The sequence below is a fragment of the Acomys russatus genome, chromosome 1, assembly GCF_903995435.1.
Source record: "Acomys russatus chromosome 1, mAcoRus1.1, whole genome shotgun sequence".
NCBI classification, from domain to species: Eukaryota; Metazoa; Chordata; class Mammalia; order Rodentia; family Muridae; genus Acomys; species Acomys russatus.
This window is the reverse complement of record NC_067137.1, coordinates 24,332,071-24,475,705: the sequence shown is the minus strand read 5'-3', so window position 1 is coordinate 24,475,705 and position 143,635 is coordinate 24,332,071. Positions and strand designations below refer to the sequence as shown.

General features: G+C 48.6%; 2 protein-coding genes across 2 annotated transcripts; one reads left to right on the top strand and one right to left on the bottom strand.

Moving 5' to 3' along the window:
* Window positions 1-40,013: 40,013 nt before the first annotated feature.
* Window positions 40,014-42,738, top strand: Pomc (proopiomelanocortin). Its single transcript, XM_051142992.1, is given in 5 exon segments — window positions 40,014-40,097; window positions 40,099-40,146; window positions 42,037-42,313; window positions 42,316-42,528; window positions 42,531-42,738. Coding segments are annotated over 5 exon segments (708 nt in total). The 3' UTR covers window positions 42,617-42,738.
* A 5,323-nt stretch (window positions 42,739-48,061) lies between these two features.
* Window positions 48,062-123,811, bottom strand: Efr3b (EFR3 homolog B). The gene is given in 28 exon segments (XM_051142849.1): window positions 48,062-48,303; window positions 48,917-48,966; window positions 51,320-51,426; window positions 52,123-52,171; window positions 54,900-54,991; window positions 55,752-55,879; window positions 57,000-57,067; window positions 59,207-59,338; window positions 60,645-60,806; window positions 61,082-61,157; window positions 62,021-62,193; window positions 65,138-65,189; window positions 65,453-65,564; window positions 66,729-66,816; window positions 66,818-66,853; window positions 66,855-66,892; window positions 67,019-67,061; window positions 67,063-67,155; window positions 67,842-67,920; window positions 68,293-68,427; window positions 69,656-69,805; window positions 70,718-70,839; window positions 78,396-78,428; window positions 78,430-78,495; window positions 78,497-78,548; window positions 85,486-85,613; window positions 86,780-86,856; window positions 123,579-123,811. Coding segments are annotated over 28 exon segments (2,454 nt in total). The 5' UTR covers window positions 123,586-123,811; the 3' UTR covers window positions 48,062-48,197.
* Window positions 123,812-143,635: the final 19,824 nt, after the last annotated feature.

Below are 143,635 nucleotides of genomic sequence, written 5' to 3'. Positions count from 1 at the left end.
GATCTGCTTGCCTCAGCTTCCTAAATGCTAGGATAAAGGCGTGCGCCCCCAACACCCAGTGAAATCAAATCTTTTTATCTCCCCCACCTTGAAAGATTTTCATGCAAATGTTTTACCCCTAGCCCCAGCACAACCTTTGTTTTCACAAAGGGCCAAGGCTGCCTTCCAGGAATGTGATGGTTTGGAGCCAGCCTCCTTCCTGGTTTCCTGCGCCTCAATTCTTTTAGGATTAGCCAGTCAATAAAACTATGAGGTCAGACTCCAGCCAGTGGGGAAAAGATGCGCACACCCCCGGCTGAGTTAGAGTAAAAGGTGGTGCGTTTCCTGTCTCTCTGTGTGTTGGCTCTTCTGAGCACACCTTTGCTTGTTTTGTCTTTTGATACTGGGCCTCTCACTATGGATGGGGTCCTGGCTTTCCTGGAATTTACTATGTAGATCAAGCTGGCATCAAGCTTGTAGAGAGTCACCTGCCTCTGCCTCCCACTGCTGGAATTAAAGGCTTATAGTGCAACTCTTAGCTTGAGCACACCCTCTTTTTTTTTTTTTTTTTTTTTTTTTAAAGACTTTTTATTTATTATGTATACAGTGCTCTGCCTGCATGTACACCTGCCCACCAGTAGAGGCATTAGATCACATTATAGGTGGTTGTGAGCCACCATGTTGTTGCAGGGAATTAAACACATCACCTCTGGGACAGCAGATAGTGCTCTTAAGCGCTGAGCCATTTCTGCAGCCCCCAGTGCCTTTTTTTCCCCCCTAGACAGGGTTTCTCTTGTAGGCCTGGCTGTCCTGGACTCTCTTTGTAGACCAGGCTGGCCTCGAACTTACAGAGATCCGCCTGCCTCTGCCTCCCGAGTGCTGGGATTAAAGGCCTGCGCCACCACTCCCGGCTCCCTGTGCCTTCTTCTAGTCTTCATGAACACACACACACACACACACACACACACACACACACACACACACACACACACAAATCATATACCCAAATTAAAGTAAAACATTTTTTCCAAGACAGGGTTTCTCTGTGTAGCCCTGGCTGTCTTTGAACTTGCTCTTTAGAACTAGCCTGGCCTCAGAGTCAGAGATCTGTCTGTCTCTGTTGCTTGAGCACTGGGATTAAAGGTGTGTGCCACCGTGTTCAGCTAAGTAAAAAAGAAAAAAAATTTTTTTATTTATTATGTATACAGTGTTCTGCTTGCATGTACACCTGCACAACAGAAGAGGGCACCAGATCTTAATATAGATGGTTGTGAGCCACCATGTGGATGCTGGGAATTGAACTCAGGACCTTTGGAAGAGCAACCAGTGCTCTCAACTTCTGAGCCATCTCTCCAGCCCCAAGTAAATAAATCTTTTTTTTTTTTTTTTAAATAAACCTTAAAAAGAAGAAAGAAAGAAAGAAAGAAAGAAAGAAAGAAAGAAAGAAAGAAAGAAAGAAATCCTGCCAGGTGTGGTGGCGCACACCTTTAATCCCAGCACTCCGGAGGCAGAGGCAGGTGTATCTCTGTGAGTTCGAGGCCAGCCTGCTCTACAAAGCATGTCCAGCGGCACAGAGAACCCCTGTCTTCTTTTCCCCTCCCGATACAGGGTTTCTCTGTGTATCCCTGGCTGTCCTGAGACTTGCTCTGTAGACCAGGCTGGCCTTGAACTAGAGATCTGCCTGCCTCTGTCTCCCGAGTTCTGGGATTAAAGGCCTGCATCACCATTGCCTGTTGAAAAACAGAAGAAGAAGAAGAAGAAGAAGAAGAAGAAGAAGAAGAAGAAGAAGAAGAAGAAGAAGAAGAAGAAGAAGAAGAAGAAGAAGAAGAAGAAGAAGAAGAAGACATCCCTACAGTGTATTAGGTAAAAGTACAGAAGAGGCCCCTTCTCCCTCACTCCCAGGTTCTACTAGAGCCAACTGACTTCATTACACCCATCCAACATTTTCCAAGCACATGGATGCTTCTCTCTGTGTAACGCTTGCATGTATATGTGTAGTGACACGGATGTATCTGTATGTAACCTTTTTTTGTTTTAGGGTTTGTTTTTTGCTTTTCAAGACAGGGTTTCTCTGTGTAGTTTTGGCTGTCCTCAATTCCCTTTGTAGACCTTCCTCCAGCGCCATTTACTGACTGGACCATTTCCCCCATCAATTCAGTGCCTCTCTGAGAGTATTTGAAATGTCCACACAGAGTGGATCTGTTCCTGGTCTGTGTGTCTTATTGATTTTTCTATTTTTGAGCTCAGGCCAAATTGCCCCATTTGCCCCAGCTTCATGCTATACTTTTATCACCTGATAAGAGGCTCATTGCCGCTTTCCGCTTATTTATTCATTTTCCAGATGGTTTTCAGTGTTGTTTTCTTAGCCTCATGGGAGAGTAACATAAAATATTTAAAAAAAAAAAAACAATCACACTGGCATGTGCTCTGCAGCTGGAGAGTCCTGGGGTGGGAAAGGGGAAGACAGGACAGAAAGTTTTGTCTATATGATAATACATATCTAACAAAGTTGTAGGTTAACTTAGGGAAACATTTTCTCACACGTACTATCCCCACTTCCTTTTAATTGGGAGCTTGCTATGCTAGCCTCCAACAAATCCAAAGAGATCTGCCTGCCTCTGTCTCCCAAATTCTGAGGAGTAAGTACATATACCACCATGTCCCCCGGAGCCATCTCTCCAACCCTTGTTAGATATTTTTTTTACATATACATTTGTATTATTACACATATATACAGTAAACTACCTACAGTAAGAAGAACTATGAAACAATCAGGAATTATATAAATGTTACGTTCATAGTGTTTTGGTTATTTGTATTTGGCAGCCTTGAAGAAAACATCTTCCCTATCTTGGTGAGTTTAAAACTGAATGTAAATCAATATCTATCATATCTACTCATTATTAACTTAAAACTTCTAGCTAGACCTAAAAATATCTTGACCCCTAAACAACTAAGCTTAACTGTAAAACTAAACTATCTGGTCTTCAACCCCATAAGAGACCTGAGAAGGAATAAAATTAATTACCTGAGTATACTGGAAATGCAGGTTAGCAGCTTCCCAAATGAGAAGGTGACAGAGACGGTTTGCTGCCTGAACAGTCACCCAAAATTCTCTATAAGGTTGGAGCATCATCTTCAGCCTTCTGGCCCAGTATATATGACAGACATATTTGTGAGGCAGGAACCGTTGAGGACTTGCTTATCCTGTCTTGGCAGAGTTTGGCTGTCAACTCTGTCTGCACCCAAACTTGCCCATTTTTAGGCAGAATTTTGTCTGTGGCAGAAACGAGGACATTTTGCCCAGTGGCTGTTTTGCCACACTTGAAGCTAACTCCATAAGGAGGTTCTTTGATGCTCATCATCTTCTTTGAGGTAGGCTGGGTGTTGTCAGGAGTTAAACTGTCTCATTGTAAATGTATCTTTGAAATAATAAAAACCATCTTTAAATGCCATATTCTATATGTCTCTGAGGTTTTTGAAGACCTTATCTAACTATTTTACCTTATCTTTCTATAGAATTATATCTCTCTGTTACACCTAGTATGTATAGTCTTGTGATAAAAATGACTAGTAATTGATATGACCATGATTTGATGAACTAACAATTAACTTGTATAACTTACTTAGCCTAAACAGCTTGCAATAGCACTTTCAAAGTATTAGAAGTAAACATTGTATTATAATTGAGTTGTGTGTGTACAATATCACACATTAGAGTAGAAATATATATAATGTGTGTGAAGAATAATCTTAAATTTGAATTCTATGCCAATGTATCTAAAATTAAACTTAATCCTTATTAAATTAAACTTAATTCTATACCAGTGAATTAAAAATAACCATGTGAGTAACAAATGAGGCATGAAGTTGAGGAATAAATTCACTAATCTACTTTTTACCCTATCATCCCTATATATTTCTTTTTTTCTTAAGATTTATTTATTATTTATACTGTATTCTGCCTGCATATACACCTTCAGGCCAGAGGAGGGCATCAGATCATATTATAAATGGTTATGAGCCACCACGTGGTTGCTGGAAATTGAACTCAGAACCTCTGGAAGAGCAGTTAGTGCTCTTAACCTCTGAGCCATCTCTCCAGCCCCATCCCTATATATTTCTATAGTTCCCCTTCACTCTTTTCAACCCCTATCTCCAAACCTAAGAACGAAAGAGAAAGGAAAGGAGAGACATCCCTGAGTCCAACCTTGCTTTCTCTCTAAATAAGACCAATAATAACTTAAAACCAACTCCCAATGAAAATAAACATCTATCACCCAAGAAAGCAACCAAAAACCTACCCAACCTGCCTTAAGGGAAATGGGTTGTTGTTCTTTTAAGGTTTCTTCTGGCTGATTTGGGATGAATAATACCTTTGTAGGGGCCCAGATAAAACTGGGGGAAATGGTTAAACAAGCTAGGAATGGCATTTGTGGTCCAGTTTCTAAATGTTGAGAAATTCCAGGCTTAATTAGAGTCCTGTGTAGGACAGTCTGAAATGCTGGACCAATTGGGATTGGAAGCTTTCTTCAAAGCTGTCCTGGGTGCTGTGCTTTACTTGTCCCTATCCACTCCCCATCCCCCAGACTGGGTTTCTCTGTGTAGCCTTGGATGTCCTGGATTCACTTTGTAGACCAGGCTGGCCTCAAACTCACAGCAGTCTGCCACCTGAGTGCTGGGATTAAAGGTGTGTGCCACCACACCTGGCTTACTTGGTTTTTTGAGATAGGATTTCTCTGTGTAGCCCTGGCTGTCCTAGAACTTGCTCTGTAGGCCAGGCTGGCTTCACAGCGATCTGCCTTGCCTCTGCCTCCCCAGGGTTGGGATTAAAATCATATCCTACCACAACCACTGCCCAGCTACCAAGCCCTTTATTAATCATGTGTAGCTCAGGCTGGCCTCCAATTCTCTATGTATCCAAGGATGAACGTGAACCCCTAATGTTTACCTACTTCCAAAATACTGGGGTTACACACTGCCCTACTGCATGGGGCACAGCACTGTTCTTTTGTTCAAGACAAAATGTATCTTTCTGTTTATTCAAACCTTTTATGTCTCTCAAGCTCACATGTTTTGTTTAGAGAGGATTTATAGGATTCTCCTTACTGAATTTCTAAACAGCTCTTGTGTTGACATTATGAATGCGCTTTTTTCATCCAGCCTGCTTTCTAACTGGTTATTTCAAGGAATCTTTTTGTTTGTTTGTTTGTTTGTTTTTGGTTTTTCGAGACAGGGTTTCTCTATGTAGCCTTGGCTGTCTTGGACTCGCTTTGTAGACCAGGCTGGCCTCGAACTCACAGTGATCCGTCTGCCTCTGCCTCCCGAGTGTTTGTTTGTTTTTTGAGACAGAATTTCTCTGTGGAGCCCTGGCTGATGACCTGGACTCACTTTGTAGACCAAGCTGGTCTCGAACTCACAGAGAGCCACCTGCCTCTGACTCCTGAGTGCTGGGATTAAAGGTTTGGGCCACCATGCCTGCCTTCAAGGGATCTTTCTAAAGACTCTTTTAGACAGGGTATTATGTAGCCCATGCTTGCTGTGACCTTATTATGTATTGAGGCTAGCCTCGAACTCCTGATCTTCCTTCCTGTTAGTGTGTAGGCAATTCTGCTGGCCTAACCACAGGGACCTACCAACATTTTACATCACCACCTGCCTCCAGGTGTGTGACGGATAAACGTGCCCACCCCTGCTGTTCCAGCTCGCTCTCAGTTTCTGGGGGCACTCTCTTCTCCCTTTCTCTGCCCTCATGGCTCTATTCCTGTCCATCTGCCTGCCTACATGGCTGGCTAGCTGCCTCTACCTGTTCTCCAGGCCTTCCTCTCCCTTCCTCCAATAAACCTCCTTATACCGGATCTGTTGTGTGGCATAATTTATCAGGGGACACACACTGGCATGGGCCCGCCATGATACCCCCACTGCCACATCATTATATTTCATAACACTGCCTCTGCCTCCTGAATTTCTAGGTCTGCCATGACAGCTACTAGCAGGTCAGGGGACCCTGGGTTAGTCAGCCTTCTGGCACCTTCATGCCTGTCACTGCTCTGTCCCTAGCTAGGGCCCTGCAGGTGGCTGCTGTTGAGAGGACGTTGGTATTGGGTGCCTTGACTTTGTTGCTGGAACTCTCGGGCAAGGGCGGAGGACCCCGGGGGCGGTAATGACCATCTTGAGCTCGCTCCTGCAGAGACTAAACACTCATCTTTCTGCCTCGTCCTGATCTGAAGAAGCAGCCACTTATCAAGGTTGTTTACTAGACAAATGGCTGAGGGCCTTCGCTCCGTGGCAGCCTGTGGCCATTAGCAATGATTGCCTGCCAAGTATGTGACAATATAGGTTATGACACAGAGTGAAGATTTCAGAGCAGAAAAAGCACAAGGCGATTACAACCAGAACAGAAAGGAGCTGCATGCTCCTAGCCAGTGCCTGCCATGTGGGCGATGTTATAAATACACCATGGAACAGACAGCCTGGTCACAAAACACGGTGGAGTCCCCAGGAGCACCAGGATGATAAAAGTGGTCTAAACAGGGCCGGGTGTGGTGAACGTCTTAAACCCTAGCATTTAGGAGGCAGAGGTAGGCGTTCTCTGTGAGTTCAAGGCCAGCCTGGTCTATAGAGTGAGTTTAAAAAAAAAACCCACAAAGCCTAAGTAAATTAAAAAACAAAAACAAAAAACCAACCAAACAAACAAAAAACAGACCCACCACCACCAAAGTACCAGTGAGGTGGGTCAGAGGGTCAGCATGAGCCTGACAATCTAGGTTCAGTCCCTGACCCCCCCTTTTTCTTTTGGTTTTTCAAGACAGGGTTTCTATGTGTAGCCCTGGCTGTCCTAGAGTTCACTTTGTAGACCAGGCTGGCTTCGAACTCACACAGAGATCTGCCTGCCTCTGCCTCCTGAGTGCTGGGAGTGTGCCCCGCCACCTCAGCCCAGCCCTACAAAGTTTAATCCCAGCTCTTACAGTGGGATGGGAGGTGGAGCTCTGAGACTGGAAGTCCATGTTTTCTGGCCACACAAGCACAGTGGCACATTTATACCCATGCTTGCCCTCAAACAAACACACAAAAATTGTCAACAGATGATTTTATTTATTATTATTATTATTATTATTATTATTATTATTATTATTATTTTGGTTTTTTCGAGACAGGGTTTCTCTGTGTAGCCTTGGCCATCCTGGACTCACTTTGTAGACCAGGCTGGCCTCGAACTCACAGCGATCCACCTGCCTCTGCCTCCTGAGTGCTGGGATTAAAGGTGTGCGCCACCATGTCCGGCTTTTTTTTGTTGTTGTTTTTTAATTTGTGTTGTATTGTGTGTTTCTATCTATCTATCTATCTATCTATCTATCTATCTATCTATCTATCTATCTACCTATCTACCTATCTATCCTCTATCTATTTTTTGCTTGTTCAGTTTGTATATTGTATTTTTGAGATAGGATCTCTCTATTATGTAGCTCTGGCTATTCTGGAACTCACTGTGTAGACCAGGCTGTCCTCAAATTCATGGAAATCCACCTGCCTCTGCCTCTCAAGTGCTGGGATTAAGGGTGTGTTCCACAATGCCTGGCTCTCATTTTGAGACAAGGTCTCACTATGTAGCCTTGTATGACCTGGAATTCGTCTATAGATCAGGCTGGCTTCTGCCTCCTGAGTTCTGCAGTTTGTGCACATTACACCCACATAAATGAGATCACTATAACGATTGCTAACGCTCTCATTTCTTTTGAGACAGGGTCTCATGTAGCCCAGGCTGTCCTTGAACTTACCCCAAATCTTGGGCAAGATAGCCTTGAACTCCTGATCATCCTGCCTCAGCCTCTGTAGTGTTGGGATTACAGGAGTGTGTTCCAACACCTACTTGATTCCCCCCCACCCCCCAAAGTCCCATATGTTATGACTTCTAGCATGTCTAGGCTAAGTAGAACTTTCTCCCTTCCTTTTGGCTAAATGGTCCTGAGGTGGCTCTGCCCAGTGTGGCCACCAGAGGGCAGGGTTGTTTTACCTGACCAACTTCCAAACAGAGCTTTGACGTCCTGAGGAACCATCTGCCTGGGGACCTTCATGGAAGTAAGAATCAGCCTGCTTCCCTTCACTGGAATCACAGCTCCCAGACTGGGGACCCGAGCCCCAAGCTTGTCTTTTTGCTTCTTGTGTGATAAGCACAGGCCAAATACCTGCTCTGAACTCACCATTTCCTGAGCACTAAGGTCGGTTTAAGGGTTTTACCGGAGGCCTTCCCTGCTTCCTCTCCAGAATAAGCACTAGGCTCACTGACCTCCACACTGAGGGCAGTTCATCTTCTCTAGGAGGCCTGAATGTCCGATTTGAACCCATCTTGAGCAACAGTCTTTCCTGCCACGAAGCTCATGGGGCATGTGTGTGTGTGTGTGTGTGTGTGTGTGTGTGTATTGGGGAGGCCACAGTTGAGATATCAGGGGTCTTTCTCCGTCACTCTTACCTTGATTGACAGACACTGGAACCCACCAATTTGGCTAGGTTGATAGACCAGTGATCCTCAGGAATCAGCTTGGCTCTGTCTCACCAGAGCGAGGGGGGTATCTGCCACCTACAGCCTTTCTGTGGGTGCTAGGGACCTAAACTCACACTTGCATGACCAGCAGCACTTCCCGAACTGTCTCCCCAGCCCCCTGGGAGTGCAATGTTATACAAAGGTCAGGGAAATCTCTGATGAGGTTAACTCTGAACAGGGACTAGAAGCAAACAGGAAGTTAACCTAGCAAGACTAAAGGGAAGGCCACAACAACAGACTGTTTGGCTAGTGCGTACAAAGCCTGGGCTAGATCCTCAGAACCCTGAAATAAAATACGGAGGCCCTTAAAACAAAACAACATTGGTGGAAGAAGTTAGGCTCCACTGTGCAAAGGCCACGTGCCAGCAGAGTGCTCGTGGGGGGTTGTGTATAGGTGAGGCTGGGAGTAAAGAACCTGCAGGGGTGCAAGACTCCAGGGGTCCCTGTGGGGGTGTCCCCGGACCTCTTGGCTCTTTTGCTCAGTGAGTTTCCGTGTGGAGGATAGATCACAGCGGCTGCAAGGCGCATCAGGAAGCTGCTGTAACCATCCATGTGAAAGAGGGCAGTGGCTCCAGGACACTCAGGAAGAGCTTGCGGGATTGAACTGAGCTGTTTTGGTTCAAGCCAGTAGAAATCAGGACCTCCCAGCCCCTTCCAGAGCATGAGGGAGACCCCTCCACCAGAAACAAAAAACTTCCACAGGAAAAGCCATCTGGATTGAGGAGGTTGGGATTCACAGAGAGTCCTGCCGTCTCCCAGGAACCATGGAGTTCGAAGACAGAAAAGCCCGCAGGATGTTGAATCCCAGATCTGAAGGTAGGCAGTGATGCGACTCATCTGAGGTCACGTGGCAGCAATTTCTTGGGCTCTAAAATGAGAATTTGTTCTCCTAATGGACCCCCACTCAGGCAGCGGCGCCCCGCTCTAGCCTCTGACAGTCCCAGTGGCATCCCCTGGGTGGCGGCAGAGATCTGCTAGTGCCTCTGGCCACAGGCGGTGCCAGTCAGCGGGCCAGCTCTGCCATGCCACACTCACAACCCGCGCTTTGCCTTGCTTCCCGGGGCCTCTCAGCAGGCTCTGGCTTCTCAGCACTTGGCAGGCTCCTTGGTCCTCTCACTCACCACCCAGAGCAGGAATAGGTGCTGGCATGTGATGTTGCTGTGAGAAAAAGTGTCCACGTCCTGTGGCCTAGTGTTTCCTGCTGCAGGATGAGCCCACAGCAGTGCACGATTCGTGCAGCTTCATATGCAGGGATTACAGTGCAGAAAAGTAGGCCTTTTGTGTGTATATATGTGTACCTGCATGTTTATGTACACCATGTACATGCGGTGGCGTGAGGAGGCCAGAGGGTATTGGATCCCCTGAAACTGTAGCTACAGACGGTGGTGAGCCACCTGATACGGTGCTGGGAACTGAACCCAGGTCCTGTACAAGAGCAGCAAGTGCTCTTAACCACTGAGTCATCTCTCCGACTCTGAGCAATAGGCTTGCTTTGTTTTGTTTTGCTTTTGTTTTTCGAGTCAGGATTTCTCTGTGTAGCCTTGGCTGTCCTGGACTTGCTTTGTAGAACAGGCTGGCCTGAGGCCGGGTGTGGTAGCCCATGCCTTTAATCCCAGCACTAGGGAGGCAGAGGCAGGTGTATTGCTTGTGAGTTCTAGGACATCCTGGTCTACAAAGCGAGTCCAGGACAGCCAAGGCTACACAGAGAGACCCTGTCTCAAAAAACCCAAAAGAAAAACAAAAAACAGAACAGGTTGGCCTCGAATTCACAGAGATCTACCTACCTCTGTCTCCCAAGTGCTGGAATTAAAGGCGTGCCACCACACCTGGCCGAGCAATAGGCTTTAAGGTAATTCATTTTGCTTTCTTTTTCTTTTTCTTTTCTTTCTTTTTTTTTTTTTAAGATTTATTTATTTATTTATTGTGTATACAGTGCTCTGCCTGCACGTACACCTGGATGCCAGAAGAGGGCATCAGATCTCATGAGCCACTATGTGGCTGGGAATTGAACTCAGGACCTCTGGAAGAGCAGCCAGTGCTCTTAACCTCTGAGCCATCTCTCCAGCCCTTGTTTTGTTTTTCTAGACAGGGTCTCTCTGTGTAGTCCTGGCTGCCCTGGAACTGGCTCTGTAAACCAGGCTGGCCTCAAACTCAGAGATCCACCTGCCTCTGCCTCCTGAGTGCTGGGGTTAAAGGTGTGCACTACCACTGTCTGGTTACCTACGATAAACTCTTGAGGGCTGAGTGTGGTGGCACACACCTGTAATCCCAGCACTGGTGGAGGCAGAGGCAGGTGGATCTCTGTGAGTTTGAAACCAGCCTGGTTTACAGATCGAGTTCCAGGACAGCCAGGACTACACAGAGAAAACCCTGTCTCAAACAAGCAAACAAACAAACAAACATCTTGAAGGAAGATGGGAGGAAGGAGGAAAAGGAGGAGGGGGGAGGAGGGGGGAGGAGGGGGAGGAGGACTATAATAAGAACTGATGTGTGGCCCGGCTGCACATATGCCTTTAGCCCTAACTTTAATTTTTTTTGGGGGGGCGCAGGCTGTTTCAAACAGGATTTCCTTGTGTAGCTCTGCCTGTCTTAGACTCACTTTGTAGACCAGGCTGGCCTTGAATTCACAGAGATCTTCCTGCTTCTGCTTCCTGGTGTGCTGGCATTACAGGCCTGTGCCACTGAGCTCAGCTAGGCCTAACTTTTGGGAGGCAGAGGCAGGTGGATCTCTGTGAATCTGAGGTGAGCCTGGTGTACATAGTGAGTTCTAGGCCAGTGGGTGGGGGGGGCTACATAGTAAGACTGTGGAGGAGGGTTCGGGGGAGGGAGAGGAGAAGGAAGTGAAGGAGCTGAAGAGAGCGCTCAGCAGTTAAGAACTTGCAGCGGACTTGAGTTCTCCTGCTCCGGGTGAAGTGGTTCACAACTGCCTGTAATTCCTGCTCCTGGGCATCTGATGGCCCCTGGTCTGAGGGCCCTGACTCTCAGGCACATTCATACACACAATAATTAAGAATAAAATGTTAAGCCGGGCGTGGTGGCGCACACTTTTAATTCCAGCATTCAGAAGGCAGAGGCAGACAGATCATCCTGAGTTCAAGGCCTAGCTTGGTCTACAAAGTGAGTCCAGGACAGTCAAGCCTATACAGAGAAACCCTGTCTCGAAAAGCAAGAAAACAAAACAAAAGAATACAATTTTAAATGTTTAAGAATCTTCAGAAGGGATAAAGTAAAGCTTAGAGTCATCACATGAGCTGTTGCACTTCTGGGCTTAAACCCAAGAGAACCAATTAACATTTCCACAAAACCTCAACCCGAATGCTCAGAGCAGCTAAGTGAGGAACAGTTCACATAGGTGAATAAAACATGTTATGTGATGAAGTCTTATTCAGATACAAAAAAAAGAACGAAGGGGCTGCGGATGCAGCTCTGTGGCTGGGTGCCCACTTAGCGTGCACCAATCCCTGGGTTCATACCCAGCACGGTGTTAACCCGTCATGTGGGGGGCAGCCATGTAATCCTGGCATTTGGGAAGTGAAGACAGGAAGATCAGAGGTTCAAGTCTAACTTTAGTTAAGGAGTTCAAGGTCAGCCTGGACTGCATACAACTCTGCTCAAAAGCTGCAGTGCTAGAGCCGGCTCGGTGGTTAAGCACTTGCTGCTGACACAGAGACAGAGAGACATAGAGGCAGAGAGTTCAGTCCCCAGCACTCACATGGTAGTTGACTACTATCTGTAACTCCAGTTCCAGGCCTTCCAACACCCTCCTCTGACCTCTGAGGGCACCAGGAACGCAGGTGTATGTGGCACACCGACATACAAGCAGGGAAAACATCCATCCAATACAAAATAAATAAATCTTTTGTTTTTGTTTTGTTTTGTTTTTTGGTTTTTTGGAGACAAGGTTTCTATGTGTAGCCTTGTTTGGTCTGGACTCTTTTTGTAGACCAGGCTGGTCTCTGCCTACCTCTCTCTTTGTTTTTCTGAGACAGGGCTTTCCTGTGTAGCCTTGGCTGTGTATGCCACCATGCCCAGCTTCCACTCTTCCCTTCTTTTTCTTTCTTCTTTTTCTTCTTCTTCTTCTTCTTCTTCTTCTTCTTCTTCTTCTTCTCCTTCTTCTTCTTCTTCTTCTTCTTCTTCTCTCTCTCTCTCTCTCTCTCTCTCTCTCTCTCTCTCTCTCTCTCTCTCTCTGTGTGTGTGTGTGTGTGTTTCAAGACAGGGTTTCTCTTGGCTGTCCTGGAATTCACTCCATAGATCAGGCTGGCCTTGGACTCAGATCCACCTGCCTCCACCTCCTGAGTTCTGGGATTAAAGGCCTGCACCACCACCATTTTCTTTCTTTCTTTCCTTCCTTCTTTATTTAACATTCCAATCACAGCCCCATCCCTCCCTCCCTCTTCTGCCATTCCCTCTCCCCTATTCATCAAGTCGTATCAGGACTAGCACTTCCTCTTCCTCTGTGGTCTGGCAAGGCAGTTCCCATACCCCCAACCCCCCACCCCTACCCAAGGGAAGTGATCAAAAAGCAGGCAACTGAGTCCATGTTAGAGACAGCCCCTGTTCCCCTTACTAGGGGACCCACATGAAGCCTGAGCTGCCCATGGGATACATCTGTGTACGGAGCCTAGGTCCAGTGCATGAATGGTCTTTGGTTGGTGCTTCAGTCTCTGCAAGTCCCACTGGGCCCTGTTTAACTGGCTCTGTTCATCTTCTGGTGGTGCTCCTGTCACCTCCAGATCCTTCTAAGGATGCCCCATTTTCCCACAAGACTCCCTACACTTCTCACAATGTTTGGCTGTGAGTCCCTGCATCTGTTTTGATCTGCTGCTGGGAGTAGTATCCTCTCAGAGGACAGCTATGCTAGGCTCCCTTCTGCGAGCACAGCAGAGTATTGAGTATCGTTAATAGTGTCAGGGGTTGGTTCTCTCCCATGGGGTGGGTCTCAGGTTGCGCCAGGCATCGGTTGGACATTCCCTCGATCTCTGCTCTACCTTTATCCCTGCACATCTTACAGGTACTCCTCTCTTTTTCAGAATCTTACATTTTGGTGTGTATGTGTATGTCTGGGTGCATGCTTGCCTGCTGAGGGGAAGCTTGTGCCATGGCATGTGTATTGAGGCGAGGACAACTTGCAGGTGTTGGCTCTCTCCTTCCACCATGTGGGTTCCAGGGGTTGAACTCAAGTTGCTGGCAAACAGCTTAATCCACTGGGCAGTCTTCGTCTCTGGACTGCCCAGCTCTTCTGCTTTGTACATGTTATTTACTACTCTACCCTGTGGATTTTGGTGTTGGGAGTTTGGGGCTGTTGTATGTGCCTCTGAGTTCCCTGTGCCTGGAACAGGGCCTGGCAACAAAGTGGCAGTCAGCAGGGCAAAAGCAATGAGATGAAAAGCAACAGTTCCATTATTACCCCCTCCCCCCTCCCCACCTCTTCCCCCCATTTCCCCCAACCCCAACTCCCCCAGCCCCGCCCCTCCCCCCACTCCTGCCCTTGCCTCCCTGCCTCAATGCTCTCTCTTGGAAGGACTCATTTCTCATGGTTTCTCCTGGTGTCTAGATCAGTTCCTCTAAATAACTTAACTACTGTTACAACTTTTGCTGTTGTGTTTGCTTTTGAGATAGGATCTCACTAATGCAGACTAGACTAGTGTACCATCTTCCCTGCCTCTGCCTCCCCAGTGCAGGCATGTATCACAATACCTGGTTTGGAGTTTTATAAAATTTATTTTATGCATTTTTAACCTTTCTACTGACTTTCTTGGACTCTCCCATTAGGTAACAGGCAATCTGTTACCTTCAAACTGACATCTTACATTTAGTTAAGTCATTATGACTATGTAAATATTGTTCACAGCAAAGACTAATTCCCACACTGATTATATTTCTTTCCACACAGCTTTTGCTCTTCCCAGAGCATCTAATTGCCTGTTTCATTCCCCAAAATGCTTATTATTATTATCACAATCCTGATAATTTTCCAGTATTACACCATGTTAGAGGTTCTTGGGAGTTTTATTTTTTTTCCCCATGGTACTTATTATGCTTTGCAACTGCGCATTTATTTGGTTATTTATTTTCTTGTCTGTCTTGTTCACTCATTGGAACATAAGTGTCCAGGGCAAAGCCTGTTGTTTCCAGAACATTCCCACTATCTGACACCTGCCTTGTGACTGACACATTGGGCCTGGAGCTTGACAGTTAGGTGACACTGACTGGCCAGTGGCCACAGATGTTGTGGTAGATGGTTTTTGCTGTCTACTTGACTGTATCTGGAATCAACTAAAGCCTCCAAGTGGGGGACATCTATGAGGGATTTTTGCCTAATTTAAAGTGGGAAGATCCACTTCTAATCTGGATCTCTGGGGTGGGAGGACACCCCCTTTATCCACATCTCCTGAGGCGGGAAGACCTACCTCTAGTCTGGGCCAGGCCTTCTCCTGGGAGCCTATATAAGGACAAGGAAAAAGAAGTTTTTGTTGTTTGTCTACTTGCTCTCACCTTGCAAGCAAGTCCATTACTTCACTGGCATTAGAGCTGCCGCCGCCTTCTTCTTCTTCTTCTTCTTCTTCTTCTTCTTCTTCTTCTTCTTCTTCTTCTTCTTTTTGTTTTTTTGAGACATGGTTTCTCTGTGTAGCCTTGGCTGTCCTAGAACTCTCTTTGTAGACCAGGCTGGCCTCGAACTCACAGTGCTCTGCCTGCCTCTGCCTCCCGAGTGCTGGGATTAAAGGCGTGCGCCACCATGCCTGAGCAACTATTGGATTCTTGGACTTTCTATTCATAGGCAGCCATGGTGGATTCGCTGGACCACAGCCTGTAAGTCATTCTAATACCCACCACCACCCCACCACCCCCCCCCCCCCCCCCGTGTGTGGATACATACATCCATCATACATACATATTCATTCTGTGACTTCTGCTACTCTAGAGAACCTTGACTAATACAGACATCTTCCTGTTTCTGCTCCCCAGTGCTGGGATTAAAAGCCTGTGCTCTGTGCTCAGCTTTTTACCTGGGTGCTAGGGACTGAATTTAGATACTTGTGCTTGAGTGACAGGCACTTTACTGACCGAGCTATTGACTTAGCACCTCCTTTTGTGTTTTGAGACCTCATGATGTATCTAAGGTTGGCCTTGAACCCCTGATCTTCTTGACTCCATTCTCTGAGATGATTGATATCCTTTATGTGGGTGCTGGGAAGTGAACCGGGGCCTTCTACAAGAGCAGTAAGTGCTCTTAACTGCTGAGCTATCTCTCTAGCCCTACCACGTTTACCTTTCTGTGTGGGTTCCAGGAATCAAACTTAGATCACCAAGTTTGCCTGGGAAGCACTTTACCCACTGAGCAATCTGGCAGGCTCTTTCTGTTTATGAGACCTGCCTGGATACATGCTTGCCTGATACAGGCTGCCTTGAACTCTCTGTACACAGCTGCATTCTGAGGTCTGGGATTATAGGTAGGCACTCCCATACTCTGTTTAAATGGTGCTGGCAATGAAAACCAAGGATTTATGCTTGCTAGGTATGCTGGCTGGTATCAGTCCACTAAAGAAGTCTAGAACCACCTGGGAGTTTGGCCTCTAGGCATGTTCCTTAGTTCCTCTGCGTGTGTGCATATGTGTGTGTGTGTGTGTGTGTGTGTGTGTGTGTGTGTGAGAGAGAGAGAGAGAGAGAGAGAGAGAGAGAGAGAGAGAGAGAGAGAGAGTTTTCTGTGTAATCCTGGACTTGATTTGTAGACCAGGCTGGCTTTGAACTCACAGATATCCCCCTGCCTCTGCCTCCCAAGTGCTGGGATTAAAAGCTTGAGCCACCATGCCTGACTATCTTAGTTCCTTTTCTATTGCCATAGCAAAACACTACAATCAAGGGAATTTATAAAGGAGAGCATTTAACAAGGGCTCATGGTTCCAGATGACAATAGTGTTTATGGCTGTCGTGGTAGGGAGCATGGTAGTAGGGCAGGCACAGTGCTGTAACAGAAGATGAGAGTTTACAACTAATCCACAAACATGAGGCACAGAGAGAAAGAGCCAACTAGAATAGTGACACACCTCCTCCAACAAGGCCACACCTCCTAATCCTTCCCAAACAGCTCCACTAACTGGGGACCAAGTGTTCAAATATATGAGCCTATGAGGACCATTCTCTTGAAAATTACTACGGCATGTCTGTGGGGGATTGTGATAGTGAGTTTCTTATTTTAAAAAATACAATACAAATGTTGTGTGAATATATTTTTGTTTTGAACCCAGGTGTGGGATATGAGGCCACTTCAGATTGTCCACAGCAGTTGACTATAATTTGTCTTGTGCTCTGGCAGGGGCATAATTTTACCAGTTGAAGGTAGTTTACATTTGGAATTCTGGGGACTCTTCGGAGGGTATCCAAATGCCTGAGCCCCAAGAAAAGCAGTGGCTGCTGCTCCTGCTACTCCTGGTGCTGTTGCTGGTTGGAAATGCCCTGACAATGAAGATCAAACTCGCCCCAAGGAACTTGACACCCCCAGTCAGCAGGAAGTAGTCTAACAATATCGCTCCCCCTTTCCCCTCTAACCTTCTTTCTCTCCTACCTAGTGTTGGGGGCGTTGGAAGGGATAGGAGAAAGAACCCAACGAAGTAGCCAAAAGTCCGGCCATAGATTATCTTGGTTTCATTAACTGAGGTGGAAAGAAAGACTTAGGCACTGTAAGTTGCACCATTCCCAAGATGGGACCCTGGGCTGTGTAAGTGGAGAAAGGGAGCTGAGCAGCTGTGTGCACTTGTTGCTTCTTGCTTCCTGACTGTAGACGCAGAGTGGCCGGCTAGGTCAGGTTCCTACTGCCCTTACCTCCTTCTCATACTAGCCTTCGACACTGAGCCATATTTTTTCACATTTATTTACTTAGTTAGTTGTGTGTGTGTGTGTGTGTGTGTGTGTGTGTGTGTGTGTGTGTGTGAAGAAATGCATACAGAAACTGGCTTTCTCCTTCCACGATAAACTGGTCTTACGGATTGAACTCAGGTCATCAGGCTTGGTAGCAGTCGCCTTTACCTGCTGAGCCATCTTGCCAGCCCATTAAGTTGATTTTGTGAGGCTATTTTATCACAGCAAAAAGAAAAGTAACTAAGATACCAGGCAGGTACTATGGTGACAGCTTTTCCAGACAGGGTCTACTGCACAGCATGGGATTGCTCTGTTCTTGGGATCCTCCTGCTTCCTGCCTCAGCCTCCCAATCGCAGAGGATGTGGCCTTGAAACACCGTGTCTGGCTGCCTTTCTTTTTTGTTTTTTCTAGGCAGGGTTTCTCTGTGTAGCCTTGGCTGTCCTGGAACTCTTTTTGTAGACCAGGCTGGCCTCAAATTCACAGACATCCACCTGCCTCTGCCTCTAAGTGCGGGGATTAAAGGCCTGAGCCACCACACCAGACTTCTTTCTTTTTCTTTGTTTTAATGTACTTGCACCTACACCTATGTGCCAGAAGAGGGGATCAGATCCCTTTACAGATGGTTGTGAGCCACCGTGTGGTTGCTGGGAACTAAAGTCAGGACCTCTGGAAGAGCAGCCAGTGCTCTTAAAGTCTGTGCCATCTCACCAGCCCCAAGATTTCACTACAAACAGTGATGAACCACAATGCTGTGGCTGGGATTCAAACCCGGGTCCCTTGGAAGAGCAGATGACACTCTTAATCGCTGAGCCATCTCGCCAGGCTTGTATTTTTAATTTAATTTCATCTTATGCTTTGGGAATCAAACTTTGGGCCCAACATGTAGGGCAAGCATTCTTCCACTAAGCTTTGGCCTCAGTCCTTACATTTTTATTATTAATAAAAGCACTTAACCCCCCCCCCCCCGCCAGGCCGGGCGTGGTGGCACATGCCTTTAGTCCCAGCACTCGGGAGGCAGAGGCAGATGGATCGCTGTGAGTTCGAGGCCACCCTGGTCTATAAAGCAAGACCAGGACAGCCAAGGCGAACACAGAGAGACCCTGTCCCAAAAAAACAAAACAAATCAAACGAACAAAAAAAAGAAAGAAAGAAAGAAAGAAAGAAAAACCCCAAGGGCTGGAGAGATGGCTCAGCAGTTAGGAGCACTGGCTGCTCTCCCAGAGGTCCTGAGTTCAATTCCCAGCAACCCCATGGTGGCTCACAGCCATCTATAAAGTGATCTGATGCCCTCTTCTGGTGAGCATCAAGACAGTGCACTCATGTACATGAAATAAATACATCTTTTAAAAAGCAAACCCAAAGCACTATATGTTTATTTTAGAAAATTTGGACAATAGAGACAGAGGAAAACACAAGAATGTCAAACAGGCACATGACACATGTCTTTCAAATTTTCTGATATTCTTACATATGTGCTTTGCTTTGCTTTGTTTGTTTGTTTTTTCATAGGTTCAGCTTTTTTTTTTTTTTTTTTTTTTTTTTTTTTTTTTTTTGGTTTTTCGAGACAAGGTTTCTCTGTGTAGCCTTGGCCATCCTGGACTCACTTTGTAGACCAGGCTGGCTTTGAACTCACAGCGATCCGCCTGCCTCTGCCTCCCGAGTGCTGGGATTAAAGGCGTGCGCCACCACGCCCGGCTAGGTTCAGCTTTTTATTGGCCATGCTAACAAAAGAAGTTTAGTCAAAAAGACCAAAGCCCGTGTCATCATCAGACTTCTCAGATTCCTCTGTCTTTGCTTCCACTTTCTTCTCCCCAGCTGGGGCAGCAGCAGCGGCTGGCACAGGACCTCCTGCTGTGTAGCTCCGGCTGCTGGAGCTGGCCCACCAGCCCCTACACTGCAGATGAGGCTCCCAGTGTTGGCCAGGGCCTTTGCAAACAAGCCAGGCCAGAAAGGGTCAGCGTTGACACTGGCTGCTTTAATGAGGGCGTCGGTCTTATCCTCTGTGGCTGTGACCGTCACCTCATGAGTGAAGGTGGAGTAGGCGAGCTCGGAGACAGAGATCATGCTGTGGACAGCGGGCAAGATGCTAGTCCCCTGAAGTGAGGACCTCACCCCAGCTCTTCCTAAGGACCGAGCACCTTGGTGGGCAGCTGAGGAAAAGACGTATGTTCTTTTAAAAGGTAAATATGGGATGATGGTTTATGTGGCTGCTTTCCCTCTGATTTAAATAAAGTCATACACAGTGTGGACATCTTCATCTGACATCACAGGATTTCCTGTGACCTGAAGGTACCTAATTCCAGCAGGTGGAAGAGCCTTTGGGGGTGTGTTTGGACAGCCCCTTCTCCTTCATGTGTCCTGTCTTATTCTCTCTAGGTAGATGCTCCATATGGATGCTTCTGGCTAACTAACCCCTGTGGGGCAGACGCAGGAGTAGGGGACCCTGTGTGCCCTTGTCCCTTTTCTGACTATGAAGGATACATGTGTGCTTTGGTGCCCAAAGTTCATCCTTTCAGATGGCCCAGCTGGGCACTGAGGGAGCAGCAAGGGAGGCTGGTTATAGACAAGGGTCTCAGACCTTGGCCTTCCTCACTTCCCTCAAGCCCCCAATCCCCCTCAAGCCCTCCATCCATTATCCTGCTCTGCCTGTCATTAGTGTCTAAAACATCCACAAGGCCTTTGAGTCACCAGGCTCCAGGGCTTTTGTTTACATCCACTTCCCCAGGAGTGCAGTGGGCTGAAGGTCATGGACACAATGGTGAATGGCTCTCCTGCCTGCTGATGCCCAGGGCAGCTGCTTTCCTGAGAGCGGAGGCCCTCTCCAGTCCTGCTCCCCTCCAGCTTTGTCAGAGAAACCTGCCTTTTAGCAAACCACTTGCCCTCTCCCAGACTCAAGCTTTCTGAAAGTAGAAAGAAGCTGGGTATGTCATTGCCCCTCCCAGAGCAGCCAGTTTCCTGCTGCCTCTTCCCCCCAGGAGCCCAGCTAAAGACAGAGCCACTTGATAACATTGCTTCCTCTCTTATGACTATTAAGGGGCCAGAGTGTCCCCCAGGGTGAAAGGGTCAGGCCACTAAGCTGTCACAGTTACCATAGACAGCCGCTGGGGAGGCCTGATACAGAACACACATCATATATTCAGTGCTGCTTTCGCACAGATACAGAATGCAAGGGTGGTCGGAAGATGTGTGCTGAGGTTGTAGGGAAGAGCCTGTGAGGCCAGGCAACATATACCAGGCAGAAGCTTCTGGGATGAGGCCAGTCTGTGAAGGTGAAACCGAAGGCTCATTGGGAAGAAATCACAAGATATGTACATATGTCATCTAGTGGAGGAAAACTACAGGTACCCATCAGGGAGGCTGTATGTTCTACAGGCTGCAGGGGATGGTCTGGTCAGCCCATGGTGACCACCTAGATGATGCCACCAGGCCTGGGAATGGAGTTATAAGGCCTGGGCTTCTCCTTGCAATGTATATCCTAAATCTTCTTGCAGTAGGAAGGTTTAAGCCACTGTATACTGGAATATGAACTTTTCTTTCTTTCTTTCTTTTTTTACAGGACCCTGCAGCGAAGAGACTGCCTTAGTTTCAGAGAAGACTTTAGACCTGTCAGGAATTTTGAAGTTGGACTCAATGCATTTCGCTTTCTGAGACAGCCATAAGTGAATTGAGGCTGGGAGTACAGAGCATCACGGTTGGAATGTAAAATGTTCCCCCACAGGCTACTGTTTGAATACTTGGTTCCCAGCTGGTGACTGAAGGTTGTAGAACCTTTGAAAAATGGGGTGTCGTTATCAGAAATGGGTCACTGGGTTGGCTCTTGAAGGTCATATCTGCTGCTGGTTCTAGCTCAAGCTTTCTGTTTCTTGATTGGCTGCCACAAAGTGGCCAGCATCTCTATGCTCCTGCCAACAAAAGCTACACTACTTCTATTGCCATGGTGACCCTGCCAGGATGACCTGAAATGCCCTGAAACTGTGAGCCAAAGTTAATCTTTCTTTAAGTTGCTTCTATCAGACATTTTGTCCCCATGGCGAAAAAAGTAACAAGTACAGAAATTTGATGGCTGTTTTATCCACTAAGTATGACAGAAGAGATGCTGGGTGGCCCCAGAGGCTAGACCAATTTTCCATGCAAGCATCTACAAACAACCTTTCTGAAACTCATTTCTTGGAGAACAGGTTGAGTGGTCCTCAAGCTGAGGGTCAAAACAACCCTTTCACAAGGGTCACCAAAGACCATCAGAAAACACAGATATTTATATTATGACTCACAGCAAAATTACAGTTTTGGTGTAGCAACAAAAATAATTTTGTGGTTGGGGGAGGTCACCACAACATGAGGAACTGTGCTAATGGGCCACAGCACTGGGGAAGTTGAGACCCACTGCTCTATATAGTAAGCCCGGTTGCCTGAGGCCACCATACCATGAAGACGCCACAGATGCCCAGAGCGTGTAAGTGAGTGAACACGGACCCAGCTAAATCTGGTCTTGGACTCACCCAGCCCAGACACTGGCAGAAGTGCACGAGCTTCAGGGTTATTCTAGCTCTCACACATTCAAACTATTCCTTGTCGTTCAAACACAGCATCCACAACCATGCTTCCCGGTTCTGGAAGCCAAGACACACATCTCTACTGTGTTCTGTCCACACCCCCAATCTCCAGACACTAGGTTTGAGTGGTTTATGAATGACAACCAGAACATACGCCATTGATGCATCTGTGTGTCCGTGTGTACATAGCTCTGTATTTGGTTTTTTGTTTGTTTGTTTGTTTTGTTCTGAGAAAGGATCTCATATATCCCAGGCTGGACTCAAACTTGCTATGTAGCGAAGATGACCTTGACCTCCTTGATCCTCCTGCCTCTGCCTCCACAGACTCCATGCTTTTCCTTGAGATGTGGGTTCTCACTACGTTAGCCAAGGTTAAATCCATGGTCCTCCTGTATCAGGCTTTCAAGTAACTGGGATTACAGGTGACTGACACTACGCCCAGCGTTTCATCACTCACAAAGGACAGGCTATAACCCCGATTAGTAGTCAGTCCCCACTTCCCAGCAATGCTCTTAAGCCCTCCGGCCACCCCCATCTGCTTACTTTCTGCATGGTTTAGCCTGCTCTGGGCACTTCAAATGGAACTGTAAGGCTGGGTATGGAGATGCACACCTGCCATTTCCGTACCTGGGAGGGGAGAGCAGCACCTGGGAGGGAGAGCAGCACCTGGGAAGGAGAGCAGCACCTGGGAGGGGAGAGCAGCACCTGGGAGGGGAGAGCAGCAGGGTTTGGAATTAATTCGAAGCCGCTCTTGCCTACATATCAAACTCAAGGCCAGACTGCACTACATGAGACCTTGTGTCAAGAAGTTGCTAAAATGTGTTTAAGCCTTTCTGTATGTCTGCTTCCAGTTAGCCTCATGTCTTATATATCCATCTATGCTGTATCTAGACAGTTCATCTCCTTTTATTGCCAAATAATAGTCTATGGTATGAGCGTATTTTATGTTATTTATCTACTCGTCAGTAGCTGACACTTTGGGTTGCTTCTACCTCTCGGTTATTATGAACAATGTTGTTATAAATAATAATTTATAGTAAGCAAACATGTTCTATAAAATTCCCTGTACAAATATTTGAGTATATGCTCAAGAATGTAATTATTGGGTCATATGATGACTTTGTTTAATTTGTGTGTGCCTGTGTGAGTGTGTTGTGTGTGTGTGTGTGTGTGTGTGTGTGTGTGTGTGTGTGTGCATATCTATGTCCAGAAGTCAACACTCAATTGCTTTTCTCAATTGCTTTCCACCTTTATTTTTTTGAGACAATCCCTCACTATACCTGAAGTTCATTGGTTTGGCAGGCAGCTGTCCCTTGAAATTTAGGGCTCTTCCTGTCTCACCCCAGGGCTATGTGCCCTGCCATGCCAGTTTATCTATACTTTTTGTAGGGATTTAATGTTTTGCATCATTGTATATTATCACAAAACCATTTCTACTTGAAAGTTATTTTGTTTTTGTGTTTTTGTTTTTCTTCCCCCTGCCCCCCACTCCCAAGACAGGGTTTTTTTTGTGTGTGTGTGTGTGTGTAGCCTTGGCTGTCCTGGACTCACTTTGTAGACCAGGCTAGCCTCAAACTCACAGAGCTCTGTCTGCCTCTGCCTCCCAAATTCTGGGATTAAAAGTGTTGCTCTACCACCACCTGGCTACTTTAAAGTTCTTTCTTGTTGTTGTTGTCTGTGCACATGAACATGAGTGTGTGTCTCAGTGCTTATGTGGAGGTCAAAAAAACAATTTGTAGTGTTGGTCCTCTCCTATCGTCCCTTAGGTTTTAGGGATTGACTTCAAGTCATCAGGTTTGTGGGACATGTAGTTTTAATAGCTGAATTATCTTGTTGGTCCTTTAAAAAATATTTGTTATTATTATTTTGTATGATTAAAATATTTTTTATTGCCAGGCGTGGTGGCGCATGGCTTTAATCCCAGCACTTGGGAGGCAGAGGCAGGTAGATCTTTGTGAGTTCAAGGCCAGTCTGGTCTTCAAGTGAGTCCAGGACAGCTAAGGCTACACAGAGAGACCCTGTCTCGAAAAACAAAAAAACAAAACAAAACAAAAATCCTTTATTGAGCTGGGCATAGTGGCACACACCTTTAATCCCAGCAGTTGAAAGGCAGAGGCAGGCAGATCTCTGTTAGTTTGAAGCCAGCCTGGTCTACAAAGTGAGTTCCAGGATAGCCAGAGCTGTTATAAGGGAAACCCTGGCTCAAAAATAAAATAAAAATAAATAAGTAAAATGTTCTATTTTTATTTATTTGAGTGTGTGTCAGTGTGAATGTATGCTATGTGTGTACAGGTGCCCATGGGGGCCAGAAGAGAGCGTCAGGCCCTGTGCAACTGGAGTTCCAGGTAGATATGAGCCACCTGACGTGAGTGCTAGGAACCAAACTCAGGTCCTCTGGAAGAGCAGCAAATGCTCTTACCTTCTAAACCATCTCTCCAGCCCTGAAGATTTCTTTTAAGAGTAAATAAATTATAAGAATAAAAAAAATTATTTACCTTTATTTTATGTGCATTGGCATTTTCCTGCATGTATATCTATGTGAGAGTGTCTCTTTTGGAGTTATAGATAGTTGTGAGCTGCCATGTGGGGCTGGGATTTGAACCCAAGTCTTCTGGAAGAGTAGTCAGTGCCCTTAACTGTTGAGCCATCTCTCCAGCCCCACAAGTTACAAGATCGGATTTATTATTTCTTGTTTTTTTGTTTTGAGTCAAGCGTCCCATTATACAGGCCTGACTGGCATAGAACTTGCTGTACAGGCCAGGCTGGCCTCTAACTCAGTGATCTACCCCTGCCTCTGCTGCCTGAGTGCTGAGATTAAAGACATGAGCCACCATGCCTGTTTGATTTTGGTTTTGAAATAGGGTCACATTACACAGTCCAGGCTGGTCTGGAATTCACTATGAAGCAAAGGCTGGCTCCCAAGTAGTGACAGTCTTCCTACCTCAGTTGTCCACGTTGTGGGACTACAGGCATTTGCCCCTGTGCCCATCCTTAGTGACCGTCTCGGTATGACATGCATTGTACCTGTAATGAAAGGTGCAGTTCAGAGGGGTTGATTTATATCTTGAAGGAATATAACTGATACTCTGAAAAACAAACAAACAGCCAGCTGTGGTGGCAGGGCAGGCCTTCCTTTAATCCCAGACTTTGGGAGGCAGAGGCGGGCGGATCTCTGAGAGTTTGAGGCCAGTCTAGTTTACAAAGTGAGTCCAGAATAGCCTGGGCTCCACAGAGAAACCCTGTCTCAAAAAACAAAACAAACAAAAACATGGCTTTGGAATCAAATGGCCTTTTCTTTCTTCCTTTCCTTTTTTTTGTTTTTGTTTTTTGTTGTTGTTGTTGTTGTTTCGAGACAAGGTTTCCCTGTGTAGCCCTGGATGTCCTGAAATCACTCTGTAGACCAAGCTGGCCTCAAAGAGACTTGCCCGCCTCTGCCTCCTGAGTGCTGGAATTAAAGGGCCCAAATGACTTTTTCAAGTAAGGGGTTTGCTAAAGGACCAAAAAGAGCTGCCTAGGGGTCTGTTGACTTAGAGACTTGCTTTCAAGTTACGACAGGGTTTTGATACACACAGCTCTTGGTTCTGTTGTGGAGCAGGTCACCCTGAGCTTCCTCTGCCAGCGCCTGGTGTCATTCACCCAGGACAGCAGGACTGAGGCTCTGAGACTCAGTCTTGCTGCTTCATTTGAAGTCCGTTCCACTGAGCACCAGGCATGAAAATAGCAGAGGGCATCAGCAGGCAGGGACCAGGACTGAGCTGAGTGCCTGCAAAAAGGCCACTTCAAGACCCATTGTGTGGAGACAGCAGCAGGTGGGCTTGTCTGGGCTCTGAATGCCATTTGAATGCTGCCTCCAGAGATGCGTTCGCTAATGGATGTGCATTAACAGTGTCCTTCCTGGCTGCCAAGCTGCTCTCTTTCCTCAGGCTCTGCTGGAGAACTCTGCATTCCTGAGGAAGGGCAGCAGTCAGTGTCTGAGCGCCCACAAAGGGGCCATTATGGTCATCACTGAGTCAGACTGGTGACTGCTGGTATCCGAGCTCAGTCTGGAGTAAGTGGCTGTAGGGACGTTATCTCGTACCGTCCAGGACATCTTCAGCAAAGACCGTACCTCCAGGAAGTCCATTCTGACTGCCCAGAAACAAACCTTCGTTTTACAAAGAGGGTTTGGGCTAAGGCAAGCTCGGGAAAGGACAGGAGAGGCTCTACCGAAGAGCACGCCTACGCCTAGAGCCAGGGAACAAGAGCGGTCGCTATAATGCAGGACCCTTGCGTCACTGTGGCCTTGCACCGCGTCAAGCCAGCGTCATGGAAGGAACCAGTGCTGTGTGTAAGAGTGATACAGAGGCTAAGTGACCTGGGCTGGCTGGTCATGCACGAGATGTTTTTGCCAGCAGTTGTGGTACTTATCAAGAGATCTGCCTTGCCTCCTGGCCCTCCCTAGCTTTCTCTGGGCTTAGGAGTGGGCAGAAAGAGCATTGGCCAACCCCTATGAGGAGATCTGAACAGATACAAAGGAGACCAGCCGGACATAGTGGTGTATGCCTTTAATCCCAACACTTGGGAGGCAGAGGCAGGCAGAGTGCTGTGAGTTCGAGGCCAGCCTGGTCTACACAGACAAGGCTACACAGAGAAACCCTGTCTCAAAACACCCAAAAACAAACAAACGAACATCAACAACAAAAACAAACAAACAAACAAACAAAGGAGACCAGAGAGACAGATGGACCAGTGTCTATCTCCTTGGCTCAGAGCTCAGAGGGCTCTGTTGTGTCCACTGGCCACATTTTGTCTCCCTTCCTTCCTTCCTCCCTTCCTTCCTTCCTTGAGTCTCATGTAGGCCAAGCTGACCTTGAATTCATCACATAGTTTGAAGACGACCTTGGACTCTTAGATCCTCCTGACCCCATTTCAAAGAGCATCAGAATCTCAGGTGTGGCTCGCCTCATTTTATGCAGGGTGCTGAGGACTGAACCCAGGATTCTGTGTGTGCTGGGCAAGAAATGCCAACGGGGCCACATTCGCAGTCTCCTCTTTTTTCTCTTGTTTCCCCCTCCTCCTTCCCCTTCCTCCTCCCTTTTCTCCCCCCCCCCCCCCCTTTTTTTTCTTTCTGTAAAGTATTGCTTTGTAGCCCAGGTTGGCCTTGAACTCAAAGCAATCCTCCTGCCCCAGCCTCTCAAGTGCTGGGATTACAGGCATGCACCACCACGTTCAGCTCCTATCATTTCTTCAGAGCTACATTTTAGAGCTGATTTTAATCCATGCCTGGAAGGGGCCAGGGGCCACAGGACCCTGCTTGTTTAGATGAGGAGTGTACAACAAAGCAGAGCAAGAACCTGGCTTACCTTGTCCCCGCTGCTTCTCCTTCAGGGGACTGAGAGCCAATTCCTGGGAGAGGCCGCACCCCGGCTGTGGGCCTCTGGCCTGGGCCCTTCTGCTCCGTGGGGCGCACAGTCCTCGCAGGCTGTGGTGGGCTCCAGTGTTAGTACATGCATTAGTGGATGAATGCCGTCTCACGGGGCTCTTCACCAACGCCGGTCGGCTGTAATAGAGCAAATTAAAACCCCATTCAAAGGTCAATTGAAATCCCTTTCATTCCACCTCTCCACACAAATTGATTCCCCTTTGCCCTTGGGGGTCGCACTGAATGCCACAAAGGGGCCCAGTTGTAGCTGGACCAGGACAGCCTGAAAAGCTGCCTCCCCTGGGGCTTTGGCAGAGATGAGGAGCAGCGGGCCCTCCTGTTGCAGTTAATTTACCAATATGGCTTAATAATGTTTATTAGTAGGCCTATAATTATTGTTACGGCAGTATTTTCTAACCCGCTAGCAATCAGTCAAGACACAGACACCTGTTATGTTTTAAAATAGCCTTAGTTAACCTGGGGCAGGGCAGACATTAATCCCCTAAACTACTTCCCATGGTGGGGCAGGTATGGGATACCTGTCCCAATCCCATGCCATCTGCTTCTAATAATTTCTATCAAGCTACCTCCCATCCATAATCCCAAACATTTTGCTAATGTTCTTCATCTGGAACAAATCGCCATCCACGCCAGCCATGTGCTTTCCCTACACTTAACCTATGATGGCGAGCCTCTTTCTTCTCCCTCTCCTCCAGTCTCTCTCCCTCCCAAGATTCTCTCTGTCTTCCCAAAGCTGGAAATCTTAGGCACACCTATCCCATTTGCCCTGCCCAGGTGTAATGGCCTTTTATTGGCCAAACAGGTTAGACTCTTAGGCAAGATGGGTCACAGAGACAGCAAGCAGTAATTAGCATCAGAACAAATCAGACCAACCTCCAACACCTTCCCTTGTCCCTGGACCATCTGGGGTATCCTTTAGCATGATCTTGGTTTAGGAGCCCATCTGTGGAGCTTGAATCACATCTTCCCCAGTCCACCAGGCTGCCCTCAGAGAAGTCATGATTCCCTTTACTAAGTTGCCCAGCACGACCTCAACCTTGAGAGGCCCTTGTCTCAGCATCCTGGATGCTGGGATGACAGACATGAACTGTGTGTCTAGCAGATGGACCCAGTGTTTGTATTGATAATCTCTCTCTCTCTCTCTCTCTCTCTCTCTCTCTCTCTCTCTCTCTCTCTCTCTCTCTCTCTCTCTCTCCTCTCTCTTGCCCCTCACCTAGAATTTCACCCACCTCCGCTTCCCAAGTGCTGGGTTTAAAGGCGTAAAGGCGTACACTGACAATCTTAACAGCAATTAGAATTTTTCCAATCTGCTTTAACCCTTGCCAGACCCGTGATGTGGGCCTTTGAGAGGGTCAGAGACGGTAAGCAACTGCTCTTGGTCACAGAGCTTACGGTTTTCTTCCTCAAACCTTCAGCCTGCAGTTGTCTTCCTCAGCCCGCAGTCTTCCCCACATCCCACAGTGGTACAGCCAGCCACCCAGCACTCTAAGAGCAAATTCAGAACCGTACTCAAGCCCTGCCTTTGCTTCTGCTTCTGACCCTCGCCCTAGGTTCTACGCTTGTGACTCTTGGACAGCCTTTGACTTATCTGTCCTCCTGGCGTCTCTGCAGAAATGGCCAGAGGCACCATGCAAGGAGCCCTGCTGGATCTTGTCTCTGGCTTGGGCCCAGCATGGCTCCTTTCTGCACCCATCATTGTAAGGGATAAGGACTTTTTGTGATCAACTCTGATTGGCTCATTTGAGCCAGATCCTTATAAATGGCTAAGATGAGAGAAAAGCAGGGCCTGGGTGTGGTTCAGGGGCAGAGGACCTGGTAGTGTGTGTGAGGCCCTGGGATGAGACCATATATATATGGTCTCATGTAACTCAGGGTGGCCTGATTGATAGTTGATACATAGCCCAGGCTTGGCTCCAACTGACAGATCTGTCTGTCTCTGCCTCTTGAGTGTTGGGATTAAGATGTGCGCCAACACATCGGGTGTCCTAGCCCCCCACTTCATGCTGATCAACTTCTTTCCGCTACACCCAGAATCCAGCCTATTGCAAGGTCTGGTCTAAGCTCTTTTCTGACCTTTCCTAACCAGGGCCCCAAGAAGGCATCTTTGGTCCTGGGCCTGCTGGGTAGCACATGTCCTGCTTTCCCCGACTCACATCCTGTGCCCACACATGGGCTTCTCCCTCCTTCCTACCCCAACATCACCACACACAACACACAAAGGAGCCAGTGATGTGGTAGACTAGGTAGAAAAGGCCACCGTCTGCTCCAGGATCCTCGGTCCCCAAAGGCAGCACAGGAAGGATGTTATGAGGTAAAGGCGGGCTTCCATGTCACTTGTTCTTGTCTTTCTCCTCTCACAGATAAGAATTTGCCCGTTTCTGTGTCCTTGCCAACAGGAGCATCAGTCCAACATTTGGAGGCCTTTCCTCAAAGAGCAATGGAAGGTCTTTTTTTTTTTTTTGGTCAGGGGGTGTGCTTCTACCTCAGGGCAGCTACTCTGGCTTTTCCATGGAAATTGGGGTCAGAGCTGAACTGGGCTTCCTTGCTCCCACCCTCAAGACTCAAGCAGGTGCAGTCTCCCAAACACAGCTGGTGGTAGCCTTATCCTCATGACTTGTCTCCCCATGAGATGACCCCTAGCGCCCAGTGGGGAGGCTGAGAATCAGGGCCTCTTCACCAGATGAGTGTTGGGCTCTCTGCCACCTGGTCCTCCGTCTAGTCCCCCCAGCCCCAGCCCTTTCCTCCGGTAAGGAGGTCATCTCCGCACCTGCCTTTCTAACGGACTCACACCCTGGTGACATCTCTTTTCCAATTAAACCCTCAAAGGTGAAAAGCTGGGATGACGAGAGCAGCCTCAGCCTTGTGCCCACTGCCACCTGGCATGACTGCAGTCAGGTGAAGAACTCCCAGGAGTCCTGTGCCAGGCAGGAGTCACAAGACTCAGCCAGCAGCCCCTCTGGGACTTCCCTCCCCCTTCCTCCTGCCATCTCTCCTCTCTTCCTGCCTCCCTCTGCCCTCCTGCCAGCATTCACATGGCACTGAAGGCAGAGCTTCCCACTGGGTTCCAGGCCCTTCTCTAACAGGCAGCAGCTGAGCCAGACAAAGTGGCAAAGACCCTTGTGATCCCTGAAACACCACAGGCAGCAGGCAAGGAAAGCACGCTGACCTTCAAGCTAACTAGGGAAGTGAAAGTTAATACAGAGAAGGCCCAGGAGCCCTGGGAATGGGAGTGGGGGATCATGCCAGGCTGCAGAGCTGCATCCCGAAGGTTGTGGAAGGTTCTGGAACACAGGCCCAGGCCAGGCTTTACCTCAACATTTCCTCTGACTGCGACTCCCGTGTAGTTCCCGGTTCCCCTTTCTGAGTAGGTTGGCCTGTTTACTCCTCACCTGTGCAGTTGGGTGTGTACTGGGTGTTGGGCAAAGGGAAACTGTCTCTTAGGTCTTATAGCTCTTTAATTTCAGAAGCACAAGGCCCTGAAGCATCACCCCCTCCCTCCCTTCATCCTCCCCTGCTGTGCTAGGGACTTTAAGCTGAGCCCCCTAAGGAGTGTGAAGCCTAAGGGGAGCTCTCTACACATTTAAAGGGGCAGGATTGCATTTTCCAAAGAGTTGCTGTCCATCCTGCGTGCTTCCTTCCTTCCCTCTTCTGCCTCTTTGTCTCTGCCCCACCTCAACCCCTGTTTCTTCCACAAGGTCTCACTCTTGACTTCCCACTGTAGATCCTGCTGGCTTCCAACTGGGAGATCCTCCTGCCTCTGTCTCTCTAATGCTGGCATTAAAGGTGTGCCCCACAACACCAGTCAAACTGGGGTCTATTGTCTTTTCCCTTAGAGCTGTGTGGGTTTTGTGATGGCCTCAACCCATAAAGGGCAAGAAATGTTACCGTGGAACTCCCAAGGCTAAGTTATAAAAGGAACGTGGCCTCTGCTTGTGCAATTCCCAAGGCTAGATTATAAAAAGAAACACGACTTCCACCTGTGTAGCTCCCAAGGCTGACTCATAAAAGGCAACATGACTTCCACCTAGCTGCCTGTCAGACCCATGCTCAGGAGGCCTGGGCCTAGACTTGAGAAGCCTAGCCATCCTCCAGCTACTGAGAATCTCCTGCCAAAGTTCCACCGAGGTGGAAAGAGGGGATCCCAGGAGCCCTAACACTCCCTTTCCCCCATAATTCGAGCTTTCTTAGCCCAGGAGCCATACCTGTGAATAAACAGCTTCAGGAGCTAGCAACCTCGGGCTCCAGGCTGCCCATGGTGAAACAGGGATACCTGAGCAAACATGGTTGCTGCAAACTGTTAACAACAGGGTGTGCTGTGGCTCACCTAGAAGCCAGGGTAACCATCATTGAACACTTGGTACACTTTCAGCTGTGTTTGCTTCATCTATCTATCTGTACAGCATTTCTTTCTCCCACTTTAACAATGAGCAATGATTATGTGAAGACTGAACAGCCACATTATTTATTTATTTATTTGTTTGTTTTTTTGAGACAGAGTATCTCTGTGTAGCCCTGGCTATCCTGGACTCACTTTGTAGACCAGGTCTTGAACTCAAAGAGATCCATTTGCCTCTGCCTCCCCGAGTACTGCGATTACAAATGTGTGCCACTGTGCCTGACACCATATTATTTTTTAAGAAGGTTTACTCATACAATTTTTAAGTGTGTGTGTGTGTGTGTGTGTGTGTGTGTGTGTGTGTGTGTGTGTGTCTGTGTGAGTATCCACACATGAATGCAGGTGTCTGTAGAGGCCAGAAGCAATGGACACTTTGGAGCTGGAGTTATAGGCAGTTAGGAACAGCATGGCGTGGGTGCTGCGTAACTTGGGTCCCTGAAAGAGCAGTGCATGCTTGCTCTTATCTGCAAAGCCACCTTTCCAGATCCCATTGTTGTTTTAAATAGTCACAGAATATTCCACTGTATGACTTCACTATATTTTGTTTATTTGCTTGTTCGGTTTTGTTTTTTGTTCTTCCAAGATAGTTTCTTTGTGTAGCCTTGGGTGTTTTAGACTCGCTTTGTAGGCCAGGCTGGCCTCGAACTCATATAGCTCTGCCTGCTTCTGCCTCCCTGAGTGCTGGGATTACAGGTGTGGGCCACCTTGTCCAGCTTTGCTATAATTCCTATAACTATATATTGGCATTGATTTTTATTTTATTGTTGCTATAACTAACACATGAAGTCTTGAAGAAATTTTAGTATAACTGCTAGACAGTTTTTTTGGGCTAGGTCTTCGGAAATGCTGGGTCAGAAGTTTAAAACCTTGATACAGAGAAAACCCACTCATCCTGCAGTTTCTCCTACCAGCCTCTCAGATTCCCGTATCTCTTCCTCTTCTTGTCTCTTCTCCTCCACCCTCCCACCTGACTCCAGCTGTGTTCAAGGATCAGCTTCATTTCCTGGATTCCATCTCTGGTCTGCTTAAGGCTTTGAGTATGGGGCTCGAGAGATGGCTCAGAGGTTAAGAGCACTAACTGTTCTTCTGGAGGTCCTGAGTTTAGTTCCCAGCAACCACATGATGGCTCACAACCATCTATAATGTGATCTGATGCCCTTCTCTGGCCTGCAGGTGTACATGTAGGCAGAGCACTGTATACATAATAATAAATAAATCTTAAAAAAAAAAAAGACTTTGAGAACTTGGCCAGGCATGGGGGTGCATGCCTTTAATCCCAGCCAGCGCTCAGGAGGCAGAAGCAGGTGCATTTCTGTGGGGTCAAGGCCAGCCTGATCTACAAGCAAGTTCCAAGACAACCGAAGCTACACAGAGAAACCCTGTCTGAAAAACCAAAAGCAGCAAAAACACAACAAACCAAACAAAAGACTTAGAGTACGTGTTTTTGTTTTTCATTAGCAACAGTAGCTTTCCCCTCTCTCCTGGGTTTTCCCTCTCAGTAGACATGTTCTAACCTCTGTTAGAGGTTAGACCGGGCCTTATATATATTGCCCAGGCTAGCCTGGAACTCTTGATTCCCCTGCCTTGCTTCCTAGGCACCACTGTGTCTGTCAGCAAATGTCTTTATCCTTGATCCTGCATTATTCTGAATCCCTTACCTCACTTTCATTCACATTAGATTTCTAGAAAGAATTGTTTTGTTTTAATGCTAAGACCAAAGGGAGGAACTGGTAAATCCATAAGAAGGAGCCATTTAAGGAACACACTTCCCTTACTCATAGGGTGCCAAATAACCAGAACAGATCCAGACAATAGAGTGTAGGATATCTGAGAAACCACAGGATGCAGTATTTTGGAACACACATGAAACATAGTCCAAAATGGAGCTTATGTAAACCTATTAAGCCATAAACATTTCCTCAGGACTGAAACCACATAGAGTGTGCTCTCTGACCACAGGAAAATTAAGCTAAAAATTAGTTTTAAAACATAACTAGAAAATCCCCAAGGCTTGGAAGCTAACCAGAACATCTCCCAACAATCCCTAGGTAAAGAGGAAAATAAGATATATATTTTGAGACAGGGTTTTTCAAGACATATTTCTCCGTGTAGCCCTGCCTGTCCTGGAACTCACTCTGTAGGTCAGGCTGACCTTGAACTCATAGGGATCCACCTGCCTCTGCTTCCCCGAGTGCTAGGATTAATGGTATGCAACAGCGCTGCCCAGCTGAAAATAAGATATTTTTAACTAAATGGCAATAAAAAAAAATGACATGCTAAGAATTGCAAGATGCAATAAAAAACGTTCTTAGGAAGATATTTATGGTCATGTCTACACATACAGAACACAGTAAAGGTTGAATGTCAGCAATGTAAGTAAAAGCCACCACTTAGCATCCATCCGACTGAAGCAGGAGAAGGGTAAGCAGCTGAGCATGTAGAAAGGAGAAATTTCAAAAGTACTTCCGAAGAACACACATACAATAGAGTTGACAGCACCAAAGACGGCGGTTGTGAAAAGCTTATAAAACCGAATATAAGTTACTAATGCCAGACAAGGAAGAGATGCACACCCAGAGTCTACAGCTAAGACAGGACAAGAAGTTGGCACTAGACGAGGAATGTACCTCAGTGACCGCTGTGCACGTGTGACGCACATATACTTACATACATACGCCCTTGGCTGGGTTAAAACAGGAAGGGAGAGTTTCAATTTGCCTTGTGAGGGCGGTGCAATTTTGATACCAAAATCTGACAAGAATTTTAAAAAAGGAAAATTAGAGTTCACACTCATGAAAGGAGATGTGAAAGCCATGATTAAAATGCTACCCATATGAGACACTAATCACCATTAAGCCGGGCTTCTTTGAAAGCACAGTATGTTCAACATTGGAAGAACAATCAACAATGTGGTAACAATTCACTACAGTATTAGAGTAAAAGAGTAAAACTACATTGTTTGGGGCCTTCGGAGACACCTGTTCCAGACTTTTGATGAGGAACTATTGATATTAAGATGCAAAGACAGTGGTGACTTTTTCCTGGTGACACCCGTGTCCAATGCCTTATAACAGTATCCCCTGTGGCCTCTTGGTGTTTTGCCTACATGTATGAGAGTGTCTAATCCCCTGGGGCTGGAGTTTACAAACAGGCGTGAGCTGCCATGCAGGTGTTGAGAATTGAACCCTGGACCTTTAGAAGAACAGCCAGTGCACTTAACCGCTGAGCCATCTCTCTGGGGCCTGGTTTTCTTTCTTTACTGATTTTGGCCATGGCTCCAGCCATTCTTTTCTCCTGCCTCCCCCCTTTAACGTCCTGTAGCCCAATCAGTGTTTCCTAATGTGGTTCAACATGTTTTCAGTTCACTTTGGCCAAAGCAAGTTCTCTATACAATTAGGAAACCAGACGATGGACCAACCCAACCTTATCTTGGCTTGGCTTTGATGCCACCAGCAGCAACCTCCTAAATTTACAACAATAAAGCAAAGGAAAACAAGACAGAATCACCACTTGATTACAAAGAGCAGAGAAGCCTGGTGGTGGTGAGGGCAGAGGTGGTGGGACAACAGAAGACAGAAGGGAATTGGTTCAAGCATAATATACTACGTATACAGATGAGACAGGCCTGGGTTCCCTGCAGAACAGGGATCATATCTCAGGCTTCTGGTGGAAACAATAGCCAAAAGGTGTTTAATAAGAACTGCGTGCTAGCTGAGCGTGGTGGCGCACGCCTTTAATCCCAGCACCTGGAGAGGCAGAGGCAGGCAGATCTCTGTGAGTTCAAGGCCAGCCTGGTCTACAAAGCAAGTCTAGGACAGCCAAGGCTGTCCTAGAGAAACCCTGTCTGGAAAAACCATGAAAGGAAGGAAGGAAAGAAGGAAGGAAGGAAGGAAGGAAGGAAGGACTGGGTGATAATGGAATGCTAGACCTTAACAGGACTCTGAGTTACTTCATTGGACAGAGGGAGGGTGCTTAGCTTGTGGGGAACACTTGGGGAAGTAGAGGCAAAAAGTAGCACTCATGGAGTATGAATGCTGGGGGTAGGTGAGATCCAGGATACAAGATGGACAGCAGGCAATAACCCTGGAAGGAGGCCAAAGGCAAGGGACACAGCTACTCACTGTTAGGGAGCTCCGTGCTCTCCTGTGGCACAAAAGCAAAAGAGTTTCAGATGCAAAATTGATGTTGCCAATCAGAAAAGCTGAACTCTCAAGGGAGTCCTGGAGTGCCTAAACCACTGAGGATCAAGGTAGGCTGCACACTCACTTGCACGCACACACACACACACACCACTGGGGATTGAGGTAGGCTGTACAAATCACTTGCACACACATACTACTGGGGATCAGGATAGGCAGCACAACACACATACACACACACACACACACACACACACACACACACACACACACACACACCATTCCAAGTGGCAACCTGCCTCTGCTGTCTCCTTTCCCAAAACGGAAGACAGATTTTGATTTCACAAGACATCACACTTTCCTAACACTGGGGAAATCTGAGGCATAACAGACCCACTCCTTATTAGTGATATTTACCTCCAAATGCCAGGAAGGCAGATGGACGCACACAAGTAATTCCATCCCGACTGCACAATCTCAGATCGAGGCCTGTCTCTCACACTAGGACGCTAAGCCTCTGTCCAGGCCTAAGTGAAGATCCAACACCATCCTTAATTAAGTTCTTCCTGAGCACCGGGGCCAGGTGTGTGCTTCAGCGGGTCTGTGTTAATGCCAGCCTCTGCGCTTTCCAGGCACATCTGCCCTGCGCTCAGCCCCGGCCGGGAAGCCCCCCTCCCGCGGGCCCGCCGCCCCCCTTTCGCGTGGCCCGGGATTCGCTTGTTGCGCTGCAGAAGCGCTGCCAGGAAGGTCACGTCCAACGCTCACCCACCCAGCCATGCAAGTATAAAAGGAGGGAGGAGAGCGACAGGGACCAAACAGGCGGCGAAGGAGGAGAAGAGAGGTGAACAGCAGTGACTAGGAGAGGCTACTGAAGCCCAGAGAGCTGCATTTCTGCTGTCAGGTAAGGGTGCCACAGCTCGGGACAGCTCTCATACTGAGCTCTGTCCCCGGGCCTTGGGATGCTCCGCGAGCAGGAATGTAGGCTGGCGCTCTGCTCTAGCTTGTCGCGGACCTGAGCTCTTCGCAAACTTTCTGAGACGGGAGAGAGCTGAGCCTGGACGCTGGGTTTACAGGTTGCAGGTGGTTTGGCAGTTCCGAAGACCACCGCCGTTGGGGGTCTCAGAATCTGCGTGGAGGAACGAAGCATTGGGAGGCTTCGGGACGTCTTAGTCTCCGACTGGCCCCTGGAGAGATCTTGGGAGAGTTCCCTTTTAGGTTTCTTGTCCGGATTATTTGGACTTGTGTGTCTTCTTCAAGGCCAGAGACCATATACACTGAATATAAATACACGCTGAAAAGACAGGAGGGCCGAGTCACAATAAATTCGTAATTATGGAGTTCTTTGGTTGTTGCTTGAAGACTCCAAGTCCTCGTTTCCCTGCGCACCTTAGCGGACCCGAGGTGGTTGTTTTGCGACAATTATGTAGGTTACAGGACAGGATATAGTCTCCTCTCTCCAAGGTCCAGCACAGGTTAAAAACCGGAGTGAGGAGGGAACTGTCCAGGGTTCTGAACCACCCTGTCTGGCTTCAGAAGCAGTTAAGAGAACTGTAGGGACTGGGCTGCAATTTGTAAGGTCTCATACTAGGCAAAGGACATTTCAAACGAAGGAGAGACAGATTCCCCCAAATTCTCCATGTATAAATCAAGGGATTTTTTTCACAGAATGGCTAGAAAGAGTCAAGTAAAATGGAAGTAAGTTTGATTCATCAATTTATGACGTATGTGCAGATGAATGGCTTGTTTCCTTATAGAAGTCGAGGCATGTGCACTGTGGGGGTGAAGTTTCATCTTCGTGACTCTCTGCTTTACAAACAGACATGTAAATGTCACTTCAAGGGCAGTAAATATAAGGCTCTATTGAATTCAGAGAATTTTCTGGTATATGGGGCCCTATTAGGTGTAGTTCTGTCAAAAATGAATAAATCACCCTTCTGTGTTCCAGAGGTTTTAATGACCGGAATCCTACATTTTCCTAACTATGAAAGCATGGCATTTGACATTTCCCCACTACTTTGTTTGGTTTTTCAAAAAACGATACAAATAAGACATTTGTGAGAAAAGGGGTAAATACATAAGAGAAAAAACTGGGAGGTCTAGGTGTGGGGGATCAGAATCCCAGCACACAGCAGGTGGCTAGGAAGAGACAGCACACGTTCAAAGGCCTGAAAATCTCCACTGTGGCTCCTTCAAACTTCAGCCTCATTCCTTGCTCATCCAGCTTTGGGGACAATGGAAACTTAGTTGAGCGTACTAGCAGACCTGTGTGGTTTCATTTTTCTTTGCTAATATGTTTTCATGATATTTACCATTTTTCCCACCTTTTTATAACATCTGGGGGTAGTTTTGAGCTAATTGGCTGACTGACTGGACCTGAGCCCCAGGTGCGTGAACATGGTGACTTCTGGGCTGAGGTGTGACCCATACAGTTCAATGACTGCCAACGCGTGCTAATGGTTCTGAAAATCACACCACTTACAGGACAACTGGCTCTTAAAGAATGACACAGGGTGGAGCAGAGACTGGGAAGAGATTCTTGAAGACCTTCACTTCCAAATCCTCCCCATCAAAAATAAAGGATTGGCTCATGTCTCTTCAAATGAGAGATTTGCTTCCTGCCACATTCATCTTAAAATGCAAATGTTCATTAGGAGTAACAGACACTTGTCAGTCACATTTTTTATTTAAAATGTTTAGCTTTTGTATTTTTTTTTCAGGACAGGGTTTTTCTGTGTAACCCTAACTGTCCAGGAATTTGCTCTTGTAGAAAGTTCCTCTTGCTGCTGCCTCCTGAGTGCTGGGACTGAAGGTATGCACCACCACTGCCTGGCTATTGACATCTTGCTATGAACTAACTTCTCTGATCTAATTAGATGTCCTCCTATCAGCTGGTAATCTGAAATCGAGAATAAGTGCAGAGTTGGTGGGGACACTGATTACAGACTAGGATGACTTTAGGGATCCTCGGATGAGGGAGAACAGGTGCAATGCCTGAGAGCTAGCCGTGCCAGGGAGGGGCAGGGCACAGGGCACCAGGGCACTATCAGCACTCTCTTGTGCCTGGTGGTCTCTTGCCCTCCACAGCTTCCCAAAGGCACTTTGTTTTCTCCAACAGCAGCTTCAGTGGCTCTTCATAGTAGTGGTGGCTTCCTTTTCAGCCTTCCGCCTTCCCTCCCTCCCTCAATACTGACATCCTCTTCAAATTCACATATTTCAGACTAAAAGACTTACGATGTGAAGTGTGCATGTTAGAAAACAGGATAGTTTTAAGGAAAGTGGAATCTGCTTCAAAAAGAAATCTTCCTGAAGTTACTAGGGTCTGGGAATAGCAATCCCCAGGTGATCTGTGTACAGGACTTCAAACTATTTGCCTAAAATCTTGGCTAAACGGACTGGTTTTATTTGCCTATATTTAAACCTAACATTCATGGGAAATGGTCAAACTTTAGGTGAGAGGAACCAAAACAGGAAGTTCCTAATCCTTTGTCTTTTTCAGTTGCTCCCACCTGTTGGTGTTCGATACGAAGTGCTGAAGTGTAGCTTCATTGGGCAGTGAACTTAGAACACTCTTTGGGAATGCAGGAGAACTTACCTTTAGCTTATCATGAACACAAAAGAAATGATCTTTTTGGACTTCAGCTTTCCCAACTCCCAAGTGAGGGGTTCCACCAACTGATAGCACAAACAGCCTCATCTCTAATTTCTCCTCCTCCTCCTTCCTTTTACATTTATTATGTATACAATGTCATGTCAGCATGTACATCTGCACGACTGAGAAGGGTACCAGATCTCATTATAGATGATAATGAGCCACCATGTGGTTGCCGGGAATTGAACTCAGGACCTCTGGAAGAGCAGTCAGTGCTCTTAACCTCGGAGCCATCTCTCCAGCACCCCCCCCCCCAAGCTATGTGAATTCTCCTCCCCTTATCCCTCTCATGACACCCATACACATCTTCCATTTTAGCACAGCTCCTGTCCTCAGAAAGCCTTGGACTGTCCAAATGAGAGCTGTTAGTGTTGGCTCGCAGTCCTTCCTGGTGACTGGCCAACATTGTTCTGCTCCTTGCAGGGGTCCCACCAATCTTGTTTGCCTCTGCAGAGCCTCAGCCAGTCACCTGGAAGATGCCGAGATCCTGCCACAGTCGCTCAGGGGGCCTGCTGCTCGCCTTGCTGCTTCAGACCTCCATAGAAGTGTGGGGCTGGTGGCCTGGAGAGCAGCCAGTGTCAAGACCTCACCACAGAAAGCAACCTGCTGGTATGTGGGCCATGGGCACCACCTTGGTTTGGGCAGAAGATGGCACTGGGGTTAGGAAAGACCAGAAGGAAGAGGGGCGCGGGGACAGGCAAATTCGCCTCCATTGACTGCCATGATCCAGAGCAGCGACAGAGCTTTTCCCATACTGTTGGAACTTGGCAAAGGTGAGGAGAAGGTGGCTTCAGAGGAAAGGGTCTGTTCTGTAATTTCTCCTTGGTTATTCTCACACTCTACTCTGTTTTCTGTGAAAGACCCCTCACCATCTACTCAGTTTAGACAGTGCCTTATTAACTATGACTGCTCCCTTAGTTGATCCTATATTTTAACCCTTTAGCTCCCAAAGCAGCCCCCCTTTAAATACTGAAAACCTACAATTTCACTTCATATTCTTCCTTCTTGATTTTCTCTCAGTTGTAAAGCCAGTTATCAGTTAGGTATTCCACACAACATCTCCAGAGGGTGAAGGAAAGACAAAAATACCTTTTTAAAACTGTTGCCAAATAGCTCATGCTGCCAAGTTCCTTCCTGTGGGGCAGGCTGAGCCCTTCCAGGTCACCATGGGGTGCCTGTTAGTGTATGCACACAAGTGCTGCGTGCCTGTTACTGACTGTCACTACATCCTGTTTTATCAGTGGGCAAATGAGGCTGGGTGATGAGAGAGACTTTCTCAAGACATAAGAGCACTGGGTGGTGGTGGTGCACATCTTTAATCCCAGCCTTCGGGAGGCAGAGGCCGGCGGGTCTCTGTGAGTTCGAGGCCAGACTAGTCTACAGAGTTAGTTCCAGGACAGTCTGGGCTAAAACAGAAAAACCCTGTCCTGACCCCTCCCCAACCCCCCCCCAAATGACATAAGACCAAGGTTCATACTTAGTGTGTTTTAGACTTATAGAGTCCAAGGAACCTTGGAGACGCAGTTCAGAAAAATCCAAGACTGTGTTGAGACACACACTGCATAGCTTGAGATCTTACCAGAAAAAAAGGGCGGGGGGTAGGCGCTAAACAAGGTAGAACCCATGGGTTCTATTCCTGCCTCTGACATCAAGGAGATGGGGAATCTTGACTAGATTGTCTCCTCTTTCCGAGGCCCCTGTTTCATTATCCGTCCTGGGAGGTGGGGGAGGGAGCTTAATTTACATTCTGCCGCATTATAATTCCAAATCCCTGATGTAGAAAACCCTCAAATGAAAAGAGTGAGTGGGATCCTTCTGTTTTCTCCTCAGCAATATCCAAGGATCTAAAAAAAACCTTAAGGATGCAATCTATGTGTAAACAAGCACCCCAGTTGTAAATCCTCTAGGGACGGAGTGCAGAGGCACCAGCATAGCAATCACGGTAGAAATACCCCTGGGTCTAGTTAGAATGAGGTAGCAGGGAAATGAACCATCTTTCCTCAAAATTCTGATGGAGACTAAACAAGATCGACGCACAGAGTAAAGGACCTGGTGGGTGCGGGGAAGTTTTGAGATAAGAGAGACCCAGGGGTACAGGACTGGAGTAGGCATGAACCTTTGTAGATCACCGGGTAAGACTGAAGCGGTGTTGACAATTCAGGCCCTCAGAATCCAGACGCCTATCACCAGGAAAGATTCCCAATTTCTAGACCCATGCCCTTCCTGGACTTAAACGAAGCCACACTTTGCCGTCGTTGACAAAATCCATTTGTAAGAAAGTCAAGCAAGCAAGGTGTAGGGTGGGATGCTTACTGCCATCTAGGCAGAATTATGCAAGAGAAGAGCAGCTTGGCTCAGGACGTCGGTGAGACCTGGGGGCGGGGGAGGAGGGCACCACATTGCTGGGCGCGGTGGCCTCAAGGCTGAACCAGCAACCAGACTAGGGCGCAGAGGTGGTGGCCGCAGGTGGCTTGGCTCACGCGTCGGGTTCTCTCACAGGCTTGCATCCGGGCCTGCAAACTTGACCTCTCGGCGGAGACGCCCGTGTTTCCAGGCAACGGGGATGAACAGCCGCTGACCGAGAACCCCAGGAAGTACGTCATGGGTCACTTCCGCTGGGACCGCTTCGGCCCGAGGAACGGCAGCGGTGCAGGTGGCGCGGCGCAGAGGCGTGCGGAGGAGGAGGAGGCGGCGGCGGGGGAAGATGGCCATCCGGAGCCGGCCGCGCGTGAGAGCAAGCGCTCCTACTCTATGGAGCACTTCCGCTGGGGCAAGCCCGTGGCAAGAAGCGGCGCCCGGTGAAGGTGTACCCCAACGTCGCCGAGAACGAGTCCGCAGAGGCCTTCCCCCTGGAATTCAAGAGGGAGCTGGTAGGCGTGCAGCCCGACGGCTTGGAGCACGTCCTGGAGCCCGACACCGAGAGGGACGACGGACCCTATCGGGTGGAGCACTTCCGCTGGGGCAACCCGCCCAAGGACAAGCGCTATGGCGGCTCATGACCTCGGAGAAGAGCCAGACGCCCCTGGTGACGCTCTTCAAGAACGCCATCATCAAGAACGCTCACAAGAAGGGCCAGTGAGGGTTGCAGGGGTCTTCTCACCCCGGCCCCCTCCCTGCATGGCATGGGCGAGCTACTCGCTGCAGACCTCGAGTCTCTTAGAGCTGCCTGTAGTTAGGAAATAAAACCTTTCAGATTTCACAGCCGGCTCTGATCTTCAATATAGACTGCGTGAATAAAGTCAAAACACGAAACCATCCAATTACACCATCATGCGACCAGGCGGTAGAGTGTAAAGAAAACATTTCTCCACCCCCTTGCTCCAACAAAGGTCTGGGGGGAGGGCAGGCACGGAGGGGGGCGGCACCCAGATAGTTTGGATGGCCTAGGGTGGTTCTCTGTCCGACACCTCTAGAATGGCTGGCTGCTTAGCTGCGAACCTGGCCCCAAAGAGTGAGTGGCCTTAGGGACCAAGACCTTACTCCCCACTGGGAAGGTCTCTGGGCTTTCACTCAGGAAGCTCCTGGGACATTCCTTGTTCTGGTGAATCCTTTATTTGCAACCTTAGGCAAGTCCCGAACCTTCCCAGGATTTAGTTATGTCATCTGTCCTTTCATTCTTGGCATAAGGACTCCGGCGAGAATAAAAGGGAAAAAGAGATGTCAATTTTTTATCAGGAAAATGTGAGTTGATAGTTGATAGCAGATCTAATTTGGTTATTCATATATACTCTCAAGACACATGGTCTTACCCTCTTCCACACACATCGTGGAGATAGAGGCACTGTCCTGCAGGGTTAAGCCTTGAGGCCTTTGGTTTCCTACCTTGCTTTTTTTCTTTTTCCTTTTTCCTTTTTTTTCCCCCTGAGACAGGGTTTCTCGGTGTAATGTTGCTGGCTGTCCTGGGCTTGCTTTGTAGACCAGGTTGGCTTCGAATTCACAGCGATCTGCCTGCCTCTGCCTCCCAAGGCGTGCGCCAACATGCCCGGCTATCTTGCTTTTGTTTTCAATGCAAGCCTGGGTTCAAGACTACCTCTCTGAGACCAGTCACACTCTTGTCCAGTGGCCCTGTTCGTTTTCAGGGCTTTGACGGTCAGCTCCCACTGCGGGAAGGCATGCTGTCTGGCCAGGATGGCGAGTTATTTGCTGCGTGTCTGTTTTGTCCCCTTGTCTAAGAGAAATTCCAAGCTCCACAGGCTTGTGCTATGTTGCTTCTGTCTCCCTGTGGTGTCTTCATGGTGCTGGGCCCAGAGTTTGCAGCTGCATGTTTGCAGGGGTGCATACATACCCGTCACTTTGATGAGACATCACTGGGCCTGGTATTTGCATATTTGTTCCTAAGCCCTGACATTTGATAGGCATTCATTGGGGACATGATGAGCTCTGGACGTCCTGGTGGGAAGGGGAGTCAGACTAAGCTCTGACTGACTAAGCTCCCCCGACTTTGTGTTGTGGGAAGTGAGATAGAATGAATAACGGCCTGAGCCCTCCTGAGGATGCTCCCTTGCTGGGAATCCTCACCTCAGGTTCCCATCTCTGCAACCTCCTCCCCCTGCCTCCCTCATTAGAGCCAGGTGTAAAGTAAGGGTCAGTGGGGGTGGCTAAATGCCAGTGGTACACAGTTGATATTTCCAGATTCTGTTTTTATCTTAAAAAAAAAAAAAAAAAAAAAAAAGAAGCTATTTCCTTTTGAGAATTCAAACAAACAGCCATATGGTGACAACATTAACATTTATTTGAAAAGGGCATCACAAAGGCTCATTGGGAAAACACGACTAATAGTCCCAAGGGATGACTTTGGAATAGGCCTTCCAACACCCCCCCACCCCTGGAAGGAAAACTAATTTGATCCAACAAGTTTAAAATACAGAAAACTGCCACAGATGCCAATTCTGTACTCACATATAAATATGTCAGCTATTATATACACAACGTTGGCAACTACAAACTACATTACACACATGCACGGACATAGGCGCACACACTCAGCCAGGTCATGAAGGTCTAAGACTCATGGAGATGGGTGGGCTACGGCATCTATGGGTGTACAACTTTATACTCCACGTGCCAGGACCCACAGTCATGAAGAGTTCAAGGGCGAGTGTTGGGCTCAGGACATCCTGCGCTCCCTGGAGGAGCCAGGCTGGAGCTAAAGAGCAGCCAACAGAGTCATGAAGTCTCTTTCCTGCCACCCATGGCTTCTCCTTAACCACTCCCCTGGTAGACAGGATCAAGAACAGAGCCTCCCGTGATCCTCTTCTGCAGTCCTTAGATCTAGACCCAGCTTGGGTTGTAGGGTCATAGAAACCAGCTGCTTTCCCTGAATCTCACCCCAGATCCCAGAGAACGGGATCCTTGCCAGAGAAGGTCCAGGGAAGCAGACAGGGCCTGCCTGGTTCACCCCTCCTCTACCTCCAACGTTTCAGACCCACAGCTCAGGCCTTCCCTTCCCCCAGAAACCCCAAACACAGCCAGGCAGCCGGTTCTTAGCAGCATTCTCTGCAGCAGGTTGGGAGGCCTATGACAGTAAAGGGTTACTGGAAGCTTCTATGACCCAGGGACCCCCAGGAAGTCTGGAGGAGCCTTAGGGCTTTTCTTAATCCTACTTCAGCTGAACTTTGTCCTGTGGACCAGGAATAGCCTGGCTGCTTGGTCCTAAGCCCTGTTCCCCTGTTTTGTGTGTCGGGTGGGAGAAAGACAAAGAGTGTTTCTAGGCTTTCTAATGAGGCCATTAGGAGCCATGAAACCACCTATTCTAGTCTCCGAAGTAAAGAGGAAAACAGGAAACAGGCTCAGGATGGGGGAATCAGCAGCTGTTTCTGGATCAGATGTTTTCTGTTAGCCCACTTTCTACAACTCTTGATCATCAACCGAGTTAACTTCCAAACCTCAAACACATTTGTGCCTATTACATTCTGTCAGCAAGATGCCACCCTCTGGCCCTGGCCATGAAGCCAGAGCCCTGGCTGCTTTGATGGTCCGAGGGTGGCGACCAGTTGCCCTTAATGAGTTCTCTGGCTCCTTTGGACTCTGGTTTACTACAGAGAAGGTGAACACCAGAGGCTGGGAAGGCAAGCATGGACACTGGGCTCCTCCCCAGCTCCCACCCACTGTGCTTCTGCCTCTCTCCCAGACCTTGTGATGGAGTGACAGACTCTCCTGTGATCACTGTCTAGACTTTCTGACTCTGAGGCATACTTGGCCAAGATCAGATTCCATCCCCCATCAACAGGAAACCCAATATCCTGCTGAATATAACCTAAATCAGTTCTACCAAGAAGAGGGCACACAAGTGGCCAGCGGTCTAAAGGCAGTGAGTCCCTGCTAATCAGCATGGTGTGAAGGACAGGAGGCACAGAAAGGAAGACTGAGCAGCAGTTAAGTCTGCAGACTTGGAATTCTGTCCTTTTCTCTTCTCTGTTCCCAGGGAAATGTGAGGGGCAGAGGTATCTGAGAGGGTCTGTAGAGCTCTGGTCCTGATGCTGGCTTTCAAAAGGCTCCGAGGAAGTGGCCCTCCCAATCCACAACTAGGGTCAAGGTTACCTCAGGGGTGAACAATGGTGGCCGATGGGAACAATAAAGCAACTGATGGCCTCTCACAAGCAGGAGGTAAAAGATGTGGCGGGCAGGTAAAGAAAGATGATTTTAGCCCAAGGCTTAGATTTTCTTAGTTTCTAAAAGGTTACTTGCCTTTGTGCTCATTTTAAACTTGCCTTAGTAAGGAGACACTAAGGAGAGACCCACAGCCATGCTTATAGAGCTGGGTTGAACCACAGCCACACAGCTCCAATGCCACGGGTGGTGGTGGTGGTGGGTGGTGGTGGTGTCCTCAGGGACCTGAGATCATGCAGGCTGTGCTGGGGCCATGAGCCCATAGCTCAGTGCAGGGACCACGAGAAAGAGCTGCATCACAGGTGAAGAGACTATGGGCCAGGTTCAGGGTCAGAAGGCCCCATCTGTGACATTCACTTTGTGTGCAGTGGGGAAGGAAGTGCATGCGCCCCGGTTCTCCTAATTCTGGAAAATGACCTAGTGAGCAGGCTGTCACCATGCAGGGTCATATACAGGGCGGTGATCTAAAGTGTCCCGAGAAGGATACCTCATCCTTAGCAGAGATGGCTCCTTTATGACCCCAGGCCACACTGCCTAAAACCATACCCTGGAAAGGATTCTTGCAGGTCAACAGAACTATTCCCCCTTTCTAAAGAGGCAAAATATCTGAGCAACGTTGGGCCTGAGAAGAAAAGCGCTCAGAAAACTTATGGGAAGTCTGAAAGGGAAAGTCTGAAAGGGCTGTTGGGGTGCCCCCACTGGAGGAAGTCTAGGATGTTGGTAGGTGGTCTTGGAGGCGTGAAGATACCAAGAGAGGGGATCAGGAAAGGGTCAAACAAGGGCAAAGGTCAAAGAGGACAGCAAGTGGCACTTTTTGCACCCACCCAGTCCTGGGTCAGCTGCTCCCAGCATACACAAGTCACATAGGCACAGGTAGGTGGCACATAGGGAAAATGGAAGCCAAAGGAGTTTCTACCACCTCTTCCCAAACCACAAGCAAAGCCAATTGTCTCCAGTGTCTCAGGCTTTGTCCAAAGAGGGAAAATATCATTACAGTTCTAGCTGTTAAATCGTTCTCTTCCTGAATCCCAAAGTGCCACTTGCTTAACTGCTCTCCCGAAGCCCTAACTTCTGCTGGGAGCATCTTCTACAGGAAGTGATGTGGACAGGCCTCACCGCCCCAGGACTTTCTCACCCTTTTTTTGGTCCCTAGAACCAGCTAGCTTGCTCAGCTATCTCTCAACACAGAGGTTGTGGAGACAAAGGCATCAGAGACCAAACTTAACAACCCAGGAAACATCCAGAAGAGAGAGAACCATAGAGGATCTGCCCCAAGCTTCCTCTGGACAGAGACAATGAGAGGATGCTACATGCAGCAAGGACAGAGACTTGCCACATGTGTGCTTTGCGATGCTGTCGCCCAGCCTGGGAGAACCAGCCGCTCTCCATGCCCAGCCTGTTGCTCTTCTGCTAGCCTCGCTGCCTCCAGCATCTCTATCCCCAGCTCCTCCTGTGAGCACTCAGCATCCATTAACAGTAAAAAAACAAACACGGACAACTGGGAGAGTAAATAAGAGAGTGAGTAGGACACCCAAGGCTGAAGAGGTGAGAGCAGTCATCACCTTTGAGTTCTCACACTGTCACTTCTTTATGACAGTGGGGTGGGGGTTGGGAGGTGTTCCTCAGTTTCCCCGAGTGCCATCTATGCTTTCCTTAGACCATGTCTTCTTCAGCCTCTTTTCCTTGGGAGTGTCTGACACCCCCCTCATAGACACAACCCCCCAGCAGAAGCTTCCCAGGCTCCTCTGCTTCTCAGTGGAGACACCCTCATGATTCTCTGTCCCTGGCTGATACAAAAGAGAAGACAGGTGAGATGCTTATTAGCCCCAGAGGGCAGGTGGCTGGAACTTCCTCACAGAAGACAAGGAGGAGGCAGAGGAAGCAGGAGGGCCACAGAGGACCAGAGGCTCCACCTCTGCTCAACTTGGGAAAAGCCACTGTCCAGGGTGACTATTTCTCAGCTATCCCAGCTAGATGTCCATCCGGTGAGAGTGGGCAGGAGGGTGGTCCTCCTGTATACCGTGTCCCCTAAGGATTCTGTCTCTAAGGATTCAGTACACACACAGGTCGGGAAACTTCATCTCGTAGACAGGGATGGAGTGGTTCTGTGGCTGGCCGTAGGCTGCGGTGATGGTTCCTGAAGGGCTTGGAGGGGGCCTAGAGACACATGGAGGAGAAAGGTAAGAGGTAGGAATTGGGGCTCCTACCCTTTGTGCAACTGAACACAACAGATGGTTTCGGTTTCTCCTTGAAAGCTCATGCTATTCCACTAGTTCCCAGATTTTCAAGATGTTCTAGAATCTTCAGCTCAGTCAAGACTCCCTCTAGGCTCCATGGCAACAGTCCTCAACCTTCCTAACGCTGCAGCCCTTTAATACAGCTCCTCAAGGTGTGGTGACCCCCAACCAGAAAATTGTTTTCATTGCTTCCTTATGACTGTAATCTTGCTACTGTTATGAACCATAGTGTAAATATCTGATATGCAGGAGATCTGATATGCAACCCCCCAAAGGGGTTGTGACGCCCAGGTTGAGAACCGCTGTTCTATGGTGGCGCAGGTACTTCAGAGATCAAGACCCCTGGCTTTTCCTAGGCTTTACTAATCCAGTCTCTTGCCCTCTCCACAATGGCTGAGTCTAGGGCTGGCACTAGAGGTTGAGGAAGGTGGGAGGGCTGCCAGCAGGGGTGTGAGAAAGAGGACTTAGGACAATGGCCCTGACCCCTGAGGCTGGACAGAGAGGTAGGGTCCCCTGCCCATGCTACCACTTACCGGATAGTGATTTCAAAGATCTGGTTGAGCTTGCTCTGCAGCAGTGATGCCTAAACACAAATGAAAAGAAAGTGAACCTGGGGCTCTGAGAGCGTCAGCTACCACCTCACTGGCCTGTTGGGAGTTGGTGTGATGCTCTGTGTTTACAAATACTACATTCTGGACCCCAAGATCCGGCTGTAGTCAAGATAAGTGCACGCTCATGTATACCAGCCTATGTTGTATAAGCTTTGCTCCCCAATTATCTCTGATTGGTTAATAATAAAAAAAAAAAAAAGCTGAACAGCCTACAATTGGGCAGAAGAGAGGTAGGTGGAGCTTCCATTATCAGGCTTGTGGTCTCAGGTAGGGACCATGAGGGGAAAAAGAGAGAAGAAGAAGATGCAGAAAAAGGACTTGTCTTTTTTTTTTTTTTTTTTTTTTTTTTTTGGTTTTTCGAGACAAGGTTTCTCTGTGTAGCCTTGGCTGTCCTGGACTCACTTTGTAGACCAGGCTGGCCTCGAACTCACAGTGATCTGCCTGCCTCTGCCTCCCGAGTGCTGGGATTAAAGGCGTGTGCCACCACGCCCGGCAAAAGGACTTGTCTTGATGGAGCAGATGCATCCCAGACAGGACCAATATTGGCAAGTAACTTGGGGGTGTGTGGCTGGGAAGTAGCTAGACTAGCTTAGAGGTTTAGTATAAATAAATGTCCAGTAATGGTGCTTATAGCTTACTGATAAATTTAGTAAGTCTCTGCGTTATTTATTTGGGAGCTAGAGCAGGTACACAGAAAAGCCCTCCAAATTAATTACTTATCTATAATACTGGCCAACTGCCCATAGGACATCTGGAAGTCTCTGGCAGCAGCAGCTGTGAGAGGGTAACCAGGTGGGTGTACTCTTTCGTGTGTGTGTGTGTGTGTGTGTGTGTGTGTGTGTGTTTGTTTTTTTTGTTTTTTGTTTTTTTTGAGACAGGGTTTCTCTGCATAGCCTTGGCTGTCTTAGACTCACTTTGTAGACTAGGCTGGCCTCAAACTCACAATGATCTGCCTTTCTCTGCCTCCCAAGTGCTGGTATTAAAGGCCGGCTCTTAGGTGTACTCTTATTTCAGGCACTTGTACATTCACATCAGGGACAGCCACCCATCAAAAGCTGTCTGGGGACCTGACAGAGGGCAGGAATACCAGGGAGAGTTTTGGCAAGCTTCTGCTCTTTAATATGGGATAAGAGGATCTGTTGGGCATGGGGTCAAGATACTGGAGCTGATACTACTTTTTCTTGATGTGTCTAGCACATGGGCCTCCTCCTGGACCATGAAATGGGCAGTCTACTTCTCACAGTGGGATGGGAATAACTTACAGTCGACAGCACAGGCTTAGAAGACGTGTGTTTTTATATAGACACAAACTATGTAGCTCTTATATAAGTGTAAAATATAAGCCATAGGCCTGTAATCTCAGCACTAAGAAGGCTGAGGCAGCATGGTTGAAAGTGTAATGAAAGCCTGCGCTACATCGTGAGTTCAAAGCCAACCGAGAATGGACAGCAAGACCCTCATTTAAAAAAACCTGCCTGGTGCGATGGCTGAGTGGGTAAAGTATATGCTACACAAGCCTAATGGCCTGAACGCAATCCTGGAGCCCACATAAAAATGAAAGGAGAACCCAAAAGTTGTCTTTTAACCTACATATGCATCCACACCCATATCATACAAACAGGATATTAATAAAAAGTTAATGATGATGATAATAATAAAGGTTTTGTTTGCTTTGTTGAGACATGATACTACCCTGGCTGGCCTGGGATTATTATTTATTGAAAATCTATCTGGCCTTGGACTCCAAGAAATCTGTTGCCTCTGCCTTCTGATTGCTGGATTGAAGGTATGAGCCACCACACCCAGCTGGCACCTCCTACCCCTCACTCTCCCTGACCCCCACCATCCTTTTTTGGAGGTCTCACTATGTCACTCTCGCTAGCCTGGTCTTATCCATGTAGATCAGACTGGCTGGCTCGAATTCACAGAGATCTGTCTGCCTCTGTCTTCCAAGACAGTGAATACTCAGTGTCCGGTCACTGAGCTCAGGAATGCAATGTAGTAGAACGTATTGGGGTAAACAGCAACATTCTGAATCTTGGAAACAAAACCCTAATTTCTGCAATACAAAGAGGCAAGGTTTGTCTGTCTGTCTGTCTGTTTGTTTGTTGTTGTTTTCTGAGACAGGGTTTCTCAGTGTAGCCTTGGCTGTCCTGGACTCACTTTATAGACTAGGCTGGCCTCGAACTCACAGAGAGCCACCTGCCTCTGCCTCCCTGAGTGCTGGCCACTGCTCCAAAGAGCCAAGGTTGGAACTCTGTCTTGCCATGGCCCCAAATCTTGTATCTGATTGGTCAGGAAGGCACCTTGCGGTATGTCACTCACCCGGGCGCCACAGTGGGCTGCAATCTCCTCGAAGGGTGCCTTCTGGAATTTCTCTACCACCTGTCGACGCCGTTCACGCTCCTGTTCCTCAACTGCCACACTGTCCACTGTGACACAAGAACTGGGTTAGTGTTCAGACCGTCCCCAGGGATGAGCAGGGGGAGAAGCTTGAGATGGACAGGGTGGACTCTTAGGATGGAAAGGGGCGGAGCCATGAAAGGTGTGGAGACCTCATGTGCCCTCAGAGACTTCTGATCCTGCCTAAGGCCCCACACTCTGAGAATCAGTGACATGGACCTGCAACTGGGATTTTTTTTTTAAAATGTTATATGGAGTTTATTAAATGAGCATGGGGGGGAGAAGGAAAGGGGGAAGGGGTACCCCAGAGAGAGACAGAGACAGAGACAGGAAGAGTGAGAAGAAGAGAGAGGAAGAGTAAGGGTGAGAGAGAGGAGAAGGGGGAGTAGAGAGCTCCACTGGGCTTTTAAAGACCCAAGTGTCTACACTCCTGCTGGGACTCTCAAAGAAAAGATCTCAGATAGCTGTCCCTTTTAGTACTGTCTGGGTAGTTTGAAAAAGGACCCAAATAATGGAAAATGCAGATAGACCATGAGGCAGTTGTCATTAGCAAGTAGGAAAGCCGTGACAGTGACAGGGCAGCCCCACCCCCTCACTGGGGACTGGGGACCACGAGCTGCAGCTTTGGCAGCTGCTGAGTTTAGAAGAAGCCACCAGCCTTGGCCACCAGGGCCATGTCAGCCCTAACCTCCCCTTTTGCCAGTTTCTTAGGGCCCCTGTCTTACCAATGGCCTTCTTTAGTGTCTCATAGGTGATCTCTTCAGCCGGCACTCGCTGAAGAAGAAGGGGCAAAATGGAGAAAGGTGAACAGTACTTCTTAGGGGACCGTCCCTAAAACACCCCCATTGGCAGAGGCATCTCTGAGCATGTATGGAGAAACACACAAACAAGTTCAGTTCCCTCAGAATAGCCAGTCCAGCAAGCTCCAGGGAGAAAACCACCACATAACTGAAAAAAAAAAAAACAAAAAAAAAACAAAAAAAACAAAACCCAAAAACCTCAGAGAAACAACTGAATGTAAGAGGCAGTTGAGAAATAAGATCTCCAATATAAGCAGGAGAGATGGCTCAGAGGATAAGAGCACTGTCTGTTCTTCCAAAGGTCCTGAGTTCAATTTCCAGCAACCACATGGTAGTTCACAACCACCTACAGTGAGATCTGGTGCCCTCCTCCTGCACACATGCAGGCAAAATACTCTACAAATAATAAATAAACCTATTAAAAACATCTCCAATATAAACTCCAGGAACTTCATAACATTTGAAGGCTTATGATATTAAATTATACCCCCAAAGTGATGAATCTTAATATGTAAGTCATAGAAGGTTAGAAACAATGGGCCCTCCGCTGAGCTGACTGGTCCCAAGACCAGAGGCAAAGGGTCTCAACTCCTGCAGAGCCTATGAAAAGAGGCAGAAGATAATGAAGCCCAAAGAAGGGAACTCCATGGATCCATGATCTCCGGGAAGATGCTGACGATGCTGATGATGCTGAAGTTTGGACCCGATTCCTCACCAAACTATCAGCTTCTCGGTGTAGCACCCACTAGGAGTCATGTGCCATCACGGAAAGTAAGAGGGAAGTGTAGACAGAAGACACAAAGCTCCGAGAGGGACTATGCTAAGTGGTTCCTCTGGAGGAGAGAGGCCCCGACAAGTCCCTAGGTGGTGACTGTATTTGATCTCCTGATCTGAGTGTGATAACATGGGAGCATTCACCTTGTGAAAATTCAGACAGTACAGGTCTTGATTTGTTTGCCATTTGGTAAATGTCTGTTTGACTGGAAAGGGTAGACATACATAAATGGGATAAAGACATTCAGCAAATATTGCATGGGTATCAATAGCATGCAGAACTCTCAGTTGGGTCAACAGAAGCTGCCAAATTTGTTAACATAGGATATGCAAGATAGCCTGAGGAATCATCCTATATTCACACCGATATCCATCCATCCACACATCCATCCATCCATCCATCCATCCATCCATCCATCCACACATCCATCCATCCATCCAGCCATTCACCCACCTGCACAACCATGTATTCACCCATCCATCCATCCATCCACACATCCATCCATCCATCCATCCATTCACCCACCTGCACAACCATGTATTCACCCATCCATCCATCCATCCACACATCCATCCATCCATCCATCCATCCATCCACACATCCATCCATCCATCCAGCCATTCACCCACCTGCACAACCATGTATTCACCCATCCATCCACCCACCCGCACATCCACCCATCCATCCACCCACACATCCATCTACGTATGGTCAGTGAAGACCAATGCAGATAAAATCAAAGCATTAAGGAACCATAGGGTATAGGGAAACTAAAAGCCAGTTCTCTAAGTGAAAACAGGCAGGAAGTGGAACCCAGCTGTATTTTAAGAACAAACAGTTCATAGGTCCAAAGGTTTAATTGCTCCCGTGGACAAGAAGGCAGCTGCTGTGTTGCTTTTGCACTAGCATACTTGTGCAGATAGATTGACACGGAGGAAACTGAGAACAGTTTCCATCAGCAGCAGTACCAGGGTGGCAAGGAAATAAAATGACATGGGAGGGCCAGCCCAGAATGCCAGGCACTGGGATTAAGATTTGACCGCAGCAGCACTGATCCATCACCCACAGTGATGGCACGCTTAGCCAGCACAGGACCCCGAGCCACAGGCCGAAGCTGCGAAGCAGTGTGGCACGGAGAGGGCATAGCCCTGCATCAGGTACTGGGACACCCCCGGGCTAAGCTGACCCAGGGAAAGAACCAGTATGGGTGTCCCAAGAGGCCACCCGTGCGTAGGTGGCACTAGCTAGGTAAGCATTTCTCCTCCTTAGCTTCGCTTGACTACTGACTGCCTCTAAGCCTAGGACAGGAGAATCCCTGTGCAGTGTAGGGGACACAGTCAGCTCATCCTGAGGCTGTAGGGCACTAAGGGTCCTGTTGCTCACAGCCGCAAGCTCTCCAAGGGCTCCCACCTCCACTTCCTTACTCTGCTTGCCCATTTAGCCAGGGTCAGAGCTTCCCTCCTTCCACAGGAATGTTTCAGCTCTGAGTGCCCAGGCTCAGGGTTTGGCCCTGGTTAAAGGGATGCTTAATGCCACCTTCAAGGACTTTTCTGTACTCTGATCACACCTGGGGAAAGACTCAGCATCCTCCACAGCTGCCCTCAGACTCCCCATCAATCTCCGCATCCCAGTCCCACCCTGATGTGGGTATTCCTTACTTTGTATGATGCTTGTCCTATGCCCGTCAGTTCCCTAACTTGTATGAGTAGGGAACAGAGACTAGCAAGTCTTTCTAGAGTGATTTTTTTAAAAAATGATATTCTCATGATAGAAGAACAGTAATAAATCTTCTAGCTGGAAATATCTACACATGATAAGAATCAGTAAGAAAATGAATATACTTGAGAAACTAATTTCCACAAATCTCTTAACCCACTGTAAAGGGAGTGGAACATTTAGCGCTCAGAATACTGACAAAAACGCTCACCTCCTCTTTCTCTGGGCTGTTCCTCGATTCTACCTCTACCTGAAGGGAAATGGTCTCTCCAATGCTCTTCCTCTTAGACAAGCGGTCTTCATCTGGAAAAAAAAAAAAAAAAAAAAAAAAAAAAAAGAGAGAGAGTTCAGAAGCTGGGGTTCCCAGTCCTTGCAACGCCAGGGATAAGCCATTGCTTCCACCCCCTATGCTTTGGTCCACAGTCCTCAATGGCTCAGTACACACTTAGGCTATGCTTGAGGCTTCCAGAAGCTTCTAGTTGCAGTGGGCTTTCTCCATTCATCTTAGGGTGATCAGGTTGCTTCTTTGAGTGAAGATTTTTGCAACCATTTGTGAAAACAAAGAAGTTGCTCGGGGACCAGGAAGTGTATCTCAACTAGCGTAAGCTTGCTGCATCAACGCAGGGCAACAGTTAACGGCCACGCACGCAGTGTTTTCTAAGTGCGTCTGCCTTCACTGCTCCACACACCTCCACATCAACCCTCTAGTGCAGGCGTTCCATAGTCACGTGACGGAGGATTCCCAGAGGTGCTTTTAGACAGTAGGTAGCACAGAGGTCTCAAAGCGGGTCTGTTTCTGTAGCTCATGGGTGCTCTTCCTAAATCTATGAACCCGCCCCCCACAAGCCAGGTCATCTCCTGGGCCAGTTGCTTTCTGAGACCCCAAACTGAAGAGGAGCAAGGAAACCAGGATCTCACCATGAGTTCTGTGTGTCTCTCAGCTCTCATGTAACACCTACGATGCCACCACAAGCGGTTCAGGGGGTCCACACTCCCTTGCTCTAGGGCTCTTGCCTAGCGGAAAAGGCAGACAAAGACAGGAAGCTTTGCCTAGAGCGCATACCTGTCAGCTGAGGGATGTAGGGCAGGCAGAGTCTGTCCGAATTGTAGCCGCTGCCTCCCAGGACTTCACTGATTTTGCTCTGGCGGAAGAGAAACTCGATCACCACACTATCCAGACTCTGGGACAGCCTGGAAGACAAAGAAGGGGGAGAGGAGAAGCGTGGGCAGCTAAGACAATCCCTGGATGACTTTGCCATAATTGCAGCACCCTGACGATGCGACACGACAGAGAAACAGAAGAAAATTGCCTTACTCCCTTTTCCAGGGACACCCACTGTTTTACATCTTACACAGAATCCTTCAGTTGCATGGGCCCACACATACACGCCCCCTTCCCCAACACCCTGCTCTGTGATAAATTTTGGGTGCGTATGTGTGTGCGCGCAGCTGTGTGGAGACCAGAGGTCAATGTTGAGTGTTGTTGCTTAGGCAACATCCCACGTTCTCTTGCAGACAGGGTCTCTCTCACTGGCCTTGATTCTGAGCTGGCCAGCAAACTCAGATTACCACCCGTGTCCCCGCCCCCAGCTCGGGCTGACAAACACACTTGGCCTTTTCTTAACAGCATGGGTTCTGAGGGTCAAAGTTCATATGTATGCTACAAAACACGCACTTTATCAACTGGTCTATCTTTCCCAGCCTGTGCCTGAGGATTTCACTCCTCTATCATTTAATAACTATCGCACAACTAAATATCCTTTCAAAGCATCATGGACTTTCTAAATCTTTTTCTTTTGTGGTGCTCGGGGTGGGTGGGATCGACCCAGGACTCACTTGGGCTAGGCAAGTGCTCTGCCACTGGACTACAAACAGGTCTACCCCCAGCATCAATCTCTTTTGCGGTTAGTGCACGAAGGGCCACAGTTTAGGAGGCTGAGTCCTGTTGTTGGTCTTCTTGTTTCTCAGAGTATCTTTCCCTTGTGTTCTTCTCATGCCGTGGTGATACTGGTCCATAGCACTGTCTGAAGGCTGCGTTCTGTCCAGGTGGCTCCTCTAGGACGCACTCACCGTGGGTCTAATCTAGAGGTTGCATTTCCTCCTATGCAGCAGGACCCTTCAGCTGGCCCACCATGGCCTGCCTGAGGCTTGATGGCATCGCAGCCATGGATATTGTGATGAGGCCAAACTCCACCCAGGACTTGAAAATCTCAGGCAGGTGTAAGCCCCACCCCCACCCTCATGTGTGTCCTTGTCTGGCCTCATACTGCCCACGTGCCCATGTTTGACTGCATCCTGGTACTGTCCTTACCTGGGTCTTTCCACAAACACATCCTCAGGAAGCATGTATGGTGCCTCTTTCTTCCTGGTCTCTATTACCTGGAGTTTGGAAGGGAAGAAAAGATGAGAGCTGGGTCTTGCAGGGCGAGGCGCCTCAGAGCAGGTGACAGGAAGAGCTGCAAGCTCACTTTCAGCGTCCTCCCCCTCCTCAGCCTCCTCAGAGATGCAGCAGCGCACAGAGCTTCTCCAGGGAGAATCCAAATCCCCAGTCACCGTCAGAGCAGCCTGGAGAGACTCGTGGCTGCTCAAGCTGTCGCCATTGATGACGCACACGTGCCAAGCGTCCTCCAAGCACAGGGCACTTCGTCCCTTAGAGACTGAGGTTTCTTTCTTCTATGCCTTATTCCTGTACTTTTGATTTACACAAGTAAAAAGGGAATGCAGGGGACACGTCTGGCACATCTGACGGATGGGGACAGTTTGAGATGTCCCCTATAGCCCTTGCAAGTGTTTTGGGAAGAGATGTAAAAGTCACCGAAGTGGCGAGAAGCCAGGAGTCTGAGGGCGACCTGGCAACAGCTCCGCTATTTCCAGTGCAGAGGGCTGCTTGTACTCCCTTCCCAGCCCAGCGCCTGGGAAAGTTTGATACTCTTGGGAAATCCTGGTACAATGATGAAGCGACTGCCCACATACCCACAGCCAGCTCAGGTCAGCAGGGACCTGGAATGTTAAAGCCAATCCTAGACATCATATGACTCCACTTAAAATACTTCTGAGTTTTCCTCTGACCTGAAAATTATTTTTTTTTTATGTGTATGAGTATTCTGCCCATATGCACATATATGTTCTACACTTGTATGTCTGGTATCCGTGAAGGCCAGAAGAAGGTGGCAGATCCCCTGGAACGGGAGTTATAGACAGTCCTGAGCTACCCCATGGGTGCTGGGAACTGAACCCAGGTCCTCTGTATGAGTGGCCAGTGCTCTTTACCACTGAGCCATCTCTCGAGCCCCATCCAGAAAGTCTCAAAAGATCGATATGCAGCAACTGAGGTTCACTGACTAGATTGGCTGCCAAAAAACAGGGCGAGGTTCAAATTTTAATTAGATATGGGGCAGCAGGGCAGCCAGGGAGGGAGAAGCCACTGCCTGTTCTCTCACTGCTGCCTCCAAACTCTCTTTTGCCTACTGATATATGTTAAATTCCTGCATGGGGAGCTGGAATTTGCCTTAAAATATTTCAGCAAAGGAAAAAAGACTGTAATCCTGATAGGCAAATTGAGGAAAATTTCACAAGTATTTAATTTGCATAATTGTGGTTCACAGTTTTCTTGCTTTTGTGGCCTGGAGAGCGCTATGGCAAAACCTTGGTTTTTGTTTGTTTGTTTGTTTGTTTGAGACAGGGTTCATTTCTGTTTAAATTAGTTAGTGTGTGTGTGGAGGTTTGGGGAGTTGGTTCTTGCCTTCCACCTTGTTGATCCAGGTCTCTCCTACTTTTCCCACTGCAGCGTATACTTCAGGCTAGCTGGCCACAAGCTTGTGTCTCATTCTTGTCCCTGACTCCCATTCTGTCATAGGAAAGCTGGGATTTAGGTGTGTACTGCTGTGTTTAGATCTGTTTGGATTTCTTTCTTTTCTTTCTTCCTTCTTTCCTTTCTTCCTTCCTTTCTTTTGTGTGGCACCTCATTTAGCCCAGGCTGGCCCTAAACTTACTATGCCAAGGTCTTCCTACCACTGAGACTCTTGAGTGCTGGGGATTATAGCTCTATGTCACCATACCCAGTTTTCCGTGGTGCTGGGAATTGAACCCAGGGACTTATGCATGCTAGGCAGGTACTCTACCGTCTGAGTCACATGCTCATTCCTCCCTCAAACTCTCTCTCTCTCTCTTTTTTTTTTAAAGATTTATTTATTATTATGTATATAGTGTTCTGTCCACAGGCTAGAAGAGGGTATCAAATTACATTATAGACGGTTGTGAGACACCATGTGGTTGCTGGGAATTGAACTCAGGACCTTTGGAAGAGCAGGCCGTGCTCTTAACCACTGAGCCATCTCTCCAGCCCCCCCCCTAAACTCTTATTAAATTGTTTCCATTCACATGGCTGGAGGAGTGTGAGGACAGTGGGTAGGGTGCAGGTGAGATCCCTTCACCCAGGAGGCTAAGGAGAGAGGATCTTTAGTTCTTCAGCACGTCCTCCATTATGTCTAACGTTCAAGGGCTCATGAGGACACGAACCTCGTGGATGTGCTGGCAGAAGGCAGGCACCGTTGTGAGCTGGCTGATGAGGTTCAGGTAGGCCGCACCCAGAGCGTAGAGTGCGCAGCGGTTATAAGCAGGCAAATTCTCTTCGTTGACCTGGGCCACGTCCTGTGGGAACATAGATAGGATCCAGAGTTTTTCCCTGACAAACTACCCTAAAGTCTCTGCCCTCCCACCTGACCTCTCCCCAATCTTCTTAGAGACGGCTCATCTTCCTATGCTAGGTCTTTGTCCCATACCCTTCGGGGATGCTGGAAAAGATGGTCTCCGGAACAATCCACAGCTGGAGGCTCCTAAATCTCTACTAAGGATAGCGACCATGGCCTCATCTCTTCACCCTGTGGTTCCAGCTGTAGTGACAGCCACCGTCCAAGCCCTCCTCCTTACCGATAACCTTGCCATTTAGCTGCCAAAGCCCAGCTGACTGGATTGGATCGGCATGCTAAGCCGGGTCCATATGCTAAAAGGTGTGGGAGTCACCGAGAGATAGGAACTCAAGGGAACCCCAAATTCTACCTCTTAGGGCACATAAAGGAAACTGTAGCATCTAGGTTGGCCTGCAGGGGTTGGCACGGTCACAAAGATGGCCTAAAACACCTGTCACTAAGTTCAAGAATGTGATGCCTACTTGGCTTCAGGCCTGAGAGACTGTAACCTCTGAGGTCAGAGGTCGGAGATTCACCTTGGCTTCCTTGGCAGTGCTCTTCCACCCGGGCAGACCTTGAAGGTCTCAGGTCCTACCGTACCGAGCACCACACTGGCTGCCTATGGATCACATAGCAGGCTTGTTAAAGACACAGGTCCCGCTTGGGACACTGTGGTTTTCCAGTTTGGGTTTCCTTTTGTTATTGTTGTTGTTTGTTTTTGTTTTTCGCCACAGGGTTTCTCTGTGTAGCCCTGGCTGTCCTGGACTCTCTTTGTAGACCAGGCTGGCCTCAAACTCACAGAGATCTGCCTGCCTCTGTCTCCCAAGTGCACCACTATGTCTGGCACCATATGTATTTTAAACAAGCACCAGAAGCAATTCTGAAAAAGTAAATCTGAGAATGAGAGGATTTTTAGATGAACACATTTTGTTTCAGAATCACTCAGGGCTTTTGAATGTTTTCGGGGTGGCACTCAGGTCCCATGAGAGCCTTGAAATGCTTGGGGCCCAGATTGATTCCAGGTGATCTTGTGTCCTCTCCATCTTAAAGATGAACATGAGCCATAAATCAATTAGTTTCCAGGTCTTCCCAGACAAGACCGTGGTTTGGGGTCTTGACAGAGGAAGCGTCTCTGGACCCCAAAACAACTATCAAGCAACTGCTACAGAGTATTCCTCTTTGAATCTGGCTAGACAGCCTGACCTCATCCCCCACCCCTACCCCCACCCCCATGATCCTGGTCTGGTCCTGCCCACATCCGGCCTCACCTGAACAGCCAGCACCAGTCGGATGAGGTCCACCACCACCTCCTCATTGGCCAGCTCGATGCTGATGAGCGCCAGGAGGCCGTAGAGTGCCTCATAGTGCTTCTGAGTGTTCGACTCCTCCTTACAGCTCAGGTAGATATGCCTGTATAGCTGCTGGGAGTGCTGGGACAAAGGCAGGGGCAGAAGACAGCTATGGTCAGTGGGCTGGGTCCAGAGTGGGTGACAAGGAGAACTGGAGAGGAAGGCCCGTCTGAAGGGGAGGTAGGAGCTGTGTGTGGTGCTCCATCTCTATCCTGAGCAACTGGCTGTCCTGACCAACCAAAAGAGGGAGGAGGCAGGCTCTGGGACCAGTGGTCAAGCAGTGACTCAGGCACTGGAAGACTGAGACCAATAAGGCTGGCCTCCTCTGGGACTCTGTGTCTTGTGGTGGCACTCACCTTCTTCATGAAGACAGTGTCCTGCCGGGAGCACTTGTCCACTTTCAACTTCAGGACCGAGATGTCACCAAGGGTGCTAGGAAGGGGTGGAGGAGCCTCTTAGCCCCGGTGTAAGGCCAACCTGAGTTCACAGGGTAGCGCTAAGTTTTATCCCCAGCGCTAAAAGGTTGGCTTTGGTTCTTAGCCCAATCTCCGTTTTTCTCCAAAGCTCTCTCAGTCCTGTTTCTTTCTCTTAACTTGTTGATTACCTTCTTCCCCTTACTCCTTCCAAGTCCTCAGTGCCAATGACCCTATACTCCCTGCTTACCTAGACTTGTGGTGGCACATGCCTTTAATCCCAGCACTCGGGAGGCAGAGGCAGGCGGATTAATGTGAGTTCGAGGCCAGCCTGGTCTACAAAGTGAGTCCAGGATAGCCAAGGGTACACAGAGAAACTCTGTCTCGAAAAATCCAAAGAAAGAAAGAAAGAAAGAAAGAAAGAAAGAAAGAAAGAAAGAAAGAGCCGGGCGTGGTGGTACACGCCTTTAATCCCACCACTTGGGAGGCAGAGGTAGGCAGATTCTGTGAGTTCGAGGCCAGCCTGGTCTACAAAGCGAGTCTAGGACAGCCAACGCTACACAGAGAAACCCTGTCTCAAAAAAACAAATAATAATAATAATAATAATAATAATAATAATAATAATAATAGAAGAAAGAAAGAAAGATCCCTTAGTACCAGTTCTTCCATTTTCTAACCCTAGCATGCTCTCCCCAGGCCCCATCCTAGGCACAGGGACCTCTGGTCCCTGCTCTTCTTGACTAACAACAGATGTACTCTAGCGGGTCTCATTGCCTCCAAATTGTACCTCCCACCTGGGTGTGAGGTTGCCGGCCAAGGCGATAGGGCTCACCTGTGTTTCCCTCATGACACATCTACCAGAAGAGAGACCTCACACTCACCTGATGGTAGAGAATTTGTGGCGGTTGCCATGACGATCAATGAAACTGATGAGAATCTCTAGGACGAAGAGGCGGATCTCTGCATCCTCCATGAGGGCAGTGGAGAGAAGGCGGTCAAGGAAGTTGCTGGGCAGGGCTGACATCATGTTGCTGCACTGGAAACCTGTGGATACCTGGGAGGAAGCCCGGGACAGGTGTGCTTAGGAACACTCCTCTCTCAGTACAGAGATAGGTTGGAGAAACAGCTAGAAGAATTCTATGTTGTGTCCATCTGTCCATCCTCTGTACACAGCCTCCAACTCAGCTTCTTCCTGCTTCTCTCACAGGCCCTGAATATCCACCCGGAAAGTCTGTTCAGTGCAGCGCAGTTGACACGTAGGTGTATGGGGAGAGTACGCAGGGGCAGTAAGGGTTAAAAGTGAGTAAAGAATGAAAAGGAAAAGGCAAGCACGAGGGAACCTCTGCGTGCCCGCTGGTCAGGGAGCAAGTGACAAATGCCCACAGTGCGTACAATGCCTTGTTAAGACTAGGAGTCCCAGTCTGGAGAGATGGCTCAGAGGTTAAGAGCACTGGCTGCTCTTCCAGAGGTTCTGAGTTCAATTCCCAGCAACCACATGGTGCTCCACAATCATCCATACTAGGATCTGGTGCCCTCTTCTGGCAGACAGGCATTATGTTGTATACATAATAAATAAATCTTAAAAAAAAAAAAAAAAAAAAGACTAGGAGTCACAGGAACTACAGGGCAGAGGAAGTTACAGCTGGGTGACAGAGTCAACTCACACACATGACAGTCGGCACAGCCCTGTGATAAGGGGGCCTTCTGACTCAAATCAGTCGGTATAAATAGATACATCGCACACGATGCCAAATGCTCAATGGTCACAAAGGGCATTTCCTGTTAAGTCCATTTTGCAGCATGGTACCTCTGATGATTCAAAGGCTTCCATCGAGCCAGCCTAGCCCAGCTCCAGAGCGCCAAGCGTACTCTGAAAGGGATATGAATGGTCCCCAGACTGTCACCATACAGCGCTGGGTACAAATTAACAAGGGTCAACCCAGCAACACTGCAGGAATCCAAAGACCAAGGAGAGAGTAGACAAGTAGATGTGGGGAATGTAAGAACCAAAGGGCTGCGTTGAAGGGCACTGAGTGGGGCTAGAAGCACCCTCAGGGGAGGGGCATTGGCTTCTCATGTGTGAGCAGCTGGCTTCAAGCCCCAAAGCAGCCAGAGAAGCCGAAGCTGTAGACAGATGAGGGGAGGAGAAGAGGGAGGGCAAGGCTTGCATGGAGTAAGGTGCTCTGCATGGAGTGGCCTGTGGGGAACAGAGATGTGATCTGGGTGTGACCATGAATAGAACAATGAGAGCAGTGGTTCCCAACCTTCCTGACGCTGTGACCCTTTAAAACAGCTCCTCATGTTGTGGTGACCACAACCACAAAATTATTTTCATTGCCACCTCATAACTGTAATTTTCCTACTATTATGACTCATAATGTAAATATGTATTTTCTGGTGGTATTAGGCGACCCCTGTGAAAAGGTCATTCAACCCCTACAGAGGGGTCAGGACCCACAGATTGAGAGCAACTGGTCTAGAGAGAGAAAGATCCTGGGAACTTTGCTCTAAAAAGTCCAAAATTTGCTGGGCACAGTGGCGCATGCCTGTCATCCCAGCACTCGGGAGGCAGAGGCAGGTGGATCACTGAGTTCGAGGCCAGCCTGGTCTACAAAGCGAGTCCAGGACAGCCAAGGCTACACAGAGAAACCCTGTCTTGAAAAAAAAAATCCAAAGTTTAGACATTCATGTTAGATATTAGGATCATCTCTGAAATAGGGAGCAAAACCGGAAGTGACATTCTTAGAGAATTCTCCTGGTGTTTATGACAACTGAAGGGGAACATAGAAACACCGAGACACGCCTCATTCTGAGATATCCAAAATTTTGGCCAGGGTAAGGAGCTTGTTCCAAAAACAAATTTCAAAGCTGGGCATGGCACTGGATGTATGGCCACAATCCCAGCACTTGGTAGGTAGAAGCAGGAGAGGGAAGATCATGAGTTTGATGCTGCCACAGACTATGAAAAAATCCAAGGCCAGGGCTGGAGAGATGGCTCAGCGGTTAAGAGCACTGATTGCTCTTCCAGAGGTCCTGAGTTCAATTCCCAGCAACCACATGGTGGCTCACAACCATCTAGAATGTGATCTGATGCCCTCCTCTGGCCTGCAGAGATACATGCAGACAGAGCACTGTGTACGTAATAAATAAAGAAATAAATCTTAAAAAAAAAAAAAAAAGAAAGAAAAGAAAAGAAAAGAAAAAGAAAAATCCAAGGCCAGCCAAGGCCACAGAACAGAGCCCCGTCACCTTAAATAAATCACATACACACAGGTATAGACTTCAGAACCTCTCACACTCGCTAGGGAACCAGGTTTTTCAACCAAATTGGGTGTGGGAATGGCGTTTTGGGAACAACAGAACTGGACTCTGGCAATGAAAGCTGAGGTGCAGTAGAGGCATATGGAAAACATGGAGGGCAGAGAAGGTGGTGGTCGGAAGGTGAAAGAGACATGAATGCCAGGGGGGAATTGGGGGAGATGGAGGGACAGGACCTGGCGAAGGGCACCAGGCGGGCAGAGGGCTGGAATTATCTCAAGACCCACAAGGTTTCAGTGACAAGGCTACCGGTCGGCACATAGAATCACCATTTTAAAGAGAGAGAGAGAGACAGAGAGAGAGAGAGAGAGAGAGAGAGAGAGAGAGAGAGAGAGAGAGAGAGAGAGAGAGAGAGAGAACACACAGGGTGGTGGTGGCACACGCCTTCAGTCCCAGCACTCGGAAGGCAGAGGGAGGTGGATCACTGTGGGTTCAAGGCCAGCCTGGTCTACAAAGTGACTCCAGTACAGCCAAGGCTACACAGAAAAAACCCTGTCTCAAAACAACAAACAAACAAAAAGGAAGCTTTAAGTGTCCACCATTCTCTGAAGAACTCAGTAGAGCTCGGGTTGGGTTCCAGGCCCTCGGTGACCCCTTTAATAGCTGGACACACATCACTGCCTTGTCCTGGCCCCTGAAAGGAGCTGTATTGCCCAGGGATGGGGCGTAGGGGGGCTCACCTGAAGGAGGGATTTCAGCAACATGATCTGGGTCAGCCGGTTCCTATTCTCCCTGCAGGCGGGAGACACACATTCAGCAGGATGACAGTAGGGTGCGGGGGTTTCTCACCAAGAGGCTTATCTTATGGGAGGGGGCGGAACCCATAATTGCCCTAAAGTGAGAAGGGGTGGGTGTAGGAGGGAGCCTGAGAAATTGCCATGGGACCTATGACTATGACCTATGCTGAGTTTTTTTTTTTTTTTTTTTTTGAGTCAGGAGAGAAGAGAGAGCAGAGCCACAGAATTTAGGGTGAGAGGCTAGGCTGGGAGACTAACCCTGTCCTTCCAGTCTCTACAGGATGATGCAGGGAAGGCAGCGGGACTTTGCTCATGATGAACAGGATCACCTCTGAGCGCTGGTAGGTGGGCAGCGTGCTGGCAAAGGAGCCTGCGAGGAAGAGGACAGAGCATTAGTGGTCCCCCAGGCTCAGCGCGGGTCAGTCGAATGGTCCCCCAGATGGTCCCCTAGTGATGCCCAGAAAGATCTGCCCAGGCAGGCTGCTGTGACATTGCCTCCTGGGAAAAGGAGTATGAAGGAGGACCGCAGGGGGCTTTTCCAGATGCCAGCCCTTCCCTTGTTACCAAGGCTGTGGTCAGTCTGGGCTCCTTTACTGGGGGACAGGGCCCCGGGCCAGGACATCTCTATGGTTTCCTTGGTCCTGCCCTGGCTCCAGGACGATGGGTCCACAGCACAGGGACAGGGACCTCTGATTATGAGGAGTCCCAGGTACTTGTGGCTTTGTATTTCTCCACATCCATGACACACATAGTCCTCATAGCCTCTTTTCCTCTTTCCTTCTGTAATTCCCACCCCGCCCTCCAGTGGCCCCACTGTGGAAGCACTAGGCGTTGCCAAATGGACAGGGACTGGGTCTGCCTTTGCGGGAAGGCCTGGCTGAGAGACCCAGACTGATTTGGTGACTTCACTCAAAGCCAGCCAGGCATATGTGTCATAGGCTGGCCTCCATTTCCCTCAGTGTCCCTAAGCAACACAAGCGCCGGACAATCATACAGCAGATGCTATTGTGGAGGCCTGGGTCTCTCACAAGGATCATCTCTTATCTAGTCCAGGGTCCAGGCCACCCTCCCAAGATCCCTTCCGGTCCTAAGTCCTTTTCCTAGGTCCTAGCCTAACTCCTCCCCCTAGGGCTCCTCTCTTCTCCAAGCTTGGCCAGGGTCCCTCCTTTCAGCACAGCCCTTATCTTATCCCATAGGCCCTGCCTGCCTCCGGCCAGTGCCCTAGGTCTCATGTAACCGCTCCCTAGCGCCTCGGTCCTCATCAGGCCCCTCCCCCTCCTAGTTCCCTCCCCCCAGCCTGACCCCTCCTCCTTAGCTCCGCCCTTCTCCAGGACTCACAGGGTACCTCTCCCTTACTAAGTTCCTCCCCTTTTCAAGCCTCAAGCAGATCTATCCTCCACGGCCCTGGCTCATAGGCTCTGCTCCTTTAGCCCCACCTCCAGATCTTTGCCAATTCCTCTCTGTAGCGGGAGCCAGCCCCAAGCCTCAACACCGCCTCCCCGCCCCCCCCCCCCCAGCCCCACTCCCTCCCCACCGATGGTTTTGATGACCGCTTCCTGGAACATGCGCTCCTCGTGCTCCTTGATGATCTTTGTGCCCAGGCTCACAGCGCCGTCGTAGCTTGCCGGGTAGCGCGTAGTCAATGCTGAGCCGCAGCTGGCCGCAGCAGGGTGTTAAACATCTCCAGCACCGTGGGCCCTGAGCGCCAAGGGGAGGGATCAGCAAGTCGGGACAGGAATCACACCTGCTCACCAGTAAACCCCGGCGCGCGCAGCCAGTCGGTTCTGCCCCCTACCCCTTGCCTTTTCCTCTGGACCCCCTTACCGACAGAGCCGGTGGCAGCGATGACCGCAGCTTCCGATAGTACCCTCCACGATGCCGGCGCGCACGGTCGCCGCGCTGCGGCTGTTGGCGTCTAGGTGGCTCAGGAGCTGCTGGATAACCAGGTGGGAGTGCTGCGGCTGTGGGGAGGAAGACGTGCTGGTCCCCAAACAACCATCCCAGAGGCAGCCCTCTGCTGGGCCTCAGAGGCTGAGGGTAAACCAAAATGACACCCCCACAGCCAGTGGACACTCCAGGTGGCACTCAGACCTTGCACTCTTTTTTTGCAGCAACCCTAACCCCCATCGCGGCCCACAAACACGTAGCCAAATCCCAGGGAATCTGCGTTTGCATATTTTTTCCTGATTCCTTTAACTTCAAAGGCGGCTAGGAATCCATTTCAAAACATTGTCTTTCATTTCTCCCGGTCCCCAGGTCTTACTGGCAAGGTCCGTGAGAGGCCACATGGTTCAGCTCAGTGCTGCTCAAAGTGTGGCTGGGGGCCCGATGCCAATTCAAGATCCGTCTGATAACGGGGGGTGGAGGGGGCGCGGGGACATGGGAGCCAGAAGGAGAGTAAGCCTGCAGTAGTAATTGGCCCGCTCGGGGACTGCAGGCTGCTTGTCTTACTGCCAGATTTAATTTTCTCTAGGAATTAGTTTCTGCTGTATTTCATAAAAATGTTGGCCTAGGATGTATTAAACATTAATCTGGTCTTCCTTCCCTGGGGGCCGCTGGGGGAGGTCAGAGGTGTCCAGCACCCGGAATGCCCTTGCACGAGGGGGGGGGGGGCGGGGCACAAGCTGGAACAGGGAAGCTACCGTACCTGAATTGAGTACATGATGATTTTAAAGCAACGGGTGGCAAACACCCTGGGCTCCCAAAGAGAATGGTTATCCAGGTGGCTGTGAGGAAGAAAACACGTGGGGAGGAGGGTGACTAGGAAAGTCAGAGTGATGACAGAGAGCAGAGATGAGCTGAGCTCAGAGGGACAGTGACACCCCCGAGAGCCCTTTGCAGTTCCCAATCAAGGAAGGGTTTACAGGATAGGCTCTGCAGTTTTGGCTACCCTCCTACTAATCATCTCAAACTGCAGGCGGCCACTGTGTGGTGGCCTTGCTGTGTGTTCCCAAAAGGAATTGACCTGGCCACAGCATGAGAGATATGCCATTGGCCGATAGAGGGGACCTGGGGCAGTTGGCAAGGACCTAGACCAGTCATTGGGGGAGGCGGACCGTTTCCTGGGTGGGGGTGGGCGTGGGGGGCACTCAACTCACATAAGAACCGGCTTGATAGCATTCTTGATATTGCCGAAGGCTGCCCGGCCCAGCAGCTCCCTCAGGCACCTCTCAGCCAGCTCCGCTGGGTTCTCCTTCTCCTTCTCTGGCGCTTGGAGGGGCGAGGGAGACCGGCTGTGGAGACAGAGCCATTTGGCTAAAGGATGGGGCACACAGTTGGGAGTCAGGATTGAACGCCCCTAGGTTTTCTGTTCAGGGCAAGCAGGAATTTGAGACAAGCTACACCAGTTCGTAGAGCAGTCACGGCCGCCAGCTATTACACAGTGTAAGGAAGCTGGGAGGGGAAGGCTGGGGGGGGACACGGTAGAGTTGTTTTTGCAGGGTGGGGCTGGACTGCCTCTGTGGGAGACCTGCAGACCTCAAGGTCCTAGACATACCTAAGGGTTCAGAGAGGAGTTAAATGAGAACTGAAAAGAGGAAGGAGAGGCAGGTAAGGATGAAAGAGATAGGTAAAGAAAGGCATCGTGATTGGCTAGGGCATGACTTCATGATATGCAAATCGCAGAGTGTACCTTTCTGAACGGAACTCCTAAGAGACCATAGCAGCAATCGGTGAGCTGTTATATCATAAATAGCCACCAGGGGGTAGACTTACTTTCCTCTGCTGCTATAACAGTCCAGACTCCACTGAGCTTCTAAGCACCAAAACAGCGTTGGGACAGCAATGGGAACCTTTCTCTCCGTCCCATTTACAGGGGAAACAAAGGGCCAGTGTGTCTGATGCTTTGGGGGTTCTAAAGTTAAAATCCAGTATCTGCAACACTTGAGTGCCATGGCAGATCAAGCAGTCATGATTTTCGTTTCGTTTTGTTTGTTTGTTTGTTTGAGACAGGGTTTCTCTGTGTAGCCTTAGCTGTACTAGACTCACTTTGTAGACCAGGCTGGTCTCGAATCCACAGAGATCCACCTGCCTCTGCCTCCCAAGTGCTGGGAATACAGGCGTGCGCCACCACGTCTGGCAAGCAGTCATGTTTTGAGGTCTGAAATAGCATTACGAAGTGAGACGGGAAGGTCTGAGGGAAAGTTTTTGGCATTTAGAACCACAAAGGGCACTTTCAGCCTCCTTAGCTGGCTGCTTCCGGAGGGGCACGAGGGTAATCCGTCTCTTGCCCCTTGTGTCCTGACTACCTTATACGTACACTGTACACTCTGGTAGCGCTGAGCTCTTGCTTCCGTTTCTGAGAGTTGCTCAGAGATTGGCAGATGCCTTTCTTGCACTCATCGCGGAACAAGCCGTAGAGGCAAGGTAGCTAGGTTTTACCTTCCTGCCCAAGTGAGGTGTGTTCCAGTTCCCTGGGTGTGAGGGTGGTCCCCGCGAGAGCCGAGCCCCACCCCCACTCACCTCTCTGCCTCTTCCACATGCTGCAGATTGAAAAGCAGGGACGGGACGATCTTGTCCATGTGCTGAGGGTCCCAGATGTTGGCCTGCAGTTCGTCATTCACCGTCTTCCTCACTACCCCTTGCAGGCCTTTGATGCCAGACATTCGGATTCTGTAAGGAGAAAGGCCGAGGCAGGTCCACACCCTGAGCATCCGCAGCCAGGAGAGGAGCACAGTTCAAGACACAGGGACTCTGACTGCCGGCAAAGGCTCCTCCACCTGCTCCTCCTCATGGGCTCTGACCTGGTTGGGATACATTAATAAACAGCCTTGTCCTCTTGTAGTGTATAAGCTTGTGAGTAGAGACGTACAAGAGACATGGAAGGGAAATGATGAAATTTGGTAAAAGGGGGGAAAAACCATGGTGTGTGTGTGTGTGTGTGTGTGTGTGTGCGCGCGCGCCTGGGGGTGGGGGCACAGAAGGAAAGGAGTGGGTGTGGGGACAGGTAGGCAGGCTTTACTGATGGGATCAAAGTGAGCAATGCCATGGCAGAGGGAAAGCAGCAAGCAATGAGATCCGTGGAGGAAGGTTTTCAGACATGGCACAGACTGTGCAAAAAGTCCTGGGGCCGGGGTGTCCTTGGCCACATGGCTGTAGGAGAGTGAGGTGAGCGGGAGGACCCAGAAGATGGAGTGAGGGAGAGCCACTGTAGGACTTGGGCTCTGTTGATGGGTATAGATACTGGGGAGTAGGTTGTTTCTGGGGTGTTCAAATGCACGTTTTAAACAGAGGAGTGAGTGTAGGGTTTGCGTGTGTTCACTCACCTGTGTATTTTTTCCTGGCCCCCAATTTCCACTCAGGGGACCATTATGTTATATTTTACTCTGTTTTCTGGCCCAAAAGATTTTTTTCCTTCAGAACCATCTTCTGGGAGCCCCATTCTGATCGGCAGCCACTCTCTGGCAGCAGTGGGCCAGAAGGAAAGTCAAGGGAGGCAGACTGGTCACCCAGGGCAGAAGGCCTTTGCAGCCCTTGACACCCAGCTGGGAGCTCCACAGGCCTCCCCCCCACCCCCATACTCACTTTGTCTTGATTTCCAAGTCATCGTGGCTTGAGTGGCACATTTCACTAAATCGGGACACGAAGAAGTCATAGCTTCGGTGATAGGATGGGGTGTCCTCTTCAATGTTGGCAAACTTCACAAACTGTCCGATAGAGGAAGAGAATTTAATTTGCAAGAGAGGCAGCTGCTCTGCACCTTGGTTCTGAGTGTCCCGAGCACCTGCTGGGAAAAAAAAAAAAAAAAAAAAAAAAAAAAAAAAGCCACAGACCCAGACATCTAGGACCAGCTCCTGCCTGGTCATAACAGCGGTAACAGCGCGCTTGGGAGATCTGAGTTCAAAAGGCTGCAACCTGTGACCTTTCCTGTTGAGGGGGGAAGAGGAGAAAAGGCAAAGCAAACGCTGCACAAACCCCTGTTAAGCACTTGCTGGGCCCAAGTATGGAGCATCTCCTTGACTGAATTCTGAAACAGGAGAGCAAATCCGAACATTTGACTTCAAAACCGGAATCACATTTTACCGTTGGGTGTTTATAGTTTGCCATTTGGGGGAGGAGGGTCTTCCTCCATGCCCCCCCCCCGATCTTTCTCTGTGAGGCAAGGTTTACTGTGGCAGATGTTGGTTGAGAACCTGACCCTCCTCCCGTTGCCTCCCGACTGCTAGGATGACAGGTGTTTGCCCTGTGCCCAGCCTTAGCTCTCATCTTTAGCAGCATTCTCTCCCGCTGGATTGTACTGCACTGTGCATTTCCAGTTCTGAAGCAGGAATTCGTTTCAGTCTAGTCCCCCAGAGAAGCGGGCATTACATAACAAAATAAACTGCTAAAAAAAAAAAAAAAAAGAAAATAATTTATTTTGTTTGATAATGTAAATGTTACTATCCCCAAACAACTCTAAAAGAAGATTAGATTAATGGATTGGAGATACAGCTCAATTGACAGAGTGCTCACTTAGCATGCATAAGCCCTGGCCTTCACCCCCAGAACGGGATAAACTGAGTGTGGCCGCACAGGCCTGTCATCTCAGCACTCAGGAGGTGGGGGCAGGAGGACCAGAACTTTATGGACATCCTTGGCTACATAGCAACTCTGAAGCTAGCTTGGCTATATAAGACCCCATCTCAAAGCCAGGCAATGGTGATACACATCTTTAATCTGAGCATTTGTGAGGCCGAGGCAGGTGGATCTCTGAGTTCGAGGCCAGCCTTGTCTACAGAGTGAGCTCCAGGATAGCCAGGGCTACACAGAGAAACCCTGTCTAGATACAAGAACAAAAACAAGCTTAGATTTACAATGAATTATATAACTTCCCAAATATTGGTTGGTTTTACACACACACACACACACACACACACACACACACACACACACACACACTATTCCTTCTCAAAGTATCTACATTCATCGTATTTGGTATTAATTGCCAGTCTGTGTCTATTTAACTACTTAGTAGTTGTTAACTTTACCTTAGATGCAAATTAGCAGCTTCCACGAGCCCCATTGTTTATTACATTAAATTTTTTTATTAATTTTTTTGTTTTTGGTTTTTGAGACAGGGTTTCTCTGTGTAGCCTTGGCTGTCCTAGACTCACTTTGTAGACCAGGCTGGCCTTGAACTCACAGCAATCCACCTGCCTCTGCCTCCCGAGTGCTGGGATTAAAGGCGTGCGCCACCACCGCCCGGCTAATTCCTTAAAATTTTTATACATCCATATATTTTTATCCTATTCAACCTGACTCCTTTCTCTAATTCTTCTCAGATCCACCCTCCTTGCCTCCCACCCCCTCCCAACTTCATGTCTTTTCTGCATGGTGCTGTTTATACACTCATGGGTGTGGGACCATTCACTGGACCATGGTCCAGCCTACCAAGCGCCACGCTATTAAAAAGAATCATTAACAAAAATCCCAACACTCCCTCTCCCAGAAACCACCAACTAACAACAGTTCAATAGCTCAGGTTGGGGCTCTTAGGCCTCTCCCTGCTCCATGCTGGTGTGTGGGACTGGCTTGGTCTTGGGTCAACAGTCATACCTGCTATCAGTTGGTGAGCCCCTTCGTCCTGTCATGCCCAGAATATACTGTTTTGTTCTGGTCCTCTTCCTCTCTCTCTCTCTCTCTCTCTCTCTCTCTCTCTCTCTCTCTCACAGTCCTTCTGGCCCTCGTCTGAGATGTTCCTGGGCCTCGGGGGAGGAGAAGGGTGGTACAGATGCTCCATTGTGCCTGAGCACACCACAGATTTTTATCCCCTACTTCAGTCAGTTGTGAGTTTCTGTTTTGACCACCACCCACTACAAGGAAGCTTCTCTGATGAGGCCTGAGAGCTGCATTAATCCATTGGTGGAGAGATAGGAACTCAAAGGGCAGTTTGATTCTGTGCCCATTTAGCAAACCAACAGTCGTAGGCTTGTCCCTGGGGACTATGAGCTCCCCAGCCATAGCTTTTGAGCAGATTTATGGCACCAGACATTGGTTTCTTCCCAAGGAGTGGACTCAAATCCAATCAGAAGACAGTGAGTTACTCCCATAGCTTTTGGACCATTGTTGCACTCATGGGCGTATCTTGCATCTCAGTCCCAGAGAATGAGCTGCTTACCACACCATCCCCACTGGGATGAACACAACCTCTGAAACCACACGCAAAACAACCCCCTCTCCCTTAAATGCTTCATGACATTTTGTCCCAGTGACACAGAAGTAACTAACCCAAACCCTAAGTATGCCGTTGCTTTCTGCTGACTCATAGTAGTTCAACAAACAGAGTGGGTAAGGAGATCTGTCTTTCCAAGCTACAACTAAAATACATCATATGTACATTTGAGAGAACTGTTAGTGTTAGCCATAAATAAAAGCAGCGTTGCTTGCATTATTGACGTGGCGATGCAGTGAGGTTTGTTAGGAACCCATGTCATCCCAAAATAACCAATTCCACCCAAGTTCAGGAGGTCCAGAAACAAAGGGTGAAGCAGGCCCCTGCTAGGTGGCCTTCCTAGGTCTCCAAGGTTGAGCACTGCCTTGGCTGAAGCATGGTTTGGGTCAAGTTCTATTTGGAGAAGGCTGCAGAGGCTGCTCAGGTTCCTAAGCACCCACAGGACGGATCCCCACAATCCAAGGCCACCACTACCTCTTCCTTGAGACAGGGTCTCATATGTCGCCCTACCTGGCCTAGAACTCTTTCAGGCTGGTCCACCTCTGCCTTCCAAGTGCTGGGATTAAGGAGTGGACCATCATGGATTTTTCTTTTTAAATGCTGGCTTGACCTAGAGTCTGGAAGAGCAGACAGTGTTCTGCCTAGTGTCTGGCCCATCTCATTCTTGCTTCTGTCACGGAGCACAGGAGCTGTGAACTTCTGAGTCTTCCCTCCCATTAAGTAGGCATAGGGAATAGCTCAGCAACCTGGGACTTCCCTTGGCTTGGGACACACACACACACACACACACACACACACACACACAAATTCTTTTAAAAATGTACTTAGCAACTGGGACCTGTATCTAGCTGTGTCTATACCTGCTTTAAACAATGAAAATAGGGGCTGGAGAGATGGCTCAGTGGTTAACAGCATTGCCTGCTCTTCCAAAGGACCCGGGTTCAATTCCCAGCACCCATATGCAGCTCACAACTGTCTGTAACTCTAAGATTTGACACCCTCACACCAATGCACATAAATTTAAAAAAAATTTTAAAAAATGAAAATAAATGACTCCTCTTAGTGTCCCCATGATAATGCCTCTTTTTTTTTTTTTTTTTTTTTTATGGAACTAGAGCCAGCGGTCCCATCTAGCCTAGACTGGTTTTGGGCCAGTGTGCAATAAAGCAAAACTGTGCCCTCAAGTAAACATTTGGTGAATCTCCTATTTACCATCTTACGCCTATACACAATTGAGCATGCATATCATTAAACTCTGATGCACTATGGGAAGGAACATGTACAAATGAGCAATGGCCTAACCAATCCAAGTCTGTCAGTCAAAGCAGAGAACGTCCACACTTCATTCAGGTCAACACAGAACTTTACAGTGAGACTTTCCCTTCTCATTTTCTCCTCCTCCTTTGCTTTTCACAGTGCTGGGGAACCAACTGGCCCTCCCCCCATGCACAAAAACAAGTGCTCTAAGCTGTCCTACATGCCCAGCTTTTTGTCTGTGTGGGTTTTTGTTTTGATTCGCAAAACAAAAACAACGCCCCCCCCCCCCCAAATCCTAAGGTCTTTATTTGCAATTCAAGATGGTTTGAAATGAATAATTCTCCTTCTTCTGCCTCCCAAGTGCTGGGAACACTAGCACGTACCACTGTCCCTGATACTGCCTTTACCCCTGGCATTAGTGTTTTGAGGACTGGTTTGAATTCCAACTCCTCCAATTATCAGTAAGATGACGTGGGACAAATTACTTAGGCTCCCTTGGCCTTAATTGTCCACCTACAAAATGGGGCTAACTCGTTCCTTATATGCAGCTGTGACTAGTATGAACACCCACCCTTCCTGTCACTTTTAAAAAGGTTTATTTTTATTGTGCATATGTGTGTGTTTGCTGTGTGGAAATATGTACATGAATGCAGGTACCTGCAGAGGCCAGGAGAGGGCATCAGACCTCCTGGAACCGAAGCTATAATGTAGGTCCTGGGAACTGAACCCAGAGCCTCTGGAAGAGCAGCCAGTGCTCCCAAGCACTGAGCCATCTCTCCAGCCCCAGTAATGGTCTCTATTTAAGTGCTAGTTACTTAATGTCACAAAAGTCACAAACGATATTAAAGCTGAAATTTTGTTTTCTTTTCCTTTTCTTCCTCTTTCTTCCTCCTCTTCTACTTTTGGATAAAGCAATGATGAAGTAGGTCCTCCATGGCAACAAACTGACAGTTCTGAACACACGACATTTTCAAAAGCCAGGAGCACAGCTAGGGCCACCCTCTCAAGATCAAAGTTCTGGCTCTTTCTCTATAACAAAGGGTGCCAAGCTTACTGGAGGATCACCAGCCCTCACAATAGCTCTCACAAATGTGTGGAAAGCTGAGGGCAACTAAGTGCTTGGTAAACAAAGAGAAAACCTACTCCAAACAGTGACTCTGCACAGCAGCTCTCCCCTGGCCAGAGAAAGCCTGACTGGATCCACTCCGGCAGCAACAAAGTGTCTCCAAGCAGTTGGCCTTTCCCTCTTCTACAGACCAGCTTTGGCCCTGAGTAACTTGCAAAGTCAAGAACAGGACACTAGAAGAAAATGCAGATGAGGCAGGACCTGATCTCACTTGCAGCCTGGGACTCTGGACTTTTTGTTGCTTCTGCCCCCAGAGGGGAAATGAACGTGCCCCTCCCCGCTGGGACCGGCTGTCTGCTGACCTCTCCTTAGTTTTTGGTTGGCTTGTTTGTTTGTTTGTTTCATTTTTTGTCTTGAGATAAGGTCTTTACTATATAGCTTAGACTGGGCCTCAGACTCAAGACCCTCCTCCTATGACCCCTGAGTGCTGTGGACTGCAGGTGTGTCCTACCACAACTGCTTTCTCTTTTCTTCTCCTGGCAGCAAAGCCTTCTTATCTAAGTTAAAAGTGCCTCAGAGTTGCATGCTGGGTAAAGAAGGAAGAACTCAGAACCTCTCCATCCGGGCTCCTTAGCTTTCACAAAGCCTCAGACCTTTGCAAAGACCATGTTGACACTCCTAGGCTAACCATCCCAAAGCAAGCACAGCAGGCACTGGAGGACCAAGCACGCCTAAAATGATGTGAACCAGGCCTCTTCTGAGGGTCCTGGCATAGGCAGCATCCAGAGCGTCCAGATGAAGGACAATACTAGGAAAGGCTGCCTCCAACTAGGAATCCAGCCCAGTGCACTTTCAACTGACCTCTTTAGGGTTGCTAGCACTGCTATTTTTTTTTTTTTTTTTTTTTTTGTATTTTGAGACAGGGTTTTTCTGTGTAACCTTGGCTGTCCTGGACTCACTTTGTAGACCATGCTGGCTTAAAACTCACAGCATCTGCCTGCCTCTGCCTCCCAAGTACTGAGATTAAAGGTGTGCACCACCATGCTCGGCTTCAGCCCTGCTAATCTTCAGGGTCATGGCTCGGTGCCTGAGGTGCGGAATCTCTGGGATGTGGAATTTCAAGGGATGCCTGTCCTAGGCTAGGATTCACTTTGAGAAAAACAAGAGCTGCCGGCCACCTGCTTCTGTGGCCCCCATGGATCTAGGGTGACTAGTTTATTTTCCACGCAGATGCTCTTTCCCAGACTGTAGTTATCTTAAACAAGACAACTAAAACAGTAGGTGAAGGTGTTGCCAGGGCACATGACAAAAGGGCTTTGCCCTTAGCTGCTGTGTGTGTGTAATTTGTCAAAGGCGACTGGTGCAAAGGGAGAAGGGAAGGGAGGAGAGAGGGAGAGGGAGAGGGAAGGGCTGTCATGTTGGGTCCTGCAAAGAAAACTTGGAAGACTTTCTTCTGGCTAAAGCAACTCTTCCGTAGAGCAGGAGGAAAGTCATGCCCTGTGTGATAAAAATCAGAAATAGGCTAGCCAGATGGTTCAGTCAGCACAGGGGCTTGCTGCCAAACCTGATGACCCAAGTTCAATCCCCCAGGACCAACAAGGTGTTAAAAGGAGAGACCAGCTTTTGTGAGTTATCCTCTGATTTTCACATGCTCGCCATGGAACGTCATGCCTGCACAATACAGCAAGTAAATCAATACATTAAACAAAACAAACAAAAACACCAAGCCCACAACAATCAACCAGCTGGGAAAGGACAGAACTAAAGCCAACGGCCCATCTACCACTTCCCCACAGTCTTCCCACTTCCCTGGGGCTGTCCCCTGTGCCCTCTTATTCTCTTTCTCTCTGAAGGATGTGTGACAGCGACCGGCTTTCAAAGTTGCCCCATGGAGGTACCACCATACCCAGCCTTTTAAAAAAGATTATTTTATGTATATGAATGCTTTATCTGCATACAGAGTCTATATGCCAGAAGAGAGCATCGAATCCTGTTACAGATGGTTGTGAGCCACCATGTGGTTGCTGGGAAATTGAATTCCAGGACCTCTGGAAGAGCTGCCAACGCTCTTAACTGCTGAGCCATCTCTCCAGCCCTGGTGTTTTGTGTTTTTTAACTTCAGTAAAATTACTGTCTACCTAAGCATATAATAAAGTACTTCTTAAAAATAAATTTTACTGGGTCTAGAGAAATGGCTCAGTAGTTAAGAGCACTGGCTGCTCTTCCAGAGGTCCTAAGTTCAATTCCCAGCAACCGCGTGGTGGCTCACAACCATCTATAAAGTGATCTGACGCCCTCTGACGCACATGCAGGCAGAGCACTCATATATGTAAAATAAATAACTAAATCTTTTTTTAAAAAAACCACCACAAACACCTCTTTGCTCACACAAAATGAAACACTAAGACATGAGGCACACTGGTTAGAGCAGCGGTTCTCTACCTGGGGGTCACGACCCTTTGGGGGTTGCTTATCGGATCTCCTGCATATCAGACATTATATAACGACTCATGACAGTAGCAAAATCACAGATATGAAGTAGTAACAAAAATGATTTTCTGGCTGGGGGTCACCACAACACGAGGAACTGTACTAAAGGGTCGCAGCACCAGGAGGGTTGAGAACCACTGGCTTAGGATCAGAAAGCAAGTGAGGCAGGGACAGCCTGATCCAGAGGTCTTGTAACCACCCCAGCCCGTGTCCCCAGGCCCCAACCCTCACCCCCTTACCGAGTTTGTGCCGAGGATCTGCAGGTTTGGCTTCCTCCGACTCTAACAGCTTGGCCACCATTTTAAGGAAGCTTTCCACGAAGAGGTTGATGCTCTGGCAAGTGGCAGGCCATAAGCAGCTGGTCCAGCGCCTCCATGGCGATACACACGTACCTGAGGACAGAGGCAAGATGGCTTCACCTGGCCTTGCCCTCTCCTGCTATCATACCTGGCTGGGGCAGTATGTGGGGGAAGGAGGCATGTCTGCAGGCTGTTACGAGTCAGAGCCCTGTTTCTAACAAGTGTGCACTCCAGCCGGGAATGGAGAATCAGGGTGACGTAGGGCTGCAAGGAGGCCATAAAAATATTAAGGCTCCTTAGTCAAGTGCGTGGGGCTGTATGTACAGCAAAGGCTGAGCCCAAGATGCTTCCGTCCTTACCAATCCAGAGGAGGTCCATCTTTGCACACAAGGCGGATATTTATACCTCTTGACTTTTTTTGGTCTTAAAAAAGAAGTTTGGGTCAATAAAAAAGAATGCCTAAGGAGCGAGCCCTTACAGTGGTCTCTAATAGTACTTTTTTGTTTGTTTGTTTTGTTTTGTTTTTCGAGACAGGGTTTCTCTCTGTGGCCTTGGCTGTCCTGGAGTCACTTGTAGAGCAGGCTGGCCTCGAACTCACAAAGGTCCCCCTGCCTCTGCCTCCGGAGTGCTGGGATTAAAGGCGTGCGCCACCTCGCCTGGCTTCTAACAGTGATAGCTTTCCAACTATAGAAACTGTGTAGTCAAACCGCTTGAGCCCCAAGCCAACTCTGCACATCCGCACATAAAGTATCAGAATTCATGGTGTCTTCTCAGTCTGCTAAAAAAATTTTTTTTCATTTATTTATTTTAAAGATTTATTTATTTTATGTATGTGAGTGTTTTGCCTGCATGCATGTCTGTGCACCGTGTGTGTGCCTGGTGCCTTTGGAGGCTGGAAGAGAGCATTACATCCCCTGGAACCGCAATTACACACAGTGGTGAGCAGCCCTGTGGGTGCCAGAGATCAAACCCAGATTTTCTGGAAGAACATACAGTGTTTTTTGCCTGAGCCATTTCTCTAGGTCCTAAAACTGTTTTTAAAAACAACCATCAGACAGCAATTCTTTAACACCTTGCACTAACTTCTGTACAAAATAACCATAAACAAACAAACAAACAAACAAACTTTGCCAGGTGCAGTGGCACAGGCCTTTAATCCCAGCACTCAGGAGGCAGAGTCAGACGGATCTCTGTGAGTTCAAGGCCGGCCTGGTCTACAAAGTGAGTCCAGGACAGCCAAGACTACAAAAACAAAAACAAAGAAAAAGAAAAAAGGAAGAAAGAGCGAAAAGCCTCTATTCTTTGGAACTTTTTCTACTTTTATAAAATTGATTTCTTTAATCTCTCTGAGTTGAACCAGCTACTACTAAAGTCCTGAATATTACTAAATTCAATTATTATTAAGAATTATGAAATAGTGGTCTCTGGGTATATTCATAAATGGATCATGTCATCCTTTTATCTGTAAAGTCCTTATTTTTTCTGGAGGGGCTAGAGCGGAACCCCGGGTTTCTCACACACTTACTAAGCATGCGATTGCTGAGCTACAGCCCCAGCCTCTGTGTGGCTTTAGAGCACAAAGGCAGCACTGGCTCTTAGAATTTGTGTGGTGAGTAGCAGTCATAACTTTACTGACGGCAGGCATGCCTCATCCGCTGGAACCCTCGTTCTCCACAGATGAGCACAGTCACGGGGAGGGGACCTCCCAGAGGCCTGGCAGTTCACAGAGTTCAAGTCACCCAAACTGGAAACGAAAACTGGCTGGGCCTCAGGGGACAGGCCAGAGGGGTACAGGTCTTCCCTGTAGGGACAACTGGACGTGGTCAATTCACCAAACTTGGTTAGAAAGTAAGGGCAAGCAAAGAGAAATTCCTTTTTTTAAAAGTGGGTCACACCAGCATTTTTCTATTGACATCTTACTTTAAATAATTTTTTTAAAAAGTTTATTTCCTTTATTTTATGTGCATTGGTGTTTGTTGCCTGCATGTATATCTATGTGAAAGAGTCAAATCTTGGAGTTACAGACACTTGTGAGCTGCCATGTGGGTGCTGGGATTTGAGCCCTAGTCCTCTGGAAGAGCAGCCAGTGTTTTTAGCTGCTGGGCCTTCTCTCCATCCAGCATCTTACTTTTAATAGAGTTTAAAGGAAATAAAGGAAGGAAAGGGTAAGGCGGATGGAACTAGGTAAGACAAGAAACTAGAAGGCCTCCCAAAGCCCACAGCAGAGATGACAGCCTTTTATTATTCAGGGGGAAGAAGAAATTCAGACTATGCTGATAAGAAAAAAATTAACAAACCCATTCTTTACTAGAAAAAAAAAGAAAGGTTACTAACCAAGACTAGAGATTTTGGTATAAAGTGAAAATCACAGTAGAACTGAAATAGAAATGCAAAGAAATAAAGAAGCATCACGCTCAATTCCCTAAGCATGTACCTTGCTGCTCTACTTGGATCTCAATGCTTCGAATGGCATGGTTTTAGTTATGATCTTGAATTTAGACCCCCACCCCCAGCTGACGAGCTCAGTGTTTGTCCTATTTTATCACCATCTTCCCTCACGTGCCCACGTGCCCTGCCTATCAGACTCATGTTCTTACAACAGGTCATAGGACTTCCGGGGGTACTGTTCATCAACAGATTCCCATGACCGGGTTACTGTCATCAAGGATCGGATCTCAGTTCCGGAAGGGGTCCAGAGTCGTAACAGGTGTGAGAGTGCAAACTGGCCTGCAGAGGGGGTTAGGATGGAGTCGGGCCATGGGGGCGGGTGTAGGCTGCCTCGGCAGCAAACTTCAGCCCCAAATATACCACGCAGGCTTCCCAGAGACGAAGAGGACAGAGCACAAGTGACCCTGAACAGACTGGGATTCTCCGGCAGCAGGAGAGGACGCTGGGCTGGTTCCAAACAGAAGTCAGACTCGAGACCAATACAGGTGAACGGCACCCACAGAGGAAAATACCCAGGGTGCCTGGTGTCCAGGAGCCAGGTGAAAAGTCCTACTGTGGAGCCCCTGAAGTGGCTGGCTCTGCTCGGACATCTTGTTCTGGGTCAGAAGTAGCCAGAGGAACCAGGGAAGGTCTGCAGCACCAGGGGAGGAGTGGGACGAATAGGCTGGGAGCCCCGCCCAGTTGGAAAGGAAACACGGACCAGGAGTCAGGGAGTTGGCTCATCCTTCAAAGGGCAGCCAGAATCCTGGACAAAGGACCTCTTATTCTGAGCATTCTGGGTATATTCAGTCAGCTCATTCCTGAACTGAATTTTCAGATTTTTTTTTTTCCCCCTTAGGAGCGCAGGAGCAGGAAACAGGCCCCAGCTAAGGAAAAGCGGACCGACCCTCTCCACCTAGCAAGAGTCTGCAGTGCACTTTTCTGAAGGGTCAACCCCCCCCCCCCGCTCCCCGCCCCCGTCCGCCCCCCCCTACTCCCCGCAGCTTCAGGTCTTTCTAGGAAACAAGCTGGGTCCTCCATGGCTCCATCCTCAGCGCTCATGGGCTGGGGCACAACTCCAGGCACTGGGGACCCCCGGTCCTGTGTGATAGGATCTCTTGCACACTGTGGCCTGTGCTCGGTGGTGCTAACTGTGGCCTGATGCCTGCCTTAGCACTGTCCTTCCCTCCCCTGTGATCCAGTTTCAAGAGGTGTTGGGCTGATCTCGAAATGGGGTGAGAGGAAGGAGAGAAGCATAAGAAACGGGGTTCTGCTCCTTTGCATATTGCCACCCCTCCCCACCCATCACCTTGCAATCCTCCCATCCTCCCCTTGCTCGCAGCTGGCACCCTTGTGGCTGTGGCAGAGTGGCAGTGCAGGAAGGCAGTGGTCGTGAGAGAGCGGCTCTGCCGCCGGGACCCATCATATCCAAGGTTCACATGGATAGGGCCAAACTATAGAGACACCGGCATCATGCTAGGAAGACACAGCTCTTCCCACTGTCTGATGTGAAAACATTGCTCTTCCAAGGCCTCCATCTATGACCAGGAAGAGGCCAGCTGTGTCAGGCAGGGCCATACAGGAGGGCAAGGAGAAAAGAGGATTCTAACAGACATTTCTCCAAATGTTTATGATCAAAGCCCTCCTTCAGGCTTTAAATACCTAGATGCTGCAAGGGCTATTTTTAACAGGATGATGGCAATTTTGAATTGTCATTCCACAGGCAGAGGAAGGATTCGAAGGGGCGCTTTCGGCTATGGACATTTTTAATCACAAGAACCATCGCTGCAGAGAGCAGAGGCAGGATCGGTATTAAATGTTTAATGCTATCGCTGGCATGCTAGCTTTCGGTTCAGTCAAGGATAAAGCCATTTTTACTTGCTCGAATCTGCTTTGCAGCACATCAAGGCTCTTTATATAATCAGTGTGCACAAAGCAATCACTATTCTCTTAATGAGTGGCAGGCTAATTTTATTATATAGAGAGCGATCATTTTGTTTTCACATCGGGGTACCCTGGTTTAAGATTTGCCAGAGCTGGAGGTACTGCCCGTACTTAGTATACACAAAGCCTTGCTTTGGTCCCCAGCCTTCTCTCTGACCCTAACAATCCCTGATGGTCCTTGATTTCTCGGCTTTAGGACTGTTCAGCCAGTCTGTGTGGTGTTAATTACATAGCAGGAGTGGTGCGTGTGGAGGGCATGGCTGGGTGACTGAAGACCCCGGAAGCTGGGGAGCCTGGAGTTGACTCTCAAGGAGCTTCTAGTGTTTGAGTTGAAGAACATGTCCAGCCGCGTTAGCCTGGGAAAAACCAAACAGGGAGACGGACTGTGGGGAGACAAGTCCCTATTGTCATCGAATCTAACAGATTAAAAGCCTAAACTGAGAAGAAGGCAGGGGCAGGGCCGGGGATGTAGCTCCACTGGCCTACCGTGTGTGAAGCTCTGGGTTTGGTCTCCAGAACCACCACATCCTAGCATGGCGGAGCATTCCTATAACCCCAGAGCTGGAGAGGTGAAGGCAGATGAGGGTTAGAAGTTCAAGGCCAGCCTTAGCTATAGCAAGTTGGAAGCCGGCCTTGGATACACGAGACTCTGTCTCCCTTCTCATGACCCAACCCTCAAAACAGAAGGAAAATTGGGGGGGGGGGTGCGGGAGTGGAGCATCAGGAGCAGAGGAAAGGTGAGAATGGAGAGAAAGACTCAGGCAGAGTAGGATCCACAGGACTAGCAACCATGGCTGCCCGCCATGTCCTCAACCCTCGGCCCCGTGAGCAACAATACCTGGGCTTCTCAGAATTAAGAGCTATTTAGCCTGGGGATTGTGATGTGATGGCAGGGCAGCAGCAAGCACAATACGCACTGCAGTCCACTCTTCTACTGTGGAAGTGACACACACTCACTAGTCAATGTGTAGGGAACAGAGAAGACACGATGAAACACACAAAAACCCTCCAACCGCGTCACCCGCAGAGTGAATTCTCTGAATACACTGCCATTTGGACTTGATTTTTTAGCCACTGAGATTGTTTTTTTTTTTTTTTTAATTGACCTTAAATACTTTGTATATGGCCATTATATTTTCAGTTTTTAGTATTTTTAATGTCATTAGATAGGGATTTTTATAAACACCATTTCTATTGTGCAGATAGCATCTTATCAAATTACACAAACCATAACCTACTGGGTTCCCCTCTTGCCAGACACTTAAGCCATTTCTAGTGTTTCATTGTTATTAAAAGCACCCGAAGCTGGGCGGTGCCCTACAGTTGTCTCCCAGTACCGACATGGTGGGAGCAAGAGGACCAGGAATTCAAGGCCGTCCTCAGCTACCCATCAGGTTTGAAGGCACCCTGGGCAACTCGAGACTGTCTCAAAAAATGTAAAACCAAACCAACTAACAGAAAGCACTGAAAAAAAAATCGCCATGTACAAAGTAGATGAGTAAGATGGGTTCCTTGGGGAAGCAATGGACAGAAAAAGGAGAAAGGGCGTGGTGGGTTTGATGGTCTAGACACATATTTCATGGCCTAGAAATTTTCAACCAATTTGTCCTCTTTTCCAGGAAAGTATGAAAATGCTTTCTTTTTTTTTTTTTTTTTTGCCACTATTTCCTGGTTAATACTGGGATATTTACTTCCAGAGAAAAGTTAATGTGATAGGGTGACCTAGTAGCTTTGGCGTGGACTGTAAGTCAGGTGACACTAGCTCTCCAAGCAGACCCTGTGTATTCTCTTCCCCAGTGGCTCCTCTCTTGACTCCCCAGGACTATTTGTCCGACGTGTGACCTTGAATCCTTTGCCTTATTTGTTGATAATGTTTATCTTTGGTGGTCAGTTTTAAAATTCTGACGGTTTCTCTCTCAACATCAAGATACTTAAAAATTTAAACAGCTGAATGTATTGATCATTTTAAGATTTCTTCTCTTTTAAACACACAAAGTCCTTTCCTCTCAAGAAGAGGATAAATATTTCACTAAAGTGTATTTTTGTCTTGTTTTGAGATGGGAGTTCACATTTCCTAGGCTAGCCTTGCTATAGTGCCGAGGATGACGTTGAACAAAATTTTGATCCTCCTGCCTCCACTTCACTTCCTGGGGGCTGGGATCACAGGTGCGTCCCATTGTGTCAGGTTTATGTGGCTTTAGAGATTGAGCCCGAGGCTTCTAGCGTGCCAGACACTCTAGCCACTGAGCTAAATTCTCAGCTCCTTTAAAGTGTGTTTTTCTTGGGTCAACCACTCACTCCAACCTTACCTTCTCAGTACACAGATGGCGCCATCTCACCCCTTTGGACAGTAAGCACTCGTTTCTGAGTCAGACTGGCTCTGTATGTTCTATGTGGACACGTGGCAACTCAGTGCATGCCAAATGGCTGCTCCTATGGGGCCAGCATGGCCTCTGTTCCCAAACCTCACAGGACCATCCACGCTCCCTTGCCTCAGAAGGAGCATATGAATCCCGCCTGCCCTCCCAATCTCGCTTTTTCCTCAGTCTCTCCAATAACTTACCCCATACCTTTCCTGGAAGTGTTATTACATTGTCTTACCCTAAAAATATCACGAAATTTCTGAAAATCCTCCTTGTCCCTCCCTATGAGTCCATACCCATAGCGATGGCGACCCACGTCTCGGATGAGCCTCTCTGAGAGGTAGGCACCAATTCGATCCAGCTTTTCCGGAGCCGAGAGGGCGTAGAAGGTCAGCTTTTCCATGTTGGACTTCACCAGACCATCCTGCAGGATACAGACAGCTCAAAATCACCAGGGCTTGGCTCCGGTGGGAGGGCTCAAGTCTGGAGCAAATACCAATTCAACCGAATGGACTTTATAGGGGGTCTATACATAAGGCAGGTGCACCGGGAACAAGGAAATGATGGAAAGAGCGTTTCTGTCCTCCAAGCATGGGGGCTGTGGAGATGCTTAGTAGCATAGTGCTGTGGTTTGAGGGTGAGGGTCTGCGTTCAGATTCCCTAGAACCATGTAAAAGCTCCACTCAGCAGCTCTTGTCACCTAAAAGCCACCTAAGAGCTGGACATTCAGGGAAACAGGAAGCTCCCTAAGGCTCACTGGCCCTACGACAGCAAGCTCTAGGTTCATTGAGAGACTTAGCTCAGAAAACATGGTGGAGCGTGATAGAGAGAGCTACCTAAAGTAGCCGGCGTCTGGCCTCCACACAGGCGGCCACAGACAAATGCAGCTGCACGCACACACGTGCACACACACACACGCCACAAACACGGAAATAGCGACAAAGGTAGGTTTGTATGCGTGCGTGTGTCTATATGTGTGTGTACGCATTCATGTATATACATGTGAATGTAGAGACACACGTGGGTGTGTGTGGATGAAGGATGAGGCATCATTGAAAGTAATAATAGAATTAAGGTATATCTGGATAGACACCAGCAAGTCATAAAGAAGGCAATTCTATAGCTCCTAGGGAATTCTCCAGAGAATAATGGAAATGCCCATCCAGGAGAGGTCAGTAAGCCTCAAACAGCAAGGCGAATGCATCAAACCCTGACATCCCCGGGCCTCAATGTACAATATAGAGTGACACACAGAGTGACAGCTTGGCAGCCGAGAAGCCGGGCCTCCTGCTCAGTGCACAGCCAGACACCTGACAGATGCCAGAGGGAGCTGGGGAGAGACATGGTTCCCAAGGCAAACACTAGACAGAGGCACGCTTTCACTAAACAGCAGGGAAACGTCTCCCTCAGGAGAGTGGGCAACTGAGACAGGAGTGAGAAGGATGTGTCAACTGCACAGGAATAGCCCAGCCCAACACATCCCCAGCAGCCCCCTGCACATCGGCCTTCAAAAGAGTCAAGTGTCCTTGCTCTCCTCGGCCAGGGCCTTCCCCAGGCAGCAGCACATGTAGCCCTTATGTGAAGACCCACCTCGGGGTCTTCAGGGAAGATATTGTCCACCAGCCTCTTGTATCTGGGGCGAAGGGCGCCGCAGCAGCCGCACACACCTGGAACAGAAAAAGAAAACCTAGGAATGATGAAGGCTTCTCATGAGGCTGCAGGACCCAGGGCCTATGAGGAAAAAAACAGAGCTGAAGGCCCAGGGCCTCGTCCTTGCCAGGGTAGAGGTCGCCTGCTGAATCCCACATGCCAAGGCATTGGCCTGGTTTAGGGATTGGGCAGAATGGGACATTCTGGGGAGGGAGCCAGGCCTCTGAGGAACACTTAGAGGGTAAGACCTCACCGATGTGAGTCCATGTGAGGGCCAGGCACTGCCGCCACCCTACCATTTATACACCCACACCCCGCCCCATGAATTTCTGGGACTGGACTACAAAACCTCCTCCTGCGGCCCATGAACCTAGAGCAGTGGTTCTCAATCTTCCTAATGCTGAAGCCCTTTAATACAATTCCTAGTGTTAGGTGACTTGTACCATAAAGTTATTTCCTTGCTACTTTATAACTATGATTTTGCTACTGTTATTAATCGTAATGTAAACGTCTGATATGCGGGATATCTGGTATGTGACCCCTGGGAGAGGGTCAGTTGACCCCACCAGTGGTCACTGACCCACAGGGTGAGAGCTGCTGGTCTAGAATGTCAAGGGAGGATGAAGGCCGCACGCACGCAGGGTGACTGCCTCTCCCACCCTCGTTGGCTCCCAGCTTCGTTTTCCCCGAGCCTTCATCTCCCCGGTGTCCTTCCCTGCGCCACACCCACTGCAGAATGGGACCAGCACCGTGATAAATGGACAGGATCATTAAGTACTAACAAGAAGTGCATCTCCTTAGTTGCTGCCCGTGGTATTTGAAACTGCACAGGAGAGCTGGGCTAGTTCTCCATGCCAGCCCCTTCCCTGGTCACCGGGCCATTGCCAGTCAGAGGCCAAATGGAAAACTAAGAACAATGTGACAGGGTTTCACAAAGCTAAATTCTTCCATCAAGAAGACCCGAATGGAGCCAGGCGTGGTGGCGCACACTCTTAATCCCAGCACTTGGGAGGCAGAGGCAGGCGGATCACTGTGAGTTCGAGGCCAGCCTGGTCTACAAAGTGAGTCCAGGATGGCCAAAGCTACACAGAGAAACCTTGTCTCGAAAAACCCCCCCAAAAAAAAGAAGAAGAAGAAGAAAAAGAGGAGGAGGAGGAGAAGGAGGAGGAAGACCTGAATGACTCTGTTCAGGATCTCCGATGCTGGAAAAGACGGTGTTTGGAAATCAACAATGAAACAAACTGATACAATAACTCCAGGCTCATAGTTGGAAGCTTCATGGATCAAGGAAACGGAAACAGCTGGAAACTGTCCTCTTTAGCCTTTTCCTCAGGCAGGACCTTCCTCTGCAGCATCCCAGCTCCTTTGTGCTGGGAGAGTGAGGGGGTGGCTAGAAAGTGGAGCAGGGGAGCTATCACAGAGGAGACTATTGGGGCCTGGGAAAGTCCCTCCCACAGAGAAAACTAAGTGCCCCCTCCATCCACCAATTATAGATGAGTTCTGCTTGTATGACCTTCTACTTGAAATGCAAGTGTTTGCTGGGAAGATTAGGGGGTCACTGAGAAAATGATGAATTGCTGTAGTGGGAATTCCACTGCCACACAAAGAAGTCTGCACGGGCCAGCGGAGCAGCATCGAGGGAGCTCTGGCTGGCATTCCGGTGGCACCTAGCCAGGAGAAGGAGGACACAGCGTGGTTTGGGCCCCAGAGCTGACTTGAGTGTGTGGGAATGGATGTGAGTTTCACCCCTGCCCCACAAGGAAGCCTGTGGCTCTCAGCTCCCACCGTCCCGGGCTCTTCTGGCTACCAGACATTTCCTGGGTTTGTCCCAGTCTCCTCCTTGCTCCTTTCTGGGAGAAAGCATTTAGGGCCTCTCATTGGCACCCAGGATTATTTCTTATGATGGGTCATCTCCCAAAGGGACACATTACCTCTCTTGGGCCTCAAAGCCCAGGGTTTAAGGCTATAGGCTACACAATCATCTGCCTGACTCAGCGTTTTGGACACTTTCTCCAGGTGCCTAGGTGGGGCATATACCAACTTGTCCAGTCCCTGGAACAACTCCGTGGGGTGAATGGGAACCGAATTTATTCCTGTTTTACAGATAAGGAAACCGAGAAGTGAAGAGCTAAATGACCTGCTTCGAGATGCTCAGTGGTGATATATGGCCAACCAGAACTTGGTGCCCCAAATCTAGCTCCAGCGATGACGTGCGTAACCAACTGTACCAGGGCTGGGTGGGTTACACAGTTGCCAAGCTCGGAAAACTCAAAGCACACGTGTGAAGAGATGGGATCTGGAGCCGGAGAGCACATATGAGCCTGGGATGGGGCCCAAGAGTCTGCATTTCTGCCCATTGCTAAGCAACACTGATGCTCCAGGTATTAGCCACTCTTGGAGTCTGCAAAGTGGCAGGCAGAGCATGGTGGTTGAGTGATGTAGACTCAAGTCAGAGGGGTCTGGGTTGAAACCCCAGCTCTTCTGGTTTCTCACCGTGTAACTTTAAATAACTAGCTTAATCCAGATCCTCCACAATTCCTCATGGATGTATGGTAACGGTTCCCACTTAGGGGGCCCCAAGAGACACTGCATCTTTCTTCTTCACATCCTAGAAGGGCGCTGTCCACAGGCTAACAGGGAACTTTGAGAGGTCCCTGAGTAGCAGGTGACAGTAAAGACCCACCTTGATGTGATTTGCAGGATGGCCTGGGGTCGTCTGGCAGGGAGCTGTGTGGGTGAGCCACACAAGACTAGGGACAAAGGTCTGAGCTGAGTGACTTGTTAAGACAGAACAGAGAGGGCAGAGTCCAGCAAGACATGAGCACCTCACAGAAGCAAGAGGATATGGTAAGAATGTGAGGTATTTACCTTATACAAGTGAAAACCCCAGAACACAGCAGTACCTCACAGAACTGAAGAAAACAGGTGGCTGGTGGGTGGCACACAGAACCAGCTACACACAGAGAGACTAGGAATGAAGTCCTGGAGGTCATATGCCTGTGTGGGGTCACTGAAGCTGCACAGAAATGCTTGGGGGGCACCACAGCACTGCAGGAGGTGGGCCAGGGGGGCACCACAGCACTGCAGGAGGTGGGCCAGGGGGGCACCACAGCACTGCAGGAGGTGGGCCAGGGGAAGCACCACAGCATTGCAGGAGGTGGGCGGGGGGGGCACCACAGCACTGCAGGAGGTGGGCCAGGGGGGCACCACAGCACTGCAGGAGGTGGGCCGGGGGGGCACCACAGCACTGCAGGAGGTGGGCCAGGGGGCACCACAGCACTGCAGGAGGTGGGCCAGGGGGGCACCACAGCACTGCAGGAGGTGGGCCAGGGGGGGACACCACAGCATTGCAGGAGATGGGCCAGGAGGGAAGCACCACAGCACTGCAGGAGGTGGTCCAGGTGCTGGCGATAGGCAGGGAGCAGGAAACAAAGGACAGCCTGTGACCACTACCAGTTTCCCATAGGGCACATCACCTTCCTAAGGTCCCCCAAACTCAGACACTGGAGCCTTGGGGAGAGGCTAACACGGGTCTCCGATCAATCTCATTAACAACACCTGAAATCTAAAATCTCATCTCACAGCTCTAATTAACCAATTCACCAGCTGCTGGCCTGTAAGAGTCCCTCTTCTAGGATGAGCATGGATTTGTTTTGTTTTGTTTTAAAGCCCGAAAGGCAAAGGAAATAATCCCAGACAGCAGAACCTTCTAGATATTTGGGTGTCAGAGTGTTTATATGAGAAAACCAGCTCACAGGTGTCTGAAACCCACTCTGTTCTGTTGGGTGCTAGAGTCTTGTTTGTTCTTTAAAAACCTTTACAAGGTCCAAAATAAGGCAGGGATGTGACACGAATAACCTGGTTTAGGAGAGAGGGAAAGCTCAGAAAAAAAGCAGTGCTTTTGTCAGTTATAAGTAGTGCATCATATGATAAATAGAAAGCTGTGTGGCTCAGTGCATTCAAACAGGAGACAGCAGGAAACGTGGCCCAGGGCTGGATTGCATTGGCATCTTACTATCTGCTTCCTTTTAAAAAGTGATCAACCACAATCATACAGCTAGAGAGATTTTTAAAAAATGTAATCTCAGCCATAGGACAGTAGGTCTATACAGCACCTGCACTTCCTGGTCCACCTAGACATAAGGCAAAAAGCTGAGGAGTCTGGGCTGAGGCCTCTGAAAGCCAAAGTTGGGTAGGTGCTGGAAAGCCCATTAGCCTCTCGCTGAGTTTTCTCCCGACTCAAAGTAGATGAATTTAAAGGAGACATAACCTTGCCAGGGGAAAAAAAAAAAAAAAAGAAAGCATTAAGATGCCACTGAAAACAAGTCCATTGGAACGAGGGCTCAACAGGCTGCTCTATGTTTCCTTAATCTTGCTCCAGAGAGCACTGATTCTTAGTGTCAGCACACAGAAGCAGGTGGAGATGAACTCGCAGCCTCTGCTCTATTATGTGCCTTTTAATTTTGACTCATTTTATTTCAAGGAGAGAAATGCTCCCCACCACAGTCATCTCTCACTGTCAGGAGCTCGGATCTGGCAGGTGCGGTCTTCCATGCACCAAAGGTAACTTTCTAAAGAACGCTCTATGGTCACTAAGATCTCACTCACCTAATTAAAAAACAAAACAAAACCTGTTTTTAAAGAAAATGAAGGGAAAGGGACCTGGCCAACTTCCTGTTATATAGTATCTTTGGATACTCAAAAATGAAATGATTAACAGAATTTAGCAGAATGTCCAGTCACAAGGCTTGGGTGGCACCCAACAGCTTGAAAACTACGCCTGGCCTGACTGCTCTGGTCCCCTCCCACCCTCTCCCTTAAACTCATCTGCCCAGACACAAGGATTCCTCACAGGACACGTGCACTGAAGATTTCCCCTGTTCTTTCCACTGTTTTGGGGGCACTGTGCTCATTTCTCAGGGACATCTGCCCACAAGTAGCCTAACCCTCACCACCGTCCCCTTTTATTTTCTGCACCAATTCATTCATTTTCACAGCATGCTCGCAGATGACTCCCTCCAGCCGTGTCCACATTATGTCCCCTGCAGGTAAGTTCCTCAAGGGCAGGAAGAGTCCCTGCTCCAGCTCAGGATGGCTGAAAGTGGTAGGAGGTGCAGGTATACACTTGGTGAGTGAAGCAACGGCGGTGACTTATAGTGGTCATCAAACTTGTAAGCCAACAAGGGCACATGAAGGCTTCCAGCAGGTTCCATACATGGCTGCCTTGGCTTTGGAGAACCTGGGAGAGATCTTAGCACTGAATCCCACCATGCTGCCACTACCTCTAGCACCCCAGGTCCAGCTCACAGTTCATGCCTCAAGAACCCTATCTTTCTACAGGACAGGATCTTTAAAGAAGACAAGGTCGAGGTCAGGGTTCTCCTGCCTGCCCATGCCACACACACCTTGCTGGCCTCTGTGTGGCCTGAACCACCTCATCAGACAATCTCTTACTGCTGAGGAGGGTAAGGGCTTTAAGTGCTCCTTGGGGACCAGTGTGCAGCCGTAGTGAGAGCACTGGCCCAACTCTGGCTGTTCCAGATCAGATGGCGAATAGCCCCTGTTGTTGGCGACATCATCTGGCCTGCCGGCATTGTCAGCCTTGCCAGCTCCTACCCGCTGGAGCCTTTTCTCCTAGGCTCTGCCTGCCCCCATCCTGTGTTCTTGGCCAATCTGTCCTTTTGGCCAGAGATGCCTGGGACAAGCGGAAGATGGAAACAATATCCCCACTACTAAACACTGAAAACATTTCAAAAATCTAGGCCTTTTCTGGTGACTCTCTCTTCTCAGCCCATAGGGCATGCAGGTCCTCCAAGACACAAGGCAGTCAGTCTCCTTTGGATTCCTTGTCACTGCCTCTAGCTCCCTTAAGCTCATCTTGTTTGTTTGTTTGTTTGTTTGGTTTTGATTTTTGGTTTTTTGTTTGTTTGTTTTGTTTTGTTTTGTTTTTCGTTTTTGGAGACAGGGTCTCTCACTGTCCTGGACTTGCTTTGTAGACCAGGCTGGCCTTGAACTCACAGCCATCTGCCTGCCTCTACCTCTCGAGTGCTGGGATTAAAGACGTGCGCCACCACGCCCAGCTCTTAGGCTCATCTTTAATACCCTATAAACCCCAGGGGTTAGCACCTACTTTGGGCTAAGCACTAGGCCAAGTCCTTTGTAAATATTTCACACAGGATCTGTCCTGACCTTCTAAGATAGAGAAACATGACCAGAGAGATTGTCCGCCGAAGATCTCACAGCATATGTATATATGTCTTTTTGCCAGGAGGCTCCCTAATGCTCTCATTACTGTAACTAAAATGCATCTTCAACCACTGTCCAGGATCATTCTGTTTTGTTCTTTGTCACTGGGTTTGAAACCTGGATGTTTGACATCATCCTGGCAATCCAGCCATCAGCCAGTCTTCTTGTTTTCATCCATTTCTGGTGCAGCATTAAGGTAAGTGGTTTAGTTTCCTCCCCAGTCAAAGAGTTAGCGTGGCTTCCTTTCTGCATCAAAAATCTCGCCTCTGGCTCTTAGCTTTTAACCAGGGAAGCCCACTCAAGGTGGGGGTCACCCTGTCCTTCAGCCATCCTCCACTACATGTGTTTCTTTAATTCTCTGCCTCAGAAGGCTCAGGGCCGTGGCGGAGACCAGACAGGAAGTTCTAAAAGGGACAGAGGGTGGAACTTGCAGTAAATGAGGTGGCACGGATCCTGGGTACAAGCTAGGGTGGGTGGTGACCAGCAGCAGTAAGCACCCTGACTCAGGCCCTGGCACATGTTGGACCTCCATCCCTAACGCCTCCACCAGCAACCGTCCCTTCCCCTCGGCCAGCTGGAGTCTGTGTGTGTGTGTGTGTGTGTGTGTGTGTGTGTGTGTGTGTGTGTGCATATTTTGCATTAAGCCACACAGGCAGAGCTGGCCTGTTCAGGCTGTTATTTCAGTGATCATCTTTTTTTTCCTTTAGAGAAACTGTAAGTTGTCCAGGTCTTGTGTCCTGGCAACCTTGACCTCTGTACAGTATCCTGAGCACAGCAGGCCCTGAGGAGCGCTGACAGGAGTGTGACTTCACCTGCCTCTGATCAGCATGAGGCCCGAGGAAGTCCTTTCCTTTTGGCTCTCATAAACATCAATTCCATTATCCTCATTCAGACACACACACACACACACACACACACACACACACAGCCTTTTTGCTCAAAATAGTCCATATTTATTTTCTTCTATAATCTCCCTGTAAAAACAAGGGCTAGGCTCGGTTATCCCTACCAAAGCAAATGGAATTTAAAAAAAACAACAAAACAATTCACAATAAAGTCTGAGCCATGGCTAATGGCACAGATAGCCCTTTCGGATGAATTGGAGGAAATGGGACAAAGTTCAGAGAGAAAGGCGGGTCACCCCTGTGCAGTACGTCCCACGAGGACTCAGCCTGTGTTCAATGGACACTGATTCAACTCTGGCAGCTGTGCAGCAGCTGCTGGGCCATGTGGCCAGGAGAAGGCAGTTAAGTATAAATACATGCTGCCATCAAGGATCCTGTCCTCTAGTTGGGGACAAGAGACCCCCTACATAGTTGCTGGTGCATCCCAGTGAGTCCAGGGGCTCCATCAAGCTGGAGGTACCAGAGTTGGATAAATCAGGAAAGCCAGCTAAAGAGGCAGGACTTGACTTGGCCCCATAGAGGTAGAGCCTGTGATGAAAACTCAAGCCACAGATGGGGGAGAAACCAACAAGGCTCCCATATCCATATTTACCCCTTCCCTTGTTTCTAACCTAAAAAGACACCGTGCTCGCACAGACACATTCACAGAGATGTAAGAATGAAACAGAAACACTGTAATCAATTATCCGGAGATGAAGATTGTGGAGCGTTTACTCTAGATTTGCTTCCAGGTTTTCACATATTTGTAAAGCACACGCATGAAAATTGAGGTCCCACAGGGTCCTGTGGAGGCTGCCTTTCTTCTTGTGTCAGAAATACCGTGACCTTCTCACTAGATAGTTTTTCCTAAACTTTAATGGCTGCTTATTATTTAGCCTTTTGAGCAGATGCCGATTTTTATTTAATCATTCCCTGTTGCTCCCGATTTCTCATGACTGTGAGTGAGGCAGCCATTCGCCCTGGGTAATTAAAGTCAGGGAGCTTCGCAGGCAGAGTCTGGGTCTGCTCCATTGGGATAAGGACACTGATGGTGCCGCGTGGCTGCAGGACAGGTGTGTGATTGGGGGGCACAACGGTGGGCACCAGCACCTGTCTCTCACCCTGGAAGCTTCTAGATGGAGAAGAACAAGAGAAGGTTCAGGTGGAAGTGAATTTCGGGAAGGAGTTGGGAACTGGTTTCTAGACAGATCCCACTGAAAAAAAGAATTCCGCAGCAGCTGACTTCTCCCCGGGGAGGCAGATGATCCAGGAGCTGGCAGAAGCAGGCTGACCTTTCACGCTCCGGAGCCTCCAAGATGCTCAACGCTTTCCAGCCAATCTCTCTCCGTTAATCGGATTGCCACCTTCATTGAGATCGAGAGTTTGGAAAGAAACGTGTCTGATTGATTTAATGTCAAGGCTTTAATTCTTTACTACCCGAGGGCTTCCCCCAATGGTTTTAGCACCACTTTCCAAACAGATAACAAATAAAACCAAACAGGATCTCTTCCGATTGGCTGACTCATGGGACCACAGACAGAAAGAAACATTTGACTCAACCATATCCAGGGGCCTGATAGTCTGGTTTTTTTGAACCCCATTCCCAGCGCTGACAAGCTGTATGGGCTGGGACAATGTATCTAAGCTTCTGTGTGCTTTGGCCTAGGCAGCTGTGAAACGGGACAGGGAAAACCTGTTTCTCAGGGCTATAGCAGAGACCAACTTGAAACAAGCGAAGCTCTTAGCAGTCTCTGCCACAAGATAAACAATCAGTTACCATAGGCCTTTACCACTATCACTACTACTGAAGCCACCATTACGTGTAAGAGTGTTTCTCCTGTATGTACACATGTGTACGACATGTGTATGTGATGCTTGCAGAGGCCAGAAGAGGGCGTGGAATCCCCAAGGAAATGGAATTACAGAAGGTTATGAGTCACTATATGGGTGCTGGGGCCCAAATCTGGGTCTTCTGTAAGTACAAGTGCCCTCAATCACTGAGTCATTTATCTGTTGTTGTCATCATTATCACTGGCAGCAGTGGCGGCGGCGGCAGCAGCAGCAGCAGCAGCGACTCTAGCCCAGGCTGGCCTTGAATTCCCCATGGAGTTAAGGATGGCTTTGAATTTCTGATCCTCTTTCCTCCACTTCCCAAGTGCTTGGATTAGAGGCATGCACTACTATGCCAAGTTTCTGCAGTACTGGACACGGGTGGGCTATGGATATATGATATGGACTCCATGCATGCTAGGCAAGCACTTGACCAACTTAGCTACATTCCCAGCTGTGAGTAATTACTATGAACATTTCTAGGGCTGGGGAGAAGTCACGGTCAATAGAGTGCTTGCCACGCCCTGATTTTGAGCCCCCTGCAACAACTCAAAAGCAGAGAGTGGCACCCTATGTCTGTAATCCCCGAGAAGAAGGGGCAGAAATAGGCTGATCCCTGTGGCTTGCCATCTAGCCAGGGTAGCCGCCCGGTGAACTCCCAGTTCAGTGAGAGACCCTGACTCAGAAGAAACCCAGCAACAACCTCTGGCTTGTATGCATGCGCACACTGAAGCACGTACACAATTTCTTTCCCAAATTAGGTGAAAGGTGTTGGATAAAAGCAAATGACTAGCCACTACAATTTTCTATCTTAGTCTTATTTATTTAATTTGTAAAATTGTATATATTCGGCCGGGCTGTGGTGGCACATCTTTAATCCCAGCACTCTGGAGGCAGAAGCAGGTCGATCTCTGAGTTCGAGAACAGCTTAGCCTACAGAGAAAATTCTGGGCAGAGAAACCCTGTCTTGCTTAGTCTGCTTTCTTATAGAACCCAGGACCACCAGCCCAGGGATGGCCCCACCCACAATGGGTTGGGTCTTTCCCCATCAACCACTAAGAAAATGCCCCACAGCCCTGTCTACAACCCGATCTACTTCATTAATTGATCTTTCCTTCTCTCAGATGACTTCAGCCTGTGTCAAGTTGACATAAAACCAGCCAGCACAATGTGTGAAGCACAAATAGTTGTTTAAAAAAGTCCATCCCGGCCCCAGGTGATGCCCATCCCCTCTCAGATGCCCAAGGGCAATGCTCTGTGGGGAAACACCAGTGGAGGGGTGCAACGGCGTGTTCCCAGTGGAGGGGTGCAACGGCGTGTTCTGAGCTAATCTGCACTGGACACTCTGCTTTCTCTCAGTGAGTCTTTGCCATCTCTGAGGTTGGTAAAATTATCTTTGTATTCCAGATGGTTGCAAAGCCGGGCTCTCCTCCAATATGCTGACTTGTAGAAATGAAAGACTGGAGGTCTCTCCTGTAAGCACCTCATATTTTTTGCTAGGTAAAAAATAGAAATGTGAATATATTCAAAAGGAGTATGAAATGCATAGTCAGGTTCATACGCACTGAATGTTATGCACACATAGGCTGGGTTGCTGAGGAAACTGGAGCTGGCCTAGGAATGTGTCAGGGGAGAGTAATTTTGAACATTAATTAAGAATTTCACTATATTGTAAGAAAAAGACAGTGTTCAGTGTAGGAAAGGGTAGAAGATAAATTCATTTCCTGAGTGTACTTATTTTTTATTCTGTGTATGCATGTGTGTCCACGTCACAATACGCGTGCAGGTGTGCAAGAGTACAAGTGCCCATAGAGGCCAGAAGAGGGCATCAGATCTTTCAGAGCTAGAGTTACAGGCTGATGTGGGCCACCCAATGTAGAACTTGGGTCCTCTGCAAGAGCACTATGGACTCTTAACCACTAAGCCATCTGTCCAGCCCCTAGGTATATTATTTCATGTGCTGAACTCAAGCATTTTGCATTAAAATCCAAAAACTCCATGAGGTTGCACCCTTCAAATGAGAAAACCAAAGCTCAGAGGAGTTAATTCACTGGTTCTTGAGGAATTGGTGTGTGTGCGTGTGTGCGTGTGCATGTATATATTCGTGTGCACACGTGTGCATGCACAAGCAGAGAATAGCTCTCAAATCTCAGAGCTGTTGTGGATCTGAAGTGAGAAAAGAGTCTGTCAGGCAGGTATGCAGAAAGTGTGTTCAAGTAGAAAAAGGGCAAAGTATGGGGTGGAATGTTTTTTTAAAAGTCCACAAGACTGGTGAGATGGCTCAGTGGGTAAAGGCACTTGCCAACGACCCTGATGACCTGAGTTTGACCCCACAACCCACATGGTGGAGGGAGAGAATCAATTCCCACAGTCCTCTGATTCCACTGCAGTCTGTGGCCTGCTTCCACCCACCCCCAGATGCCCATACACACATTAAATAAGTGTAAAAAGTAAAACAAGCTGGGCGTGGTGGCGCATGCCTTTAGTCCCAGCACTCGGGAGGCAGAGGCAGGTGGATCTCTGTGAGTTTGAGTCCAGCCAGGTGTATAGAGCAAGTTTCAGGACAGCCAGGGCTGTTATCAGAGAAACTCTGTCTTGAACAACTCCCTGCTAAAATTGAAATCAGTTCTGTGGGCGGGGCCAGTGTTCCTTGTATTGATACTGAGCCATAAGGATGCATCATGTCAACACTGGAGGATGCTGCTTGAAGGGTGCATGGGACTTCCCTGTGTGTTTCTTTGCAACTACTTGGTAATCTGAATATTTTTTTTGAAGTTTAATGTAATAAAGGCAAAGATGTTTCTGTTGGGAGAAATGGGAGCTGCTAAGGAGATTGGATATAGATAGAAACCTCATGTACACATAGGGGGCCCATGAGCACAACCCTACATCACTCCACACCTGCCTTCCTCTTTGAGTGACAACCAGCTTTGCACTAGGCTAGCCACTAGTGAAGGGAGGAAGATGATTTGCCAATATCCTGAGGACACCATGGTCCCACAGTGACGTAGTCACTTGGGGATATGAAGCAGTAACAAGACACAGGAATGGTCTTGGTGCCGTCTCCCCAGTGACTATTAGATGCAATAGTGGTGGGTGGACGCTGATGCTTCTCTGGGAAAGTCCCCTGTGTTTGAGGTTCCTGGTGGGCAGGTGCTACTAGGCCTAGGTGACTTTCAGGGGAGGCAGGAGTCAGGCACAGCCTTGAAGAACGTGGGCCGAGCTGCGCAGAGAAGAAAGGGGGTCATCGAGGCAAGAGAGGCTGCTGGGCAAAGGGTCACATGGGCAACGGCCCTAGGAATCGACGCTGGCTTGGCCGTCCTCGCAGACTCACGGTCCCAAGGTCTCAGCGTACAGCAAACACTCACTATAATGTCTGAAAATCTTTTTAAAAAAATTTTTTTATTAATTTATTCTTGTTACATCTTAATGGTTATCCCATCCCTTGTATCCTCCCATTCTTCCCTCCCCCCCCCCCATTTTCCCATTATTCCCCTCCCCTATGACTGTTCCTGAGGGGGATTACCTCCCCCTGTATATGCTCATAGGGTATCAAGTCTCTTCTTGGCAACCTGCTGTCCTTCCTCTGAGTGCCACCAGGTCTCCCCCTCCAGGAGACATGGTCAAATATGAGGCACCAGAGTACGTGAGAAAGTCATACCCCACTCTCCAATCAACTGTGGAGAATGTTCTGACCATTGGCTAGATCTGGGTAGGGGCTTAAAGTTTACCGCCTATATTGTCCTTGGCTGGTGCCTTAGTTTGAGCGGGACCCCTGGAATGTCTAAAAATCTTAAATAATCTTTGCAGAAGGCCGTTTCTAAGGAATCATCACCAAACCAGGCATGGTGGTACAATTTAATCCCAGTACACTGGAGACAGAGGCAGGGGGATCCCGAGTGCAAGGCTGCCTGGACCATATAGTGAGAAGTTGATAGGGTATATTGCAAGATCTTGTCTTTCAGAGAGAAAGGGAGGGAGGAGGGAGGGAGGGAAGAATTAAGGGAAGAACATTTTCTTCAAGGTTTCACTATGTATAAGAATGGTGTCCAGGCTGGAGAGATGGCTCAGAGGTTAAGAGTACTAATTGCTTCTGCAGAGGACACAGGTTCAATTCCCAGCATCCACATGGTGGCTTATAACTATTGCTGATTCCAGTCCTAGGTGATCAGATCCTCTTTTCTGGCTTTTGCAGACATCAGGCACATAAATAGTACACATACATACATGCATTAAATAAGCAAATAAATAAATGTGTTTGATTTTAATCTCAGCATTAGGGAGGCAGGGGCAAGCAGAGCTGAGTTCAAGGCCAGCCTGGTCTACGTATAGAGTCCAAGGCCAGCCAAAGCTACATAGTAAGAAATTGTCTAAAATAAAAACAAAACAACAATCTAAGAGTGGTGACCTACGTAGCAAACGCACGCCTTGGAGCTCGCCACATTAGGGTGCCATCAGCCGCATCATTTGAGCTCTCTGTTGGCTCCTTTGTCTCAGAGGTGCTCACAGTGACTCCCACAGTTAAGCAGCAAACACATGGGCTTCTCCCATTTTGTACGCATTTTCCCTGTTGTCAAGGTAGCATTTGAATGGGTGTTCCAAACTCCAGTGAGACCCACAAGAATTACTGCATCTTTTCCAAACTCTTCATCTTGTTTACATTTCCATGCAAGAGCAAGGAAAAATAATGTTAGAAAGAATCTATGCATGTTACAGCGGCTCTCATTTTTTCTAGCTTACTCCCTGAGGATGGATTTTTTTTTTTTTTTTTTTCCCGGAGTCCAAAGATGTAAGCAGGAGAAAGACCAAAGCATCTGAATTGGTCTTCACGGGTCCCCACTGAAGCAGGAGAGGAGCTGGGGCCTGGAGGCATTTTGTTTAATGGGCTGAGGAGGCAGGCAGCCCTGCCCCTGAGGGATGGTGGGGGGAGTGGCTTGTGAGCTCTCTGGAGAGGAGCCTGGCTGGTTGGATTGGAGTTGAGAGCAAATAGAAAGGAGACGATTACAAAAAGGAGCCAGAGCCAGGGTGGAGGGCTAGAAGAACAGGATGAAGAGTCCAGAGGCCAAGCCCAGGCTGACAACGCAGAGGGAAAAGCCAAAATCTGGGGCTACTGAGAAAAAAACTGTGGCTTTCCATTTCCAAGGGTGCTTGAGCCACACCGGTCCTGAGAGCTAGGTGTGTGTGTGTGTGTGTGTGTGTGTGTGTGTGTGTGTGTGTGTGTGTGTGTGTAAGATCCACAAGGGTTTTTTTGTTTTGTTTTTGTTTTCATTTTTGTTTTTTAGTTTTTCAAGACAGGGTTTCTCTGTGTTATCTCGACTGTCCTGGACTTGCCTTGTAGACCAGGCTAGCCTCACACTCACAGTGATCCACCTGACTCTGCCTCCCGAGTGCTGGGATTACAGGCTTGTGTCACCGTGAACTAGGGGTGGAGGCTGGGGGTGTGGGGAGGGACGTGTGGACCAGTGAGTCCTTCCACCATGTGAGCCCCAGGGACCGAACTAAGTCACCAAGCTTTGCAGAGCAAGTGCCTTTACTCACTGAGCCATCTCGACAGCCCAGGACAGCAATATTAATATTCTCATATCAACAGAGTCCCATGTGAGATTTGAGAAGTAGGCATGAGACACAAAGTGGTCTGGGGCCAGAGTCTGGAAACCAGCTAGGAGTCTTCAGAGGAAACAACAGAGAGAGGCTTCCAGCCTTGGCAATCTATTTTGTAGGTTCCCACTAACATAGGCACAGGACACACTTTCGTGATGCCTGCCTGCCAACAAACGCATTCCCAGGGAAACTTGGCCAGATGGCTGAAATGTGTTTGAATAATAATTTAAGTGCAAACTTTACTGGCACCATTTTGAAGACAAGGGGACACCACGGAAAAATATCTAGGGTGAGATGTTTAATAAAAAAGCACTAAGCTGGGAGCAGTGGCTCACACCTGTAATCCCAGCATTCAGAGAGGCAGAGGCAGGCGGATCCCTGTGAGTTCGAGGCCAGCCTCCTTTACAAAGTGAGTCCAAGACAGCCAAGGCTACACAGAGAAATTCTGTCTCGAAAAACCAAAATAAAAATAAAAATAAAAAAGGACGATATACAGCCATCCCTGGCTGTCTGTGGTTTCTCTTTCTGAAGTTTGTTACCCAAGGTCCATCTTGGTACAATGGCATTAAATGGAAAACTTCAGAAATAAATAAAAACTCCTAAGTTCTAAACTGCATGCTATTCTGAGCAGCATAATGAAAGCTCATGGGCTCTCACTCCACCCAGGCGAGGGTGTGAATGCCCTCTTCGCCCAGTGTACCCACGCTGTATACACTGCTCTCCAGATAACCACACAGTGGACATCCACTACTATACTTACTGTTGCAATGCTGTAATGCTTGCACTTTACTAAACCTTATTTTATTTGAAAACGGACCCAAAGTACAAAGGTAGTGATGCTGGCAACTTACATAATATGTGATTCTAGTTGTTCTATTTTATTGTTGTCATTAATCTCTCACCGTGCCTAATTTATAAACTAAAGGTGTCCAAGTTTTGTATTACAGTAATAAGACACAGACTGTTTGAGATTCAGACCATCTATGGATTCAAATATCCAATGGGGCTGGTGCTTGGGATTTGACTTTCTCATTGCTATGGTAAAATACTTGACAAAAACTACCGAGGGAAGGGATGATTTGTCTTGGCTCATGGTTTCAGGGGGGTCAGTCCTTAGTCCCGGGCTCCGTGGCTTCTGGGCCCATGGAGCAGGACATTATGGTGGCAGAAGCATGTGGTAGAGTCTCCTCACTTGGTAGCACCGATGAAGCAAGAGAAAGACAGACAAAAGGGGCCTGAGACAATGAGGAACTTCCTCCAACTGGAGCTCACCTCCTAAGTTTTCAGAACCTTTCAAAAGAGCAACAGTGGCTGAGATTGAACCTTTAATACACAAGAGTAAGGGACATTTCTTATCAAACCATGACCACCCTTAACTGCGACCACAGTAGGGCTGGATTGTTATTAAATTAGTACAGTGGATATTCAAAAGGGAAGCAAGTTGATTGCTGGAATATCAAACAATGATGAATTTTAAAACATTGGACAAGCATTTCTGTATATATGTATGGTATGTGTGTGAGTGCAGGTGCATTCATGTCACAGCATGTGTGTGGCGGTCAGAAGACAGCAGGTGCATGCATGTCACAGCCTGTGTGTGGAGATCAGAAGACAGCAGGTGCATGCATGTCACAGCCTGGGTGTGGCGGTCAGAAGACGGCTTTCACAGTGCACATCTTCAGAGCCCATCCATGAGACAGAGCAGCAGCATCCATCCCCCCATGACGTCTTCCTGTTTGTGCTCTCACTCTTTCTCCTTTTCTCAAGCTTTTGTTGGATGAAAGTTCACAAGTGAAAAAAGCAATAAATAAATAAATAAATAAATAAATAAATAAATAAATGGGACCTAATGAGACTGGGAAGTTTCTGTTAGAATAAAAGACTTTTTTAAAAAGTCAAAAAAAAAAAAAAAAAAAAAAAAAAAAAAAAGAAAGAAAGAAAGAAAAAGAAAGTTCACAAGTGTCTCTCACCCCTGCCTACAGGAGCTGCATTTTGAATGGAGAAGTTGCCCGCTACTCACTATTTTTCTTCTCCTTTTTTGGTTGTTTGTTTGTTTTTCAAGACAAGGTTTCTCTGTGTAGCCTTCGCTGTCCTGGACTTGCTTTGTAGACCAGGCTGGCCTGAACTCAGAGAGATCTGTCTGCCTCTGAGCTCCCCCTTATGGGCATTAAAGTCATGAGCCACCACACCCGGTCTTAAAGAGGATTTGAATCTTGGACCTTTAGATTATAAAGTCAGATGTTCTATTGACTGAGCTACATAGACTTTCTCAGTGTCGATTAAAAAAAAAAAAGATTTATTTATTTATTAAGTATACTGTGTTCTGTCTGCAAGTACACGTGCACATCAGAAGAGGGCGTCAGATCTCATTATAGATGGTTGTGAGCCACCATGTGGTTGCTGGGAATTGAACTCAGGACCTTTGGAAGAGCAGTCAGTGCTCTTAACCACTGAGCCATCTCTCCAGCCCCTCAGTATCAATTTTTAAGATCACTAAAAGCTTCCAGTAATCATTGGGTGGGGGTCAGGGAACTGACATGGTATCTCTAGTAATAGTTTTATTTCAGTAAACTTTGAAATGTATATGGGGGGTATTAGAGGTGTAGCTCAAGGGCAGAACACTGAGTTAATACACAAGGCCTGTGGTCCTCAGAAGCAGGTACTGACATCTCATCTCAGTATAACTTATACTGCCTCCCTCATTCCCTTATCGTGCCCTGGGACTCCTTAGAGCCACGTAGAAAGTGACTCTGGTACACAACACACGATGGATCTGTGCTTTTTGTATGTGTGTGGCTTTTTTTTTTTTTAATTAAAAAAAATTTTTTTAGACAGGGTTTCTCTGTGTAGTCTTGGCTGTCCTAGAGTCACTTTGTAGACCAGGCTGGCCTTGAACTCACAGTGATCCGCCTCCCTCTGCCTCCTGAGTGCTGGGATTAAAGATGTGCACCACCATGCCTGGCTTGGATCTGTGTTTTATTCACAGCTCAGCACCCAATACCCAAATGTTTGCAATATGTGAGCATTTAACCCCAATTTTCTACGCTTGTACCCCAGAATGAATGCAGCGAGTTAACTTTAGAAATCGAACTTAGGGCCGAGTGTGGTGGCTCACACCTTTAATCCCAGCACTTGGGAGGTAGAGGCAGGTGGATCACTGTGAGTTTGAGGCTAGCCTGGTCTACAAAGTAAGTCCAGAACAGCCAAGGCTAATACAGAGAGACCCGGTCTCGGTACACTTTTTTAAAAAATCGAACTTAGAAGCAGACCATAGACAGTCAGGCAAAATGATGCTGCAATCCCAGCATGCAGGCAGCTGAGGCAGGAAGATTGCCATGAGTTTGAGCCAGCCTGGCCTACATAAGACCCCGTCTCAAAAACAAAACAACGCAAGGTACTGATAAGCATGCTGGATCTTCCTGGAGTCTGTGCTTAGCTCAGCCTTCAGAGGAGAGCTGTCTGGCCCGTCATCTAGATTTATTATTAGTGTCTCAGTAGTTTCAGACCTCATCACCAACCATTTGATAGAATCTAGGTTTTATCTTCTCAGCCTGAGGAGTGACAAGAGATCAGAGTGGGACATGGCTGCTAGCTTCCTACCATAAAATAAATGCTGGTTGTTTGGTGATGTCTCCGACTCACGGCTGACCCCACACAGGCTCTGACTCTGCCTGGGCCAGAAGTCGGGATGGGAGAACCAAAGGCACAGTATGGACACCTAGACACCCCGTGTCTCCATACTGCCCCTGCTTGTTTGCCAAAGAGGCAAGTCAGGAGTGGCCTTGGTGGCTTAGGGAGCAATGAACGCTCTGCAGGAGGGAACATCCTTGCAGCAGCTGAAACGGACGACTTTGAGGTCTGAGTATTGCCTCTGACAGCTCTGTAAACACTCTAGAAATTCAAAAGAAGGCTGCACGACAGGCATGACATGACACCACTGGTGTGCAACAAACCTGGCATGTGTGTAAATGTATGTGTAAAATATGCTATAAATGTGGGAGACCCCATAAGGAGCCAAGGACAGTGGCAGTGTTGGCTACTGGCCGGAGCTCAGTGGGCAGGTGATGAGGGGAAGGAGGGAGCGTCTTAGAGTGACCCTATCTGTGTCAACTTGGTAAGAAAACCAACCAGCACAGGTGGAGAGGAGTGAACGAGGATTCTAAGGAGGCATTAAGAGGCTGAGGAGGGCAGGAGACTGCAGGCAGAACTTTCCTGGTCTCTTAGTGTGTGACATGGATGAGCTGATCCAAGCAAGACACAGAGGCCTACAGTCACACAGGTGAGGAGAGGACAGGAGGGGCCACCATGTCCTGGCAGTTGGAGGGAAGGAGACAAGGTTTCTCTGTGTAGCCCTGCCTGCCCTGGAGCTCACTCTGTAGACCAGACTGGCCTTGAACACAGAGATCCACCTGCCCCTGCCTCCTGATTGCTGGGATTAAAGCTGTGCGCAACCACTGCCTGGCTAAATCATTCTTTAAATATTTGTCTATTATTTTAAATTATGTGTGTTTATGTCTATGGGTATGTGGACCTGAGTGCAAGTACTAGCAGGGACCAGAGGTTTTGGATCCCCCAGGAGCTGGAGTTTATAGTCATTATGAGTCACCTGATGTGGGAGCGGGGCTTTGAACTGGAAGAGGAGTTCATGCTCTTTAACCACTGAGCCGCCTTGGGAAAGTGTGGCCAGAGAAGAAGAGACAGTAGGAATGCCTGGCTAGCTAGCGGTCACTAGCCATCCTCTAAAGAGGCTCTTAGGAGGGAATTCAAAAAGAGAAAGTGGGGCTGGAGAGATGGCTCAGAGGTTAAGAGCACTGTCTATTCTTCCTAAAGGTCCTGAGTTCAAATCCCAGAAACCACGTTTGTTCACAACCATCTTCTGTTATGCATTTATACAGTACTCTGTACTGTATAATTAGAGAGAGAGAGAGAGAGAGAGAGAGAGAGAGCGAGAGAGAGAGAGAGAGAGAGAGAGAGAGCGAGAGAGAGAGAGCGAGAGAGAGCGAGAGAGAGAGCGAGAGAGAGAGAGCGAGAGAGAGAGAGAGAGAGAGCGAGAGAGAGCGAGAGAGAGAGAGCGAGAGAGAGCGAGAGAGAGCGAGAGAGAGAGAGAGAGAGAGAGCGAGAGAGAGCGAGAGAGAGCGAGAGAGAGCGAGAGAGAGCGAGAGAGAGCGAGAGAGAGCGAGCGAGAGAGAGAGCGAGAGCGAGAGAGAGCGAGAGAGCGAGAGAGAGAGAGAGAGAGAGAGAGAGTAAAGAATGACCAGGAAAGGAGAAGAAAGTGTCATCTCAGCTGCAATGAGTGCTGGCTCAAGGAGCTCCCTAAAATGTCACACAAATCCCAAAAGGAACCACAGCTCTGCAGACTAGGGAGGGCATGCTTTTCCAAACTGCACACTGCTGGCCAGCTGTGAGTCCCCAGGACTGCGAGGTGGCCCAGCACTTTCTGGCTTCAACTTTTGTAACCTTGAGGACCCCAAGCATCCCTGGCAGCCTTGCATATCAAATGACCACAGGAGAGCTGGAGTTTTGCTCCATAATTGCCCTGGTAATAGGCACTCGCTTCATAGGCAGTATTCACCAGTTACCTCTATGGGAGTGCTTCGTGGGCTTCTTTATGTTTTTTGTTTTTTCCAAGACAGGGTTTCTCTGTGTAGCCTTGGCTGTACTGGAACTCGCTCTGTAGTCCACGCTGGCCTCGAACTCATGGAGATCCACCTGCCTCTGCCTCCCAAGTGCTGGGATTAAAGGCGTGTGCCACCACCACCCGGCACTTCGTGAGCCTCTTAAGGCCCAGGGATGCCAACAATGAGAGCTCAGGTCTGGGAAACCCCATGCTTGTGTGTCTAGCTATGTGTGAGGTGACCTAGCCTCCCGTGGGGATTCATCCGCCCGAGGACCTACATACAACACGGAGCTCTATTTGCTTCCCCCAGCTCACATGAGCTATGAGGAAAAAAGCACCCACAAACGGCTCCTCCTGCAAGACTAAAGAGCTTGCGGCACCGAAAATCTACCGCAAACAAAGTAATGTCACAGGTGATTTGGTTTAAAGTTCAGAGCTAAGAGCCAGAAATCAGGGGTCTGGAATGCACAACACATTTCTGCTTTCCTCTGTTCTAAAATACACCCAGTTTCCTATTGTGGTCAACAGGCAGCCTATAAAAAGCAGGGTCACTCACCTCCAGTTTCCAAACGAACACACGTTGTCAAATATAGAAACCCGAGGAAGCCTCGTTGTCACGGTGCCAAGTTGATTGAGGGCGAGTGTAAGTGCTTTAACTATACAGACGCGTAACAGATCTGAGACTCGGACTCTCACAGGCTAAGAATCAGAGATCAATTATTCAGAAGGCCAAATATATAATCAGGGAGTCTGTTGCATCGTGTGTAGGTTGCCAAAACACAAAGCAGGCATTGTGCCTGGGGGCAGATAAAATGCACGAAGTCAGGGCCCAGGGTGGTCCCAGTGCGAAAGAGAAACCTCAGAAGCGATGCGTTTAAGATGCAAAACTGAATAAGAAGCATCAGAATTGGGAGGAGGGGGAAACGCAAAAGGCTAGGTTGAGCCCTCCTAAAATTGCCAAGTAAGCAGAGGCCTTAGCAACGCCCCAAGACCCATTTTCAGTGAAACAGTGCTCTGATGCGCATGGGAGTTCTGTTACACCTGGCTGAGGAACAAAGTCCCGCAACAGATGCTGCCTACAGCAAGTAGCGAAGGACAGACAGGGTGAAGAACCCGGGCCTTGGAAAGCTCTGCACGAGGCGAGGCGGGGTGCATCCTTCCTCCAAAGCATCTGGGGAGGAGGCCCGCTTACTGTGACACTGGGAAAATGCGGAGCGGCTTCTCCTGTGGACATCAGCACCATCTACCATTCATTACCGTGGTACTGTGTGTTAGGAACTGTTGTGCGCCCAGAAGGCTATTTTCTTTACCGGTATCTCCTGATGCCATTGAGGGGAGCCTGTTGTCCCATTTAACAGATAAAGAAAATGAGGCACGAGTCAGAAAACATTTCCAGAGAGGTGAGGTATCTGAATTCGATCCCAAAGCTAAGCATCTCTCAGGGGCCTTTATATTTATCCTGGGAGAGGGACACTGACATCTATTCACTCCAATGTGTCACTGGAAAAAAATTCACTTTTTCAGCCATGGAGACATAGGTCTTTGTGCAGAGATGTCACTAACCAGCACATTATTAAGACGTTAGGTGAATAGCATGCCCATTAACGGCTGCGCATTCTTAGAAGAATGACATTACTGTGGGCTGAACCCCGTCACAAAAGCCCCGAGGACGAAATGGAAAAATCAATCATTCACACAAGCTGGCCCTGCTCAGCCATGCATGTGTCAGCCATGCCTGTGTTAGGCTGAGACACTGCTCAAGGCATCTTAAAGCCAGGCCTTGTCATTTCTGGTCCCCTGAGAGTCAGCAACGTCAATCTCAGGTCTCCCAAGGCAGAACCTCCGCCCAGACGGTCTTGCTTGTGGGCCCTCTGCCCACTTACCCTGCTGGCACCATCAGCCTTCCAGCTGCCAACAGACTGGGCTTGCAGGGTCAGCTTCCTCTGCCTGCTGCCCAGCATGGACGGTGCCTTGTATCATGGGCTCTGCCAGGAAGCTCTCAATGAGCCCTTTGACCAGGCTGCCAGGGATTATCTTGGGCTATGAGTAAAAGTCATGGTACAAGCTGGCACAGACCCTTCCATATTTCCTAGCACAAGCACTGCCTGGACCACGGAACAGCCTTGTGATTGTCTGCATGCCTGGTTTCTGCTTTTCCTGGACTTCCTACTGGTTTATTGTGATTTAATTAACACGCAAGTGTTTTTAAATTGTGTAACCAACCCCCCAACATACAGGACATCTCCAAGGCCCTAAAAAGTTCACCTTTCCAACCAATGCCTACATCTAGCTGAGGTCTGAATCCTAACAAATCAACATAGATTTGTTCTTGCATAAATCCCTGCATAATTACTTCTTAAGCATAATTAGAAGACTCTAGATAACTACCCACAAAGCTGTTGGTGATGAAAAATACTTTTAATTATATTTATGCCCTGACATTAAAATGTTCATTATACAAAGTATGAAAAAATTTTTAAGTAAATTAAAATCATCCATGGTCTTCTTAGCCATGGCTGGAGCTCGAGTGTGTAATTCTCTCAAGGCTCGGTGGGACCTACGCATGCATTCATCACAGCTCCTGGGTATGCGTTGGCTGCACCTACTCTTCTCCCCCTCCTCTTCCTTCTGCTCCCCGTTTTCCTCCAAGCTTGCTGCTCACTTCAGAGCAGGTGTCCAGAGTTGCCCTTGTAAGGTAGCTCAATCAACAACCAACCCATCATTCGAGGACCAACCCTTGTGGCTCAGTGGAGGCTGAGATCCAAGTGTACACTGATCTTCTGTGGAGAACTCCTGGCTCTTCTTTCCCCAGCAGCAGCCATGTGGGCCTCTCAGAGCATCTCAGCTTCCTTCCTAGAGACACTCCCCTCTCCCAGGTAAAGAGTGCATTTGCTGTTAAGGCAGTCCATCCCTAACATATGCCTTAAGTCTGACAGTCATCTATCCCTCTAGCCACTTGCAGACAGTGCAGCAGCAGACATGCCCTTAATCTGATTTAGGTTAAAAAAATTTTCATTTCTTTAAAAATGGCCCTTTAATGACATTCTTAATTAGAGATGGAATTTTCCAGAAATCAAAAGAATATGAGGTGTCTGTTTGAGAGCCTTCATTTATAAACATCCTTAAGTAGTGTGTGATTGTCACCAAGTCATCAGCATGGCCACTGGTGAGGCTGTGAGCAGATCTGAAAAAAAAAAAAAAAAAAAAAAAGTGGTGCCATGTGCACACTCACATATGCTCACAAAACTTTTGTAAAATTGTGGTAAGTTGTATGTAAGTTGGGTACAACAGCTTATACCCCTAGCACTGGCTGCTTGAGGGCAGGGGGTGGGGGGGCTGGGTAGAGGCTGTAGCCTGGGCCAAGGCGTTAGAGGCCAGCCTAGGCAACTAGCATGACCCTGCCTCAAAAGTGGGGAGGATGGAGAGGTGACCTAGCAGTGAAGAGCTCTGGCTGTCCTTCCAAAGGACCCAAGTTCAATTCCCAGCACCCACATGGTAGCCTACAATTGTATAAACTCAGTTCAAGAAGATCTGGATGTTAGGTCCTGCTGCAGGGCATGGCTGGCATGGCCTGCCCTCTACCTAGGGGCTTCCCTTAACATTTTGCTTCTGGGGTCCCCCTTCCCCTGTCCCCCACCTCCCTAGCCGCTCCCCTTCCCTTCTCCCCACCCCCAGCGCATACTCCCCTTTCCCTTCCTGTGCTGCTTCTAATAATCACTGATGTCCCCTTCTGGCCTCTGCAGACACTGCACACACATGGTGCACAGCCATATGTGAGGCAGGCTAAACACTAATACACAAGAAAAAAAATTAAATGTAAATTAGGTACCACAAAGAACTTTCCCATTTAAATTAAGTGAGGGTCCAAAAATCGCTAAAGGAAGACCCCAGTCTCAGCAGTATGTAAAGACGAAGAGTGTTTCTTCTGCAGAGACAGCCTGCATACAAGGGTCAACCATCCACACAAAATGGCGGTGACCCTGGCCGAAGGTATGCAGGCCTTTTTATAGGGAACTGGGGGACTTCTAAGAGGGTGTGCTATCTTCTAATTTGATTGGGTGGGCAAAGGAGCAATCACAGGGGCTGGAAGCTGATAGGCTAGAGTCCAATGACTGGTTTCCTTAGTTATAGTCACATTAGCAGCTGATTGGCTCATATCTAACCCGCGAGGTCTGGAATCAGGAACATCCTGTTACATTCCTTCAACTGGGATCGGCTAGTGCCAGTGCCTGTGGGGCCTACTTGACTTTCTCCATGGTGCCTTTTAGCAGCATCCAGTCCTGTAATTCTCTTAAAGTGCACTCCAGTCCATTCACGCTGCTTTACAGACATCACTACATCCACACCGAGTGCTTTTCATTTAAAATACTGATACTCCACTCACTAAACACTTTCCCATTCTCTCTATGCATGAGGCTGGAGAGATGGCTCAGTGGTTAAGAGCACTGTTTGCTCTTCCAAAGGGCCTGGGTTTAACTCCCAGCACCCACATGGTAGCTCACAGCTGTAACGCCAGTTCCAAGGGATCTGACACCCTTATACCAATACACATAAAAATTAATAATAATAATAATAAGAAGAAGAAGATCATGAAGATGAAGAAGAAGAAGAAGAAGAAGAAGAAGAAGAAGAAGAAGAAGAAGAAGAAGGTGGGAAGGAGAAATGGAGAAAGGATCACCCATCAAGCAGGGTCTTGGATGAGACTTGTTGGCCTAGCATGCTGGCTGGGTACAGAAGACCGTTATTCTTGCCTTGCCAGTGAGGAAGCTGATGCCTCGCCAGGGTACAGAAAGAACCTGAGCTGGCTGGTTCCCACTTGGCTCGTTTGTTTACGCCATCCATTCCCCAGCACCAACCCGGGCTTTGGGTGCTCACCAGCCTCCGAAGCCTGGGTCAGGGGATGAATCAGCCTTGCCAGTCACTTCACAAGCTGTAAGCTTGGAAACCCTTCCAGACCATCCAGTCCAGCTCTTCTATTTACAGATGGTAAAAACTAAAGCTGAGGGAGTTAGAGAATCTTGCCCAAAATTTGCACAGCAACAGCGCCCGAATCGGTCCCGATGGCCAACTCCCCGCCCCCACACACTCCAGAAATGTCCTTGATGAAGCAGAAGGACAGTGTGGCCGATGCCCGGCACCACCCACGCTTTTCCAGAACACTCAGCTCCGTTCTCCAAGAGTGCTTTCTGGAGGAGACATTACTAGCTGTCCTAATGAGTAGCTTCCGGTCGCTCAGCCCGGTTTCCTGTCGTTACCAGCTGCCAGGCTCAGGCCCGCTAGCCCCGCCACGCATTTTCAGGGGCTCAATGTCAACCGAAGACCCAGTGATTACACACAGTGCACTCCCCGCCCCTGCCCCCCAACAGACAGAAGGTGCAGAGGCTAGTCGTTCATCAGCCACTCAGGCCAACGCTTCTAGGCACCAAGAAACAAATTGACTGCCTTTGCCTCGAAGGGCCATTCCATCATTGTTTTGAGATAGACTATAGAAGCGATAGGAACGGAAATAAAAAAAATAAAGATTTACCCATACTTAGACCACTAGATGGCCCTCCTTTGTGAAAAGAGAGATTGTGGCATTAGTGTTGAGCTCCATAAACCCAAGAGTAAATTCCTGCAAAGGTGTGGCCTCCATGGCCACATCTCAGAGGAAACCAAAGGCTGCTTCCCAGGACCGAGACCTCAGAGTGGAAGAGGAAGCCAGATGGTTTCATGTGGGTCTATTCTCCGCAGTTATCACCGGTGTGGGAAAACACAATCAGGATGACAATTGTGATTGCCTCGGACGTCAGTGACGCTCCCAGCCCATCGTTATTCAAACACTGGCAGCATGGGCTCGCAGGCTCGCAGGCTCGCGGGCTCGCGGCCTGCTAGTCATATCTGCATGTATGAATGACACATGTGATGGCTTTCAAGTTCAGTGCAAACCTGTGAGTTCTCTCAGTGCATGCCAGAGTTCTCCACAGGGGAAACAGAACTGAGCTCCATAGACTGTGCTCCATAAGGGCTGTGTGCTCAGGAGGCTCACGGATCTGCTGCACTGGGAAATACGTGGCATTCTCTTTGAGGAATAAATAATGAATAAACAATAAAGGATAAAGTATCCTGGGGCATGAAGAAGGCTTGGTGGTGGAGCTCTGGACTTCGCCAGCACCGTCTTCTACTCTTCCATTCTAGAAGTTTCTTTCATGCTCAGGTTGTGAGAAGCTAGGAGACTCTGGCTGGCATCGTGTCGTTTTAAGAGATCTTCAGGCGAAGTCTGTGCAAGCGTTGTTGTAATTTAAGGATAATCCTTCACACAACTTATAAGTGAAGAAAGCCGGGCCAGGCATGGTGGTGCCTGCCTGAAATCTCGGATCAGCTGTGGGTTAGCCTAGGCTACATCCCAGGACTGTCTCAAAAACATACAAACGGCTGGAACTAAGTGTCCAGAGTCCTGTGACTTGACAAGACTATTAGGTTGTCCTTTCCCTAGTCCCATCCAGGCCCATATAGGGCATAGGTACACAGTCTATGCATGAGGTCCACATAGGATTCAGACCTGCTCTACACAGCCTGCTCCAAGCTCACCTCTGAGGTAGCATCAGCTAAATCCAGTCTGCTTAGACCTGAGGTTGGAGGGCAAGTTCTAGTCCGTAGGACAAACTCTCAGGGAAACAGAAGTATCTCTTGCTCCAGAAGGTTCTCTGTCCAGGCCAAACACTGGTCACAAGACTCATTTTTTTGTTTGTTTGGTTGGTTGGTTTTTTGATTGTTTGTTTTTTGTTTTTAAATAAGGGTATCAATATAGACCAGGCTGACTTCTAACATGCTGTGTAGCCTAGGGTGGTCTTGAACTTCTGATCCTTCTGCCTCTGCCTCAAGCACTGGCATGCAACACTGAGGATAGGAATCCTCTTTAAGAGTACTGCCATTCCGACAGTGTATGGCAGTCTTGTAGGTGCCAGCCCCACTGCTTTGTCTGTCTGTCTGTCTGTCTGTCTGTCTGTCTGTCTGTCTGTGAGACACATGTGGCATCTCCATCCCATGCTCCCCCGCCCCCTGCCCCTATTGCACATCTGTTTTTGTGGCTTTCTTACTTCTTACTTAGTCTCCTCCTCCCCTGCCCCCCAACCCCGAGATAGGGTTTTTCTGCGTAGCCCTGGCTGTCTTGGACTTGCTTTGTAAAAAACCAGGCTGTCCTGGAACTCACAAAGATCTGCTCGCTTCTGCCTCCCTGAGTGCTGGGGTTAAAGGTGTGTACCACCAGGCCTGGCTTCTTACTTATCCATATTTAGTCCTCCAAGGTTCTTCCTTGAGCCCTTCTCTGACAAAACAAAACCAAGGGGGAAGTGAGAGTCTATAGATGCCTGGAGCCACAGAACAGTGGTGTGTCACTTTCAGAAACTTTATCATCTTCCTTACTCCTCTGCTCTTCCCAACTCTCCATGTCTGGGTCTGAGGAGTATGGTACAGTGGGCACCAAAGAAGGGAGGCCTCTGCCCTCTAGAAGGTTAGAATGTTCTAGGGTTGGCTTGATGGCATTTGGAGTTGGAAAGCCCAAATTGAGATCTCAGTTGTATCCCAAAATAGGTGGCCATGGGCAAGTTTATTCAACTTTCTATGCCTTATTTTTTTTCTCATTGAAAAAGAAATGATAGTTTCAAGTTACAGAATTTAGGCACGATTAAGTCAGCACCTGGTGTCCGTTTTACAAGTCCCTTCCACTTTGAGATACTGCTGGCAGAGCACTGGACAAAGTTACATGCCACCTTGCTAAATAATCTTATCCTTCATAAGGATGTACCATGTACTGAGCACACCCCTGTAAAACAGGCAAAAATATAAATTGATGTCTATTTCATTTATTTAGTGTGTGTGAAGTCGGGAGACAATTAGTGGAAGCTGGTCCTCTCCATCCACCATGTGGGTCTTGGAAACAGAACTCAAGTTTTCAGTCTTGGGTTATATACTGAGCCATCTCACGATCTCAAGTCACAATCTTGATACAAGAGACCTTTATATATTTTTGTGTCCCCTAGAATACCCCATCTTATATCACACATAGCTGCCGTACCACAAATAATGCCCTCAATAAACACAGCACCCAAATTCTTATAATTCACTGAAATGTAACTGCTTCAAAATATAGACGTGTTAGTAATACAAGTTAGGGGGTTAGGGAGATGGTTCCGCTGGTGAAGTGCTTGCTACATAGGCCTGAGAGCCTGGGTCAAGGTTCCCAGAACCCACACTGGGTATGGTAGAACGTGTCTGTAACCCCATTTCTATGGAGGCAGAGAAGGATGGGATCCCTCCAGGTCAATGGCAGGCAGCCTAGCAAAAGCGATGAACTTCTGACTCCGTGAGACCCAGCCTCAAAAGATAAGGCGGGAAGTGGTAGAGGAAGACACTGTCAACCTCTGCCTTTTGTACACTTACATGCACATGTGTGCATACCCAACTGCCTACATAGACGGCACACTCAGAATGCAAACTGAAAAGACATAAATGCTTTGACCAGATTCACAAAGACAGGAAGGTGAGCCTCGGGAATGCTAAGCAAGTGCTCTGTCGACCATACCCTCAGTCCCAGCACGAACTGCAGCCACATCGCTAACCCCCAGTGTTTACCGCCTTTGAGAGTCCCAGAGGATAGCCAATAGGAGCGCTACTTACACAAACTGAAATCTGCAATTTTGACCATCATAACAGGTCTCTAAAATGCTTTATGCACTTCTGTTCATCCCTTGCCTACAATCTCCAACAATGCTCTAAGGGAAAAGTCTAGAGTCTAGAAAAAGCTTTCGGTACCAGGTATTTCTCCATTCGGTGGTGCAGCATAACACAGCCTTCAAAAAGCAGCCTGGGGTCAGGGGGCATTGGCCTGTAATCACAGCAGGAGGGCCTCTGAGGTCCAGGTCAGCCTGATCTACATAGTGAGTTCCAGGCCAGACACTCCCAGTTAAAAACCTAGGGTTGCCCTTTTTAGGCTTGCCCAAGCCTAGGTGTCAGACTTTGATCCCCAGAGGCCATGTAGAAGCAGGAGGAGAGAACAACTCTGCAGAACTTGTCCTCTGACTTTCATAAATATGCCACGATGTGCGTCCCCTCCCCCACATCACGAACAGACACTCAACAGTAGTACACAAAAAAGTTAACATGGCAGATGTCTGGTATAGAGTGAGTACTTTGAAATTTGTTTTTTATTATTTTCACCTATGTGCATGAGTGCACATGCTTATGGGGCCCAGAAGAGGACGCTGGGTCCTCTGAAGCTGGAGTTACATGCCAAGGGCTCTCAGCCTCCCTAACACTGCGACCCTCTAACACACTTCCTCATGTTGTGGTGACCCCAACCATAACATTATTTTCATTGCTACGTCCATAATTGTAATTCTGGTGTTATGAATTATAATGTAAATATCTATATTTTCCAATGGTCTTAGGTGACCCCTATGAAAGGGGGTCACGGATTGAGAATCAGTGTTATAAGCAGTTGTGTGCCACCTAATGGGACTGCTGGGATTTGAACTTAGATCCTCTGGAAGTGCCCTAACCTCTGAGACATCTCTAGCCATATATATATATGGATGACAGGACTTTGAACGTTTTCATCACAGGGGAATGTTGTTTGAGGAACTAGGTATGCTTAACTTTGAACATTATAATACACATATACATATATGTAAATATCACATGGCTACCCATAAGCATGTTCATGTGTGTGCATGTGCACACAGTGCTGGGATCTGCTATAGTTTATATGGGAATCCTGAAGGCCTAGTCTTCAGCTTGGCACTTTCAAAAGTGGTGCAATCTCTGAGGCTGCCTAATAGAAGGTTCCGGTCACTAGGGCGTGGTTTCCCCTGAGAAGGCACTGGGACTCTGTGCCCGCCCTCCGAGCTCTCTCTTTGCTTCTGGCCACTCTGAAGTTAGCAGGTTCCTTATCACCTTCCACCATAGTACGTCATCTCACTACAGACCCCAAAACAATGGGGCCAACTGATCATAGACTGACACCTGCAAGACTGTGTCAACAAACCCTTTCTCTTTTAAACTGACTTATCACAGCAACAGAGAGCCAAGTAACACGAGCCTGAATGCAGGGCACCAGGTGTGTTCAGTACATACCTGACCACTGAGCTACCTAGCCTCATATAAATATCCACTTTAAGTAACAATGGGAATTTTTCATTAAATTGAGGATGGGGAGGATGCATATATGCCATGTGGGAAAGAACAGACTTGTGTAAAATGAGTAATTCCAACTATGTAAGCAAATGCATAGACCATGTGTCCAGACAATATTTGGTATAGCTATATTACAGATTCTCTAGAAAGATCACCATTGTCAGCATCAGTAAAGGAAAATAGAAGTCATTTTTTAAAAGGTAAGCCTCCTTTGCTTGAGTTGGGGAATAACATATAACAAGCACTGTTCTTAAGCTACAAGGCGGAAGTTTTGTTTGTTTTTGCCATTTTTCAAAAACTACGACTCAAAGGGGAAGACGAGTTTCAAATCTCCTGCGCCTACATGAAGCCAAGCATGGCAGCATGCATCTGTAATCCCAGCATCCTCAGGGTGAGATGGGAGTTAGAGATAGGCTAGACTCTGGAAGCTCTCAGGCCGGGTAGCCTGGCACACACAGTGCAGTGGCAAACAAGACAAGGTGGGAGGAGTGAAGTCACACTGTCCGCTGACCTCCACACACATGCCACAGCATGCATGGATGCCCTCCCCACACCATAAACACATAACACACACACACACACACACACGTGCATGCGTACAAAGATAAAATGAGATGTGGTGATTTGAATAGATATAGCCCCCATAGTTCCCTACTTGGCCCATAGGGAGTGGAGTGACACTGTTAGGAGGTGTGGCTTATGGAGTAGGCATGGCCTTGTTGGAGGAAATACGTCACTGTAGAGGGGTTTGAGGTTTCATATGCTCAAGCCACAGCCAGTGACACACAATCTCCTGCTGCCTCTGGATCCAGGTGTAGAACTCTCAGCTCCCTCTTCAGCACCATGTCTGCCTGCATACCAACATGCTTCCTGCCACGATGACAATGGCCTAAGCCTCTGAAACTGTAAGCCAGCCCCAATTAAATGTTCCCCTCTATAAGAGTAGCCATGGTCAGCTGGGCGTGGTGACACACTTTAATTCCAGCACTCAGGAGGCAAAGGCAGGGGGAATCTCTATGAGTTCAAGGCCAGTCTGTTCTACAAAGAGAGTTCCAGGACAGTCAGGGCTATTCTATACAGAAACCCGGTCTCGGAGTGGGCGTGGGGTGGGGTGTTGCCATGGCCATGGTGTCTCTTCACAGCAATAGATCCCTAAGTATGACAGAAGCAGAGAAGAACTAGGGAAAAGAGAAAAATGGGGGGCAACTGTCATTCAAATTAACTTTATAGTGAGGTGGGCGTTCTTTTCAGAGCATGTGAGTGTGGATGTGTGCACGCATGCTGAGAAAAGCTCCGGGTCAAGGTTTCCTGAGGGGAAGAGCTGTGGTCATCAGTGATCTTTCACTGTTGCTGGCCAGGAGTGACAAACAGCACGGATCCAGAAAGAAAGAAAAAAGAAAGGATACAGGATCTGGGCGAGGGGCAAAATCATAGCATCCGTGTAAACTAGCACAGAAACCAGAAGCTTCGGTAGGTCTCATGCAGTAGTTGGTTCTTTTGTTTGTTTTCTGTTCTTCAAGACAGGGTTTTGCTGAGTACCCTGGCTATCCTTGGACTCAGAGACCCTCCGGCTTCCGTTTCCTGAGTCCTGGGGTTAAAGTCATGTGCCACCAGCTCAGCTCATTGTTTGTTCCTTTGGGTTTTTGTTTTGTAATATAGTGTAGTGCGGTAATGTGTAGTGTAGCACAGTGCAGTGTAGGGCAGTGCAGTGTAGTGCAGTGCAGTGCAGTGTAGTGTAGCATGGTGCAGTGTAGTGTAGCGTGGTGCAGCGAGGTGCAGTGTAGCACGGTGCGGTGCCGTGTAGCACAGTGCAGTGTAGGGCAGTGCAGTGTAGTGTAGCATGGTGCAGTGTAGGGCAGTGCAGTGTAGTGTAGTGTGGTATAGTGTAGTGTGGTACAGTGTAGTGTAGTGCACAGCTGAGTGCAGTGTAGGGCAGTGCAGTGTAGTGTAGCATGGTGCAGTGTAGTGTAGCGTGGTGCAGCGAGGTGCAGTGTAGCACGGTGCGCTGCCGTGTAGTGCAATGCAGTGTAGTGTAGTGTGGTACAGTGTAGTGTGGTGCACAGCTGAGTGCAGTGTAGTGTGGTGTGGTGTAGTGCAGTGTGGTGCAGTGAAGTGTAGTGTGGTGCAGTGCAGTGTGGTACAGAGTAGTGCAGTGTCGTGTAGTGCTGAAGCCATGCATGGGATGATGAGCTACAGGAGGCTCATTGCAGGGGGAGGCCAGTATGATGAGTGTGTGTGTGTGTGTGTGTGTGTGTGGTGTGTATGTGTGTGTGGTGTGTGAGAGAGAGAGAGAGAGAGAGAGAGAGACAGACAGACAGACAGACAGACAGACAGACAGACACAGAGGAAACAAAGAAACAGAAAGGCAGACAGGCAAGTAGGCAGATTCCTTCAAAGGTGAGTCTTTGCACCTCAAGGAGAGTCAGCCTGGCCCCACAGTTTCCCTGCTCCGTTTACAACAGCTGCACAGAATCTAGAGGATGCACTAAGCATAGTTTCAAAAGCTGGACACCACAGTTCTCCCTACCGTGAACATTCTCTGTCTTTACAACACAGAAAGGGAGACACAGCTGCGGATACAGAGGGATTAGTCAGGGCCAGAGCAGCTTTGGCTTCAGTGGGACCAGCGTGCCCACACCACAGTGTGGTGGGGAAATCCTCTCCAGTGTTCACTCTTCGTGGCCGGCTGTCCCTAGAGGCACCTCTCGGGAAACTCGATCTGACCTCAGTGGCAAAGTGGGACACTCAAGGCTCTGGCCCGGGTGAGAGGAATTCGTTAAATCCTAATTATATAATCCCAACCAAAAGAAAGTGGAATCCACTTTTGCAGAACCCTTGTTTAGGGACTGCCCCTCCCTAGGACATACAGAGATATAGTCAAGACTATTAGCCGAATGGTGGCACATGCATTTAAAACCCTGTCTCAAAAACAAACAAACAGGACTATAGGAAGTAACTTGTGTTCCTTTGGAGAGCTATTTAAGAGACTGAGGTAGGTGGGTGTGGTGGCGCACACTTTTAATCCCAGCACTTGGGAGGCAGAGGCAGGTGGATCACTGTGAGTTTGAGGCCAGCCTGGTCTACAAAGAGAGTCCAGGACAGCCAAGGCTACACAGAGAAACTCTATCTTGAATTCCCCTCTCCCTTCCCAGACACACACACACACACACACACACACACACACACACACACACACGCTGGTTTGGAGCTGAGTGAATGACAGCAGCAGCTTGGATAGGCCTGGTTTCATGGGCCTGTAATCCCACTACTCCCGAAACAAAGGTGGGAGTCTGAAAAGTCCAAGGCTATCTTGGAGTGCATAGTGTGACTGTTGTCTTAAAAAAAAAGAAGAAGAAGAAGAAGAAGAAGAAGAAGAAGAAGAAGAAGAAGAAGAAGAAGAAGAAGAAGAAGAAGAAGAAGAAGAAGAAGAAAAGAAAGACTGGAGCTGTTCAATGGCTCAGAGTTAGCAAGGTCACAGTAACGTGCCTGTTTAGGCTGTGGTGAGAGGAGGGTTAGACAGGCGTCTACAGGAGCTGGCAGAGAAGAGAAGCTCTGAAAAGGCCCCAAAGGCACAGGCTCCTCTGTGCCCTGCTGTGCAAGCGTAGAGCCTTTTTTAAGAGTACAACAGACCTGGGGGGTGGTGGTTATTTTACCCTTTTATAAAGAAATAGAATTCAGACACATGATCCACTTGCCTAAGGCCACAAAGCTGTGAAGGGCTCTTAGGGTGGGACCCACTGACCCCAGGTCTAAGATCCCACTGTGCCCTCCAGGAAAGACAAAAGGCCATTGGTCTCCTATAGGGCAAAGGAAGGAGCCAGACTGAGCCACACAAGATGACCAAGCTGCGGAGGACAAAGGTAAGGCGGGCACTGACAAGAAGGAAAATGAAGATCTCTCAGGAGCTGGCAAGGAGTGAGGTACACAGTGAGATAGGACACACAGTTCAAGGGTCTGAATCACCCAGGTGTGTGGTCAAAGGTCACCTTTATCTACATACAACTCTCAGGCAGCTTCTGGTCCTATATGTCCTTACTATCAGTTCATAAAATGCCTGGTGGCGTCTTACGATACGCATTCACCTGAGACTTTAGGGAAAGGGGGCCAGCAGACCCGCACTGAGCCGAGAGGCCCGGTGTCACCTTGCCTTATTCTATCCATATCCCTGTGACAGGTCACTTAGGAAATTAGGCAAAAGAACAATCGGTAGGAAGTCCATCATGCCATTCCGCCTCTCACTACTCTAGTCACATCTTTTCTTTCTTAGATAGACAGCCTCTCCCTGTGTAGACAGCCTCTCCCTGTGTAGACAGCCTCTCCCTGTGTAGACAGCCTCTCCCTGTGTAGACAGCCTCTCCCTGTGTAGATAGCCTCTCCCTGTGTAGATAGCCTCTCCCTGTGTAGATAGCCTCTCCCTGTGTAGCACTGCTAATCTGGAACTTACTACGTGGCCCAGGCTGTCCTCTTTCCTCACCCTGATCACCACTGACTACCAGAGAGAGTGCTAACAGCTCCACAGCCTCTTTCATTTCACCAAGGTAAGACCACACTAAAATGCAGGCAAGGCCAGCGAGCCCCGCCTGGAGAAAAGCAGGTTCTGGAACTCCAGAGACTTGGCTTTGCAGGGGGCCAGCTCCCACCCAGCACTAAGGTGACTTTCCTGGGCTGTAGGCACCTCTCCAGGAGCCCTTCATCACAGCCTTTGTATGAATCACTCAGGGTTAGTCCCTGTTCTGTTTGCATCTGGGGAAATAAAAACATTATTAAAGAGAATTGAAATTTCATGGTGCATCTGAAAATAGCACGCACTTAGGCTGCCACCCCCCCCCCCAGCTCATCCTTCTGTTGTAGCCAGTTCTTCCATCAGGAGCAAAGCAGGGACCACCCCACCCCAATTCTCACCCATACTGACAGGCCTGTCCTAACTCCTTCCCTGCTGCAGGTGCCCCTGCAGTCACATGCTTCTGTCAAGTGATCTGCAGCTTCAGACTGCTCCCTCTGCAGAAAAGAATGGAGTTGGGGGTGGGGGGGAGGCGGGAGTCAGAATGAAAGAGGTATATGGCTCTTTCTACCTCCCAACAGGCAAAGCAAAGTTCAGTCACCTTCTTTCAGGGTCCTCACTGATTATAGGTCCAGCCTCTGAGGAGTCTCCCTTCCCCTATTTGGTTCACCCAAGGGAATTAACACTCGCCCCGCCCCGAGGACCTGCTGATATCTCTACAGGAATCAATAGTGTAGCTAGCTGTGTGATCAATGGCCAGGGAAGGAGATGCCATGCGAAAAAAGTTGAGTCTTTGTCTTCTAAATAGGGGGCCCACCAACTGCTGAGCCTTTTCAGCATGCTCTCAGCTTCCTCTGTGCCAACAAACTTTGTGACTCATGGTCTGTTCGCAGAGGCAGCCAGCAGCCTTAGAGATGGGTTAAATTGGGAACGGGCTCTTCTAGATCACTCACCCCTCAGGTGCAGCTTGAGCCTCTACCTTGCAGTAGGAGAGGGAGAACTGGGCTCCAATTCTTCTCCTGACCCCAAAATAACTACCAGGGACCTGGGCTCTAATAGACTGTGCCCACAGGAAGACTCGCACACCTGCAGCCTTGGTAAGCTCTGCAAGGCAGCCCATTCCTAGACTGGTCCAGATCGCCAGTGTTCCACTCTCATGAGCGTCAAAGTGGGACCCAAGGAGTGCTTTCCTCATCCGCACTGCCTGCAGAACCGGAGGAATTCTTGGTAAACAAACAAGCAAAGCCGTGCACCCTGAGGGTCTTGGAATTGTCACACATTTGTGGGGGCGTTGGCTGAGGAATTGGGAGAGACCCTCGAAGAAGCAGCATCTCTTCCCTTCCGCAAGCCAATCTGGAAGTTGGGGAGCCTGCATACCACCAGCAGCAGCCAGGTTAGGCCGGCTCCCCAGCTCCTGCACTGCTAGCGCCGCCTCCCACATCCAAGGAGCCCCGCATCAGGCTGGCGGTGAGCAGCTCCCCTCTACCCTGGACCAGTTTCGTGCATCAAACTCCCAAGCACAAGCCTCTTTGTTAATTCTGCAAATACTGTCACACGATCACCTTCACCAACACTCTTTGTCAGTTCAGCACTAGAGACACTCGCTTTTCCAAAACCTGGTGCCTCTCGACCATTAGGTTCCCTATTCGGCGACGGACCACCGCCCCTAGCGCCTGCACACGCCCGCCCAAAGGATCTCTAGGGACCAGATAGTCCCCCGGCCGAGGCATCTTTGTCCTCTCCGCACAGACGCGCTCACAGGCGATTGAAACAGCCCAGCCTGGCACCAAGTCGGTGTCTCGCTTTTGGCCCGGGAACACTCCGGGGGACAAAGGTCCGCGTCCGGGAAGTTTGCGGGCCCGAGCCGGGGCGCAGAGACCTCCTTACCGTACATCTCCGCGGGGAGCGCGCCTCCCGGGAGGCCGGCGTCGCCGCGTCGCTGGCAGCTAGTCCCGGCCGCTCCTGCCTTTCATTTACAGCCCGGCGGGCTCAGGCGGTTGCGGGCAGAGACCCGGGCGCGGCGGGAGCAGCCGATGGTGGGGGGTTGGGGAGGTGGCGGCTACGGGTGGGACAGAGCGGGATGCCACCCGCCCATTCAGCACCAAGGTTGGCCGCCGCCTCCTGCCCTCGTCCGCAGGCTAGGCGGCGCGCAGGGGGCGGAGCTGTGTCCCGCCACGCCCTCCCCCTTGGCCACTGGCGGGCTGCCTAAGAGCCCCGCCTCCAATCCAGCCCCCCTTCCCTCCCCAGCTGGGGCAAGCCTTTTGCCAACCTTGCGCCCCAGTGAGGCTAGGTTCTGGTTGCCGGGATCACCCGGAGCATCATCCATGCGAATTCCAGGTCTCGATTCAACCCCCTACGCGTGTCGCTGACGTGTCCTCCAAACTGATGACCACCCTTCCGCCCCACCCTACCCCACTCCCGCCCCCGAGTTCAGGAAGGCGCTCGAAGCTGCAGGTGCACCCTTCCTCCAGATCTATCCAGGCTGCTCAGATTAAGCCAGAGGCACCAAGAAGCGGAAATTGAGACATACCCTTCCTCTTTCCGTGGGTCTCTAAACTCTTGTTTGCTACCTGGGCCAGGTATGCAGGAAATACAGTACACTCCCAATTCCCAAGGGCTACAGGAAATCCGCTTGATTTTTCCTCTTTAGATTTCCTGTAATTTGCAAGCTTTGCACTCAGCATCCTCTCTAGGGATGCCTCAGAACCTATTTGGATTTGGTCTCTTCCATCTGACCTGACAGAGTGAGAAGCAGACACAAAGGGACAGAAACCTCAGGCCAACGCCCCAAACCCTGGCAATCTCTGCCTACTGTTTCCCTGGCCTTTCTATATTTCTTAATTTATTCTCTTGCCTCTTGGTTTTTCCTTTTCTCATAGACCATAGAATTTAGAGAAGAACCTGAAAGATAATGCAATGGCTTTCATTTCATTTCATTATTCAAGACACAGTTTTTCTGTAGTGGCCTTAGCTGTCTTGTCCTGTCCCTCTCTTTGTAGACCAGGCTGGCCTTGAATTCACAGAGATCCACCTGCCTCTGCCTCCCAAGCGCTGGGATTAAAGGCGTGCGCCACCACGTCCAGGCTGACCTTCATTTATTAATACTTTATTTACTCTTGAGAAGCTCATTTCTGTTCTGTTTCCTACATACCCTATGCTATGAGTCTAATATAATACCTTCTTTGACCCTTGCTTCCTGTTGAGAAATCCCCCCCAAAGCCACAGTGTATAGTGGGCACCCACACATTTGTTTTCCATCCTTTTTTGCAAAAACAAAGGTAAAACTATCGAGATCCAGTACCTGGGTCTGGAGACAGTGCTCACTGCACCCCAAACCAGCATATTCTATTTCTCTCTGGGGTGGAACTGTTTGGGGAGGATTAGGAGGTGTGGTTTTGTTGAGGGAGGTGTATCACAGAGGGTGAACTCTGAGGTGTGAAAAGCCCACACTGTTCCCATTGGCTATCTCTGACTCATGCTTGTAGATTAAATGTAAGCTCTGATCCAGAGCCATGTCTGTCTGCCTGCTGCCGTACTCCCCACCATGACGATTGTGGGCTCTGCTACCCTCTGAAAACATGAGCCCTAAATTGAATGCTTTCTTTTATAAGTTGCCTTGGTTATGGCATCTTATCCCAGCAATAAAAAAAGTAAGACAGGGTGCCTCCATAAACCAGTAAGCAATTGCTGGAAGGAGAGGGGGTCTCCTGTGGTATTGCTTCCCAAGTGCTCTCTTCAAGGAACATCGGTGATGCAGCTTCTAGCATCATCCCTCATGCAGTGATACAACTGCCTAGTTACTCATGCACCTGTAAGTGATTCCAACAAAGTCCTCAATTCACCAAACAGACTTTGGTCTTTTGAGGTCCTCTCTATCTGGGCTGAATAGAAATAAACTCTCAGGAAAAATAACCCAACAGAAGCAGTGAAAAACCAAAGGGCTGAATTGAGGAGTCTCAGCCTCCAGAGCAGTGTGACTGTCCATGAGAAGGCAGAACAGAAATCAGCTACTTAGGGAACTATAAGATGGAGGAAAGTCAGACTAGGGGTTTCTACCTTGGATAGATTCCTCTTTCCTTGCAGAAATCCCAAATAAGGTGATGAGTAGGACAGAAAGTAAAGTGAAGGAAATTGCATTTACTGAGTGGCCCAGTTGCAATGGGTCCATGCCAGGCTCTTATGTAGATCTCAATACAGATTGTCCATGATTTACGATGGCCGCTCTTTACGTTGTGTGAAGATGATACACCTTCAGTTGAAGCTGTCCTTGGAGTTTTTTATCTTTTCTCAGCCCAGCACTGTATTCTCTCCTGGGCAGGGGCAGTGAGCTGCCAGCTCTTAGTCAGCTCTTGGTTCATGAGGGGAGTCAAGCAGCAGCCTACAGTGCACCATGTCCTAAGTTTTGACGTAGGTTGGCAGGAGTGCATAGTGGGAATTTTGGTTTCTCTTAAAACTCGATTATGTTATGTGAATGTGTTTTTCTTCTAATCTCAGGTGTAGGATATGGGGCTGTTTCAGATTCTCCATAGCTGCCAACTGTGGCTTGCCTCATGCTTTAGGAGGGGCATGGTTTTGCCAGCTGAGGATAGTTTACCGTTGGAATGCTGAGGACTCTTATAAATGTCAGAGCCTCAAGAGGAGCTGGAGGCGCTCTGAAGAGGTGGCTGCGCCGCCTGTGTTTGTGGTTTGTTAAGTAGTTGAAGAGACTAGTAGAAGAAATTGGATATCCTGTCGGTGAAGATCAACACCTCGGATCAGCAGGAAGTAGGTCTAGTGGGACCTAGGCCGCCTCTCCCCTCTCTCCTTCCCTCTCTCCGACCTGGTGTTGTGGGGTTGGAAGGTATTTGGGTGATAGAGAAGACCCCAATAAAGTAGCCAAAAGCCAGGTTACAGAAGTAAGTGAATTTTCTACTCACAATGTTTTCTTCTTGGCATGCATGTGTATGCTGTGTGTGTGTGTACATGTGTGCACACATGCATGTGAGGGCCAGAGGCTGATGTCATATTTCTTTTTCTGTTGCTTCCCTCTCATTTTATTCATTGAGCCAGAGTCTCTTGCTTGACTCTAAAACTTGCTCTTTAGTCAACCAGATTGCCAGGGGTAACAGGCAGCCTGCCATTCCCACCCAGCATTTACATGATGCCATGGATCCAAGGCTCTGGTCCTCACACTTGGCCAGCTGAGCCACGACCCCAGCAGCTCCTACAATGATTTTATGAGGGTGTAACACCATTATGGGCCAAGGAGCATCTACACTGCCGTTTCCACCTTATAGTAACACTGAGGTGCAGCGGGATTACACAGCTTTCCAGCAAGATGCTGAGTAGGGTTCGATCTCAGAACCCTGTGTGTGATGGTTCCTTACCAGCATGATGCTTTGCAGTGCGCAATGATAGAGGTGATTGCGCTTTAAGTAGAGTGGTTCTTCCTTGCAGTTGGAATACCCCGCCCCTTGGCCCCGCCCCTCGGCCCCGCCCCCCTTTACCTGCTTTAATTCTCCTGGCCTTACCTGCTAGAGCTTTATACCATCCTGGGTCCTTTCATTTCTGCTCTTTTCTAGATCTACCACTTCTGGCCCCCTGTGGTGTTGGCTGGAGGCTGGGCACCTCTTAAGACTGGTTTGTTCCGCCTATGACAAGATTATTATTTCTTAGCCATTCGGCACCCTGCTTTGTGTGGTTTCTCTTTAACAGTGCCCTTTGTGGTGACAGCTCCAACAGTCCCCCCTGCCAGAGTTTCTGAATGAACCAGAGTTTCTCTGTGTTCCTCAGAAGGAAGACTTAGAAATAGAAGGCAAGCTACGGCCATCACATAGCCCAAGAACCTCCCTTCATAGCCAGGACACCAGCATCCATGCAGTGTCCCCAAGGCCTGTCCTCTAGCATTCTCACAGCTAGCTTCGCCGGGCTCCATCACTCAGCCATGTCCACCCACAGCCTTTAATCTCTCTATCAGCTGCAGTTCTTAGTCCATCCTTGCTCCAGGCAACCACGATGAACTTTAAAGCACTACCTCCCAGATAAAGGGAAAAGAGAAGAAAATGACAGCCCCAGGAGATGCAGCTTCAGGGGGGAAAACAAATCCCGAGACCTAAAGCCAGGACAGAAAGACCCAGAAGGGAGAGTGAGCTTGGAAGGATTGCCACACAGCTGTTAGCTGTGAAGCTGAAAATAGAATCCAAGAGTCCTGACACCCGGCTGGCTGGCTTGAACCCTGGCACTCCTCCATAAAGCAGGTTAACTACCTTGACCTACTTTTCGAAGGGGAAAAACAGCCTATAAAAACAATGTTCAAGTAAGGGAGTAGAGGTCTCCAAGGGCTAAAGAATTGTCTCCACAACACACAAAGAGCTCAGCAGCTAGGTGGGCGGGAGGTGTTCTGGTCACCAAGGTGCTATCAGCAACCTTGGGGCCTCGGAAGCAGGAGGCGAAATTACCTGCAGTGAGGTGAGTAGGGTTGGCCTAAGCATCTGCAACAGACCAGGTTTGACCTTGGTGGAGAGTTTGAGATCTTAAGGACTGCACTGCCTTAGGCTTCCCAGTGTCCATTCTGCAGAACAAGGACAGTCCCACCTCCAGCCCCTCCCCCCTTCTCTCAGGTTTTTTGTTTTGTTTTGGTTTGGGTTTTTTTTTTTTTTTTCTTTTTTTCTTTTTTCTTTTTAAAAAAATCTCTATGTAGCCATGACTGTCCTGGAAAGATCTGTAGACTAGGCTACTAGTCTACTAGGCTGCATAGATGCTGCTGCCTTCGCCTCCCCAGTGCTGGGATTAATTGTGTATGCTACCACACCTAGCTGAGCCCCCACCCCCACCCCCACCCTTCTCTAGCTCCTCCTCCTTCTCGTCCCAGGAGACCCATTTCCTACATGGAGTTCAAATATATATCCACTTACTTTCTGACAACACACAGGCACTGCAAAACCTATTGCCCAGCTCAGGCAAAGACCAGAAAAACCCCACCTCCTTGCTTCCAGCTGTCAGCCCACTCCCCACCTGCAATTCCCCCCTCCCACCTGTGTCCTATCTGATCCCCCTACTCATGCTCAGAAGAACAGGAATCCTAGGGTGTCATTTCCATCTTACTGTTAACAGACATGGCTTGCAATTGAAAAAAAAGAATTGGAAGGGGACAGCAGCTGCTCAAGAGAGCCTGCCTACGGTGGTTCTCTAGGCCCCGGAAGAGGAAACCTGCCTCTTACCACAACTGGGCTGGGCTGGAGGGTGGCTATCCTGACAGAAGGATGGCTCAAGCACACAGAAGGGACTCAACAACCATAAACTTGCCTCCAAGATTCAAGAGGAGTTGCCCTGAACCACTTGGGCCAAACCATGCTTCCCGGACCCTGTGTGTTTGCCGCCTCAAATTAGGCTTGCATTCATAAACCACCCTTCTTCCCGCTAATGATGCTGGTGCTCACATTCACCACCTCCATCTTTGATGACTCTTCAGTTAGGCAGCCCTGGCCATGCGCACTGTCTCCCACCCTGGCTCTATTTGGCCACAGGACTGACTCATCTTTGATGTTCAGCTCCAATTATCAGCGTGTACATCTTTAGCCTAAAGCTCAGTCTTCTGGCTCATGCACTAGGTTATATGACTGGTTGAAGCGTATGCCAACCACAGGGATGTGGTTAGAGATACTGTAGGAGAGGTAGAGTCTGACCCAGTCACGAGGGCCTGGGGTACAAGAAAAAAGGGTGTGGCCTCCGTTCAGTGAGGAGGGTTCTTCCAGCAGCCATAAACAGAACGAGACACCAACGGTGTGAATTGCTGGACCCAGGTGAAGGAGATGGAGGAGAAGACAAAGCTTATACAGCTGTGACGTCACGGAGAGGGGATGGAGGAGAAGACAACGTTTATACAGCTGTGATGTCATGGAGAGGGGATGGGGGAAGGCAAAGCTTATACAGCTGTGACGTCATGGAGAGGGGATGGAGGAGAAGACAAAGCTTATACAGCTGTGACGTCATGGAGAGGGGATGGAGGAGAAGACAAAGCTTATACAGCTGTGACGTCATGGAGAGGGGATGGAGGAGAAGACAAAGCTTATACAGCTGTGACGTCATGGAGAGGGAATGGAGGAGAAGACAAAGCTTATACAGCTGTGACGTCACGGAGAGGGGATGGAGGAGAAGACAAAGCTTATACAGCTGTGACGTCATGGAGAGGGGATGGAGGAGAAGACAAAGCTTATACAGCTGTGATGTCATGGAGAGGGGATGGAGGAGAAGACAAAGCTTATACAGCTGTGACGTCATGGAGAGGGAATGGAGAAGAAAAACCTTATACAGCTGTGACGTCACGGAGAGGGGATGGAGGAGAAGACAAAGCTTATACAGCTGTGACGTCACGGAGAGGGGATGGAGGAGACAAAGCTTATACAGCTGTGACGTCACGGAGAGGGGATGGAGGAGAAGACAAAGCTTATACAGCTGTGACGTCATGGAGAGGGGATGGAGGAGGAGACAAAGCTTATACAGCTGTGATGTCATGGAGAGGGGATGGAGAAGACAAAGCTTATACAGCTGTGACGTCATGGAGAGGGAATGGAGAAGAAAAAGCTTATACAGCTGTGACGTCACGGAGAGGGGATGGAGGAGAAGACAAAGCTTATACAGCTGTGACGTCACAGAGAGGGGATGGAGGAGACAAAGCTTATACAGCTGTGACGTCACGGAGAGGGGATGGAGGAGAAGACAAAGCTTATACAGCTATGACGTCATGGAGAGGGGATGGAGGAGAAGACAAAGCTTATACAGCTGTGACGTCATGGAGAGGGGATGGAGAAGACAAAGCTTATACAGCTGTGACGTCATGGAGAGGGGATGGAGAAGGAGACAAAGCTTATACAGCTGTGATGTCATGGAGAGGGGATGGAGAAGACAAAGCTTATACAGCTGTGACGTCATGGAGAGGGGATGGAGGAGAAGACAAAGCTTATACAACTGTGACATCACGGAGAGGGGATGGAGGAGAAGACAAAGCTTATACAGCTGTGATGTCATGGAGAGGGGATGGAGGAGGAGACAAAGCTTATACAGCTGTGACGTCATGGACAGGGGATGGAGGAGACAAAGCTTATACAGCTGTGACATCACGGAGAGGGGATGGAGGAGACAAGCTTATACAGCTGTGACGTCACGGAGAGGGGATGGAGGAGAAGACAAAGCTTATACAGCTGTGACGTCATGGAGAGGGGATGGAGAAGACAAAGCTTATACAGCTGTGACGTCATGGAGAGGGGATGGAGGAGAAGACAAAGCTTATACAGCTGTGACGTCATGGAGAGGGAATGGAGAAGACAAAGCTTATACAGCTGTGACGTCACGGAGAGGGGATGGAGGAGGAGACAAAGCTTATACAGCTGTGACGTCACGGAGAGGGAATGGAGGAGGAGACAAAGCTTATACAGCTGTGACGTCACGGAGAGGGAATGGAGAAGACAAAGCTTATACAGCTGTGACGTCACGGAGAGGGGATGGAGGAGAAGACAAAGCTTATACAGCTATGACGTCATGGAGAGGGGATGGAGGAGAAGACAAAGCTTATACAGCTGTGACGTCATGGAGAGGGGATGGAGGAGAAGACAAAGCTTATACAGCTGTGACGTCATGGAGAGGGGATGGAGGAGAAGACAAAGCTTATACAGCTGTGACGTCATGGAGAGGGGATGGAGGAGAAGACAAAGTTTATACAGCTGTGACGTCACGGAGAGGGAATGGAGAAGACAAAGCTTATACATCTGTGACGTCACGGAGAGGGGATGGAGGAGAAGACAAAGCTTATACAGCTGTGACGTCACGGAGAGGGAATGGAGAAGACAAAACTTATACATGTGTGACGTCACGGAGAGGGGATGGAGGAGACAAAGCTTATACAGCTGTGACGTCACGGAGAGGGGATGGAGGAGAAGACAAAGCTTATACAGCTGTGACGTCATGGAGAGGGGATGGAGAAGACAAAGCTTATACATCTGTGACGTCATGGAGAGGGGATGGAGGAGACAAAGCTTATACAGCTGTGACGTCACGGAGAGGGGATGGAGGAGAAGACAAAGCTTATACAGCTATGACGTCATGGAGAGGGAATGGAGGAGAAGACAAAGCTTATACAGCTGTGACGTCATGGAGAGGGGATGGAGGAGACAAAGCTTATACAGCTGTGACGTCACGGAGAGGGGATGGAGGAGAAGACAAAGCTTATACAGCTATGACGTCATGGAGAGGGAATGGAGGAGAAGACAAAGCTTATACAGCTGTGACGTCATGGCGAGGGGATGGAGGAGACAAAGCTTATACAGCTGTGACGTCACGAAGAGGGGATGGAGGAGAAGACAAAGCTTATACAGCTGTGATGTCATGGAGAGGGGATGGAGGAGAAGACAAAGCTTATACAGCTGTGACGTCACGGAGAGGGGATGGAGGAGAAGACAAAGCTTATACAGCTGTGATGTCATGGAGAGGGGATGGAGGAGAAGACAAAGCTTATACAGCTGTGACGTCATGGAGAGGGGATGGAGGAGACAAAGCTTATACAGCTGTGACGTCATGGAGAGGGGATGGAGGAGGAGACAAAGCTTATACAGCTGTGACGTCACGGAGAGGGGATGGAGGAGACAAGCTTATACAGCTGTGACGTCACGGAGAGGGGATGGAGGAGAAGACAAAGCTTATACAGCTGTGACGTCATGGAGAGGGGATGGAGAAGACAAAGCTTATACAGCTGTGACGTCACGGAGAGGGGATGGAGGAGAAGACAAAGCTTATACAGCTGTGACGTCATGGAGAGGGGATGGAGAAGACAAAGCTTATACAGCTGTGACGTCATGGAGAGGGGATGGAGGAGAAGACAAAGTTTTATACAGCTGTGACGTCACGGAGAGGGAATGGAGTAGACAAAACTTATACATGTGTGACGTCACGGAGAGGGGATGGAGGAGACAAAGCTTATACAGCTGTGACGTCACGGAGAGGGGATGGAGGAGAAGACAAAGCTTATACAGCTGTGACGTCATGGAGAGGGGATGGAGAAGACAAAGCTTATACATCTGTGACGTCATGGAGAGGGGATGGAGAAGACAAAGCTTATACATCAGTGACGTCATGGAGAGGGGATGGAGAAGACAAAGCTTATACAGCTGTGACGTCATGGAGAGGGGATGGAGGAGACAAAGCTTATACAGCTGTGACGTCACGGAGAGGGGATGGAGGAGAAGACAAAGCTTATACAGCTGTGACGTCATGGAGAGGGGATGGAGGAGAAGGCAAAGCTTATACAGCTGTGACGTCATGGAGAGGGAATGGAGAAGACAAAGCTTATACAGCTGTGACGTCATGGAGAGGGGATGGAGGAGACAAAGCTTATACAGCTGTGACGTCACGGAGAGGGGATGGAGGAGAAGACAAAGCTTATACAGCTGTGATGTCATGGAGAGGGGATGGAGGAGAAGACAAAGCTTATACAGCTGTGACGTCACGGAGAGGGGATGGAGGAGAAGACAAAGCTTATACAGCTGTGATGTCATGGAGAGGGGATGGAGGAGAAGACAAAGCTTATACAGCTGTGACGTCATGGAGAGGGGATGGAGGAGACAAAGCTTATACAGCTGTGACGTCATGGAGAGGGGATGGAGGAGGAGACAAAGCTTATACAGCTGTGACGTCACGGAGAGGGGATGGAGGAAACAAGCTTATACAGCTGTGACGTCACGGAGAGGGGATGGAGGAGAAGACAAAGCTTATACAGCTGTGACGTCATGGAGAGGGGATGGAGAAGACAAAGCTTATACAGCTTTTGACGTCATGGAGAGGGAATGGAGGAGAAGACAAAGCTTATACAGCTGTGACGTCATGGAGAGGGGATGGAGAAGACAAAGCTTATACAGCTGTGACGTCACGGAGAGGGGATGGAGGAGGAGACAAAGCTTATACAGCTGTGACGTCACGGAGAGGGAATGGAGGAGGAGACAAAGCTTATACAGCTGTGACGTCACGGAGAGGGAATGGAGAAGACAAAGCTTATACAGCTGTGACGTCACGGAGAGGGGATGGAGGAGAAGACAAAGCTTATACAGCTATGACGTCATGAAGAGGGGATGGAGGAGGAGACAAAGCTTATACAGCTGTGACGTCATGGAGAGGGGATGGAGGAGAAGACAAAGCTTATACAGGTGTGACATCACGGAGAGGGGATGGAGGAGAAGACAAAGCTTATACAGGCTGTGACGTCATGGAGAGGGGATGGAGGAGAAGACAAGTTTATACAGCTGTGACGTTCCGGAGAGGGAATGGAGAAGACAAAGCTTATACATCTGTGACGTCACGGAGAGGGGATGGAGGAGAAGACAAGCTTATACAGCTGTGACGTCATGGAGAGGGATGGAGAAGACAAAGCTTATACAGCTGTGACGTCACGGAGAGGGGATGGAGGAGAAGACAAAGCTTATACAGCTGTGACGTCATGGAGGAGGGAATGGAGAAGACAAAGCTTATACAGCTGTGACGTCATGGAGAGGGGATGGAGGAGAAGACAAAGTTTATACAGCTGTGACGTCACGGAGAGGGAATGGAGAAGACAAAACTTATACATGTGTGACGTCACGGAGAGGGGATGGAGGAGACAAAGCTTATACAGCTGTGACGTCACGGAGAGGGATGGAGGAGAAGACAAAGCTTATACAGCTGTGACGTCATGGAGAGGGAATGAGGAGAAGACAAAGCTTATACATCTGTGACGTCATGGAGAGGGGATGGAGGAGACAAAGCTTATACAGCTGTGACGTCACGGAGAGGGGATGGAGGAGAAGACAAAGCTTATACAGCTGTGATTTCATGGAGAGGGGATGGAGAAGACAAAGCTTATACATCTGTGACGTCATGGAGAGGGGATGGAGAAGACAAAGCTTATACAGCTGTGACGTCATGGAGAGGGGATGGAGGAGACAAAGCTTATACAGCTGTGACGTCACGGAGAGGGGATGGAGGAGAAGACAAAGCTTATACAGCTGTGACGTCCTGGAGAGGGGATGGAGGAGAAGACAAAGCTTATACAGCTGTGACGTCATGGAGAGGGAATGGAGAAGACAAAGCTTATACAGCTGTGACGTCATGGAGAGGGGATGGAGGAGAAGACAAAGCTTATACAGCTGTGATGTCATGGAGAGGGGATGGAGGAGAAGACAAAGCTTATACAGCTGTGACGTCACGGAGAGGGGATGGAGGAGAAGACAAAGCTTATACAGCTGTGATGTCATTGAGGGGATGGAGGAGAAGACAAAGCTTATACAGCTGTGACGTCATGGAGAGGGGATGGAGGAGACAAAGCTTATACAGCTCTGACGTCATGGAGAGGGGATGGAGGAGGAGACAAAGCTTATACAGCTGTGACGTCACGGAGAGGGGATGGAGGAGACAAGCTTATACAGCTGTGACGTCATGGAGAGGGGATGGAGGAGAAGACAAAGCTTATACAGCTGTGACGTCATGGAGAGGGGATGGGGGAGAAGACAAAGCTTATACAGCTGTGACGTCATGGAGAGGGAATGGAGGAGGAGACAAAGCTTATATAGCTGTGACGTCACGGAGAGGGGATGGAGGAGACAAAGCTTATACAGCTGTGACATCACGGAGAGGGGATGGAGAAGACAAAGCTTATACAGCTGTGACGTCACGGAGAGGGGATGGAGGAGAAGACAAAGCTTATACAGCTGTGACGTCACGGAGAGGGGATGGAGGAGAAGACAAAGCTTATACAGCTGTGACATCACGGAGAGGGGATGGAGGAGAAGACAAAGCTTATACAGCTGTGATGTCATGGAGAGGGGATGGAGGAGAAGACAAAGCTTATACAGCTGTGACGTCACGGAGAGGGGATGGAGGAGAAGACAAAGCTTATACAGCTGTGACGTCATGGAGAGGGGATGGAGGAGACAAAGCTTATACAGCTGTGATGTCATGGAGAGGGAATGGAGGAGAAGACAAAGCTTATACAGCTGTGATGTCATGGAGAGGGAATGGAGGAGAAGACAAAGCTTATACAGCTGTGACGTCATGGAGAGGGAATGGAGGAGAAGACAAAGCTTATACAGCTGTGATGTCATGGAGAGGGGATGGAGGAGAAGACAAAGCTTATACAGCTGTGACGTCATGGAGAGGGGATGGAGGAGAAGACAAAGCTTATACAGCTGTGACGTCATGGAGAGGGAATGGAGGAGAAGACAAAGCTTATACAGCTGTGATGTCATGGAGAGGGGATGGAGGAGGAGACAAAGCTTATACAGCTGTGACATCACGGAGAGGGGATGGAGGAGAAGACAAAGCTTATATAGCTGTGACGTCACGGAGAGGGGATGGAGGAGACAAAGCTTATACAGCTGTGACGTCATGGAGAGGGAATGGAGGAGGAGACAAAGCTTATATAGCTGTGACGTCACGGAGAGGGGATGGAGGAGACAAAGCTTATACAGCTGTGACGTCACGGAGAGGGGATGGAGAAGACAAAGCTTATATAGCTGTGACGTCACGGAGAGGGGATGGAGGAGAAGACAAAGCTTATACAGCTGTGACGTCACGGAGAGGGGATGGAGGAGAAGACAAAGCTTATACAGCTGTGACGTCACGGAGAGGGGATGGAGGAGAAGACAAAGCTTATACAGCTGTGACGTCACGGAGAGGGGATGGAGGAGAAGACAAAGCTTATACAGCTGTGATGTCATGGAGAGGGGATGGAGGAGAAGACAAAGCTTATACAGCTGTGACGTCACGGAGAGGGGATGGAGGAGAAGACAAAGCTTATACAGCTGTGACGTCATGGAGAGGGAATGGAGGAGAAGACAAAGCTTATACAGCTGTGACGTCATGGAGAGGGGATGGAGGAGACAAAGCTTATACAGCTGTGACGTCATGGAGAGGGGATGGAGGAGAAGACAAAGCTTATACAGCTGTGACGTCATGGAGAGGGGATGGAGGAGACAAAGCTTATACAGCTGTGACATCATTGAGAGGGGATGGGGGGAAGGCAAAGCTTATACAGCTGTGACGTCATGGAGAGGGGATGGAGGAGAAGACAAAGCTTATACAGCTGTGACGTCATGGAGAGGGGATGGAGGAGACAAAGCTTATACAGCTGTGACGTCATGGACGGCATGAGAGGGATGGAGAAGACCAAGCTTATACAGCTGTGACGTCATGGAGAGGGGATGGAGAGGAGACAAATATATCACACGCTGTGACGTCATGGAGAGGGGGATGGAGGAGGAGACAAAGCTTATACAGCTGTGACGTCGTGGAGAGGGGATGGAGGAGACAAAGCTTATACAGCTGTGACATCATTGAGAGGGGATGGGGGGAAGGCAAAGCTTATACAGCTGTGACGTCATGGAGAGAAGACACAGCTCCCTGACTCTCGATGTCCGGAGGCTGGAATAGGAAGGTCATGAGTTTGGGCCAGCCTGGGCTATAAAACAAAACAAAACAAAGCAAAACAAAACAAAACAAAACAAAAGATGCAGAACAAGGTTCTACAGAACACTCTCTCCCTCATCCCTTCAGAAAAGACTGGGAAGAGATTATAAAATTCATCTTTGTTCCTGTACATTCCCTTTCTCCTCCATGTAGGAAGTGGCCCTTAGCATGGTAAGAAATGGGCCATGCTGTCTCTTCAGGAGGCTATTTGGGTTTTAGAGGGCTCAGGAGATGGGAAATGACACACTATTTGGAGCTGCCTCTGGCTCCCAGCTTCCTGGGCAAGACAGAAGGGCTGCTCTGACTTCCCTGCCTCGCTCAGCAGGGAGGTTTCTTAACCAGAGACTGGAGATAGAAACTTGAATCGTGGGTGAAGAGGAGGGATTCATCTGCAGTGTGTTCTGTGGCACCTCTCAGGAGTCTGAGTGGCAGGAGGGGGCTGGGCTGGGCATAAAGCTAGCTGAGGGTGGAGGTAGGGTGAGGGAGAGAGAAAGAGAGAAATAGAAAGACAGAGACAGACAGACACACACACAGACACACAGACACACACACGCAAGGAGAGAGGAGAGAAAGCGCTCAGCTGGTATCCTTCATGTGTAAGGGCTACAGGAAAGCACAGGCAGGAGAAAGGGCTGGCATGTGATGTGCTTGTTTCCTTCTGGGTGTCAGGCGTAGCACATATAGGTGCTGAAGACTGGCCCTCCTTTTCTGCTCACACCAACACCCGTAATGGTTTGAATTTGAAATGTCTCCCACTGCTGTTCTGTCCCCAGCAGGTGGCGCTCATCTTGGAGGTTGTGAGGCCTGGCTTGTGGGGATGCATCAACAGGGAGCAAGCCTTTGGTGGTTATAGCCTGGCCCAGCTCTTCTGATCTTGCTTTCTGCTTCCAGCTCTGGCCAGGTGGGAGCCTGGCCAGAGTGTCCCACTGGCAAGGATGGAGCCACGCCCACCACGCAGACCTCCTTTACCAGGACAGGCTGTTATTTCTAATACCAGGAGCCTAAAATGAATGCTCTTCCCATTATTGGGTCTGCTTAGATCCTACGCAACCCAAACCCAAGGTCAATGCCAGGTGACAAAGATTTATTGGAACCAATCAGGATCATAGTTCGGCTCCCAAGTTCTGCCACCCTGATCCATCAGTAATGCCTTGAATTTGATAAAATTTTTTGTCACCTGCAGTGACCTGGTGCTTGAGTTGTGTTGGATTCAAGCAGACCCCATAACAGTCCCTTACGTTGTTCTGTCAGAGAAAAGAGGATAATAACTGGGAACTTGTTGAAAAGCAAGCTCCTGAGGCCACCCGAGACCCATGGCAGGGGAAGGCTGACACCCCGAGGTAGAAGGTGGTGGTGAGTGCTGCTGGAAGCAGGTGAGAATGTGCCTAATGCTGTAGAGCTGGGGGTGGGGGGGGCAAGGGGGGTGTCAAGCCAGCCGTCATGGGGCAGTGTGGAGATCTCTGGTTAACGATGGTGGTGATGAGGCACAATCGGGAAGATGCAAAACCGAGTGTGCTGGGCCGGGCGTGGTGGCGCACACCTTTGATCCCAGCACTCGGGAGGCAGAGGCAGATGGATCTCTGTGAGTTCGAGGCCAGCCTGGTCTACAAAGTGAGTCCAGGACAGCCAAGGATACACAGAGTAATCCTGTCTTAAAAAAAAAAAAAAAAGAGTGCATTGGAATAGAGACAAGGGGGTGGCAGATGCTTTTCTAATGAAAAGCTGAGATTATGCGGCATAGATGAATAAAATGGTTTATGTATATGATTAAAAGCAAAGTCGTTGACAACTTCAGCTGGCCACAGAAGAGCTCTGAAAACTTTTTATTTCTTTAGAGTGTGTTCATGGAGCACTAAGGAAGACCAGGGAGAGGGGTATGGAGGAATTATCACATTTCAGAGGACCACCAGGCTCAGCAGATAGGAAATGACGCACTATTTGGAGCTGCCTCTGGCTCTAGGCTTTCTGGGACAGAGCTTTTCTGGCTTCTGCACTGCCTAACTTGACAGAGGTTTCTTTCTCAGAGACTGGAGGTTTCTACACTCACCCACTGTTCCATATAGGCCCTCTTGAGCATAGATTAATATAGATAGTTGGACTGAATGCTGACTTTCACAATGGACTCCAAACAACTCTCCAAGAGCTGCACATCCCTAATCAGAAGGCCTGGGGATTTCAGCCCAACAAGAAAGTGAGGCACCAGGATGCATCAGACCATAATAACAATAGTAGGTTCACCCCTGGGACCCATGAGCCGTCAACCATGGGTTCCTGATCAGATTTACAGTACCAAGCATGTATGTCCTCTTATGAAGTGGGCTTTAAAGCCAATAAGAAAGCAGCTGGTTACCCCCTTAACCCTTAACATTTTTGCCACTATTGTGCATTATCTCGCCAGGCTGGTTATTATTGTAGCTTACAGGGTTCACACATCTGCCTGTATTGGTCCCTCTGTGTGTCTGAATCTGTGTGTATATATGTTTGCTGCTTGATTTTTGTTGTTGCTGTTGTCAACACACTAGAGTCCTTTTGAAAGAGGGAATCTTTCTTTCTTTTTTGTTTTTTTGAGACAGGGTCTCTCTGTGTCAGCCTTGGCTGTCCTGGACTCGCTTGGTAGACCAGGCTGGCCTCGAACTCACAGTGATCCTCCTGCCTCTGCCTCCTGAGTGCTGGCATTTAAGGCGTGCGCCACCACGTCCGGCGAAAAGAGGGAATCTTAAATGAGAAGATGCCTCCATCTGATTGCCTGTGAGCAAGCCTGTGGGGAATTTTTTTTATTATTAATGATTAATGTGGGAGGCAGTGCCACCCCTGGACTGGTGGTCCTGAGTCCCATAAAAAAAAAAAAAGCAAGTTTAATAAGGAATGGATAATAAAAAGCCTCTAAGCACCATTCTTCCAGGGCCTCTGCTTCAGTCCCCGCCTCCAGGCTCCTGCCCGGCTTGAGTTCCTGCTTCGGCTTGTCTCAGGTATGGACTGGCATTGGTATCTGTAAGCCAATAAAGCTTTCTTCCCTAAGTTGTTTTTGATCAGTGTTTTATCACAGCAACAGAAAGCAAACTACAGTAATGTGTGTCTGTCTGTAATGGTCTCTTCTCTGGGCGGAGCTTATGTGCGAGTCTACGTGTGGAGTCGGTTTGAACAAGAATGGCCAACAAGTCGGCCTTAGTTGGTGGAACTGTTTAGGAAGGATTAGGAGGTGTGGCTTTGTTGGAGGAGGTGTGTCACTGGAGGTGGGCTTTGAGGTTCAAAACCCCACACCATTCCCAGCCATCTGGTATGTGTGTGTGTGTGTGTGTGTCTGTCTGTCTGTCTCTCTTTCTCTCTCTGCCTCTGGTTGTCTCAACACGTAAGATCTCAGCTACTGCTCCAGAGCCATGCCTGCCTGCTGCCATGCTCTCTGCCATAATGGTCATGGACTCACCCTATGAAACTGTAAGCAAACCCCCAATTTAGTGCTTTCTTTTATAAGTTGCCTTGAGTGTGATGTTGTCACTGCAAGAGAAAAGGAACTAAGATGCTGTGTGTCATGTCTGTGTGTCTTCGTGTCTGTGTGTCTCCGTGTCTGTGTGTCTCGTGTCTGTGTGTCGTGTCTGTGTGTCTCCGTGTCTGTGTGTCTCCGTGTCTGTGTGTCTCCGTGTCTGTGTGTCTCCATGTCTGGGTGTCCGTGTTGGTCTATGGCTTTCTTTTTCTCTCTGTTTGTCCCTTGTCTACAGTGTGTGCTAACTATTACCTCTTGGGTTGTGCTTGATAATTGGCCTCCTGGGAATGCTGGTCCCTGATTCTAGTTTCACGCTTGGAGATAATGAGGATTGGAGGATGCAGATAATTGGCTTCCTTCTGCAAGGGAGCAAGAGAAGGGCCCTTAGGTTCATCTTTATGGACAGCAACAGCAGCCTCATTAGACATTGGACAAGGCTCTGATTGGCTGGTGACGGAAGCAGTGTGGCTGGTCCAGAGATTCCCAGGGTCTTCAAGTACTTGTGGTTTTCCTTCCAGCTCTTGGAAGACAGTGCTTTCTTTCCTGGACAGTGTCCTCGTTTTCACAGAGAGATCTGGTGAGCCATGGACTCTGCTGACTTGACAACTCACAGAAACTGCCTTCCATTCATCTCCATCTCACGTCTCTAAGAAATTAGATTAAAAAAATTTTTTTTTGAGGTAGGACCTATCTTTGTAGCTCTGGCTGTTCTGGAATGCACTATATAGACCAGGCTAGACTCCAACTCAGAGATCCACTTGCCTTGGCCTCCCAACTTCTGGGGGTAAAGGCTTGCACCTCTATACCTAGGTGAAATTAGATTCCTTTAAGTACTGTCTTTGAAAGTGCCTGCTGGGCAGTGGTAGCCCTGCCTTTAATCCCAGCATTTGGGAGGTTGAGGCAGGGAGATCTCTATGAGTTTGAGGCCAGCCTGGTCTATAGAATGAGTTCCAGGACAGCCAAAGTTACACAGAGGAACCCTGTCTCGAAAAACAAAACAAAATAAACAATAGGGGCTGAAGAGATGGCTTAGAGGTTAAGAGCACTGTCTGCTCTTCCAAAGGTCCTGAGTTCAATTCCCAGCCACTACATACATGGTGCGTCACAACCACCTATGATGAGATCTTCTGGTCTGCAGGTGTACATACAGGCAAAGCACTGTATATATAATAAATAAATAAAAAAAAAAACAGAACAACAGCAAACAACAAGGAAAAAGTGCCTTAGAGCAGTGGCTCTCAGCCGTCCTAGTGCTTTTGACCCTTTAATGCAGCTCCTCATGTTGTGTTGACCTCTAACCGTAAATTTATTTTCATTGCTACCTCATAACTGTAATTTTGCTACTGTTATGAATCATAATATAAGTGTCTGTGGTTTCTGATGGTCTCAGGTGATGCCTATGAAAGAGTTGTTTGACCCCCAAAGGGGTAGCAACCCACAGGTTGAGAACTGGTGCCTTAGAGGCTGGGGAGAGGCTGGGGGCGTGGCTCAGTGAGAGAATTGCTTGTGTAGAATGCACAAGATCCTAGACTTCATCCCCAGCGCTGGAAGGGAAAGGAAAAAAAAAAAAAAAAAGACCAGAGACACTATCTAGTGGTGTGGTGGCACAGGCATAGAGTGCCAGTCCTCAGAGGTGGAGGCAGGAAGGTCATCTTCCACACAGTGAGTTCCGGCCAGCTTGGTCTACACAGTAAGTGCCAGGCCAGCCAGGTCTATCTAATGAAACTTTGTCTCATTAAAGAGAAGTGAGTGGGAGATTAGAAAAAGAAAAAGAGGAGAGCGGAGGGAGAGAGACTCTGTGTCAATCTGTATTATGACTAAGATTCCAGGGACCTGAATGTGTTCATTTTGTGTCAGTAGATTAGAACCAGTGAAGGAACTGTTTGAAGTTTTTTGATGCTCTTGCAGTCCTAAGAGCAAACGGTTGCCTTCGATGAGCTGGGACCACAGGCAACTTCTACCTGTTCATTTTTCACCATCATATAGCATGGAGGTTATCATCCTATGTGCTAACATTTGGGGCTTCTATTTTTATTTTATTTTATTTTTTTAAATTTTGTCTCCTCCACCTTTTAAAGATTTTAGTTATTTGTTTTTATGTATGAGTGCTCTAATCTGCACGTACACCTACTCACCAGAAGAGGGCACCAGATCTCATTATAGATGGTTCTGAGCCACCGTGTGGTTGCTGGGAATTGAACTTAGGACCTCTGGAAGAGCAGCCAGTGCTCTTATCCACTGAGCCATCTCTCCAGCCCCCTCTACTTTTTATTTTAATTTAGGAATCCCAGACAATTTCTTGCCCCTCTCTAAGGTTTTTGTCATGATTGGGTCTCTGCATCAGTCAAGGAGCTTTGTCTAGATAACATGAACCAGCTGGCTAACTCCACATTCACTATGGTGCTCTCCGCCCCCAACACACACGCACACACGCATGCACACACGTATGCATGCACGCATGCTCGCACTCAGGCACACACCCCACCAAAATCAAAAGAAACAATTACAACAAAACCAAACCAAACCAAACTCTCTTTTTAAAAAAAATTTTTTGAATAACATTAGGATGGATGCCCAAATCAGTGGAAAGCCAAAAATTTCAAGATTCAAACCCAGCTTAAACCTCCTTGCCTCCAAGCCTGATACCCCAGTTCAGGCCCCAGGAACCACACAGTAGACAAAGATAACCAACTCCTGAAAGGTGTTCTCCTGACCACCACACACATGCGACTGTGTGTGTGTGCTCCTGCCCATGCCACTGCCACTGTGTGTGTGCCCCTTCCCATGCCACTGTGTGTGTGACCCTGCCGATGCCACTGCGTGTGTGCCATTGCACAGGCCACTGTGTGCGTGCCCCTGCCCATGTCACTACATGTGTGCCCCTGCCTATGCCACTGTATGTGTGCTCCTGCCCATGCCACTGCATGTGTGCCCCTGCCCATGTGACTGTGTGTGTGCTCCTGCCCATGCCACTGTGTAGGTGTGTGCTCCTGCCCATTTC